At 43.0% G+C, this 144,179-nt stretch overlaps 1 protein-coding gene, 1 long non-coding RNA gene, 1 other non-coding gene and 1 pseudogene across 4 annotated transcripts; all 4 read left to right on the top strand.

Moving 5' to 3' along the window:
* Window positions 1-798: 798 nt before the first annotated feature.
* LOC112439471 (U6atac minor spliceosomal RNA) lies at window positions 799-924 on the top strand. The gene has a single exon (XR_003027748.1). It is a non-coding gene; the product is annotated as a U6atac minor spliceosomal RNA (small nuclear RNA).
* Window positions 925-23,502: 22,578 nt separating this feature from the next.
* TRANK1 (tetratricopeptide repeat and ankyrin repeat containing 1) lies at window positions 23,503-142,548 on the top strand. Of its 2 annotated transcripts, none has more exons than XM_034956101.3 (24): window positions 23,503-23,691; window positions 60,589-60,720; window positions 65,768-65,894; window positions 69,785-69,935; window positions 73,286-73,404; window positions 76,061-76,144; window positions 76,701-76,839; window positions 79,092-79,223; window positions 94,940-95,110; window positions 105,096-105,257; window positions 108,477-108,731; window positions 110,745-110,921; window positions 111,590-114,466; window positions 117,290-117,489; window positions 117,779-117,916; window positions 122,283-122,429; window positions 123,226-123,382; window positions 126,935-127,023; window positions 130,930-131,033; window positions 131,142-131,274; window positions 134,428-134,573; window positions 135,416-138,462; window positions 139,669-139,767; window positions 140,996-142,548. In XM_034956101.3, exons 1-24 carry the CDS (start codon window positions 23,597-23,599, stop codon window positions 141,094-141,096), a joined length of 8,982 nt encoding a protein of 2,993 aa, XP_034811992.2. In that variant the 5' UTR covers window positions 23,503-23,596; the 3' UTR covers window positions 141,097-142,548. The 2 variants fall into 2 exon arrangements, with proteins under 2 accessions (XP_034811992.2, XP_008949821.3); XM_008951573.4 differs by lacking the exon at window positions 23,503-23,691 and adding an exon at window positions 24,024-24,374.
* On the top strand, window positions 38,726-49,728 carry LOC134729887 (uncharacterized). Its single transcript, XR_010111414.1, has 2 exons — window positions 38,726-38,865; window positions 39,785-49,728. It is a non-coding gene; the product is annotated as an uncharacterized LOC134729887 (long non-coding RNA).
* Window positions 88,334-94,413, top strand: LOC106634553 (chromobox protein homolog 3-like; annotated as a pseudogene).
* Window positions 142,549-144,179: the final 1,631 nt, after the last annotated feature.

Here is a 144,179-nt window from a genome sequence, read left to right as displayed (position 1 = left end):
CCTTGCCTCCATCTCTTTTCCTACTTCTACCTTCTGGTTTCTGTGAGCTTCACTTTGATATTTACATTGTTGAGGTTGAAAATTTACATTCTGTTCAGAAATCATACCTGAACCCCCATCCTTTGTCTGTAGGTTGATGAGTTGATGACACAAATTTAAAATTACTAAAAATATTAAATTATTATGACATTATGTTTTCCTCTATAATTATGTCATCACCCTAGACCTCTCAAAGGACAATATTCCTAGAAAATTCTATGATGGGCCAGGTGCGGTGGCTCACGCCTATAATCCCAGCACTTTGGGAGGCTGAGGTTGGCAGATCACTTGAGTTGGGGAGTTCAAGACCAGCCTGACAAACAGGGTGAAACCCTGTCTCTACTAAAAAATACAAAAATTAGCCAGGTGTTGTGGCGGGCACCTGTAATCCCAGCTGCTTGGGACGCTGAGGCATGAGAATCACTTGACCCCGGGAGGCAGAGGTTGCAGTGAACTGAGATCACCACTGCACTCCAGCCTGGGCGACAGAGTGATACCCTGTCTCAAAAAAAAAAAAAAAAAAAAAAAAAAAAAGAAAATTGCATGATGGATTCTCTTTTCTTAAAGAACCACAGTTGCCCAAATTCATACCACATTTGTTTATTTCAAGTTTGGATCATAACTTTCCTGTCTTAGAATTTTTATAATTTTTCCCTCATCAGGAGAAGCAAAAGCCTCCTTCATGAAAGCACTGATATCTATTAGTTCCTTACTCTAAAATTGTTCAGGGTCTATTCTAGAAGTCTTAAGAATATCTTTGTGTTGTATGAAAGGGGAGAAGGTTAGTACTCCCCTTGACAAGGAAGGAAGAAGCCCTCAGGCCTGACAACACACATACGGTTAAGGCATTGCCACCTAGTTCGTGGCATCTAACCATCGTTTTTTCACACACCGGGGCCTGTTGTGGGGTAGGGGAGCGGGGAGGGATAGCATTAGGAGACATACCTAATGTAAATGAGGAGTTAATGGGTGCAGCACACCAACATGGCACATGTATGCATATGTAACAAACCTGCATGTTGTGTGCATGTACCCTAGAACTTAAAGTATAATAAAAAAAATATATATTTTTAAAAAAAGAATATCTTTTTGGAGCACATGGACCTCCTGTTTTAATTTGAATAGATTTCTTTCAAACCCCACTGCAAGCAGTCATCCTGGGGTTTCTTTTTATTAGATTAACAGGGTTAGTACTATCATCTTCTGTTTTCTACATACTCCTCACACTTGGTTTCCTGGCCAACATATTCAATTATCTCCTTCAGATAGCGTAAATAGTAGATAAACCCTGAATCCTTACAGGTGTAAGAATGGCTTTAGTTTGTCCTCAGTCTTGATAGCTAGCTTGTCTAAGTTTGGATTTCTAGGCAGAATTATTTTCCCACCCAACTCTGAAGGTGTGCTCCATTAATTAATTAAGGAACATTTAAGATTGTGAAATAGAACACATATATACAAAAAACACGAATGTGTATCTTAATGAATTGTTATACAGTAAATATTTATATAACCACCATCCAGGCCATAAAACAAAATTTTGTCAAAATCTTAGAAGTCTACATCAATATTTTCCACCTTTGGCCCACTGGTCTCTTTCCAATTCCAATGTTCCTCTTTCCTGTTAGAAATATCCACAATTACGAGACTCTGTCTCAAAAAAAAAGAGGCCAGGCACAGTGGCTCATGCCTGTAATCCCAGCACTTTGGGAGGCCGAGGTGGGCGGATCATGAGGTCAGGAGATCGAGACCATCCTGGCCAACATGGTGAAACCCTGTCTCTACTAAAATACAAAAAATTAGCTGGGCGTGGTGGTGCACACCTGTAATCCCAGCTACTAGGGAGGCTGAGGCAGGGTAATCACTCGAACCTGGAGGCGGAGATTGCAGTGAGCTGAGATCATGCCACTGCACTCCAGCCTGGCGACAGAATGAGACTCTGTCTCAAAAAAAAAAAAAAAAATCCACAATTCTGAATTTTATGGAAATAACTTTCTTGCTTTATAAAAATAATGTTATCAAATAAATATGCTTCTCTACACATATAATTTAGTTTGCTTATTTTTGAGCTTCACGTAAATGGAATAATACAGCATATATTATTTTGAGTCTGGCTTTATTTGCTTAGCATTATGTTTTGAAATTCATCCATGTTGTTGGATGTACCTACAGTTCATTCATTTCCATTGCTGTTCAGTATTACATTGGATTAGTCTAATACAATGTGTATATCTCTTCTACTAGTGATAGATATTTATTAATAGGTTGGTTCCAGTTTGAGGCTGTCATGAATAATGCTGCTAGGAAGATCTTTGTATGAGTTTTCTCATCCTGATGTGAAAGAAATTTTTTTTTTTTTTTGAGACAGAGTCTCGCACTGTCGCCCGGGCTGTAGCGTAATGGCGTGATCTAGGCTCCTTGCAATCTCTGCCTCCCGGGTTCAAGCAATTCTCTTGCCTCAGCCTCCCGAGTAGCTGGGATTACAGGTGCCCGCCACCATGACCAGCTAATTTTTTGTATTTTTTAGTAGAGACAGGGTTTCACTGTGTTGGCCAGGCTGGTCTCAAACTCCTGACTTCGTGATCTGCCCGCCTCGGCCTCCCAAAGTGCTGGGATTACAGGCGTGAGCCACCGCGCCCGGCCGAAAGAAAATTTTTGACTGCTTGTTCTGTCAGTTACTGAGATAATTTTGTTCAAATCTCTCGCAAGCATTGTGAGTTTCTCTTCATGATTCTGACAGCTTTTGCTTTATACATATCAAGGCAATAATATTTGGTACATACATATTTTGTGCCAATGTTAATTATTCCTGATGACTTGAAGCTTTTATCATAATTAAGTGGTCCTCTCTAATTTTTTTGTCCTAAATTGTTTTGTCTCATATTAATAAAGCTAGACCAGTTTTCTTTCATTTTTTTTTTATTGTGGTAAAATACACATAATATAAAAATTTCCATTTTAACCATTTTATTTACTTTTTTTAGAGGCAAGGTCTTGCTCTGTTGCCCAGGCTGGAGTGCAGTTGCATGATCATGAAACCGCCTTTGCAAAATTGTAACTGAGGAAATTATGACAATGAAAGAAATCAGACCTAAATAACTCCACCTTGCTTCTAACCTTATTTAAGCTGTCTTTGTTCATTCCTGCGAGTAGGCCAAACTAACCTTGGGAAGGAATTCAGTTCATGGTTTGACCCTGAAACAAAATTAATAACAGCCCTTTCCTGAAAAGACCCCCTTCTTGCCTGGGGACCAGTCTGCCTTTGCGAACTAACAGATTAGCTACAAGATTAGAAATTACAGTTTAGGGATCATGCCACCTCTGGCGCCTAGAGTCTGAACTTCCCCTAATTTCTTCTGGGGATAACATCACTATTGTAAAACCTAAGATCAGTGCTTGAGATATTTGCAGACCCTACACTCAATGGATCAGCTGACACCACTCAGACCAGGAATCTGGCTCAACCAGTTCTGCCATCACACCCAAGAACAGAAGACAGCAAGAAAAACTCACTTCAACCCCCTATGATTCCATCTCTAACCTGACCAATCAGCACTCCCCACTTCCCAAACTCCTACCTGCCAAATTATCTTTAAAAACCCTGATCCCTGAATGCTTGGGGAGACTGATTTGAGTAATAATAAAACTCCGGTTTCTCGCACAGCCAGCTCTGTGTGAATTACTCTTTCTCCATTGCAGTTATCCTGTCTTGATAAATCGGCTCTGTCTAGGCAGCGGGCAAGGTGAACCCATTGGGTGATTACAATCAGAGTTCACTGTAACTTCGAACTCCAAGGCTCATGCCATCCTCCCTTCTTGTCCTCCCAAAGTGCTAGGATTAGATTACAGGCATGAGCCACTGTTCCCAGCCCCATTTTAACAATTTTAAAGTGTACAATTCAGTGGTATTAAGTACATTCATGATTATCACTATCTAGTTCCATAACTTAATAATAAAAAAAAACCACTCTATGTCCATTAAATAATAACTGCCAATCTTCTCCTCTGTTCAGCCCCTGCTAACCACTATTCCATTTCCTGTCCTTATGAAAATGACTATTCTGTGTACCTCACATGCATAGAATTATACAATAGTTCCCTTTTTGTATCTGACTGTATTCACTTAGCATAAAGTTTCCAAGGTTCATCCATGTTGTATGTGTTTGTACTTCATTCGTTTTATGGCTGAATATATCCCATTATATACACATTTTGTTTATCTGTTCATGAGCTGGTGGACATTTCAGTTGTTTCTACTTTTTGGTCAAGAAAAAAACAGTGAATTGGACTTCATCAAAATGAAAAACTTTTGTGTATCAAAGGACACTATGAGGAGAATGAAAAGGCATCCCACAGAATGGGAGAAAATATTTGCAAATCATGTATCAGGTAAGTGATTAATATCCAGAATACATAATGAACTCCTACAACTCAACAACAAAACTGAACAACCCAGTTAAAAATGGACAAAGGGCTTTAATAGCCATTTCTCCAAAGATATCCAAATGACTAATAAACACATGAAAAGATGCTCAACATCACTACTCATTAGGGAAATGCAAATTAAAACCACAATGAATGTCACTTCCCATGTACTAGGATAGCTATTTTTTAAAAAGAAAAATAAGTATTGGCAAGGATATGGAGAAACTGGAACCCTCACATTTTGCTGGTGGAAATGCAAAATGGTGCAACCACTTTGGGTACAGCTTGATATTTTTCCAAAAAGTTAAATTACCACGTGATTCTACAATTCCACTCCTAGGTATATACTCCAAAGAACTGAAAACATATACTTAAACAGGCATGTGTACACATGTGTTTATAGTAGCACCATTCACAATAGCCAAAAGGTGGAAACAGCCTAAATGTCCCTCCACAGGTTAATGGATAAACAAATTTTGATATATAAATACCATGGAATATTATTCAGCTATAAAAAGAAATGAAGTACTGATGCATGCTGCAACATGGCTGAAACTCCAGAGCATTATGCTACATTGTGAAAGAATCCAGACAAAAAAGGTCACATATTATATGACTCTGTATACTTGAAATATCTAGAATAGATAAATTCATAGAGTCAGGGCCGGGCTTGGTGGCTCATGCCTGTAATCCCAGCACTTTGGGAGGCCACGGCGGGCTGATCGCCTGGGATCAGGAGTTCGAGACCAGCCTGGCCAAAATGGTGAAACCCCATGTCTACTAAAAATACAAAAATTAGCCAGGCATGATGGCGGGCACCTGTAGTCCCAGCTACTTGGGAGGCTGAGGCAGGAGAATTGGTTGAACCTGGGAGACAGGTTGCAGTGAGCCGAGATCGCGCCACTGCACTTCAGCCTGGGTGACAGAGTGAGATCCTGTCTCAAAAAAAAAAAAAAAAAAAAAAAAATCATAGAGACAGAATGCAGATTTATGGTTGTCAATGGCGGAGGGGAGAGGGAATGGAAGGAACAGCTTAAGGGGTTTATCGTAGAGTGATGGAAATGCTTTAGAGCTAGGTAGAGGTAGTGGTTGCCTAACACGGTGAATGTATTGAATACCACTGAATTGTTTATTTTAAAATGGTTAGGGCCGGGTGCGGTGGCTCATGCCTGTAATCCCAGCACTTTGGGAGGCCAAGGTGGGCAGATCACTTGAGGTCAGGAGTTCCAGACCAGCCTAGCCAATATGGCAAAACCCCATCTCTACTAAAAATACAAAAACTTAGCTGGGTGTGGTGGCGCATGACTATAATCCCAGCTACTTGGGAGGCTGAGGCAGGGGAATTGCTTGAACCCAAGAGGCAGAGGTTGCAGTGAGCTGACATCATGCCACTGCACTCCAGCCTGGGTAACAGAGCAAGACTTTGTCTCAAAAATAAATAAATAAATAAATAAATAAATAAAATAAAATGGTTCGGCTGGGCCACGTGTGGTGGCTCATGCCTATAATCCCAGCAATTTGGGAGGCCGAAGGGGTGGATCACCTGAGGTCAGGAGTTCAAGACCAGCCCCGCCAACACAGTGAAACCCTGTCTCTACTAAAAATACAAATATTGGACTCCCTGTAGTCTCAGTTACTTAGGAGGCTGAGGCAGGAGAATCGCTTGAACCCAGGAGGTGGAGGTTGCAGTGAGCTGACATCAAGCCAATGCACTCCAGCCTGGGCAACAGAGCAAGACTCCATCTTAAAAAATAATAAAAATAAAATAAAATAAAATGGTTAGGCCAGCACGGTGGCTCACACCTGTAATCCCAGCAATTTGGGAGGCTGAGGTGGGTGGATCACCTGAGGTCAGAAGTTCGAGACCAGCCCAGTCAACATGGTGAAACCCCATCTCTACTAAAATTACAAAAACCAGCCAGGCATGGTGATGTGCACCTGTGATCCCAGCTACTCCAGAGGCTGAGGCATGAGAATCACTTGAACCCAGGAGGCAGAGGCTACAGTGAACCAGGACTGTGCCACCGCACTCTAGCCTGGGCGACAGAGTAAGACCTCTGTCTCAAAACAATAAATAAATAAATAAAATGGTTAATTTTAAGTTATGTGAATTTCACCTTGGTAAATTATTTTATTTATTTATTTATTTATTTACTTACTTATTTATTTATTGAGATGGAGTCTTGCTCTGTCGCCAAGCTGGAGTGCTGTGGCGTGATCTCGGCTCACTGCAACCTCCAACTCCCTGATTCAAGCGATTCTCTTGCCTCAGCCTCCTGAGTAGCTGGGATTACAGGCACATACCACCACACCCAGCTAATTTTGTTTGAATTTTTAGTAGAGATGGGGTTTCACCATGTTGGCCAGGCTGGTCTCGATCTCCTGACCTCATGATCCGACCACCTCGGCCTCCTAAAGTGCTGGGATTACAGGCGTGAGCCACTGTGCCCAGCCAATAAATTATTTTAAAAAATATTATCTTAGGTCAGGAGGAGTGGCTCACACCTGTAATCCCAGCACTTTGGGAGGCCAAGGCAGGTGGATCACTTGAGGTCAGGAGTTCATGACCAGCCTGGACAACATGGCAAAATCCTGTCTGTACTAAAAATACAAAAATTAGGGCCAGGCACAGTGGCTCACGCCTGTAATCCCAGCATTTTGGGAGGCTGAGGCAGGCGGATCACCTGAGGTCGGGAGTTCAAGACCAGCCTGACCCACATGAAGAAACCCCATCTCTACTAAAAATACAAAATTAGCAGGGCGTGGTGGCACATGCCTGCAATTCCAGCTCCCTGGGAGGCTGAGGTAGGAGAATGGCTTGAACCCAGGAGGCAAAGGTTGCAGTGAGCCAAGATCACGCCATTGCACTCCAGCCTGGGCAACAAGAGTGAAACTCAGTCTAAAAAAAAAAAAAAAAATATATATATATATATATATATATATGTATAAAGATTAGCTGGGTGTGGTGGTGTATGCTTGTAGTCCCAGCTACCCAGGAGGATGAGGCATGAGAATCGCTTGAACCCGGGAGGCAGAGGTTGCAGCGAGCCGAGATCGTGCCACTGCACTTCAGCCTGGGGGATAGAACAAGACTCTGTCTCCAAAAAATAAAAATAAGAAATAAAATAAAATTTTATCTTGGTCTATTAAGGCTGCTGTAACAAAATACCGTAGACTGGGTAATTTGTAAATAATAGAAATTTAAGGCTGGGCACGGTGGCTCATGCCTGTAATCCCAACACTTTGGGAGGCTGAGGTGGGTGGATCACCTGAGGTCAGGAGTTTGAGACCAGCCTGGCCAACATGACAAAACCCTGTCCCTACTAAAAATACAAAATTAGCTGGGTATGGTGGTGCATGCCTGTAATTCCAGCTACTCGGGAGGCTGAGGCCGGAGAATCACCTAAGCCTGGGAGGCAGAGGTTGCTGTCAGCCGAGATTGTACCGCTGAACTCCAGCCTGGATGACAGAGCAAGACTACGTCTCAATACATACATACATACATACATACATACATACATACATACATACATACATAAAAATAAATAGAAATTGATTTCTCACAGTTCTGGAGGTTGGGAAGTCCAAGATCAAGGCACCAGCAGGTTTGGTGTCTGGTGATAGCTTGCTCTCTGCTTCATCAATGACACCTCTTTGCTACATCCTCACATGGTGGAAATGTAGAAGGGCAAAGAGGACAAACAGACTCCCTCAAACCCTTCTATAAGGCTAATCCCTCATGGATGGGATTAGTCATGACCCAATCACCTCTTAAAGGCCCTGCCTCTTACTACTATTGCATTGGAGATTTTCAATATGAATTTTGGAGGGACACAAACATTCAAACCATATCAAATGAATATCCAAGTACCTTATTTTCCTTGGAGTGGTTGTAAATGGTACTGCATTTTGTTGTTGTTGTTTTTGTTTGTTCGTTTTTGTTTTGAGACAGGGTCTTGCTCTGTTGCCCAGGCTGGAGTGCAGTGGCACAATCTTAGCCCACTGCAGCCTCGACTTCCTGGGCTCAAGCTCTCCTCTCACCTCAGGCTTCTGAGTAGCTGGAACTACAGACACACGCCACCATGCCCAGTGAATTTTTGTATTTTTTGTAGAGACAGGGTTTCGTCATGTTGCCCAGGCTAGTGTTGAACTCCTGACCTCAAGTGTTTCACCTGCTTAGGCCTCCCAAAGTGCTTGGATTATAGATGTAAGCCACCGTGACCAGTGGTTCTGTGGACCAGTGGTTCTGTGTTTGAAAGTATGGGTTTTTTTTTTCTTTTTCTTTTTTCTTTTTTTTGAGACAGAGTTTCACTCTTTCGCCCAGGCTGGAGTGCAGTGGCATGATCTCGACTAGTGCAACCTCCTCCTTCCGGTTTCAAGCGATTCTCCTGCCTCAGCCTCCAGAGTAGCTGGGATTGCAGGTGCCCGCCACCAAGCCTGGCTAATTTTTGTAATTTTTTTTCTGTTTCCAAGACCATCTCTATTACTTCTGGGGACATATTTTTTATGTTTATTTATCTTTATCTTTCATGAATAGTTTTTCCTCAAATGTGTGGAGTCCCTTGGTTGACTAATCATATCTAACAATGAAGAGACAGGGAGGCTGAATGAGCTGGCTCTGCACACATTAAGGTAGTTGAATGGGTTTAATTGGCAAGGAGATGGGGAGGGAGCCAAATGCCATAAAGAGAAGGGCTTTACTCGGCACATACCTCTTTTCTAGCTGGCATATTGCCACTATGAAGGCCGAATCTTCCTGAGTGAAGCTCTGGAAACACTGTGTCTGAATCCCACACTTTTCATTACATGAGCCAGTACATCTCCATTTAAGCTAATTTGAGTCAAGTTCTCCTTTACTTAAAACCAAAAGCATTTTAACCTGCTTTAAATTTCCTTCGCTTAACCTGAAATACATCTCTTTCCATATCAGATAGTGTCCAACAATTCCTTATGGCTAATGGTCCATGGAGAGTAAAAACAAAGCCAGATCTTTTGTTTTGTTTTTTCAAAAAAAAAAAAAAAACCAAAAAAACAGAGTCTCGCTCTGTCGCCCAGGCTGGAGTGCAGTAGTGCAATCTTGGCTCACTGCAACCTCCGCCGCCTGGGTTCAAGTGATTCTCCTGCCTTCTGAGTAGCTGGGATCACAGCCTTCTGAGTAGCTGGGATTATAGGCATGCACCACCACTCCTGGCTATTTTTATATTTTTAGTAGAGACGAGGTTTGGCCATGTTGGCCAGGCTGGTCTCGAACTCCTGAACTCAAGTGATCCGCCCGCCTTGGTCTCCCAAAGTGTTGGGATTACAGGCGTGAGCCATCGCACCTGGCCAGGATAGTTATTTTGAATTGTTTGCTAATCATTAATAGTCACTGTTTTAGGGCGGTGGAATTATGGGTGAAAATTTTCTACTCTCACTTTTCTGAAAAAGTGATAAAATGTTTTTGGAACTTTAAAAAAAAACGTGCTATATCATCTTTCTATAAGTCCACTAAGCAGATATTTTTTTTAAAGCACCTGCAGTATGTAAGGCCCTATGGAGGAAGCAAAGTTGAATAAACCTCTGTCCCTAAAGAGGAGGAAAACACAGAAGGAATACACATGAAGGAGGGAGGGCCTGGTTGATTGTGAACTGAGTTGCGTATGGTCTTCTTTGCTTGACCCCAGCTAATGTAAAGATAAATCTCTGTATGATATTTAGATGTCATTAAAGTTGGATCTGTAAACGTGCTGAGCTTGAGTACAATTTCCATCCACTTATGTTAAGGTAAAATGTGAGCCTGCCAGTAAGTCGTGTAGCTGCACACTCCCACCGCACGGTGGCGGCATACCTAAATGGAAGGAGCAGCTCCTAGTGTAAAGTCTCTGCAGGACTGAAGCTAGGGAAAAGAAGCAACAGTGATATCACCATAGGAAACAAACACCTTTACAAGTGTGGCAATGGTTCAAGATGGCTGTCAGCAGAGTCCTCGAAGCACTTTCTTATGCTTATCCCACCACCTCAGTTGTCCCTACACAACTGTCTCCTCACAGTTCCCCTTTAAGAATACTTTATTATAATTATTTTATTTCATTTGTTGTCTTACTTGCCACCCCTACCGTTCTCGCCGTCAGAGACCACCGCAGGCTTTCTGACCTTTGGGCCTTTAGTTTCATTTCCAGACTGTTCTTCCTTTTTCCTCCCCTTCCCTATGAGAATTAGTTTCCCAGTTCAAATGCAAATTCCTTAGCCATCCTGCTGAAAATTGTTTTCCTCCACTCCTAAGCTCTTATGATGACAAACTTATTGTCATGAATACTAATGTGTAATTATATCTAGTAGCTTCCTGACATTGGTTTAATTACTGATCTGTGCTGTTTATTCATTCATTCCACAAGCATTGTGTCAGCAAAGTGCCAGGGAGCTGGGAACACAGAATGAACAAGATAAAATCCTAGACTTTGAGGTGCTCACCCTCTAGTGACAGATGACAGACAGTTATAAAATGATGTGATAAGGGCTGTAATAGAGGCATGAATAAGGAGTATTGAGCAGGGAGTGGTGAAAATGGGGAGGCTGGGCTGTCTATCTGGGAAAGTCCAGGTTTACACATGGGAGGTGATGATAAAGATGAGTCATGAAGGACTCATCACAAGTTTTGGGGTTTGCCAGATAGAAGGAGGTGGGAATGTCATATCAGGCCACAAAAATAACAGTTCATGAAAATACCACTAGTTCTTCAAACTGGAGTTCAGTAAGTTCAGGGCAAACCAGGTGTAGGATAGCTTCAGGCTTCCTCATCTTGCCAACTAGATCTGATAGAGGTAGTTGGTTTTATTTGTGGTAATAAACTTGCCAAACTCTCTGGCTTGTCTGTGGCTGAGTTTTATTTGGTAGACACTGTGTCGAAATTTTGAATTAGTTGAACAGGAACTTTCACATAATTAAATCAAGTTTTCCAGTTTCTATCAGAAAATCAAAAGTTTTTTGACATCAAGCCCACCATCTCCATGGCAACAATTAGCTGGAGCCACTTTAGAAGGAGTCTGGCTGTCCCAGTTTGCTGTAGACCTTACCTCTCCTGGGCACTTACACCTACCTGGCCAGACACATTTAGTTGTGATATTTGCCTGACCTCTGTAGACAGCTGAATGTGACCTCTGTTTTGAGACATCTGGGGGCCCCAGTTACAGGAGTAAGCCAGGATTCTTTTTTTTTTCTTATTATACTTTAAGTTGTAGGGTGCATGTGCACAATGTGCAGGTTTGTTACATATGTATACAAGTGCCATGTTGGTGTGCTGCACCCATTAACTCGTCATTTACATTAAGTATATCTCCTAATGCTTTCCCTCCTCCCTCCCCCCATAAGTCAGGATTCTTAAGAAATCTGGTGCAGATCCCCTTTGTGGAGGTGATAATGAAGGGGAAGAAGGAAGGGGGAACAGGAGTTGACCCAGCTGCTGAGGTTGGTTGTGTAGAGCGCCACCCAGAGGGGGATGGGTCAGAGCACAAAAAGAGAAAGAGGCAGTAGTCCCTGTGGCTGGGGCCTACAGGAGGAACAGAGTGATGCATGAAGATGCCCAGGACCTATTCCTTGGACATTAATCCTGACCTGTGGGGGTAAGAGTGATAGGTCCACCCCTGACTGTCCTGGGAGCTGGGGCAAGAGTTCAAATGGAGATGCAGAGCCCATAGCCTGCTCCCTTTCTCTTCATATCCTTACCTCTGTCCCATAGAATAAGGTACACATGTGTGTGGACACCCGAGGCCATAAATCCAAGTTCTGTCCACAGCTTCCCTAGTTGCTGGCAAATAGCTGGCCCTTGGTCAACCGTTGAACCTGGGGGTATGTGCACTGCTACGTGGCCCACTCTCAGAAAGATAGACACAAGAACCAGCCTGACCAGACTCTTAAATAAGTCTCAGAGCTGTTTTGGCAGGAAATTTTGGGGTCTAGGTACCCCAAATGTGTTCTAGAAGCTAGGTGTGGACTCTAGATGGGCACATCCCCTTGGGCTGGTAGACTCCTCATCCCCTATGGAGGGGCATGGTCAGAAGAGAGCCAGAGTCCTAGAGCCTTATAAATTCGAGGGCAAGGGCTGAAATATTGTCAGGAACAGGGATGCACTTGGGTTACTATGGGTAATGGGGTCTGCGTTAGTGTGCTAGGCCTACTGTAACAGAGTACCACAAATGGGTGGCTTCAAACAACAGATACTTATTCTCTCACAGTTCTGGAGGCTAGACGTCCAAAATTAAGGTGTTGGCAGGATTCGTTCTTTCTGAGGGCTCTGAGGGAGAATCTATTCCACACCTCTCTCCTGGCTTCTGGCGACAGCTGGCAATGGTTGGCTTGCAGATACATCACTCTAATCTCTGCTTCCATCTTCATGTGGCATTCTCTGTTTCTCTGTGTCTGCACATGGCCATTTTCTTAAAAGGATACAAGTCATATTACATTAGGGGCTCCCCCTATTCCAGAATGACCTCATTTTAACTAATTATACCTGCAACAACCCTACTTGCAAATAAGGCCATATTCTGAAGTAGTGGGAGTGAAGACTTCAACATATCCTTATTGGGGGACACAGTTCAGCCCACAAGAGAGTCTATCATCAAGTCCCAGGCACCGACAAGGGAAGTAGGACTCACAAGTTTGCAGAAACCACCTTGCAGCCAGGCCTCCTACAGCTTGGGAACAAGGTGGATGATCCCCCAGGACAGCTTGGTTCTCCTTGACTCTTTCTTTCTTTTTTTTAAACGGGTTCTTACTCTGTCACCCAGGCTGGAGTGCCGTGGCATGATCTCAGTTCACTACAATCTCCACCTCAAGCGATCCTCCCCCCTCAGCCTCCTGAGTAGCTGGGAGCACAGGTGCATGCAACCACACCCGGCTAATTTTTTGTCTTTTTGTTAGAGACAGGATTTCACCATGTTGCCCAGGCTGGCTCATTGACTTGTACTAATAGATTTACTGATCATCTAATAGCACGGCGCCCCGTCCCTCCTCTTCAGCTTCAGTCACTCCTGCTGCTTTCCCAAGCAACTGCCTTCACTCTGTGTATCTCTTTCTCGACCTGATGGCTTCAGCTGAATCTGGCCCTGTGGCCCCTGTAGCTGCTCTTTCATTGTTTTTCATCTTTTGCTCCCACTATCAGTCGCCCCTAACTTCCAGTTCAAACTGCTGAGAGATGGTCTTGTCCAGAAAATTGCTGTGGTCCCTGTTGGCATAGCTTTCTCACCAGTTTTCCTCAGGGGAAAATGGATAATCTGCATATTGTCTGCCCTAGGGATAGGTGCCTGCCCACTCAGGTCCAAGTAGCTGTGTCCCTGGTATCCATGGCCAGTTATCTCAGAGGAAGCAGTCTAGGTGGTTTATTAGCTGGTGGCTAAGGGCAGGACAGTTGCCCATTGCTTCCCCTAAGACAAGGTTTCCCAACCTTGGCATTACTGACATTTTGGGCTGAATAACTCATTGTTGTGGGGTACAGACCTGTCCGTTCTAGACTGTTTAGCAGCATCCCTGGCCACCACCTAACAGATGCCAGAAAAACCCTTTACCCTTCCTGCAGAATTATGACAATCAAAAATGTTTATAGACTTTGCTAAATATTCCCTAGGGGAAAAATCACCCTTGGTTGAGAACCACTGTTCTAAGGGTATGGGAGATACCAGAATTAGCCCATCCATGTGGGTGTAGTAGGTAGTCAGGACTGTGAATGTGAAGGCTATTGATTATATATCTACCCTCTCAGGGCTGACTCAGAGACTGAGAGAAGTAGCTTCTGCTAAGGGCAAGGGTCAGATAGAGCATTGATGGGTTCATAGATGAATGGCTGTGCTCATTCAAAATGGGGAAATAAAGACAGAGTAGTGTGTGTGCGTGTGTGTGTGTGTGTGTGTTGCAGCTGCATGGACTTGAGTGAGCATATTTATTGGTTTACTCTTTGTGTATGTATACATTTTTGAGAATGTGCAATTCCCTGTGTGGGCAAAGGTATCTGTGTGAGGGCATATATATATGTGTGTATCTCAAGGTTGGACTGTAAATAGTCCATGCTGCCCCTCCTATGTTATCAGGATAGATTAGTGTCATATATGACACACCTCATTGGCATTCTCGGATTCTTACCCTTAGACAAGGTAAGAATCAGTTCCACTGAAGTTGAAATGGAAAACAACTTCTGCTGCAGTGTTTGTTGTTGTTGTTGTTGTTGTTGCTGTATAAACCTGTCTGCCTGTAAGCATATGTAATAGATAATGCTCCCAGTGGTCTCCAGTGACATTATCCTTGAGCATCAGAATCCAGGACTAAGCTCAGGGTCCAAGAGACACACAGCCAAGCCTATTCTGAACTTGTCTCTGTTTTCTAGTCTTAGCCTTTTGACCAAGTGGTTATATAGCAGATTGCTTAACTTTTAATTTCTTTAGTTTTCCTTTCTGTAAAATGCAGATATTAATACCCTTCTTAGAAGACTATTTTAAGAACAACTTACATTATCATAAGGAATTTAAAGAATAGTGTTACAGAAATGTTGAATGAAGATAAATCGTCCTTCCTCCTGTATTTGCATTATTTAAGTTTTTCTCTTTTAAAAAAATCAACTGATATTTATTTCTGTACTGCATGCTCCTGGTCATCTAAGTATTTGTCTTTTTTACTTGGTTAGCTATCTGGGTACACAGAGTTTGGTCTATGGTCTTCACTTGGTATAGTGGCTACCATGGCATAACTCAATAGTCATTTGTTTCTGTTGATTTTTTTTTTTTTTTTTTTGACAGAGTCGTGCTCTGTTACCCAGGCTGGCATGGCCTCGGCCCACTGCAACCTCCTCCTCCTGAGTTCAAGTGATTCTCCTGCCTCAGCCTCCCAAGTAGCTGGGATTACAGGCACCTGCCATCACACCCGGCTAATTTTTAAAAAATTTTTTAAATTTTTTATTTTTTGAGATGGAGTTTTGCTCTTGTTGCTCAGGCTGGAGTGCAATGGTGGGATCTTGGCTCACTGCAACCTCTGCCTCCTGGGTTCAAGTGATTCTCCTGCCTCAGCCTCCTGAGTAGCTGGGATTACAGGCATGTGCCACCACGCCTGGTTAATTTTGCATTTTTAGTACAGACGGGATTTCTCCATGTTGGTCAGGGTGGTCTTGAACTCCCGACCTCAGGTAATCTGCCCACCTCAGCCTCCCAAAGTGCTGGGATTACAGGTGTGAGCCACCATGCCCAGCCTGCTGATGTTTTTGACAGTGATGATTCTGGCCTGCCTACATCCCGAAGATTATCTGACAACTTTCAGTTATTCAGTGTTATTAAAATGGGTCCTTGGATACTTTCAAATGAGAAGAGCTTACCTTTCTTTCAACCAACCACCACATGTGAGAAGCAGAAAGATAGGTGGGGCAAGGCCATGCCCTCAAGATATTATAGTAAGGGATAAGCCACAGACTCAGAAGATAGAGACCTGTGGACACCCTAGTTGGGTGATTTTCTTATCCTTTGAAATTAATACTTTAAAATTTGTGTTCAGTCTGTCTACAGAGGAGAGACTGAGCAGTGTCTGGGCAAAGGCAGTGGACAAAAGACTTTACTGGAATATCAGCCTTTCCTCTGTGGTCCAGGAAATTTTATTTCGGACCTGACTCTTTACACTGCTTAGCACAAGCAGAACCCTGCATCTAATAGGACCTACTCCTGTTGGAAAGCAGTTGAGTCACCTGCTATTGTTAGTGAACTTGTCCTTTGGATTGGTTCTCCATCAGTCCTGCCTCCAGCCCCCAAACCAACTGGTATTTCCAAAAGCTCTTTCCAATCCCATATAAAACTCTCTCCAGAGTTTTGGTAGATAAAACTCTTCATCTTGTTAGCTTTCCAGGAATGTTTTGGGGCTTGTTGGAGGTGAGTAGCATAGGCAGTTGCCCAGACAAATCACGCCTTGATCTGTCTCTGCAATCTAAGGCCTTAAGGGAGTGATATCAGGTGCCACAGAGCAAAAGCCTAGGGAGGCATGGGAGTGGGGGTTGTGGAATGGGGAGAAGAAGCATTATCGAGCACATTCTCCAAAAGACAGGACTTTCAACCATTTAAAAAAATATAGTAGGACTATGGTGAATTGAAAACAAGTATTTGTTTTTTCTTCCTCCTGAAACCCCACTAAATTGTTAAAAGGCATACGGAGAGGAAGAACAGGAGAGAAGGCAACAGCAACAAAAGCCTGGAAGCTGGAAAGCTATTAGAAAAGTGGGAAATGGGCCGGGCACAATGGCTCATGACTGTAATTCCAGCATTTTGGGAGGCAGAGGCAGACAGATGACTTGAGGCCAGAAGTTCGAGATCAGCCTGGCCAACATGGTGAAACCCCATCTCTACTAAAAATACAAAAATTAGAACTGGTAGATCGAGAGTAGGGATTCTTAACCTTTCATTTGTTATGCACCTCTTAGCAATCTGATGACATCCATAGACCCCTGCTCAGGATAATATTTTTATTTTTATTATTTATTTATTTATTTATTTTTGAGATGGCGTTTCGCTCTTGTTGCCCAAGCTGGAGTGCAATGGCGCGATCTTGGCTGATTGCAACCTCCGCCTCCCAGGTTCAAGAGATTCTCCTGCCTCAGCCTCCCGTGTAGCTGGGATTACAGGCTCATGCCACCGTGCCTGACTTATTTTTTGTATTTTTAGTAGAAATGGGGTTTCACCATGTTGGCCAGGTTGGTCTCAAACTCCTGACCTCTGGTGATCCGCCCGCCTCGGCCTCCCAAAGTGCTGGGATTATGAGCATGAGCCACTGCGCCCGGCCAGGATAATATTTTTAAATGCATAAAATGAAATGTATAGGATTACAGAGAAAACTATTTATATTGAACTATAATTCTCAACATATTAAAAATAACTCATTTGTAATATAGTATATCTTCTTTATTAATACATTAAACAACAAGATCTAACAGTAGGTCTAATCATAATTATAAAGTTGATAAGCAAAAACAATATTCTGGGGTATCCACAACACTGTAATGGAATATGAAAGAATCCATGATTTCTATTGTTGACAAGGCTTTGGATACAGCTTTTACTGTAGTTTTAGTTTTTTCTTTGTTTTTGCCTACATACATAATCGAAGGCAATGCTAAATTTCAGTTAAAGAATAGTGCAGATAAAGATGATAATTATGTTCTTATTCAAATTCACAGACTTCCCAAATTCTCTGTATGGATTTCTGGTTAAGAACTTCTAGTTTAGAGGCTTGCTTAAATTCAGATTCAATATTTTTGGGTAAAAGTTCTTCACTCGTGTTGCTGTGTACTTCCTTTTGCATCACATCAGGAGGCACATAAAATCTGGCTGTCCCACTTTTAATGATGTTGGGATTGGTAAATGAGATTTAAAAAAACCTTGGCCAGATCTATCCTTTCTCCTAGTGTTTTTTTGCTCCATCGATAATCACTGACTACATGGGCTCCCACTTTTTGAATATGGGAAATCAGAGCATTCAGAAAAAAAATATTGTAATGATTAAAGTACACCGACTGTATTTTTTAAAATCCATGAGTCATTTAAAAAATTTGCTGAATCCCAGGGTACCAACTCATTCTGAAACTGGTAAATAAAGGGAGAAAAGCATTTATCCCACTTTTCCTATATGAACTATTTTTCAGGGCAACCAAATGATTGTAGATGGACAGTTCTTTATAAAAGAATTCCAGCTAATAAATGCAGAAAGAATGATATAATTAGAAAAATGATTTTTCTTTTTCATCTCTTTTTTGGAGACAGGGTCTCTTTCTGTTGCCCAGGCTGGAGTGCAATGGCGCCATTATGGCTTACTGTAGCCTTGAACTCCCAGGCTCAAGCTATCCTCCCACCTCAGCCTCCTGAGTGGCTGGGACTGCAGGCTCATGCCACTATGCCTGGCTAATTTTTGTATTTTTTGTAAAGACAGGGTTTCTCCATGTTTCCCAGGCTGGTCTCAAACTCTTGGGCTCAGGTGATCCCGCCCCACCTTGGCCTCCCAAAGTTCTGGCATTACAGGCATGGGATTAGTCAAACCACCATGCCAGGCCTGATTTTTCTTTTTAATGCTTAATTTCTCATGTTTGAGCAGTGGAAGCCCATTTAAGTTGCTTGCAGGATCCTTGGACACAACCCCATTACTCTTTGGTAGCTTCTTTGCTTTCTGAACAACAAAATGTCCCAAGCTCAACTTGTACATTTCTGCCCCAGACTTAGAATCTTTTTAATTTGCTTTAGAGTCTTGGTTTCTTGTAGAGAAGAATGTTGTTTAGAGATCACTTCCTGGGTGCCAGAGGTGCACATTGTTAATGATCCCAGTAATACCACATCATATCAAAGATGGACAGAATGAATAGAGATAGGAAATAAATCATGAGTCCATACTGGTGTTTCTAATTCAGTTTTCAGATTACAGATTTTTTCCATCAACTTCTTTTATTTTATGTTTGTATTTTTCTCTTATATTGAATATCTTGGTTTTGAATGACACGTTGTCATAATTAATTATTTGCTTATTCTAATTTATACTCATTAAGTAATAAAAATATTACTAAGCAATATTTTTAAACAAATGTTTTAAAAATAGAGTACCAGTATTACTTAGTAAAAATATGACTATTAAATTCAATATTTTTATTGTTTGTTATCTTTTTTCCTTGGTATACATCCCTGTAGTCAAAATATTATGTCTTAATGTCACTAGAAATAATTTTTGTGTAGTTATGCTATCTACTTGATATACAGTTTAGTTTGTCTCAGTTTGTTTTCAATTTTAGGAACTGCTTTTTAAAACTTAAATACAACTTCTCAATTATGTTAAATGCATATATGGTTATGAAGCTGAAACTATAAAACAAGGCATATTTAAAGAAGCCTAGCTTCCCTCCTGGTCTCCTCTACCCCTTTCCTTCTTACAACCACATATCTCAGTTTTTAGTTTTCTTTCCATTGTTTCTTTCAGAAATCATAAGCAAACACATAAAAATACCCACTTCTACTTACTTCAAAGGTAGCATACTATAAACACTGTTCTCGTCTAGATTTTTCTCACTTAGCAATATTTCCTGGCCTTCAGCCCACAGTCTTATATAGAAATACTTCTCATTTCTTAGTACAGCTCCATAGTTTCCCACAATGTGGATGTACTATAGTTTATTCAATCAGTTCTTTGTTGATGGATATCTTGTTCCCCACTGTTAGTAATGAGTAGCTAAGCATCTGAGGAAAATCCATAACAAGGGGAACAAAACATAACACAGAAACAGAAAAAGAATCATGGAGAATAGAGCCTATGCAAAAGGAAAAAAAAACCCGATTACCATCTGCAAAGAGATAATAAAAGATATGCAATCATGAAAAGACAATGGGGTACTCCAACAAACGAATGCTCATAGAATAAAAAAGACCTCTTGGAAAAGTTAAAGTATGATATCAGAAACAAAAAACTCATTAAGAAGTGGAAGATAAAGTTGAGAAACTCTCCCAGAAACTAGAGCAAAAAAGGCCAAAAAAGATGGAAAACAGGGCCGGGCGTGGTGGCTCACGCCTGTAATCCCAGCACTTTGGGAGGCCGAGGTGGGCGGATCACGAGGTCAGGAGATCGAGACCATCCTGGCTAACACAGTGAAACCCCATCTCTACTAAAAATACAAAAAAAATTAGCCGGGCATGGTAGCAGGCGCCTGTAGTCCCAGCTACTCGGGAGGCTGAGGCAGGAGAATGGCGTGAACCCGGGAGGCGGAGCTTGCAGTGAGCCAAGATAGTGCCACTGCAGTCCAGCCTGGGCGAAAGAGCGAGACTCCGCCTCAAAACAAAAACAAAAACAAAAACAAAAACAAAACAAAACAAAAAGATGGAAAACAGGAGAGAAGTGATTTGAAAATTAAGCAACTGTATCACAGAGATCAGTCCTGGAAGTTCAATATCCTGAATAATAGGATTAAAAAGAGAGAGGGAGAGAAAGAAAATGGAAAAAAAAATCAATAAAATAATGCAAGATATTTTCCCAGACTGAAGATCTTGAGTGTTGAGACTGAAATAACCCACGCAGTACCCAGTGGAATCAATGAATGGGCCCACATCAAAGCAGATCATTGTGTAATTTCAAAACACTGGGGAGGAAAAGAAGATTATTCATGCTTCCAGAGATTAGAAAAAGAAGAGGTCCTATAAAAAGATTGGTGACTGATGCTTGAACCCAGGAGGCAGAGGTGGTAGTGAACTGAGACTGCACCATTGCACTCCAGCCTGGGTGACAGAGCGAGACTCTGTCTCTAAATAAATAGATAAGATTGATGATTGAATGTTTTCAGAATTCCCAACAGCAGTACTGGAAGCTAGAAGTCACTGAAGTAATAGCTTCAGAATTCTGAAGGAAAATGATTTCTATTTTTTTTTTTGTTGAGACAAAGTCTCCCTCTGTCGCTGAGGCTGGAGTGCAGTGGCATGATCTTGGCTCACTGCAGCCTCCACCTCCTGGGTTCAAGTGATTCTCCTGCCTCAGCCTCCCGAGTAGCTGAGATTACAAGTGCCCACCACCACGACTGGCTAATTTTTGTATTTTTGGTAGAGACAGGGTTTCGCCATGTTGGCCAAGCTGGTCTTGAACTCCTGACCTCAGGTGATCTGCCTGTCTCAGCTTCCCAAAGTGCTGGGATTACAGGTGTGAGCCACCACGCCCGGTAGAAAATGATTTCTAGCTGATAATTTTATACCCAGCCAAACTATATTAAGGATAAAGGTTTTCAGACAAGCACAGTCTCAAAAATTTTACCTGATCATGCATAAAACTGAGGGGAAAAAAGCCCCAACAATAAGAAGTAGCATATTTAGAGACATGAGCATAGGCATCAAAATAATCAGCTGAAAGATGTAAAAGTGGTTGTTTCTAGGGAAGAAGTCAGGTGGAAGGGAAAAAGGGGCCTGCTCTTTTTATTTATTTATTTTTTATTTTATTTTTATGATTTTTTATTGAGATGGAGTCTCACTCTGTTACCCAGGCTGGAGTGCAGTGGCATGATCTTGGCTCACTGCAACCTCCACCTCCCGGGTTCAAGCGATTCTCCTGCCTCAGTCTCCAGAGTAGCTGGGATTACAGGCATGCACCACCATGCCCAGCTAATTTTTGTATTTTTAGTAGAAATGGGGTTTTACCATGGTGGTCAGGCTGGTCTTGAACTCCTGACTCAGGGGATCTGCTTACCTGGGACTCCCAAAATGCTGGGATTACAGGCATGAGCCACCACGCCTGGCTGAGGCCTGCTCTTTTAACTGTGAATGTATAACTGATAAAAATATAAAAATAGAAGACAGAGAAGAAACAGTTTTAAAAAGAAAGATAACATACTGACGTGACTTTTGAGGATTATGGTGAAGATATCAAAAGAAGATGTATGACAACAAGATTTTGAGATGCTTATGAAAACTAGTGAAAGAGTGGTCAAAGTGTAAAAGGACTTTTTGGTTTTTTTAAATCCTCCTCTCTTCACCAATCCCTTGGCTTGCTCTCTTTGATGTAAGAACCTGGCTAGGCTTTCTGGAAGTAGAATCCTTGAAGTTGGCAAAAATAACAACAACAACAACAACAACAAAACAAAATAACCCCCCAAAACAAAAAGAAAAACAAAAAACCCCAAAACCAAAAATATCTCCGAAACCAAAAAATACCCCCCAACCAAAAAACCCCAAACCAAAACCAAACCAAACCAAAACCCAAACTGAACAAACCCCAAAATCACAAACAGAAAGAGGTATGCTAGAAGAGGTGGCATGTGCTTTCCTAAATATAGAATTGGGGGATGTTGGGAAAAGTATTGGAGGAAGGATATGGAAAGTATCCTAAAAGTGAAAGGACCAATGATGTCTGGGAAATAGCAAGTAGTCCAACTATTTGGTGGCTAGCAGTGATTCTCAAACTTTGCAGCATGTTATAGTCTTTTAAAAATCCTGATGTGGCTGGGTGTGGTGGCTTGCACCTATAATTCCAGCACTTGGGGAGGCCTAGGTGGGTGGATCACTTGAGGTCAGGAGTTTGAGACCAGCCTGTCTAACATGGTGAAACCCCGCCTCTACTAAAAATCTAAAAAATTCAGCCGGGCAAGGCGGTGGGCACCTGTAATCCCAGCTACTCAGGAGGCTGAGGCAGGAGAATCACCTGAACAACAGAGCGAGACTGTCTCAAAACAAAAACAAAAACAAAAATTCCTGACGCCCATGTCAATTAGACAATTTGGGAGTAAAAGCCAAACATATGCATATTTTTGGTTTTTTTTTTTTTTTGTATTTTTAGTAGAGATGGGGTTTCTCCATGTTGGTCAGGCTGGTCTCAAACTCCCCACCTCAGGTGATCCGCCTGCCTCAGGCTTCCAAAGTGCTGGGATTACAGGTGTGAGCCACCCGACCGGCCTTGTTTTTGTTTTTAAGCTCCCCAGGTGATTCTATTGTGAAACTAAGGTTGGGAAGCACTGCAGTATAGAGTTTGCATGAGGAAGCTAAGATTGGAAATGTGGGGTAAGACTGTGAAGAAGAATCTCAAATGCCCGGCTACCTAACCTGATCTCTAGGAGACAATGGAGTGCCACTGATGGCTTTTGAACTGTACGTGATTCATCCTGATGTTTGGGGAAGATCAATGCACAGAAATCTCTGTGAGATTCTAGAAGCAAGGAGACCACTAGCTAGACTGAGACTAGTTCACAACTCAGAATGACCAGTGGAGAGAAGTACACTGTGTGCCTTAGGTGTGTCCACGTGTTACCAAAGCCTCTCTGTTTCGCTGAAATGTGTGGTCCCCCTCACTAAAGCTCTGGTGGTGTCCTCCCTGCCACCAGGCAGCCTGGTGTGGTGGTCCCCCAGAAGGATGGGCGAACCACCGGGATGCAGTGTAGGCCGAACCTTGCCCCAGGGGAGGGCGGCGGGCTTAGCTCTCTGATTGGGTGGATTCTCTGGTGTGTAGGAAAGTACTCCCAGGCCCAGAGAAGCTGTGAAGACCAAACCGGCTCCCTAGGCCGAGAACCGCTGGGGAGGTAGCAGCCAGAGGTGGTCCTCTCCAACCCACTACTCTGTGGATCATCACTGGGGAGGTGGAAGGAGAAGGCAAGATCCTCATTTGGTTGCCCGCTCAGGCCTGTGCGCACTTACTCTCCATGGACACGACGGTGAGCGTGGAGCAGCCCGCGGTCTCGCTGCCCTCTTCACTCCCGGACCCCCAGCCTCCCCAGAGTGGAGGGGCAAGCACACAGTAAGTACTTGATATTCGCCCGACTCCTGAGCTCCTCCTCTGTAGGAGCTAGGGGGCTTGTTTTCCGTACGTCCTTTGTTGGAGGGAGGAACGAGGGAAGGAGAAAACCCACGCTGAGGCCGTTGGCCGATCACTTTCTTTACCTCCCGGACAACATTGATGGGCCCCACTAAGGAAAGCCGAATTCTCGCATGCCCGAGGAGTGTCGGAGGTGGTTGTGCGCCTAGTCCCTCCTGGTAAAGGGTTCGAAGCACTCGTTTTTCAAAGGCGGCCGAGAGCCATACCATTGGAGCACTCGCTTGCATGATGGGAGACACCGAAACGCCCCTTTTGAACGCGATGACAAACATCTCCTCCCACTCAGCAGCGACGTGCACGTGACAGTTTTTGGGCTCTCGCAACTACGTGGAAACTTGGAATAGGTCTGCGGCTGCACACCGCCCGGACGCCGGGGTTCCTGCGCCCCCCGCCCCCTCTGATCGCGGCTGGGTAGCCGAGCCGCAGGCAGCTGGGGGCCCCCGAGCGCCGCCTCTGCATCGCGCCGCCCCTGCCCCGGGCTCCGGTAGCTTTCGGGCTTCCGCACTGCCCGCCGCGCCCTGCCCACAGGGAAGCGCTTCCCGAGGCGGCGGCGGTCCTGGTGCGGACCCTCCGGCCGCAGCCATGTGGGACCCGCGGGCAGCTAGGTGCGTAGCGGCGCGGGAAGCACGGGGGCATCTCTGGCCTTCCGGGCCCGCCACCCTTCCTGGCGGGAGGCGGCCGCGCGCGGGGACTGGCGACCCTGAGGTAGCGGCCGAACGGGCCCGCCGGGCCATCCCTGTGGGGCCCACAGCCATCTAGGTGCAGACCCGAGCCAGTTGCGCGGGGTCGGTCGCTGGGGACGGCTTCGGCCTTTTCGGTCCGGAGGGACCAGGGCACGCGCTGCGACAGGACTGCGGCGGCGCGCGGCCTGCCTAGCTCCCACCCCGGCATCGAAGCCGCAGCTCTCGGGCCCACCTCCGCATCCTCAGGGGTTCCCGGGGGCTGCCGACACGTTCCTGACCAGCGAACGCGCCCCCGGGGCAAGCATTCTTGGCGGGCAGGCGCCCGGGAGCGGAGCACAGCGGTGCAAGGGAACCGTGCCAGGCGGGAAGGGCGGAATTTGCGGGGAACTTGGAGCGCGCTGGCCTCTTCCCGGCAGTAGGAGGCCTTCTTCCCTGCCCGCCCGATTGAGGGCTGCTGGGCTGGCTCAAACTGGACTGCACGGTCCATCAGCCTGGGCTCACCGAGTCTAGGGGCAAGGTAGTAGTAGGGACCCAAGGCTGGGAAGCGGAGCCCTTAGAAGCCCTTGCTTCTGCCTTGGAGCGTTTCCGAACCGGAGCTCGGAGTGTGTTGCCTGGGAGGCGCGTTGCGTTTCCTCCCAAATCCCTGTCTCCGTCCCGCGGGGAGCCCTGTGCACTTGCAACCCGGCTGAGATAGAGCCCATCTTTGACGTGCAGCGCAAGCCACCTTTTCTCCCAGATCGGGGTGTTTCTGGGCAATTGAAAGCTTTGGTGCTTCCTAGGAAAATTTTTATGGAAGTGTGCAATTTAGAAAATAAAAGAAAAAAAAATTTAAGAAGCAGAAAGAGAATGGGGCTCTGAGGTCTCTAGTTCCCCGATCTGCTCCAGCCCAGTTGCTGCTGGCTCAATTAGTCCTTATGCGGGAAGGAATAGCTGGGATTAAAGCCTTGTGTTCCCAGCGTAGGTATGCTCTCCTGCTCCCTCGTGCTGAGCGTTTTGGGTTCCAGGATCCTTTTTGATATAAGGCTGTTATCCGGATGGCATCCTGTTTGGTCCTTTATAGAAAAAAAAAAAAAAAGTACTACCGTGTGTGTGTTGGAGGGCGGGGACGGTGGTCAGGAGTTTGTTTCAACTGTTTTCCAGGCAGGTCTGTTTTGTAGGATTGCAGGATAGGTGCTTGAGTTCATATGCTCTTTGTTGGCTTTTGCATCCTCTGCGGGGGGTGGGGGGGTGGGTAGAGGTGGGATAGGTGTGTGTGGCATTCACTCCCAGAGTCGCATCCCACTGCCACTGGCCTATGTATGGGTTTCTAGGTCTTTTTTCGATCAAGACCCACACCCACCCACCTATATGTATATAATGTATATACGCATAATATGTGTGTAATATTATATATACATATATACACACACACACATACACATGTAAAATTGCAGCAAGAGCTTCATGGTATAGTTATTCTTTCTACAGGGTGAGGCACAATGATATTTTCCATTCTATTCCCTCCCCCCACCCCCTACCAGAGGGATTCTCGCTCTGTCACCCAGGCTGGAGTGCAATGAGGCGATCTCGGCTTACTGCAGCCTCCGCCTCCTGGGTTCAAGCGATTCTCCTGCCGCAGCCTCCGAAATAGCTGGGATTACGGGGGGCCGGGGTGGGGCGCCACCAAGCCTGACTAATTTTTGTATTTTTAGTGGAGACGGTGTTTCGCCATGTTGGCCATGCTGGTCTCAAACTCCTGATCTCAAGTGATCCACCCGCTTCTGCCTGCCAGAGTGCTGGGATTACACGCCAGAGCCACCACGCCGGCCCATTCTATGTTTTTTTTTTTTTTTTTTAAAGCGGGTCATAAATTGTTAACCTCACTTTATGACCGACTGACCAGCTTTATGGGGCAACTGCAGGTTCTGTTTCCGCCACTCTCCCAGAGTATGAGGAGACCGTCAGCATTTCACAGGGGAGTTGACTTTGGAAGTGAGGACTTGGTGTAGGAGTGATGAAGTAGACTGAAATTCATCCTTGAGTGATTAGAATACTGTAGGACGTGGCTGTGTGGTTCAAGCCAGTACCATCTACAAAGACAGACCGCAGATGCTTCTGGTTACTTTGGTTCTGGCTATGTGTCCACAGAGAGCTGGCCTCCTGCATGGATCCCAGTGGGGCCTGGTGTAAATGCTAGGGAGGTAGGGGCATAATAGCTCCTGTTCTTTTTTTTTTTTTTTTTTTTTTTTGAGGAAGAAGAAAGGAAGATGCTGCAACCCTACTGCAGCCTTGGATTCATAGTTTTCTAAAAGGATTCTTTGGGTCTTGTCTCAGAATTTCACAGCTGCAATCAAGAGCTGGACCACGATCATTTTATAGATGAAGAAATTAAGGCCCAGAAAGGCCATCACTTGTTAGTCATTACCAACGAGTTAGTGTTAGATCTGGGATTAGACAACTTATCTCTTGACTTCCCAGTCCATGGCTCTCAGGAACCAAATAGAGACTGGCCTTGTGGAAATATTAAACTTCTATTTGCTGGTTGCTTCTGTTTTCCTGAAGTTACTACCAAAGACCCATTTCTATAGTATATGCCCTCATTATTTTATCTTTGCTTTTGGGGATGAAGATTATTTTGGCAGCCAAGTAGAGCCTGCAGTCCTCCTGTTTGGGGAAGGTAAAGTGATCTGAAGAGGAGGATTTTAAGAACTGAAGTGGAGGTTGAGGTGTGGGCCTCTCTGGCCATTATCAAGTATGTGGTGTTGGTTTTCTTGACCTTGAGGAATGAACCCTCCACTGCATTTCCAGATGGGGAGGTGGGGCTGACATGTCAGTGCTCTGCCCTCAGAGTGACTGCAGGCTCACTGCTTTTAAAACAAATTTCCTTGGAGTGCTGCCTGAGGTTCCCAAGGCCAAAAGCACCCTTGTAAGAAATCTTTACAGGAAAGAAAGACTTGGGGCAGCAAAGATGACACTGTAACAGTTACAGCAAAGACTGATAGTAGGGCTGGTTACAGCGATGGGGAGAATGGTTAAGTTTAACCTTTAAAAAAGAAAGTATTGAGCCAGATAAACAGGCATCTTTGGAACACAAAAATGTCACAGTGCCCAGCCAAGAGTGATTACTCCTTTGGTCACTCCTTAGGTTAGCAAGGTTCATTCTGCCAGAGCAGACATTTTTCTTGGTCTAAAATTGCATAAGTATTGCCTTGTTTGTTTTTGTTGAAAATCTGGAAATGTGAATGACCTTTGCCTAAGATACCCTGGACTCCGTTTACCTGAATCAATTCCATCTTTTGCTTAGATGCTGAGCCTCACAGTACCTACCCTGTGCTCACCATAGCATGCTTGTGTGAGCTCCTGTGAGCCTGGTGGGCTGGTGGGACTCCCTGTGTGTCTTTTGGAGCCAAGCCAACTCTGGGTTTAGCTATATCTGTCTTTGAAGTTCCAGCAACATTTTGATTGGGATTTTTTATTTTTTAAGCACTGGGTCCTCCTAGCACTTGGAAAGAGGGCAGTATTCCCGGTCCTAAAAATCAGTGATGGATTTTGGAGGAAACCAGGCCAGTAGTGCACAACACATAAAATATAGAGAATTATAGCACTATATTGGGTGATCTTCATTCACTGGGGCAAGAATGCTCAGACAGCAGCCTTGACATTGGATGGGCTCATCCTTCATGTTCAGCTGTGGCCACCAGGGCAATCATTTTTGCTCACCCTTAGACTAGCTCATCTTCTGCCCATGAAGGTTCACTCTACCTGGAGGCTCAATCATTGATGACTTCTAGGGACTCATTGGCCTGAACTCATTGGCCAGGTACTAAGGCCATCTATAATCTGGCCCCCAGACTGTTTCTCTAATATGGTCTTTCTTCTTGCCTTTTCTCACCCCTTCTTGCTTTTTGTTTTTCAAGTCAGTTCTGCTCCTCAGATATATCCAAGGGTCCATATTGGGTATGGAGGATGTAAATATATAAGACATAGGCTCTGCTAATTGTGATAGAACGGAGTTAATGTCATGTAGAGCTGTGGGAAAGGATTAGTGGAGGTGCAGACAAGCACTCAAAGAGACTTCCCAGCTCCTGAATCCTTCCCAGAAGAAGTATGGGAGGTCAGTTTTGAGCTGTACCTAAACAGGTGGAGAGCACTTCTAGCAGGCAGATTAGGATTGCCAGGTGGAAGAGAGGGACATTCCAGATTAAAGGAGCAGCTTCTTTTTTTTTTTTTGAAACAGATTCTCGCTCTGTCGCCCAGGCTGGAGTGCAGTGGCACGATCTCAGCTCACTGCCAGCTCTGCTTCCCAGGTTCACGCCATTCTCCTGCCTCAGCCTCCCAAGTAGCTAGGACTACAGGCGCCTGCCACCACGCCCGGCTAATTTTTTTGTACTTTTTTAGTAGAGACAGGGTTTCACCGTGTTAGCCAGTATGGTCTCGATCGCCTGACCTCGTGATCCACCCGCCTCGGCCTCCCAAAGTGCTGGGATTACAGGCTTGGGCCACTGCGCCCGGCCAAGGAGCAGCTTCTTACTAAGAATAATGGTGGGCCAGGCGCGGTGGGTCATGCCTGTAATCCCAGCAGTTTGGGAGGCTGAGGCGGGTAGATCACCTGAGGTCTGTGGTTCGAGACCAGCCTGGCCAACATGGTGAAACCCTGTCTCCATTAAAAAATAAAAAAATTAGCCAGGCATGGTGGTGCACACCTGTAGTCCTAGCTACTCGGGAGGCTGAGGCAGGAGAATCGCTTGAACCCGGGAGGTGGAGGTTGCAGTGAGCCGAGATTGCACCACTGCACTCAAGCCTGGGCTACAAAGCATGACGCCGTCTCAAAAGAAAAAAAAAAAGTGAACAAAAGGGCTTGGACCCTAAACATCAACATAATAATAATAGTTTACCCTGTGCCAGCCTCTGAGTTGTGTTTCATATATTATTATATTTAATTCCCACATAAATATTTTGAGCAAGTACCATTTTACAGATGTACCTGTACTGGAATGTGAGCTTCATGAAGGGGCAGCAGTGTTTTTTGTTATTGTTGCTGTTTCACATAGCTCAAGCATCTAGCAGACAGAGTACCTGGTACACAGTAGGCACCAATCAATATTTGTTGACTGTGTGAGGAAACAAGGAGTCCAGTCATGTATGTGATACTGTCCTTGTTTTCCAGTAAGGAAACTGAGGCCTAGAAATTAAGTGAATTTACCACCTGACACCAGGCCTGAAAGAGAGAACAGTGGGACTTGATCCCAGATTTCTGGATTTTCTCTTCTATGAGGAAAACACTCATATCCTTGTATCTTCCTTTTGGGACTAGTCCCAGCCCTGTTAACACTGCTGTGCAAAGTCAGGTGAATGGGAGGGAGCCACATGAATTTGTGGTCATGTGGCTAAAACATGGTGGGCACATAGTGTTAGAGAATACTAGAAAGGTAAGTAGAGGCGTGTGTGTGTGTGTGTGTGTGTATATATGTTAGAATGGGAATCTGAACTATTCGGGCTTTATTCTACATGAGGGTAGAGGCCATGGAAAATATGTTTGTGTGCCTGTGTATACACACAGCTCTGTGTTATTTATTTATTTATTTATTTATTTATTTATTTATTTATGAGATGGGGTTTCGCTCTGTTGCCCACGCTGGAGTACAGTGGTGCGATCTCAGCTCACTGCATCCTCCACCTCCTGGGTTCCAGCGATTCTCCTGCCTCAGACTCTCAAGAAGCTGCAATTACCAGCATGTGTCACAACACCCGACTAATTTTTGTATTTTTGTATTTTTTTTTTTTGAGACGGATTCTCGCTCTTTTGCCCAGGCTGGAGTATGGTGGCATGATCTAGGCTCACTGCAGCCTCTGCCTCCTGGGCTCAAGTGATTCTCCTGCCTCAGCCTCCTGAGTAGCTGAGACTATAGGCACGCGCCACCACCCTCCGCTAAATTTTTCGTATTTTGGTAGAAATCAGATTTCACCATGTTTTCCAGGCTGGTCTCGAACTGCTGAGCTCAGGCAATCCTCCCACCTCGGCCTCCCAGAGTGCTGGGATTACAGGTGTGAGCTATCACACCCAGCCAGCTCTGTGTTTTATTTAGAAGTTTTGACTCTGGAGGCTGGGAGTGTGGATAAATACATCTTTCAGCCTGGCCAAAGTCCACAGTTTTTTCAAGGTAAAGTTCAAGTCTCTATGTATATATCAGGAAACTATGAACTAGTGTTAGAACAGAGGCTAGAATGGCTGGGCCTGGTGGCTCACGCCTGTAATCCCAGCACTTTGGGAGGCTGAGGTGGGCGGATCATGAGATCAGGAGTTTGAGACCAGCCTGGCCAACATGGTGAAACCCTGTCTCTACTAAAAATACAAAAATTAGCTGGGCATGGTGGCGGGCGCCTGTAATCCCAGCTACTCAGGAGGCTGAGGCTGGAGAATCGCTTGAACCCAGGAGGCGGAGGTTGCAGTGAGCCGAGACCAGGCCACTGCACTCCAGCCTGGGTGACAGAGAGAGACTCCCTCTCAAAAAAACAAAACAAACAAACAAACAAACAAACAAACAAAAAAACCCAGAGGCTAGAACTCCGATTCTCCCAGTGCTGTTAAGGGGCCACCCTTCAGATGTCCTTGTCCATGGGAGATTGTTTTGTCTATGGGGAGCTCCTGGATACCTCCAGACCCTCCCCATGCAGCAGTGAACGGTGTTTTCACCTCTCTGCTGGGTTTGACTTGCCCCTCAGATTGAGGAGGAAGCAAATTGCTGTGGTCTTGGGGTTGGGAGGTGGAATGAAGGGCATTAGTTAGCATTTAAATGCTACATAGAGGCTTGGAGAAGGTTCTGGGTGGGGAGATGCCTGGGCTGCTATTATCAAAGCCCAAGTTCTCCTTTGATTAGAAAACATCTTTGTTTAATGGCTGTCACTGGAGTGCCTGGTGTACTCCCTTTTCGGGGCTGCTCCCAACTTCATAGTTCCTGGGACACTCTGCATAAACAATGGGGACCATGAAGGAAAAATGGCAGTTATTGGGCAGCCTAGGCCTAGCACAGATACCTAAGTCGATATTTATGAGTAATCTGTGGTTGGCTGATGCTTAACTAAATCATTTGTCTTGAGACATTGTGGAATGCTAATTTGTTGGTTATTCTTTGGGCTGGCTTTTGCAGGAATTTGATTTTAATTTTAAAGGCCCCTTTTCTGATTTTCCCAATAACCTTTACTCTTTGTACACCTCTTCTGTCCTATGGGTTGTTAACACAGATTTTTATATCAGACTTAAGTTTGTTCCTTGCTTGGAGAAGTCCCTTCATTTTGTGTAAATCTATTTCCTGATCTGTGAAATTGGGATATTTGTACCTCCTGGCATTCTTAAAGACATTCAGTGAGAAGATGCTTGAGATGGGTTTAGGACAGGGCTGGGCACATAGTAAGTGCTGAATACACTTTACTTGTTATCATGCAGCTGCCTTAAACTATTCATCCAAATAATGATCTGGAAAAACAATAGCCTGTGGCACACTGAGGAGAAATCATGTGTCTACCACTAGCTACACAAAGGGAGGGATGCCTTAGGGTCTCCTCTTTGGAGGTTGAATGACTGAGACTCCACTTCAGACCCAGAAGTTGAAATTGATCTGTCTTTGCCATTTATTTATTTATATATTTTTTGAGACGGAACCTAGCTCTGTCACCCAGGCTGGAGTGCAGTGGCATGATCTCGGCTCACGGCAACCTCCGCCTCCCGGGCTCAAGCAATTCTGCCTCAGCCTCCAGAGTAGCTGTGATTACAGACATGTGCCCATGCCTGGCTAATTTTTGTATTTTTAGTAGAGACAGGATTTCATCATGTTGGCCAGGCCAGTCTCGAACTTCTGACCTCAGGTGATCCACCCGCCTCAGTCTCCCAAAGTGCTGGGATTACAGGTGTGAGCCATCATGCCGGCCTGTCTGCCCTTTAGCAGTATTTCTTGAGCATTTTCCTGGCTTGGTTTTCGGAGTTGGAACCATCATCTGTCTTTCAAGGCCCATCTCATCTGCACGCTGTCCATGACTAAAATGTGAGGCGAGGCTCTCAGCTCATCCTTCCTCGAGAATGGCTGTTTTTAGCCTGAGTTTACACTCTTCATCCTTTTTTTTTGGAGTTAAAATGTTCCTCCTTTTGTGAAATTATTGGGGCGTAGTTGGTACTTTTTAAAAAAGTTCTTTTTTGGCAAAATTAAGTGTTGGCAACCCTATCTTAGATTCCCTTCAATTTCCTTTTTTTTTTTTTTTCTTTTTTTGAGACAGAGGATCTCACTCTGTCACCCAGGCTGGAGTGCAGTGGTGTGATCACAGCTCACTGCAGGCTTGACCTGTTCCGTCTCAAATGATCCTCTCACCTAAGTCTCTTGAGTAGCTGGGACTACAGGCATACACCACCATGCCTGGCTAACTTTTAATTTTTTTGTAGAGATGTGATCTCGCTATGTTGCCCAGGCTGGTATTGAATTCCTGGACTCAAGCCATCCTTCCACTTTGGCCTCCCGAAGTGCTGGGATTACAGGCGTGGCCCACCACACCTATCCCTTTTCTTTTTTGTGTGTGCAAATGCTACTGTTTTCCAGTTCCAAAAAGCTAGGAATTACTGATCCTCCAGGATTGTTCTTAGCTTTTAGCATTTTCGAATCTCCAGGACTAGAATTGCTCACGGGGATATGTTACCTTGTTTGCTGACCATTAGATTCTCAACAGGTGCTTATTAATTTGTATACACCTTTTCCCTTTGTTTTCCCCAAGTAACAAAACCACCTGGCTTTACAGGAAATGGCCAGAAATCCAATACCACCAGTGAAATAATCTAGTTTGAATTAAATCTCCCAAACTTTTATTCCTTTTCTAGTCCTCTAGCTTAATCATCTGCCTCTGATAAGTAAGAAGTGGCCAGAGAATCATTTATTCATGCAACAAATGCTGAGCCCTTGGGTTGCAGAAATAGTAAGACTTACTAAGACTTAGTTTTTGCCTTAAGAATTCAGGCTTTGGCCGTGTGCGGTGGCTCACGCCTGTAATCCCAGCCCTTTGGGAAGCCGAGATGGGCGGATCACCTCAGGTAAGGAGTTCAAGACCAGCCTGAACAATATGAAGCCACATCTCACTAAAAATACAAAAATAACTGAGTGTGGTGACATGTGCCTGTAATCCCAGCTACTCGGGAGGCTGAGACAGGAGAATCACTTGAACCCGGGAGACAGAGGTTGCAGTGAGTTGAGATTGCGCCATTGCATTCCAGCCTGGGCAACGAGAGCAAAACTCCATCTCAAAAAAAAAAAAAAAAAAAAAAAGAATTCAGGCTTCTTCTAGGGAAAGCAGTAAAACAAATTAGTGTCTGGCACAGAGCTGTCGAGACCAGCACAGTGCCCCAAACATAGAGGCACGGTGGGAAATATATGGCAAAAGAACGAGTAAATCATAATTCAGGGGATTAAGTGGTATAAAAGCTACACACAGGACCTTATAGAGGTGCGTTAAGAGCAGCAGCAGTGACTGTGGCCCCTCACCCTCCCGGGGTGGGCATGCAGGGAGACCATGAGGTTTGGAGGGGGTTAAAGTGGAGGGAGGGAGAAGGGCCCAGAGAATCTGCAAGTCCCTTGGGGAAGAGCTGATGTTCATAGAAATTGTGCTGGGAGGCAGATGGGGTTGGGGGCCTGGGTGATCTTGGGGTCTTTTTTAATCTGGACACATAGCGCATGATCTGATGGTCTTGGGGACTGTCTTACAGATTGTGGTGAAGAGGCCATGCTGGAGCTGGGTGAGGGTGGGCCAGGGAGAGCAATGAAAAGGCCAATTTTGCAGTAATCCAGCCTGGCAAGGAAGATACCTCTGGAGGGTGTGTGTGAACCCAACTCAGGGATAGCTATTCTGGGGCCTGCATGCCTCCTAAGGGAGGCAAGCTGGGAATGAGCTCGAGAACAGCTGACTGTGTGTCTTTGGCTTGTTGTTTTCTAGTTAGGACATTCTGGATGCTTGTGCTTAAATGCACAAGTTGATTTTTGGCTCAAGTCTTTGTTGTCATGTAAACTGGGAATGGCACATAGGATTCATCTGGGGCGTGAACTTGTGGCCACCTGGAATGAATGTTTCACAAAGGATTCTGAGGCCTTGTCAGGTACTACAGGAAGGAATACTGTGACCAGAGATACCCAGGGCGGGGTGAGGGTAGGACACCCCTGGTATTATAGACCCTTGTCTAATGTGCAGCTGTAGAGAAGGATGAAACAGGCAGGTCACTTTTCCTTGCTTCCCTTGTTTTTAATGAATGAGAGAAAAAACAACTCAAACGATTTAGACAGAAGGAGGAAAGTTCTTGAAGGGTGCTTAGTAACCAAGGAAGGGGTAGGCAGCAGCTGGGCCTCAGGGCAATGGGATGTGGAATTTGGGGGCTGTAGGAGCCCCGCTTTCTGCCTTTCTTTTCTCTGGGCACAGGCATTATATTCTTTTACCCCAGAAGTTGGCTTCTTCTCAGGGTAGGAAGTAAGGCTGCAACCCTCTGGAGCCTCCTATCTCAGTTTCCAACGCAAGGGGACTCTTCCCAAAGTTCTAGTTAAGAAACTCCCAGGAAAGGGCCTTGTCCTGGCAGGTCTGGCCCATGGAGCACACACAAGGCCCTGGCCTGCCTCTGTGTACCTTGGCTCTCCCCTGGAAGGCCTTTGCAGTGAGCTGAGCAGCCATCTAGAGCATGCCTACCATGGTGACATTGCCCTCCAGCTGAAAAGGGTTTCTTAGGGCCCCTGAGCAAGTGCCCTGTTTCCTAAAGGAACAATCACAGTGGAAAGAGTTGGGGCTATTTCCAGACATCACAGTGCTGACCTGTCCCATGCCTCATCCTCACAGCCTATCTTAGCTTGGGAAGTGGGGCAAGGTCTTGAGTCCCACAGACTTTCTCAGCTGTAGCTGCTTAATTGATTAGTAATTTCAGGGAACCCCTTTGAAAAACAGACAAATACTAGGGCTATGTTTTTACCAAATATTTTCTCCTCACTGGGTAAACAAAGCAAAGGTTCTGTAAATGTTGCAGGGATTACACTCAAATAACATGCAGGGATCACCATGGCCCATATCCCATTAACCTGAAACATCATGAACCAGAAGCAAGCCCTGGGATCTAGGCCTGTCTTTCCTGCCCACCCAGAAATGGCAGGTGACAGGTAGTGTGGACCAGGGTGCTGGGGTGGATGCTAGGAGATAAGCCTGGGTTTCACCTCTGGTGCTCATTGCTGTGTGGCCTGGCTCAAGGCCTCCTAATCTCTGAGCTTTGGGTTCCTTGCTCTAGAAATTGTAGTCCAATCATCTCACTTTTGTTGGGAATAACATTCAAAATCCTAAGGAGATTGAACACTCAAACAGAGGATTCTTAGCAAAGCAATTTTACTTTGCTCAGAGGGGTGCCTCCTTGTCCAGTCGCCATGACAGCACACCTGAACAAAGGGGCACGCGAGCCTTTATTCCTGACACAAGTGCGCCTGTACCCTTTCCCCATTGGCCGGGTTCAGGCCGTAAATTCTAAACTAATCCCGGTTGGCTAAACATTTGAACTTTTTAAAGATAAGGTGGGCACGTAAGGGAGAGAGGGGAAAGGGGAAGGGGTGTCTGCAATGAGCTAGAGAGCTAGTCTTCTTTCCAAATAAGGAAAGGAATGTGAGCTAGTACTGATAACGCCTGGTACTATGGCATGTCTGGACATGTAACAAAGACAGAAAGGAAGAAAAAAAGAGAAAAAGGGGTTTGGGGGTACTATGAATTAAAGAATAAAGGATTGATCAAGCTATTTGAAGAGAAACCTCATCATATCCCACACTTTATTGCATTTTTTCTATTTATATGATTCTGTGAATATATTCAGAGTGGTGGTGTATTAGTTTCTTAGTGCTGCAAAAACAAACTACCACAAATTAGCTGACCTAAAACAACAGAAAAATGTACTTTCTCATAGTTCAGTAGCAATCTTCCCATTCCCAGATCTGCTCTCCAAAGATCACTGCTCTTATTAGTTTGTTAAGTCAGAAATCTCTCTATGGATGAAATGTACGTACACACATACATCCTTAAGCTCTTCAACTCGTTCTCTAAGTTGCTCTCCAAATTGCTCTCCAGTTTGCTTTATTCACTTTAATTGCATATTTTGACACTCTGATAGCTCTAACTCATACTTTGTGTGTGTGTGTGTTTGTTTGTTTGTTTGAGTTGGAGTTTCGCTCTGTTGCCTAGGCTGGAGTGCAGTGGTGCGATCTCAGCTCACTGCGACCTCCACCTCCCAGGTTCAAGCGATTCTCCTGCCTTAGGCTCCCGAGTAGCTGGGATTACAGGCACCACACCTGGCTAGTTTTGCATTTTTAGTAGAGACGGGGTTTCACCACATTGGCCAGGCTGGTCTTGAACTCCTGATCTCAAGTGATCCACTCACCTCCACCTCCCAAAGTGCTGGGATTACAGGCGTGAGCCACTGCACTCAGCTGTGCTTTTAACATTTCTATAGACAGATGCTGTACTGCTTTATCCGCCATGGCAGTATGTCAGTGAATCTCTACGCATAACCATGTTGATTTAAAGTATTTTCAGTGCCTTTCGATATATAGGAGTTTGTAATTTTCATGGATTCATGTCTGTTACTTTCTTTATGATTTCTGCTTTTGGTATCATTAGAATGACCTCAAATGTGAAGATTACATAAAACTGCACTAAAGCTCTTTTGACTTTATGTAATTCAAGAATCTAACAATATATAAAAAGGTTATGAAGAAAAGTCTCTCTCCTGTGTTCTCTGCCCCACCCTCCCAATAAGGGTAAATAATTTTATTTCTAGGGGATCCTTCCAGACTTTTTTTTTAAGAGACAGATTTTCCTGCTCTGTCACCTAGGCTGCAGTGCAGCGGTGCAATCATAGCTCACTGTAACCTCAAACTCCTAAGCTTAAGTGATCCTCCCACCTTGGCCTCCCAGAGTGCTGGGATTACAAGTGTGAGCCACCACACCTGGCCCAGAATTTCTTTATGCATATATAAGCAAATGCAAATGTATATTCTTTCTTTCTTTCTTTTTGTGACAGGGTCTTGCTGTGTTGTCCAGCCTGTAGTGCAGTGGCATGATCATGGCTAACTGCAGCCTTGACCTGGGCTCAAGTGATCCTTCTGCCTCAGCCTGTTGAGTAGTTGGGACTATAGGTGCATGCCACCATGCCCAGCTAATTTTTGCATTTTTTGTAGAGATGAGGTCTCACTGTGTTGCCCAGGCTGGTCTGGAACTCCTGGGCTCAAGTGATCCACCTGCCTTGGTTCCCCAGAGTGCTGGGATTACAAGCATAAGCCACTGTACTTGGTTGCAAATATTAATAGATATTCTTATTCAGCCCCTCTCTTCCTTTCTGTACAAAAGGGAATGTAATATAAACACCGTTCTGCATTTGCTTTTTCAAATATATTTTGGAGGTTATCCTAGATCAATATACAGAACTGTCTTCATTCTTTTTTTTTTAACACTTGATTAATATTTTGTTTTTTGGGGGGGGTGCTGCACTTTAATTTATTGAATCAGTCCCCTGTTGATGGGTCTTAAGGTTGGTCCTAGTCTTTTATTATTACAGCAACATGATAGTGAATAATCTTACACATTTGCCATTTCCAATGTATGCAGTCAGTCTGTAAGATCCATTCCCAGAAGTAGAGTCAGTTGCTGCTTCAAAGGCCATATGTATGTGTCACTTTGTTAGGTATTGCCGAATGTCTTCCTAGAGTGGTTGAAGATTATCTAAAATCTGTACCTATATTTTCTGTTAGTGCTTTTCTTTTTCTCTGTGCTTTTTAAAAAATGAGATATTTGCATGTAATAAACGGCACAGATTTTAAGTTACTGTTCAATGAGTTTTAACAAACATATGCACCTGTGTGGCCACCACCACAATGTCAAAATACACATTTCCATTCTTCCAGAAAGTTCACTGATACCCCTTTCCAGTCAGTCCCCCTCTCTTTTTTTGGCAATCACTGTTCTGATTTCTTAAATTTGCCTGTTATAGAATGTCATGTAAATGGAATCACACAGTTTATGTTCTTTTGTCTGGCTTCTTTTGCTCAACATAAACTTTTTGAGATTCTTCATGTTGCTGTTTTTATCAGCAATTTGTTCCTTTTATTGCTGTGGTATCATTTTCACACTGACTTTTTTTATTCATTTGGAACTAATTTTGGTGTATGATGTGTATTAGTTTCCTATTGCTGCCATAATGAATGACCACAAACTTAGTGGCTTAAAACAACATTAATTTATTATCTCACAGTCCATAGGTTAGAAGTGTGGGCTAGCTTGGCTGGTTTCACATGGCGAAAACCAAGATGTTGGCTGGCTGAGTTCCTACCGGGAAAGTCTGCAAAGACCCCCTGCTTCCAGACTCACTCATGTTGTTGGCAGGATCCAGTTCCTGGTAGGTGTAAGACTCAGGTCCCCATTTTCTTACTGTCAGCTGGGAGCTTCTGTTCCTTAAGGTGACCCATGTTCCTCATCACTCCTCCCCGCTCCGCCTTCAAGGCCTGCAGTGATGGGCCCACTCCTTTTCATGCTTCAAATCTGCTGCATCTCAGCTGGGCAAAGTGGTTCATGCCTATAATCCCAGCACTTTGAGAGGCAGAGGCAGGTGGATCACCTGACATCAGGAGTTTGAGCCCAGCCTGACCATGGTGAAACCCCGTCTTTACTAAATACAAAAAAAAGCTAGCCGGGCGTGGTGGCACATGCCTGTAATCCCAGCTACTTGGGAGGCTGAGGTTGTAGTGAGCTGAGATTGTGCCATTGCACTCTAGCCTGGGCAACAAGAGTGAAACTCCATCTCAAAACAACAACAACAACAACAACAACAACAACGACAACAACAACAATCTGCTGCATCTCCCTTGCCCTCGTCTTTCCATGAGCCTGTCTGACTCTGGCCACAGGGCCACAGTCAAAGAGTTCTTGTCATTAGATTGCGCTCACCCTGATAATCCAGGGATAGTATCCCTAGCTTATGGTCTGTAATCATAATTACATCGGTAAAGTTCCTTTTACCATGTAATGTAATATATTCATAGTTTCTGGGGATAGGGATCTGGATGTCTTTGGAGGAATTCATTACTTGGCCTGCCACATGGGGTGAAGTAGGAATTTAACTTATTTTCCAGATGTTTAGTGAGTTGTACCAAATGATTCACTCTTTTTCAATTTGCTTAAAAAGCCACTTTTATTACATATGGCATGTGTTTCTGCTTTTTATACTATATATATTTATTGCTGGATATTCTACTTTGTTCCATTGATGTGCTTACTTTCATGTTAGTACCTGACTTTAACAATTTAATGTTTTATAGGCCCGGTGGCGGTCACTCACGCCTGTAATCTCAGCACTTTGGGAGGCCGAGGCAGGTGGATCGCTTGAGATCAGGAGTTTGAAACCAGCCTGGCCAACATGGTGAGACCAGCCAGGTGTGGCAGTGCGTGCCTGTAATCCCAGCTACTCAGGAGGCTGAGGCAGAATTGCTTGAGCCCAGGAGGCAGAGGTTGCTGTGAGCCAAGGTCTTGCCACTGCTCTCCAACCTGGGCAATGGAGTAAGACTCCATCTCAAAAAAAAAAAAAAAAAAAATTAATGTTTTATAAATACGTATTTTAAAATGTTAGAGAAGATTCCCTTTTCTACTCTTTTATTTATTTGTTTTATTTGATTTACTATTATCCTTTAAGCCTCACCTGGAAGAAGATTCCCTCTTGATACTTCTCTTTTTATTAAAAATATCTTTGCAATTCTGGCTTATGTATTCTTTTAGATAACCTTGATAGCCGCTTCATTAATTTCTTTAAACATTTTATTTTTTATAAATTGAAATTTTGCTGAAAATATACATTAATTCATTAACATGGGAGGACTTGACATTTTATAATAGTGAATTTGCCCAAACCAGAAACATGTTAGTATTTTAAAAATACTTTTTTTTTAAGTAAAGTTTTGTTTTTTCTCCATGTAAGTCTTGAAAATATAAGGACATTAGTTCATATTTTGTAAGGAGCTTTTAAAAAATGCTCCTATGAGAATTACATGTATACTTTTCAAAATTAACGTTCTTCTTATTACCTTGGTTTTTCTTTGAAAATCTGTGTCTATATCCTCAGGTCACAGAGATACAAGTTATTTTAGTCCTGTATTAATTTAAGCCTGTAAACATCAAGTCATAAAGCAGTATTAGTGTAATTAAACTTCCCAGGAGTCCTGCTTCTGCTTTTCTCCCATGGTGAAATGTTCCATGTGTAATGAAGAATTTAATGAAAAGCATCTTTTGAAGTACTGGTTGGTGAAGGGACAAGAGTGAGTCAGTGTGTGGTGAGTGAAGTCCTAATATGAATATCAAGGGAAACAGGACTTTAAAGTTGGCTGTACTGAAAATTCTCAAGAGCTAGTCAAATAGGGATCAGATCTGTAGAAAAAAAGACTTTTTCCCCATTCCCTTCACAAACAAAAAACCACGTTGCTTCATGAAATCATGTCAGAAATTTTTCTTCATTTTTGCTTTGCAAGGTCAACGGCAGTTTTATTGGGCGTACCTTGGTTTTGCAGGCCTTTGCTCTAGTTTTCAAGGGAACAAGTAGATAGAAACTTAAAATTAATGTATTTATGTGGGAGCTATGGGGCAAGAAACTAGTTTCCAGTTGTAATACTGTGAGCACTAATCAGGGAATGCTTGGAGAGATATGGGCTGGGTTTGCTCATCACAACCTGTGACCCCACATTCTATATCAAAATGTGCCACAGAAGTAATTCCACGAGAATTTAGTTCCTGACTGCAGATATTCATCTTATGTCTTAGATTTGTGCAGGCTAGAAAGACAGCATGATTCTCTGAGGTGGGAATAGGATGGAGCATGGACATACCCAACTCCTGGGGCACTCCAAAATTTGGGGAAACAGCCCTCATACTCTCACACACAAGAATTGAAGGCTAAATTTCCACTGAGTAGAAAAATAATATTTGAGATGTTGCATCTGGCTTATTATTCTATGTGGAACTGCACTCTCCAAAACTTTCTCTAGATCTGCACTGTCAAATATTGTTGGGGGTGAGCGACCACTGGGCCAGTGGCGTGCAGAGAAAAGAATTTCCCAAGACAGTTGTAGGTGAAGAAGGGCAGATTTATTAGAGCAAGTAGCTAAATGGGAGCTGACTGCCAGGAGACAAAGTCTTGCTGGGGATTTTATAGGATGGTTCTTAGGCTGCAGAATGCTACGTGCAGTTCCAATAAAACACCAAGGTTGCAGTGAGCTAACTTGCAGGTGTCTGGTGATAGTTGGGTGAAGGAAGATTGTAAGTTATTTGCGCAGGAGGGCTATGTGTCCTGGACCATGAAGAAAGGCAGACTTACAGCTTATCTGTTGTCTGTTTTTGCTTTCCCTTGGTCCCGCCAGCCTGACTTCTTTTCTGCAATTAGGACTCCACATTCCTCCCCTGACAGAGCAGCGATGACAAATCTTTGGCATGTGAGTGAAGGTTTCACCTTCACCTTCTTGCTGACCAGGGACGTAGAGTTGGCCCTACCTAGGATTGTTAGTCAGTCAGGAGGTTACATGGGCCTCAGTCCCTGGGTTGGGAGATAAATTAGGCAGAGTCGCTGTGGGACCTTAGGGGAACAGCATTTGCAGCCTAAAATTTTGTTCTGCTGGCTCCAAAGGGGATTCAGTAGTTCTTTTACTGGCTGATACCCTTGCTGCAGTAACATTTTGGTTTGAAGTTGTATTCTAGAAGACGCAAAACAAGATATTTCATGAACAATACAAAGTGCAAATAAACTAGTATAATCATTATTATAGGCAGGAGAAGTGGGGCCTGGCCTGACAAATAAAGTTTTTAAATATTAATGGGATAAGGGAAAATTGAGGAACAGACGTAGACATATTAGTGAGGTTAAGAAGTTGCCCAGTTTCGACCCTTGTTCCTCTGTATTCTGTTCCACTTGCTGAACTATTTACAGGCATAAAAGAATCACTCTAAATTTTGCTGGCATTAACTTTATTGTTTCCCAACCATAGAGAAAACCTGCAGAGGTACACAGTGAACTCGTTAGAGTCATTGTTTGGCTACCATTCCTGGTACATTTGATTATAGTTAATGATGTAACTATAATGGGCTTGTGTTAAAGCCCCTAGGAAAGGGCCAGACCCCTTGGAGTTTCTGATGCAGAGGTGAGCCTTACAGGCCATTTCTGGTGCCTTCCCTATTTGCTTTGTCACGGTGGATGATTGCCATGAGGGATCGATTGGCCCAGGTCTCTCTACTAGACCTGTGTTTTTGGTGTGCATGTAAACGGTATAGTCTAATCCAGAGTATTGGGCTTAACAATTTCTTCTGTAGATCATGGGACTGCTAAGAGTGTAATGTCATCCTCAAGTGCTTGTTTGCGAGGGCACATCCAGCAGTTAGTGCTGTGTGTTATGTTAGCAACCTGTGATGTTACTGAGTAGAGTGGATGCCTGCGTATAGCCATTGAGACAATAGTTAGCCATGATAGACGAATAAAAACAGAGCCATGTTTAGGGAAAATGACAATATACAGGAAACTCAGGAAGACAGGAAAGAAGAAGGGCTGTAAAGAGTATAAGAAAAACAGTTAAACACAAAGTACCTCAGCACATTGTTGTTGTGGTGTGGGGGTATATGTCATTACTGGGACAAATATAAAGAAATTTTGTCTGGGCAGTAATCTTGGAAGTTTCCTTGCAAATAGCAATTGTATACTACTTCCCTTATAAAAGCATCAATATTAAGAGGGTTGAAGCTGCTTAAGAGAGGTAGTTGGAGAATTACTGAGAGCCTGCAGTAGAACTGAATAAAAAGAGTTAGCTTTAAGAATAAGATTCAACGGCCGGGCACAGTGGCTCATGTCTGTAATCCCAACAGTTTGGGAGGCCGAGGTGGGTGGATCATGAGGTCAGGAGATCAAGACCATCCTGGCCAACATGGTGAAACCCCGTCTCAAAATACAAAAATTAGCTGGGTGTGGTGGTGCGTGCCTGTAGTCCCAGCTACTCGCGAGGCTGAGGCAGGAGAATTGCTTGAACCCGAGAGGCAGAGGCTGCAGTGAGCGGAGATTGCACCACTGCACTCCAGCCTGGGTGACAGAGCGAGACTCCGTCTCAAAAAAAAAAAAAAAAAAGAAAGATTCAAAAGAGGTATTGGACTTACTAACTTTTAAGGAAGGTTAAAAAAATTCTAGGTTGTTTGTTTAACAAAACTTCTTTTACCTTTTTTTCTTTAACTTTAAATGAGTTTCCAATGTTTACATTCTAGTTGGATCATAAATAATGAGTCTTATCTCAGCACCAGCAACTTGGTAACAGTACATTTAAAGCAGACAGAAAAAAAAGAGGAAGATAGAGAACTTTAGATGATTCTACTTAACCCTATGGTGCAGGTTAACCATTTGAGCTCTGACTTTTTCTTATTGTAGTTTGCCCATTAGTTTAAAATGTGCACAAAACAGGCCATAATATGTAACCAGCTGGAGTTTTAAAAAGAACAATAAAATCAGAGGTTAGGATGTTGGAAACCGTCTTTTCAATCTGGACCCCTAGATTGAACAGGAAAAGAAAAAAAGAAAGCAACAGAGAGGAAAAGGTTAAACTTTACAGGAGAGTTTGTGTGCCTCCTGTAAAGTTTGTGTGGGAGTGCCTGGGTTACCCCTTTTCAGCCACTGAATGGTGTGGGGCCAATACCCCTAACACCCTTGTTTCTCTCCCATCAGGGAGAGCCTTAGCATCCCAGACCTTTATGGTGTGAGATGAATTCTTCCTCACCTCTGCAAGTTACCAGTTAAGGTGAGCTGTTTTTAGCAGGAGCAGAGAGCCTCTTTAGCTTAAGGCCACTGGGGTTTGGGATTCTGTCCGGGGGGTCCTTTGGCTCTCAGGGCAGTCCTGTTTCCAGTGGCTGAGCTTGTGGCAGAGGGGGCAAGCATGTGGGGCTTTTTTTCATTTATTCAGTCGAGGTGCTTTGCCTTTTAGTGGCCTGGCCTTTCGCACCGCTGGCAGTTATCTGGAGGAGTGTCCTTAGGGCAACGAGGAGGGGGCTGGGGTCTTGTGAAGCAGCCAACAGTTGAGCCTGGTTTTTGTCTCTGTGTCTTTCTTTTTAGCCCTGTTCTCCTTATTCTGCTCTTGGTTATAAAAGACCGAGGAGGTTCATTTGATGATTTCTTTTGCATAAGGGTTATGCTGTGTTACACAAGAAAATTACACATTTCTCTTTTTTGAGAGTCTGAGAATTAAATTTGCTTTAATGCTTTAGAATGTAGCCCAGAGGTGAGTTTGAAGGATAGATGGGGTTTGTCCCATGGTGGGACTGGAAAACATGCTGCTTGGGGGCGGTGCCACTTCAGGGCACTAATTGCACTTTCTCTTGGGACATCCTGCCAAGATGAAAAGAGGGTTCCACTTGTGTCTGCTGAGGGACTTTGGGTGCACTTTCCAAAGGGGTGTTCCACCTATTAGAAAAGAGCACTTGGCTGCTAGGGGCCTTAACGCTGGACGGCCAGTCCAGGTACTCACTCTGGGTGATCAGCCCAGGTACGAGGAAAAAAGGGTAAAGGGTGATGTCACCTGGTGCCCGCCCAGGAAAGGGAGTGGGTAAGGGAACCCTCACCATTTTGAGGCTGTCCGAGGTCACCTGATTTAGCAATGTCCAAGACAGGATGGCTGGCTGACCCCACAGGAGAATGTAGAGTGAGAAAGAGAGCACCTGAGTTACCCCAAACGTGTGTGAATTCACTCTGGACGAGCTTCTGCTGCCAGATAGGAGAGAGAGTCTTCTTCCCTTCAGGTGAGGCAGCCAGCCCTGTTCACCCTTTGGCCTTCAGGCAGCACTGGAGAGCCCCAGGATGGTTAAGAAGCCAGCTGCTGAAAGACTGAAAAGAGTAAGTGAACCCAGGTCCCTCACCCAATCTGGGCAGTGGCCGTCAGATGCTTCCACACAGTCACCTTTCAGTCCCACCAGAGTGTAGCTCCTGCCGGAGACCGGCAGTTGCCTCCATGCTTAGAGGCTATTCTCGGAGGGTGCTGACTGGAGAAAGGGAAAGAGAGAGGGGAGAGAGTTTCCTGTGAGGAGAGAGAGTTCCCGTCCAGAGAGAGTTCCCCCTACAGGCCACCAAAATGTTGTGGGTGAGCAGTGACTATGCTGGTGGCATGGGGGTAAAAGAATTTACCAAGGCCAGGCGCGGTGGCTCACACCTGTAATCCTAGCACTTTGGGATGCCGAGGCAGGTGGATCACCTGAGGTCAGGAGATCGAGACCAGCCTGGGCAACATGGTGAAACCCCGTCTATACTAAAAATACAACAATTAGCCGGGCGTGGTGGCGCACGCCTGTAATCCCAGCCACTCGGGAGGCTGAGGCAGAAGAGTTGCATGAACCCGGGAGGTGGAGGTTGCAGTGAGCCGAGATTGTATCACTGCAATCCAGCCTGCACAACTGGAGCGGGACTCCACCTCAAAAAAAAAAAAAAAAAAATTTACCAAGACAGTTGTAGGTGAAGAAGGGTGGATTTATTAGAGAAAATAGGAAAATATGTTACAAGAGGGCAACGGTCAGAATCAGCAGAAGAGGAGCTGACTGCCAGGAAACAAAGTCTTGCTGGGGATTTTATAGGATGGTTCTTAGGCTGCAGAATGCTACGTGCAGTGCCGATAAAACACTAAGGTTGCAGTGAGCTAACTTGCAGGTGTCTGGTGATAGTTGGGCAATGGAAGATTGTAAGTTATTTGCACAGGAGCACTGTGTGTCCTGGACCATGAAGAAAGACAGACTTATAGTTTATCTGATGTCTGTTGTTGCTTTCCCTCAGCCCTGCCAGCGTGACTTCCTGTTCCTAATTAGGACTCCACAGATAAGATAGCTACTAGCCACGTATGACTATGGAGTACTTGAAATGTGGCTAGAGTGACTGAGGAATTGAGGAATTAAACCTTTAATTGTTTTTTTTTTTCTTATTTTTTGAGACAGAGTCTTGCTCTGTCGCCCAGGCTGGAGTGCAGTGGTGTGATCTCGGCTCACTGCAACCTCTGCCCCCTGGGTTTAAGCGATTCTCCTGCCTCAGCCTCCCGAGTAGCTGGGACTACAGGTGCGTGCCACCACACCCAGCTATGTTTTTTGTATTTTTGTTTTTTGAGATGGAGTTTCACTTTTTCACCCAGGCTACAGTGCAGTGGCATGATCTCGGCTCACTGCAACCTCCACCTTCTGGTTTCAAGTGATTCTCCTGCCTCAGCCTCCTGAGTAGCTGGGATTACAGACGCCCAATTTTTGTATTTTTTGGTACAGACAGGGTTCCACCACATTGGCCAGGCTGGTCTCCAACTCCTGACCTTGTGATCCACCCACCTCGGCCTCCCAAAGTGCTGGGATTACAGGCGTGAGCCACTGTGCCCGGCCCTGAACCTTTAATTGTATTTAATTTTAGTTAAATTAAAATGTAAATAGCCATGTGTGGTTACCACATTGGACAGAATCTTCCAGATAGAATAGTAATAGTAGCCAGATAGAATAGTAACTGTCACAGAGCTAATTGCCCTGCTTTCATTTTTTATTTATTATTATTATTATTTTTATTGAGATGGGGTTTCACTTTGTCACCCAGGCTGGAGTGCAGTGGCATAGTCATGGTTTACCACAGCCTTGACCTCCAGGGCTCAAGTGATCTTCAGCCTCAGTTTCCCAAATAGCTGGAACTATAGGTGCATGCCACCATGTTTGGCTAATTTTTTAATTTTTATTTTGTAGAGATGGGGGTCTCACTGTGTTGCCTAGGTTGGTATGGAATTCCTAAGCTCAAACAATCCTCCCAGCCCAGCCTTCTAAAGTCTTGGGATTAAAGGTGTGAGCCACCGTACCTGGCCTGCTGTGCTTTTAGTTACAAGTAACAGAAAGCCTAACTTAAACAATAAGGATATGTACTAGCTCACCCTGTTGTTTGGCAAACCCAGCAGCTCCTACCTACATTCTCTTCCCTGGCCACCTACCATTATAGAGCCACATACTTATGTTTTTCTAGATTCCTATTTCTGACTAGTGAAATGCAGAGAAGTCTACTTGGGGGCTTTGGGAAAGTTTTATGAAAGAGATACGTGGTACCAGGGAGCCAGTGGTTGCAGGGACCCCTTCTTCCTGTCTTTAATGTGATGCCTGGAGTTACAGCAGCCTTCAATCTTGAGGGGACAAGCATGAGGGCACAAAGCCAGTGTGCTTAGGATGGTGTTACAGAGAGATAAAGAGCTGTACTCTTACTCCCTTACTTCTGATTCTGTGAGAATGTTACAAATAAATTTTTGGTGCCGCAAGGAAATAGCACTGGAACATAAATTTAATTTTCTCAGCAAGGCAATTTTTACTTCTATAGGAGGATGCGACTCGTGAATGGAGTAATGGTGAGAGCACACCTGGACAGGGGAGGGGAAGGGATTCTTATTCCTGTCGCAGGTAGCCCCTACTGCTGTGTTGTTTCCCTATTGGCTAGGGTTGGACAGCACAGTCTAAGCTAATTCCAATTGGCTATTTTAAAGAGAGCAGGAGTATAAGCCAGAGTGGCGGGGTTAACAGTTTGGCAGGAAAGACAGTTATGGAACAAGTAACCGAAGGTGACTTAGGTCAGAACAGGTGACCGGGGGTGACTCAGGTCAAAGCAGGTAACCAGGATGAGTCAGGATGGAGCAGGTGACCAGGAGAACAGATGTGAACTACTGATTAAAACTAGTGGAAAAGGTTGTTTACTGAAACTACGAGGAAGTTAAACTTTAAAATGGAGGACAAAGAACTGAACTTGCTGACATACTGATTCTTTGAAGAGAAATTTAGAACTCATTGTATCCAATAAGAAAATTACACACCCCCCAACTCCTCGTTTGCTGCCAGTCATCCTAACTGATGCACTCATATAAGTAGAAGTCCAGAGATAGGGCAGGCCTCAGGATTCTCCCCAAATTGATGGCTCCCCACTATTTTCCTTTATTTTCTTGGGCCCTGTCCTTTTCTGTCACTGTTGGTTTCATCCTGTGAGTGTTGATTTCATCCTTACGCCGGAAGCAAAATGCAGCTGAAATGTAGGGCCACACATTTACACATCTCAGTGTCAGGATTCACAGCTTCACTTCCACACTGAACAGTGCCCTGTGTAATAGAGAGATTCTCTTCTAGAAGCTTATCCAGAATGATGATAAAACACTGTCTTGGAATCCTCCAATAAACATCTTTTTAAGTTTCAGGGGCCAGAATTATGCCCTACACTCAATACTGAACCAGTTTCTGTCAGGGAGATAAATTTGCTCATCAGACCCTTAGGAAGTAAGGGTGGAGTCAGCTTCCCTTAAGTCTAAGGAGCTTGGGGAAGAGAGGCACATAACAGAAACAAATCTGGGACTCAGTGAGGAAGGAGTGGCCACTTCAAAGGTCCCAAGAATGGTTCACTGTAGCCAAATGGGTAGAGTGTCAGAACTTCCTAAATTATAAATATCATTAACTGTTACTAAGGGTCAACTTTCAAGTATCTGACATAAAAGTTTAACCTGTTTTTAGTTTTTTAGAAGAATATTTCCTGGCACCATGCTGTCACTATAATCTAATGAAATATCCTTAGCCATTTATTGGTAAAGCATTTTAAGAGAATTTATTTCCTGAGCTTATTATAGTTTGTGTACCGCATAGGAGAATGATGGCTGTCCAGTGTGCAGGTCAGAGTCCATTCTTTCCTCTGCTATTAGCAATATTGCAAGAATGTGAGCTAAAATGGCCTGGCATATTGTCATCTAGTGGTTAATTATTAAAAACAAAACAAACAACTCTTCTAGGATTGGTTCTATTTGGAGCTTCACAAAAGAGGACACTCATATGGCCAATAAAAGGCACACAACATTATTAGTCATCAGGAAAATGCTAATTAAAACCACAATAAGATACCACAGTGGCTAAAATTAAAAAGACTGATAGTGCGCAGAATTGACAAATGTTGGCAGTTTATATACACAAAACACTGCTTTTGGGAGTATAAATTGGTTCAACCACTTGGAAAACTGGCAGTCTCTACTAAAAGTAAATAGCACATCTTCCCTGTCACTCAGCAGATCCACTCCTGGGAAGAAAGGCAGACAAATAACTCACTGAAAGACATATACAGGATCATTTATAACAGCTTTATTCACAGTTGTCTCAAACTGGAAACAATTCAAATGCCCATCAACAGAATGGATAAGTAAATTGTGGTATATTCATAAAATCAAACACTACACAGCAATAAGAGAAAGGAGTTACCGATATATACAACAATATAGTTGAGTCTCACATGGATAATCTTTAAGGAAAGAGGGAACCCACTATGTTATTATGGGGTTCAAGAACAGGTGAAACTCATTTATAGTTTACAGATCAGAATAGTGGTGAAGAAGGTGGGTTTAGACTAGGAATGGACAAGAGGGAACCTTCTGGAGACCTGGAAATGTTCTATATATTCACCCAGGTGGGAGTTAGATGGGTAGATGGGTATAAAAATCATAGCTGAACACCGAAGAGTAGTGCATGTTACACACATTATACTACGTTTTGCCTCAATAAAAATGTTAAAAAAAATTGGGCCCATCAAGATAATGGGATATGACAGACCTCTACTGTACGTCTTTGTTAATATTGCACAGTAATTGTTGCTGTATGTTGTTTGACCATTTGACTGTAACCCCACATATCCTTATTGCATAATATAGTTTTTTATGGGCACATAAATTATACTTTGAATACTGCAAACCCACCTGCCTGTGATGCCTGCTGGGGGATATTTTAACTGTCATCTTGTCAGCGGGGCCAGGGTCTTAGGATGGCTCTGTAAGTAATTAGTATCTTGGCTGCTTTTACTTTCCTGAATGTGCATGTAAATCAGTACTACTACAAAACCGAGGAAACTTTGATATCCTGCCATCTTTTGGGTATCATGATGTAACATAGTGTGCGTAAGGAAAATCAGTAATGTTTCTGTCAGACTTGGAGTAGAAATACAAGTCCAGAACATATTTTTTTACGTTGGCGTTTCTTTCTTTTTCTTTCTCTCTTTCTTTCTTTCTTTCCTTCCTTCTTTCTTTCTTTCTTTCTTTCTTCTTTTCTTTCTGGGTTTTTGCTTTATTTTCTCTTTACTTAAAACAAATTTTAACTGTGGTAAAAAACACAAAACATAGTTTGCCATCTTAACACTTTTTAAATGTACAGTTCAGTAGTGTTAAGCACATTCATATTGTACAAATGATTTCTGGAACTTTTTTATTTGCAAAACTGAAACTCCATATTCATTAGACAACAACTTCCCATTTCTCCTTCCTTATAGTACCTGGTAACCACAGTTCTACTTTCTGTTTCTATGAAATTGACTATTTTAAGTAGCTCATATAAGTAGAATTGTAAAATACTTGTTTTTTGGTGACTGGCTTATTTCACTTAGCATGATGCCCTGAAGGTTCATCCATGTTGTATCTTGTGTCAGGATTTCCTTCCTTTCTAAGGCTAAATAGTACTCCACTGTATGTATATGCCACATTTTGTTTATATATTCATCAGTAGATCTTTTGTTTACATTTAACACCCTTTCCTCCATCCCTCAATTTCCTCTAGGGTAGTGTTACTCAAGCATTTTTTCATTATAGCTCCTCCCAACCTTTTCAGACTTTTAACTAATCTAGCTTCCCACCCCCTATGAAATTTTAATACCACAGATAATACTGTATATCCTTTTTTTTGTATTGTATGTATATCTGTGCTTTGTGCATGAAAAGAGTAAACATTTTTACTCCCCAATATCCCATTTTCTTTCCTTTGGGGGCAATATTGCCCCATTGAGAATGCATGCTATAGGGAAAACCAACTCCAGATTAATACATACAGAGGTAGCCCCAAGTTTACTAAATACTTGGTAATGAAAGAAATGGTACTTGGAGAAAATCTTAAACTCGCCTCTCTCTTCTCTGCTCCCACCAAACTTCCAACATCTCCTGCCCTCCCTTAAACAAACAGATAAATACACAAAAAGAAAGAAAGAAGTTCACCTCTTGATCTTTCCTGGTCCTGGTATGGGGATGACCTCTCTTTTAGAGGGGTGAATGGTTCTCTGTGTCTCCTGCCTCCTCCTTCCCCTGCTGTTGTTGCTGAAACACTTTAATGGGTTGATGACACCATATTTAGCTCATAATGTATATTGTCCTATAGAATATATTTCTTTTTTCCCATTTCATGAAAAAAATATAGAATATATTTCTATTTGGTTCATCTTTGACAGTTTTAAGTTTATCTATTCGAGGCTTTTGTGTATTTCCCAAATTTATGTGCTTTACAGAGCATATACTTTGCCCCATTAGATGCAGTGGTATCGCAATAGTTATCCTCAGGGAGCTAGGCTGTGTGCGTGTGTGCGTGTGAGTGTATGTATTTGTATAAAAGAAAATCCAATATTACATGCATTTGGCTGGGCACGGTGGCTCACATTTGTAATCCCAGTGCTTTGGGAGGCTGAGGTGGACAGGTCATTTGAGGTCAGGAGTTCGAGACCAGCCTGGCCAACATGGTGAAACTCTGTCTCTACTAAAAATTAAAAAATTAGCCAGGCGTGGTGGCGTACATCTGTAATCCCAGCTACCTGGGAGGCTGAGGCAGGAGAATCTCTTGAAGCTGGGAGGTGGAAGCTGCAGTGAGCCAAGATTGCACCACTGCACTCCAGGCTGGGGGACAGAGCAAGACTCCGGTCTCTTCAAAAAAACAAAAAACAAAAAACAAAACAAAAAAACCCCATACATTTATATTTGAAACCAAAGCCCCTGTTTCTGTAATGCAAAGTAAAATTTGGCTAAAAGCCTTGGAGTTGATTTCTTTTGCCTTCCACTCTCAAGCCCATGAAATTCATCAGGAACTCTTATTGGCTGCTCTTCCTGCATCCATTTTACATTGGCTTATTTCTCTCCATCTTGCCTTCAGCCAGGATGATCTGGAAGTATCAATTGGATCTTGGTTTTTTTATTTTTTGAGACAGAGTCTTGCTCTGTCACCCAGGCTGGAGTGCAGTGGCACGATCTTGGCTCACTGCAACCTCTGCCTCCCAGGTTCAAGCAATTCTGCCTCAGCCTCCTGAGTAGCTGGGATTACAGGGATGTGCCACCATGCCCAGCTAATTTGTATTTTTTTAGGAGAGACGGAGTTTCACCATGTTGGCCAGGCTAGTCTTGAACTCCTGACCTCGTGATCTGCCCGCCTTGGCCTCCCAAAGTGCTGGGATTACAGATGTGAGCCACTGTGCCAGGCCGAATTGGATCTTGTTAATCCGCAACCTAAAACCCTCTAGTGTTTTACTGTTCAATACGGTAGCCACTAGCCACATGTGGCTATGTATTGCAAAGTTAATTAAAATTAAGTTAGATTTGAAATTCAGTTCTTCATTTGTACTAGTCATATTTCAAATGTACAGTAGCCAGTTGTGGCTAGTGCCTTCTGTATTGTATAGTATAAAATTGAACATTTGCATTATCACAGAAAGTTGTCATAGACAATGCTGCTTTCCCAGTTGCATTTAGATGAATTCCAAGACCCTCTGATGGCCTTCAAGATCCATCATCTACTTACTGCAGCAATTACCTACTCTTTCAGCTTCACTTTTGCATCCTACTCACCTGGCAGTTCTTGAACTGTGAAGCTCAGAGCTTTTGCATGTGCTGTTTCTGTGGCCTGGACACCTACTGTCCTCGTCACTGGGCTAACCGCTCACTATTTAGATCTTGTCTTAAACGTCAATTCCAACAGACTTGCCTTGATCCCTGCAATCTAAGCTGTGATCTCCTGTTACAGCCTTTCTTATACCCTCTACTTTTTCTTCATAAGAAGAAAAATATTTTAACTATAATATTTGTGTGATTATTGATGTACTTAATGTTCATCTCCCTAACAGACAGTAAACTTCTGGAAGGTGGGGATAGTGGCCATCCTTTCACCATCAGACTCCTGATCCCCAGCACAGTGCCCAGCATAGGGTAGATGCTATATGAATAATAGGACTAGGGTGTGCTGAAAGTTCAGATCCAGTGGGAAGGCACATGTGTGTTGGGTGTGTGAAAATTAAAAACAGTTCTTTATCACTGTAGGATGACTGTAGTTAACAATAACATATAGTTCAAATAGCTAGAAGGAGGTTATTGAACATTCCCAACACAAAGAAATAATAAATGTTTGAGATGATGGATATGCTACATACCTGATCTGATCACTTATACATTATATGCATCAAAACATCACTATGAATATGTACATTATCAATATGTCAATTTAAGAAATAAAATAGGTAGGCCTGGCGCGGTGGCTCACACCTGTAATCCCAGCACTTTGGGAGGCCAAGGCGGGTGGATCACGAGGTCAGGAGATTTAGACCATCCTGGCTAACACAGTGAAACCCCATCTCTACTAAAAATACAAAAAATTAGCCGGGCGTGGTGGCCGGCGCCTGTAGTCCCAGCTACTCAAGAGGCTGAGGCAGGAGAATGGCGTGAACCCGGGAGGCGGAGCTTGCAGTGAGTGGAGATCGGGCCACTGCACTCCAGCCTGGGTGACAGAGATGAGACTCTTTCTCAAAAAACAAAAAACAAAAAAGAAATAAAATAGGCCTGGTGTGGTGGCTCACGCCTGTAATCCCAGCATTTTGGGAGGCTGAGGCAGGTGGATCACCTGAAGTCAGGAGTTTGATACAAGCCTGGCCAACATGGTGAAACCCCGTCTCTACTAAAAATACAAAAATTAGCTGGGCGTGGTGGTGGGCACCTGTAATAGCAGCTACTAGGGAAGCTAAGGGAAGAGAATGGCTTGAACCCACGGGGCAGAGGTTGCAGTGAGCCGAGATCGCGCCATTGTACTCCAGCCTGGGTGACAAGAGTGAAAACTCCTTCTCGAAATAAATAAATAAATAAAAAATCTAGAAAAATGTTCCCAGGAGCTGGGGATGGGGGATTGGGGGTGTTCTGTATCATGACTGTGGTTGTGGTTGCATGATCATAAATTTTGTTAAATGAATCGAACACTTAAAATGGGTGAATTTTATCATATGTAAATTGTACCTCAATAAAATTTACTTAAAAAAAAAAAAAAAAGAAGACACCAGCTGGGTGCAGTGGCTCATGTCTGTAATCCCAGCACTTTGGAAGACCGAGGGATCACCTGAGCGCTCACTTGAGCTCAGGAGTTCAAGACCAGCCTGGCCAACATGGTGAAAACCCTGTCTCTACTAAAAATACAAAAATTAGCCTGGCATGGTGGCGTGCGCCTGTAATCCCAGCTACTTAGGAGGCTGAGGCAGGAGAATAGCTTGAACCCGGGAGATGGAGTTTGCAGTGAGCCAAAATTGCACCACCGCACTCCAGCCTGGGCGACAGAGTGAGACTCAGTCTCAAAAAAAAAACAAAAACAAAACAAACCCAAAAACAGTCAAGAGACCCCAGATATTGGGGAGGTAGATAATTATTTATGGTGTTTACTTTTTGCTGTGAGAATGACTTTTAGGTTATACATTTTACAAAAACAGTTCGGAGCTGGTCTCGTCAACTGGCTTTAGAAATGCCATCTTTGGTGTGCATGTAGTTGGGTGTAATTGAGGCTGTAAATAAATGAGGAATAACTTAAAGTTGATGGGCGAAGGGGATAAGTTGCACTGGTAATGCCTTAGGTTTAGTGCAGGCCACTTTACTGGGCTTTGGTCGGGGGCAGGATGGTGAGACAGCTGAGGGGGGTGGTGGCAAGGTGTTCCGGTCTTGTCCTATTTAAATGCCCTGGGTAGGGAAGACTTGGGTGCAGCACCTCATACTTTTCCAGGGGCCTTATGAAATATTTTGAGTGAGTTTCTTAAGAAAATTCCTGTTCTTCTTGTCCCACATTTGTACCCCTTTCCCCAAGAAAAAAAGAAAAAAACAAAACAAAACACATTGAAGTCCCCAGGATATATTCTGACTTTGGATTTTTATCCTTGACTGTCTGTGGCACCCTTCCTGTGGGGAAGAGGAGTCACTTTTAAGAGAGAGAGAAAGAAAGAGAGGAGAGGAGAGGAGAGAAAGAGAGGAGAGGAGAGGAGAGGAGAGAAACAAAGCAAGAAAAAGAAAGCAAGCAAGAAAGTAAGTGAGCAAGCAAGCAAGCAAGCAAGCAAACAGGCAAGAAAGAAAGATAGAAAGATAGAAGGAAAAGGACGGGCATGGTGGCTCAAGCCTGTAATCCCAGCACTTTGGGACACGAGGCGGCCGGATCACTTGAGGTCAGGAGTTCGAGACCAGTCTGGCCAACATGGGGAAACCCTATTTCTACTAAATATAGAAAGTTAGCTGGGCATGGTGGGATTACAGGGAGCACGCCTGTAATCCCAGCTACTCAGGAAGCTGAAGCAGGAGAATGGCTTGAACTCGAGAGATGGAGGTTGCAGTGAGCCAAGATTGTGCCACTGCACTCCAGCCTGGGTGACAGAGTGAGACTCCATCACACACACACACACACACACACACACACACACACACACACACAAAAGAGACATACTCTTTCTAGCTTCAACTTGGATCTACTGCTACTGCCAGCATTCCCGAGTTAATCTTGGATCATTGACTGCTTTTGGGCTCTTTTGGCAACCCTAAACAAAAAAAGCAAGCAAGCAAACAAAAAACCCCAAAAAATAAAATAAAAAAGTAAACAAATTTGTTGTCAAGAATTCAAGTAGTACCCAGATAATGTATGAAGGGAAAGCCATCCTCTCTGCCCATTTCAGTAATAACCCCTCCATAGGCCATCTGTGTTGCCAGTCTTTGCTGTAATCCTGTACGTCAGTTACAGAACTTCATGTGTATACGTATACACAATGAGTCATAAAACCCACAACCACCTGGATCTGCTCTGTTTTAGACTTGCTTGTTTCAAAATCTACTCAGTGCATTTGCATTTTTCTTGCATCTTCTTCCTCATATGTAGCTCAGCAGCCTGTGACAGCTTCCAACAACTAGAGTTTGAATTCTCATAGAGACATAGTGAAAATTTCTGAAAGCCAGCCAGGCAGGTGTGCAATTGTCCTTAAGTATTTTGTAGCTTTTACACCATTAACGAAACTGAAAATGCAGGGTAGAGTGCTCAGTGCCAGCCAAAATATAAGATACCCTAGTGATTTTACTGGGTGCTGATCTTTTAGCCTCTGTCTTGGCCCTTCAGAGTATAGTTTGGCTCTTAAAGTGAGGCCACCTAGGTTGGAATTCTCACATTACCAATTTCAGTGTGACTGTGGCAAGTGGTAAGTGGCTTAACCTGTCTTTGCTTCACTTTCCTTATGTGCAAAATAGAGATAGAGTCACGCTGACCTTATAGCACTTTTTTTTTTTTTTTTTTTTTTTGACAGAGTCTCACTCTGTTGCCCAGGCTGGAATGCAGTGGCTTGATCTCAGCTCACTACAACCTGCATCTCCTGGGCTTAAGTGATTCTCGTGCCTCAGCTTCCTGAGTAGCTGGGGCTATAGGCATGCACTACCATGCCTGGCTAATTTTTGTATATTTTTAGTAGAGATAGGGGTTTCACCATGTTGGCCAGGCTGGTCTCGAACTCCTGACCTCAGCTAATCTGCCTGCTTTGGCCTCCCAAAATGTTGGGATTACAGGCGTGAGCCACTGTGCCTGGCCGAGGCTTCTTATAAGAATGAAAAGACACAATGATGTAAAGCACATAGTAGGTACTTAGCAGATATTAGCTATGAAGAATATTGTCATTATGGTAAATTATTACCACTTTTATTTAATAATTTCATCTTATAAATAAATCATCAGTTGGTCAGTTTTTTCTTTTTTTTAAAGACCCAACAACGGAGCCATCTGTATTCTGCTGTAGAGATATAAAGCATTCTTCCATGTAATGAGAATGTAACTCTCAATGAATCCTATTAGGAAGAAAAAAGCCTTCTGTATGGTTGGCATTCCTTCTTTCACCTTTGATGTGATTGTATCAATAAAAAGCAGAAACATAGGTGGGTGAATACATTTGTTGTTGCTCACATAACATTAAGAGCTGACTTGGTTTCTAGAGAACTATGAAAAATAATCTTGAAATGAAGAGTTTTTTTTTGTATTTGTAAATACAATGGAAATGCCTTGTGTTTGAATTCTTCAGTTAAACCCTTAAAGAGTCTGTTTGATAACATTTATGGTCTGATTAGTAAGAGGGTACATCGTAGAGTGATTGGAAATTCAGAAAATCAAGGAAGAAAATTAAAATTCTGTCAAATCCCAAAGGCGTGGCTTTTAACATTTTGGCATATTTTCAATACATTTTATGTATTTAAAACAATTTGGGATTATATGCCTTTTCAACCTTATAGGCCTATATTTTTCATTTACTAACTTGCTCTGTCATTAAATGTTCTTTTACAATATGCCTTTTCAACCGTATAGGCCTGTATTTTTCATTTACTAACTTGCTCTGTCATTAAATGTTCTTTTACAACACAATTTTTTTTTTCCAGATGGAGTTAGCGCTTGTCACCCAGGCTGGAGTGCAGTGGCGTGATCTTGGCTCACTGCAACCTCTGCCTTCCGGGTTCAAGCAATTCTCCTGCCTCAGTCTCCCAAGAAGCTGCGATTACAGGTGCTCACCACTATGCCTGGCTAATTTCTGCAGTTTTAGTAAAGACGGGGTTTCACCATGTTGGCCAGGCTGGTCTCGAACTCCTGGCCTCAGGTGATCCGCCCGCCTCAGCTGATCAGCCTCCTAAAGTGCTGGGATTACAGGCATGAGCCAGCGCACTGGGTCTTTTGCAACATGATTTTATTTTATTTTATTTTATTTTTTGGAGATAGAGTCTCACTCTGTCACCCAGGCTGGAGTGTAGTGGTGTGATCTTGGCTCACTGCAACCTCTCCCTCCTGGGTTCAAGTGATTCTCCTGCCTCAGCCTCCCGAGTAGCTGGGATTACAGGTGCGTGCCACCACACCTGTCTGATTTTTGTATTTTTAGAAGACATGGGGTTTCATCATGTTGGCCAGGCTGGACTCGAACTCCTGACCTCAGGTGGTCTGCCCGCCTCAGCCTCCCAAAGTGCTGGGATTACAGGTGTGAGCCACTGTGCCCAGCCACAACATGATTTTAAAAATAGCTGTGTGTTGTTCTAACATACGGATCTTCTATAACTGATTTAAACCCATTATATATTATGGAACATTTAGAGGTATTTCCAAGTTTTCGAGGTGGTGAACATCCATGAGGCTAAACCTATTTATGATGTATTCTATTTCCTCTGTAAGCAGTGTCCCCAACATTTCGTGTCATTTTTAAAATTATTTTCCAATGATATTTTGTTGTTCAATTTTTGATTTACTTATGCACTAGTGAGGGTGATCCTATTTACCCACTTTTCATATATTTAGTAGCAATTACTTGGTGTTTCTTTGTGAATTGTTTCTTAGGATCCTTATACATTTTGGTGAGAATGTTGGTCTTTTCTTGCAGTGGAAAGCTATTTATAACGGAGGGATATGAACTCTTTGTCAGTTATTACAATAATTTTCTTGTTTCAGTTGTTTGACCATGGCCAGCTTAAAGAATATTTATTGGACAAATGGCCGACAATATTTGAAAGAAAAGCATACTTTATTCCCTAGTACATAGCTCTTTACATTTTTTCATGTTCTTCTTAGTCATCTCTGTGTAAATAGTAGTCATATAATTTAGAGATTACTACATGAAAAGCATAGGTAGAGTTCTGTATTCTGACTTAAGAGTCATGTGTCTCATTCTGTTAAAGCTCTGCCTAAGAAGTGGAGTACAGTTCAAAAACCCCATTCCCAAGAAGTCAAATTGTTTAAAATAAATCACCACTTATGTGTGCTTGGGTCTGTTTCCCCCTCTGACCCCTTACTTGGATTTAAAATGATAAAATTAATAATTACTGTCTATCCAAGAATTGTGTTGGTCATCAAGACACCTAAGAAATTTTATGACCCCATAGGTACATGTCATCTGTGAACACCTGAAACTGTCCACATATTTAAGACCTACCCTACCCTACCAATTTGCCTTTCCCTCTGCCATCTTGAGAGGAAGCAATACTAAAGGACCTCTTCTCTGACCCCCACCTTTTCCCTGTCTCCTTGGCAGCTGCTTCTTAAGATCTTCCTGGGTGCTCTCCTCTCCTACCTTTGTTCAGCACACTTACCAAGGCCCCCCATGTGGTCAGGGCTGCCAGGCAGTTCTCTCCAACCACCCAGGCCACACTGGAGAAAATCAGTAATGTGCGTCTTCTCTGGGTCTGGCATTCAATTGTTACACCACAGATATTTAAGAACCCCTTATGTTCAAGGCCATATGGCTACAAAAATTAGCAAAATAGGGGTTTGACCTGAAAGAGGCAAATACCCTTGGGGGACACAGACAAGTAGGCAGGCAATGGCTGTCTCAGGGACAAATATTTCAAGGCTTATTTTATAGTGTTTTAAGAAAGGAGGGGGACAGGAGAGACAGTGGTTGTGTCTCTGTGTCCTAGCCACTTGCATACTGAGGCCTTCACCTGCCCTCCCTGTTCCATCTGCTAAGAGAGTGGAAGTACTATCAGCTGAGTTTTTACCAATACGTGATGTGGTACAGTGGTCAAGAGCAGAAACTAGAAATTGGTCAGATCTGGGGTCAGAAATGGGAAATGCCATCAGCAGATTTTTAGGCAAGTGACTTGAACCTCTGAGCCTCAGTTTCCTCATCTGAACAGTGGGGACAATGCCTTCCTGTGGGCTGTGATGATGGGTAAATGAGATTAATAATAATGCCAGTTACAGGGATAGCACTCACTACCTACCAGGTTTATGTTGTCTCATGCATGGAAGCAGCCTCCTCCAGATCATTAATGCTGAATAAATGGAATTGGTCTGGCCACCCTTGAGAACAGAAAAGAACTGACAAAGAAATAGTCTTGTCAGACACTCTGCCTGGTTTCCTGGTGGTGAGAGGTGTTGCCAAGATGTGCCCTTTGAAGGTGGGTGGGGCCATAGTGAGCGAACTCCTTCTCCAGATTTCAGCAATGCAGACCGGAAGGTGAACATGCCCTGCACGGGTCTGGCAGCAAGCGTCTCCCCCGTCTCCTCACAGGATGGACCTGACAGCTTACGCTGAGCTGCTGAAAGAATCCGGCAACCAGGTTCTTAAGAATGGGAACTTCTCTTTGGCCATCAGAAAGTACGATGAAGCCATCCAGATTCTCCTGCAGTTATACCAGTGGGGGTAAGTGTTTGCATTTTCACCTCATCTTTTCTTTTTCAGTACATGGGACTCTGTTCCTTATGATTTCTTTTCATTTCTTATCGTTCCACCCTGTTTCTGTTTTCTTTATCGCTCACTTCCTATTTATCTTCTCTGCATTGTCAGCTTAGAAGTGAACAGGGATTGTGTAAGAAGGGAAATAGAAAGTGAAACATAGAGGACTGTTGATAAACATAACAAAACTTCCCGTTCTGGCTGGCTAGGGGTCAGATTTAATGGGATGGCTGAAGTCTTCGAACAAACCTCTTCGTTGTCATTCATTTCATCTTCTTTATTATCTATGCCATTTACTCCGTGGCCACAGCGCACACCCCGCCGGGCACTAAGGTTCACTTTCTCTTTCCTTGCCCCTTCAGCTTCTTACAGACCTGTTCTCAAACATTGTAGTATCACAACATGCTTAAACATTGCTGAGGACCCTAAAGAGCGTCTTCTGTTTATGTAGGCTGTAGCTGTCAATACAGTATGGTAGAACTTAAAACTGATAAAAAAATAAAATATGTATTTATTTAAAAATATTGGCCGGGTGCGGTGGCTCATGCCTGTAATCCCAGCACTTTGGGAGGCTGAGGTGGGCAGATCACGAGGTCAGGAGATCGAGACCATCCTGGCTAACAGGGTGAAACTCCATCTCTATTAAAAATACAACAAATTAGCCGGGTGTGGTAGTGGGCACCTGTAGTCCCAGCTACTCCGGAGGGTGAGGCAGGAGAATAGCGTGAACCCGGGAGGCGGAGCTTGCAGTGAGCCGAGATTACGCCACTGCACTCCATCCTGGGCGACAGAGCCAGACTCCGTCTCAAAAAAAAAAAAAAAAAAAAATCAATAAATTTGCTGGGTAGAGTGGCTCAAACCTGTAATCCCAGCACTTTGGGAGGCCGAGGCGGTCAGATCACCTGACTTCAGAAGTTCAAGACCAGCCTGGCCAACATGGTGAAACCCCATCTCTACTAAAAATACAAAATTAGCTGGGCGTAGTGGCGCACGCCTGTAATCCCAGCTACTTGGGAGGCTGAGGCAGGAGAATCGCTTGATCGTGGGAGGCAGATGTTACAGCGAGCCGAGATCGTGCCATTGAACTCTGGCCTCGGTGACAAGAGTGAAACTCTGTCTCAAAAATAAATAAATAAATATATCAGTAAATCTATTACATGTTGTATTTTTAAAGTATATTTTCCAAAACAAAAACTTGTACATTTTTGTAAATCTCCTTCTTAATGTCTTGTCTCCACAGAAGACAGCTGGCTTCTTACATCTGTATTCAGTCTGTTGCAATATCACATGTCATATGGCTTCTGGAAAACTCCCTGTGTGAGTGTGAGGGAATGAGTATGAACAAGGCACATTATGTCTTACTTATTGTATTAGTTTCCTGTTGCTGCTGTAACAAGTTACCACCAATTTAGGGCTTAAAGCAATACAAATTTTTTCTCTTGCAATTCTGAAGATCAGAAGTTCTAAATGAGTCTAATGGGGCTAAAATCAAGGTGTTAGCAGGGCTGGTTCTTTGTGGAGGCTCTGAGGGGGAGAAGGCACTTCCTTGCCTTTCTCAGCTTTGAGTGGCAGTGTGTATTCTTTGGCTTGTGGCTCCTTCCTTTATCTTCAAAGCTTATCATTCCAATCTCTGCTTCTGTCATCACCTTGCCTTCTCCTCAGCTGTGCTTCTGTCTCCCTCTGTCTCTCTCGATCATAGGGACCCTTGTGATTTTATCATAATTCAGGATAATCTCCTATTCCTAAAATGCTTAAATTGATCACATCTGCTACATCATTTGTTAATCACAAAAGTTTGTCTTTTTCCATAAAAAGAACAGTATTTGGGGGCCATTACTCAGCTTACCACAACTGTGAAAGTATTTTCACCTTGTGGATCACCTGCAGTGGCCTTGAGGGTCCCCAGAAGTTCCCAGATCATCCTTTTGGAACAGCTGCAGTAGAGCGAGCAGATGTTGGCATCTGTAGGGTGCACACAACCTAAACTTGTGCTAGGAAATGGCACCAAATTAAATTACTGAAACATGGCTCCACCTCCCCCTCCCATCTCCTTGATGTCTACACTCTAGTTGAGGTTGAGTTGAGTGTAATTAGCTTGTGTCTGTAGTTTCTGCAGTTCTGCCTTGTCCTGGTACATATCAGAATTGTGTCAGAGCTGGGTCTAGAGATCCTCGATCAAGGCAAACATTCAGCTTTCTTAGAAAGAGGTAGTATTGTGTAGTGTTTATGGTTGTAGACTGACCCCACACTATGTGTGTTCAAAGCTCAGCTCCACCACTTACTGTGTGACCCCTACTGGGACTTCTGCCTGGACCCTCATGTTGCCTTTTGTGGGACCTTCCTGACACTGTTCCCCTTGCCCATCACCTGCTGCTGGCCTTCCTGCCACAGCTAGCTAACACTGAGACTCAGGTGCATGTGATTTACAGCGTACTTGCAGGAGAAAGGGGACTGAGGGAGGCAGGATGGCACAAGGAAGGCTCTAAGCAGGGATGGTGTCTAAACCAAGCAAGATTTGCCTGATCCCATAGGCAGCTCTGGAGCATGAATCATACTGCAGAGCTGGTTCCATCTTGAGGCAAGGAGGTTAACCTTTTGATTCTCATATCAGTCAGTCACTGGTTTTAGGCTGTCTGGCTCCCGGCAGTCATCCTAGGGAGTGGGCTATATTAGTCTGCTTGCGCTACCATAACAAAATAGCACAGACTGGGTGGCTTAAACAACAGAAATTTATTTTTCAAAGTTCTACAGGCTGGGAAGTCCAAGATCAAGCTGCCCCCTGTGAGGGCTGTCTTCCTGGCTTGTAGATGGTTGCCTTCTCACTGTGTCACGTGCAAAGAGGAGAGAGCAAGCTCTCCAGTGTCTCTTCTTATTCCATTGTGAGGACTCCACCCTCATGACCTCAGCTAAACATAATTACCTCCCAATGGCTCCATGTTCAAATATTGTCACATTGAGGGTTAGGGCTTCAACCCAGGGATTTTTTTTTTTTTTTTTTGAGACAGAGTCTCGCTCTGTCTCCCAGGCTAGAGTGCAACGGCACGATCTCGGCTCACTGCAAGCTCCGCCGCCTCCCGGGTTCACGCCATTCTCCTGCCTCAGCCTCCCGAGTAGCTGGGACTACAGGCACCTGCTACCACGCCTGGCTAATTTTTTGTATTTTTAGTAGAGATGGGGTTTCACCGTGTTAGCGGGATGGTCTTGATCTCCTGACCTTGTGATCCGCCCGCTCGGCCTCCTAAAGTGCTGGGATTACAGGCATGAGCCACTGTGCCCGGCCTACCCAGGGATTTTTTTTTTTTTTTTTGGCAGTTGGGGTTGGGGGAAGTTCAGTCCCTAGTATGGGTCTAACTTCCTGGGGAGAGGGTAGCTCTCATTAGGCTGAGGATAAATCTCTGGAGAACAGGGTGCTGAGAACCTCTAGCTGCAGCCAACAGACATTGCAGCTGGGAATGGCTGCACTGGCCAGAGTGTCTGGGATGGACACCATGGCATCTCTTACACTTGCGGTCACTGCTCCCTTGCTGATCCCTCACTGCCTGACCCCACTGCCTCCTGTGTGCTTCTGGGGCCTCATCCCTTCACCTAGAGGGAATGTTGGGCCATGAAAGAAGCCAGACACAAAACATCGAGGGTGGGGACAGTAATGGAGGTGATTTTTCCTTTGTTTATTAATATTTTTGTGCTTGTCTGCATTATCTACAGTGATTTTTGTATTATTCTACAGTGATTTGTATTATTTTTACGATTAAGATTTTTTTTTCTTTTTTTGAGACGGAGTCTTGCTGTGTTGCCAGGCTGGAGTGCATTGGTGCGATCTTGGCTCACTGAAATCTCCTCCTCCTGGGTTCAAACGATTCTCCTGCCTCAGCCTGCCGTGTAGCTGGGACTACAGGTGCACCCCACCACACCCAGATCATTTTTTTGTATTTTAGTAGAGATGGGGTTTCACCATGTTGGCCAGGATGGTCTCGAGCTCCTCGCCTCGGCCTTGGCCTCCCGAAGTGCTGCGATTACAGGCATGAGCCACTGCGCCTGGCCTATTTAATATCTTAATTATGTAATCCCAGCACTTTGGGAAGCTGAGGCAGGCGGATCACGAGGTCAGGAATTCGAGACCATCCTGGCCAACATGGTGAAACCCCATCTCTACTAGAAATACAAAAATTAGCCGGGTGTGGTGGTGTGCGCCTGTAATCCCAGCTACTCGGGAGGCTGAGGCAGAAGTGCTTGAATCCAGGAGGTGGAGGTTGCAGTGAGCCGAGATTGCACCACTGCATTCCAGCTTGGGCGACAGAGTGAGACTCTGTCTCAAAGATATTAAATAAAAAAGAAGTCATAAGGCTTGCTTTTTTTATTTGTGTGTCTTATATTCCATTGGTAGCTGGGCTTCTCTTGACATATTGTGGTTTGCTTTGAATTTTCCTTTTTCTTCTGGCCTGGTTTCAGCATTAACTTGCAGCTATATTACCTCTAGACCAAGGCCAGAGCCATCCCTGCCCTGCTGCGCTTTAAAGGGCCCTCCTTTGGCCATCTTCCAGCTGTGCCCCTCCTCACAGGCAGGAGTCTGTGGGGCCAGGGCCATACTCACCCAGAGTTCTTGCATCCCCTTTGGTCTACACTGTGGGCACCAAGACTATGGAATTCCCTGCCTTATAGGCCCTGCTCCCAGGGCCTGCACAGGCCTCTTACCTGAAGCCGATTCTTCTGAGGGCTGGCAATGGAGATGAAATGATTATGCGTGGAGATCAGTGAGAGATGGAACCAACCTGTTGAGAACAATTGTCATTAAAAGACGGGAGCAGAGTATTTGGGAGTGAGGAAGGACAGATTTATATATTGTAAATGTTCCAGGCTCTTCTGGGGTCTGGGAGACTGATCTGATAAGCATGAATGAGTCATTTCCTGCTGAAACACCCTTCCTGATGGCAGCAGCCAGCACCGAATGGGGGGACTTCACAGACTGTTTTCTGTATTTGCAGAACCATGACAGACCACCGGTTTGTTCTTACAGGGTTCCCCCGAGGGACTTGGCTGTGCTGCTGTGCAACAAATCAAATGCATTTTTCAGCCTTGGGAAGTGGAATGAGGCATTTGTTGCTGCCAAGGAATGTCTCCAATGGGATCCAACCTACGTGAAGGTATGGGGTGGCAGGGTGAAGGTGTGGGGAGATGACTTGAGAGTATTGGGGTGGTGGATGAAGGTATGAAAGGATGAGAGAAAGTGTGGGGCAGTGGCACCTGGGGGTGGCAGCTGCTGCCTCCTTCCTTTTAGCCTGCCTCTTTCCATTCCTTTTAAAAGTGGAAATGCTAGGAGTTCTTCTAGATCTCTTTGCATCTTCAGACAGATGCCCATGGGGCATGTGATCGTTATCTGGAGAAGAGTAAAAACAAGGATCGCCTAGTGTTGAAATGCACTTTGTAGGAACAGCAGAGCTTGGCCTCCTAGTGGATGGAGCACAATGGAGATCACAGAGGAACTTGTTTTGTTCTGATATAGTTACACCCAAACTCATAATCTGTGCATGTTCTTTGCCGTTCGCAAGTTTCATCTGAGCAAAGCTTTACTTCAAATGCAAGCTGGGTGGGTGACACAAAACCAATTTTTCAGAAGGCATTTCTTATAGTAGAAACCAGCTCTTCAGAGAGATCATGGAGTTTGAGAGGCCACTAAGACCCTTTAAGATTGTTAACAAAGGTCAATAAACATCATTTGATTGTTTTTTTCATCAGAAATGCCCTGAGTGCCACTCTTCATGGCACCTTTACTGTTCTTGGTGCCTCAAGGCAGACAAAAGGAGCAGAAGACTCATCCCAGCTCTTGAGTAGTTTGCATTCAATCTGGGGAGAAAAAGAGCATTACATTCAGAGGCCTTAAATTCAATAGCCACTCTGGAGCATCTGAAGCAACACATAATGTGTGACTGCTAGAAACAAAATACAATGGAAAGGGAGTGGTGGAGGTTTGACCTATAGAGTACTTTAACTTTAAGAGAGGGATTTGGATATTTTACATAATAAGTAGACACTGACTCTTAAACTTCTTATTGGAAGATGAATATTTTAGAACAAGCTCGTCCAACCCCTGGCCCAGGACAGCTTTGAATGTGGCCCAACACAAATTCATAAACTTTCTTAAAACATTGAGATTTTTTTTTGCGGTTATTTTTTTAAAGCTTATCAGCTATTGTTAGTGTCAGTGGATCTTATAAGTAGCCCAAGACAATTCTTCTTCCAATATGGCCCAGGGAAGCCAAAAGATTGGATACCTCTGCTTTAGAATTTATTGACTAGTTTTGAAAATGGGAGTGCATTCCTGGGAAATTTCTTCCCAAAGGTATTTTAGGATATTCCCAATCCTCTCGCTGGGACAGTATTAATATTTGGGTTTTGCCCAAATCCCGGAAGTGGAGGCTGTGACTGTGGCCCAAGGGACTTGATGCTCTTACATCAAGGGGCTTCTTCCTTGATTGGCCAAACCTGCAGCAGCCCCTGACAGCACAGCAACCAGGGCCACTTCCTAGTTCTTACCCAGAACTCCTGGGAGTCTCTCTCCATCCTCTCTCCCCTTCCCCACCGCAATTGTCCTCTACAGGCAAGGCAAAAAATTTTCCCTCTACCTTCTTTTGGTTCAGTGGCTGAGGCCTTGCAAATCAGATTGACAAGAGACAGATTAACAGGAGAAAAGCACACAGATTTCATTTGATGTTCACTTTTATGTGTCAAAGGAATCTTTCTAGAAGAGAGGTAAAGCTCCAAAAAATGTGGACAGGCCTGAGATCTTCTATGATATTTTTAATAAAGAATAATAAATTGTGGGGATGCGACAAGATAAAGGAAAAGAGTTTTAGGTGTCTAGGGGCTGCAAACTGTGGGAAGGTGTATATATGTGGGAACGTAATGGAAGATAAGGGGCTATCTTAGCAAGGTTTGTTCAGGCCAGTCTTGGTGCTCAATTTCTCTCTTCTTCATGGCCATAAAACTTCCCTGGGAGAGAAGATTTATGGCAGTCCTCATTTCTTCAGAGTTTCTGCTTTTTAATCAGTTAAGTGAAGCTCAGGGGAGGCTTCTTTTTGCATCTGTTGAATCTCAGATACCTTCAGCTCGAAATAATCCTTATGCCAAAGTGGCATATTTTAGGGTGGCATATTCTGATCCCCTTCATCTTCCTCAAAAAAAAAAAAAAAAAAAAACAAAAAACCTTGAATCTGAGGAAGGCAAAGAAATGGGAGATTATCAGCTTGCCTAGTTAGAAAAAACGAAACACACTTTTTTTCCTCCTCTCTTTGATTGTTATCTGAGGTCTTTAGACTTTCAAAATGAAAGTTAAAACAAATCATTAAATAGCCAGAAATTTGGTGTTACGTGGAGTTTTAAAGTACTTCCTTTTTTATGAACCCAGTTGGTGAACACCTGTTATCTTTTTTTTTTTTTTTTTTTTTTGAGACAGGGTCTTGCTTTGTCACCCAGGCTGGAGCCTCACCTCGTGGGCTCATGTGATCCTCCTCCCTCCGCCTCTGGAATAGCTGGGACTACAGGCTTGCACCACCATGCCCAGCTAATGAAAACAAATTTTTTTTTTGTAGAGACAGGGTCTCACTATGTTGCCCAGGCTGGTCTTGAACTCCTGGGCTCAAGCAGTCCTCCTGCCTTGGCCTCCCAAAGTGCTGGAATTACAGGCTAGAGTCACTACACCCGGCTTTCTGTTATCTGAGACAGAAAATTGTTTTGGTAGATCCCTGATGCTGATTCAGGTGATCAACGTGGGGTAGGCAATATCATTTTATTCCCATTCAAGAGTCATATTATTTGTATATAGGCAAAACTAGACCATTTTCTTCTATTGATCATTGTAATTTTCTTCTTTCTATAGAAATCAAATATTTCTTTGGCCTCTCGTGAATATTGCTTATAATGTAGAACTCAGTAAATCTCAATGTTTGTCATTACAATTTGTTTTCTTACGTACCCAGTGGAAATTGTGTTTACTTTGAAAGGGGCAGGAAAAACACCTTTGTTTTCATGTCAGTCTCATTCTTTTCCTGAACACTAATCAAAGGATTATTTTCATTCTTTTGTTCTGGCCCAAGCTGTGACTTGAAGTATGAATTAATAAATAAGGCCAGGTGCAGTGGCTCACTTGCACTGCACCCCGGCTTCATAATCCCAGCAGTTTGGGAGGCCGAGGCAGGAAGATGCTTGAGGCCAGGAGTTCAAGACCAGTTTGGGCAATATAGCAAGACTTTGTCTCTACAAAAAATGGAAAAATTATCTGGGCATGGTGGTGCACACCTGTAGTCCCAGCTACTTGGGAGGCTATGATGAGAGGTTAGTTTGAGCCCAGGAGTTAGAGGGTAGCAGTGAGCCAGGATCATGCCACTACGCTCCAGCCTGGGTGATAGGGCAAGATCCTGTCTCAATCAATCAATCAGTCAATAACAAACCAACCAACCAGAGACATAATTGAAAGCAGACCTTCTTCTCTCTGTGTCATATGTTAGATGCTATGTCAGTCATGGATTTGAAAGTGATTCTTTTCTTGGCAGTTAAATGACAGGAGCAATGTGGCACAGAATATAATGTGGAAACCCTGTATCCAGTGTTGGTTAGAAATCCATGTTTACATAGAAGTAAGACAGGATATAAGTCTGTTGCCCAGGCTGGAGTGCAGTAGCATGACTGTAGCTCACTGTAGCCTCTATCTCCTGGGCTCAGGTAATCCTCTCACCTCAGCCTCCTGAGTAGCTGGGACTACAAGGTATGTGCCACTATACCCAGCTAATTTTTATTTTCTTTTTAGTAGAGACAAGGTCTCACTATGTTGCCTAGGCTGGCCTCCAACTCCTGAGCTCAAGCGATCCTCCTGCCTTGATCTCTCGGAATGTTAGGATTACAGGCATGAGCCACTGTGCCCAGCCAGAAGTCAGACTTTTAGAGTTGGATTTCCCATGTTGCCAGTTTTGCTTTTTCTTTCACCAGCAGGTTAAAGGAGATGTGGTACATAACAGTTTTGCTTTTTATCCTGTTCCAGGGATACTACCGAGCTGGTTATTCCTTGCTAAGGTTGCACCAGCCTTACGAAGCCGCTCGCATGTTTTTTGAGGGTCTGCGACTTGTGCAGAGAAGCCAAGACCAGGCACCGGTTGCTGATTTCCTTGTTGGAGTCTTCACCACTATGAGCAGTAAGTTGGAACTGGGGAGACTTTTTGTAAAGTCCTTGCTATTTTATTGAAATAGCTCCTGGGGACTCAGGCTCATGGGGAGATAATTTCTGGGTGTTTCTTTGTGGCTGATTTATGCAGTTTAATGAATCTAGTTCACACATTAGAAAGCATTTTGGATGCTTCGGTGGCTTCTGCCTTTGTGAAAACAATGAAGTCCTTTTCGCATAAATGACTAAAACTTTGAGAGTTTGGTTTCAGACTTTTTTTTTTTTTTTGAGACAGAGTCTTACTCTGTCACCAGGCCGGAGTGCAGTGATGTGATCTTGGCTCACTGCAAGCTCTGCCTCCCGGGTTCAAGTGATCCTCCTGCCTCAGCCTCCCGAGCGGCTGGGATTACAGGCACACGCCACCACACTGGGCTATTTTTTTGTATTTTTAGTAGAGATGAGGTTTCGCCATATTGGCCAGGATGGCCTTAATCTCTTGACCTCGTGATCCGCCCACCTTGGCCTCCCAAAGCGCTAGGATTACAGGTGTGAGCCACCCTGCCCGGCTGGTTTCAGACTTCTTAAGTGTTTTGTGTTGCTATTCATAGGGGTTTCCGTATTTATACTACTCGCCTGATGTGACTTTTGCTCTTTCCGGTAATTTTTCTTTTTCTTTCTTTTTTTTTTTTTGAGACGGATTTTCACTCTTGTTGCCCAGGCTGGAGTGCAATGGCACGATCTTTGCTCACTGCAACCTCTGTCTCCCAGGTTCAAAGGGTCTCCTGCCTCAGCCTCCTGAGTAGCTGGGATTACAGGCGCCTACCACCCCGCCCGGCTAACTTTTTGTATTTTTAGTAGAGATGGGGCTTCACCATGTTGGCCAGGCTGGTCTTAAACTCCTGACCTCAATCCACCTGCCTTGGCCTCCTAAAGTGCTGAGATTACAGGCGTAAGCCACCATGCCTGGACTTTCCTGTACTTTTTCACATGTATTTTTCCAGTCTATTGAGAAAATATTTGTTTGCTATGAAGATGACCTGGAAGGGCCGATGGCGGGTCCTGTGAAAGCTGATAATGGGTGCTCCATGTCAGGGTCGTGAAGCTCACTACCTGGCACTGCAGAATCAGCGGAGGACCCAAGTGTTCAGCCTAGCAGGGAGGGGAAGCTTTTGTGTCACTGCATTAAGTTACTACTCTAATGACCTGGCCTAAGACATAGCTTTGTCGGTGGCCCAGATCAGGCAAAACCAGAAACTGGTAAAGCACAGTGTAATAAACTTCACTCCTTGGCAGTGATGGTGCAGTCTAAAGTCCTGCCAATACCTAGGCTGTTGTTTTTAAATATGGTGTTTGATCAAATTTAAGTTGCACTAAGATGTGCTATTAATTTATGCTCTGCCAGTGAAAGACAACATTGATTGTAAGACATCCTGATTTCAGAGATATTAGAATATGAAAAATGGCACATGTTAGAATTTCTGAAAAATGGTCTTTGGTTTTTAAATATGGGGAAACCACAGCTGACAATGGATAGACTGTTATCAATCAAACTGTTCCCATTGCAGTTGTGGGAAAGCAACTTCTGTGGTCTGTAGGTGGAATCTCACAGATTTTGACAAGTTTGGTACAGAGAGGGGACTAGAGTAGTAGCAGGCAGTGGGAAGGAGTTAGAGGCAGGTGCAGCCATGTCCCCTAGACAGGGAAGTGGAAAGTCTCTAGATAGGTGCTGATGGGTCACAGCTCTTCAGTCAGTCTTTTGCCAACAGTAGCCAGGGCTGGCTTCATTTTCTTTCAAACCCAATGACTTGGCCTGCACTTCTCTGCATCTTTTTTTTGAGACGGTGTCTTGCTCTGTGGGCCAGGCTGGAGTGCAGTGGCGCAATCTAGGCTCACTGCAACCTCTGACTCCCAGGTTCAAGCGGTTCTCCTACCTCAGCCTCCTGAGTAGTTGGAACTACAGGTGTGCACCACCACCACGTTTGGCTAATTTTTGTATTTTTAGTAGAGATGGAGTTTCACTATGTTAGCCAGGCTGGTCTCGAACTCCTGACCTCAGGTGATCCACCTGCCTTGGCCTCCCAAAGTGCTGGGATTACAGCCTTGAGCCACTGCCCCCGGTTTCTCTGCATCTTTTATATTTTTTTTGAGATGGAGTTTCACTCTTTTCGCCCAGGCTGAAGTGCAATGGCGCGATCTCTGCTCACTGCAACCTCCGACTCCTGGGTTCAAGCGATTCTCCTGCCTCAGCCTCCCTAGTAGCTGGTATTACAGGCACTGCCACCACATCCAGCTGATTTTTGTTTTTTTAGTAGAGATGGGCTTTCACCCTGTTGGCCAGGCTTGTCTCAAATTCCTGACCTCAGGTGATCTGCCCACCTTGGCCTCCCAAAGTGCTCAGATTACAGGTGTGAGCCACTGCACCCGGCCCTCTGCATCTTTTAAATGTCACTATTCTGTCAGAAGCCAGGCTGGAGTTATGGGAATTCCAAACAACTGCTTCTTGATGACTGCCCCTTAAGATAACTTGGGTGGTTTTCATTCTGCCCCCAACCTGAAACGGGGCAGTTAACAGGACTTCTTAAGATGATGCAGCCAATACTTTACCAAAGTACTCCTTTTTGGAAGGTAAAGAAATTGTCGTCGCCCAGTTTCTAAATTTTGAAAAATATATTTATGGGAAACTTTGTATCATTTCATATAGTATGCATTTGTTTTGATATTTACTTATTTTTTGAAATTAATAACCTTGGAAGAGGTGCCAAGTTATTCTGAGTCTTGACCTGTCCCCTTGGACATTCTTATCCATGAATTTGAGAAATATGGTTGGAGGATCACCAGGTGCAATAGGTCGATGGGCCACCAGGTCAGAAGAATGTGTATTGATGACAAGAGTTGGTAGATCTGGGTTCCAGTCTTGTTTCTTGTCATGAACTAACTGCATGATATGCCATGAAACCTATCTTCATTTGTCATAGTTTCTAATGTTTTGGGTAACAATATTTGTCACATTTTTCTTAAAGGAAGTGAGTTTTGTAACTTAAGCTTCCATTTCCTCCTCTATAAGTGGAGATAATAGGCACTTCCTTAGTGGTTTATTTGAGGTATTGAATATAAGCACATATCACTGGGCTTGGCAACTAGAAAGGCAAAGCGAATGTTAATTATCCTGCCTAACTCTTAGGGGATTGATTTTATGATGAACTGAAAATAATTGCCACTTGTACCAATTATAAAGGACTTCATACTACTTTGAAAATGCCTTTCTTTAGGGTATCTTTAATTTACCATTTGTCTATGTGTGAACTTAATTGGAGGACCTTTTCCCAAATGCTGTAGACTTTCCCCACATTAAAATCCCTAAATTATGAAACTTTCTTTTAGGTGACTCCATTGTTTTGCAAAGTTTCTTGCCTTGCTTTGATCATATTTTCACAACTGGATTCCCAACAGAAGTGTGGCAATCTGTAATAGAAAAGTTGGCGAAGAAAGGATTATGGCATGTAAGTAAAAGGAGATGGCTCTCATGGGGAGAGTACATTCTTGATGAAATGATTCCTTTCCATTGGCATTGAGGGATTGTAATTTATTATTTGTTGATCTTGATGCCAGGGTAAATTTTTAACTAGGATATCATTAAAGATGAAAAGTCTTTGAGATAGATTAATTAGCCAGTTTCCATTTATTTTTAAAAATGGGAAAAACGCTTAGATCTGTGTCTCCACTGTCATCAAAGAAATGTAAAGTACAGATGCTAATGGTAATATGGAATGAGAAAAACAAAGCTGTGTGTTCATTTTCACAATCCTTTTAAATACTGCTTTAGCTAGTGTGTGCCCGGATGACCTATCTGGGCTGCTCACAAGGGTTCCCATGTGGTTTTGAGGGACTGCTAACATTTGGGTAGTGGCTAAGTGAGGTTGTAGGACCTGAACCCAGGGCCAGGAATCCATGGAATGGAGGAGTGGGTGGACTGTGGAGGTCTGGGCTTCAGTGTCACACAGATGTGTCCTTGAATCAGAATCCCCCACTTACTATTTTGGGCTAATTACTTCCCATTTGAGTCTTATTTCCTCATTTGTAAGTTGCATTATATAAACCTATTTCTTCAGAGTTTTGGTAAGAATCAGAAATAATGGACAAGAGCACCTATCAGGTAACGTTTGTGGAAGGTTTACAGTGCCAGGCATTGAGCTGAGGGGTTTTATAATACCTGGCATATTCTAAGTGCCCAGTGAATAGTAGTCGTCATTGGTGATAGGCTATAAGTGCTCATGAGAATGGGCTGGCCAAGCTACGAATTTGGTTAGAACAGCCCTGCTGGGCTTTCAAAAGTTGGGCAGTCCAGAAAAGTCACCAAAAACAAGGGCAACCTATTAAGGACTCCTGATCCTAGCAGGTTGGATGACTTTAGAATAGACAATTCTTAAATTTTGGGCAAGGTAATGGATTCTGTTGGAAATCTAATGAAATCTGTGGGGCTCTCTTGTCATGCACTGACAATTATGTGTATAGTTTCAGGGGGTTCATGGGAAACCTCCTGGAGTCCAGCCGTGGGCTCCCTGAAGCTTACCCCTGTATTAAAAAATCTTGGGAGGGCAGGCAGCAGGGTTGAGGAAGGCAGACTGAACTCTTGGGGAACCAGTAGTCAGAAATTCAGGGTCCCATTAAAAGACATTTGAGATATTTTCTCTTGGGATAAGGTAGCTGGCGTAAGAGATTTATAAGGATCCTTCCAGCTTTATTTTTTAAAAAGTTTTGAAATTCTGTGATTCCAAGTGCTAGGGTAGATCTGTGAGCAGGAGGCCTTAGGCCTCATTAGCAGGAAGATAGTTTAATTTACTGCACTCAGGGAAAGAACCTTTCCTCTCTTCCCAGTGTGGGGTGGACATGAATAGAGCTCCATGGCCTAGGCAGAGAATGAGAGAATGGGAGACAGGCAACTCCTAATAGATTATTATCCCAGCCAGTCAAGGGAGGGCCCAGGAATCCAGCCCAAGTGGCAGGTCCAACATCCTACCTGCAGTGAGGCTCTGGTAATTCCCAAATACTACAGACAGAAGCATCTTTTAAAAGGCCAGCAATCTGCCCACTAGAATGCTGAACTTATCATGTGGGGTTGAGTGTGGGCAGCGAGGCTTGTTTAGGGCAAAAAGTTAAGAATGGGCATCACAGAGGTTGCAGTGAGCTGAGATTGCACCACTGCACTCTAGCCAGGGCAACAAGAGTGAGACTCTGTCTCAAAAAAAAAAAAAGAATGGGTATCAATCTGAAAGAAACTAGAAGTGAGATGTGGCCATGGGCTCAGTTCCTGTGGTCCTAAGTCCACTGGCAAAAGCCATACATGAGAGAGGTTGGAGCTGAGACTGGGTCTCCAGTCATGGTCATAACAGAGCCGGGAATTCTTAGACCTGTTAGCATACCTGAATGATCTCAGTAGGGGCTTCTTAAGATGTGCTGTGAGACCTGTGAAAACTGGCTTAACTTCTCTGGGATTTAGTCTCTTCAGCAACTTTAGATAGGGTCAGTAGTTTAACAACTGGGTCTCTGAAAAGAAAAGGTCCCGATTTGTAGCATTTGCTAACTTTGGTAGTATAAATACTCTCACCATGGCCAATTTCCAGCTACTAATATGACATACAAGACTTGGAGTTAGGAGGAGATGTGCATCATCAACTCAGTAGCTGATAGGAGCCGGCTGCAGCACACCATTGACAGGGTCTAATGGGCTCCAAGTACTTGGGGCTTTTAAAACGCTGATGTGAGGAATAATTGATTGGGATGGGATATTTCTAAAGGATTTGAGTCTTCCACTTGCTAAGCCTTAAGAACTTGGCAGGGAATTACTCTTTTTTTTTTAAAATCTCATTGCAACTATGCTGTGAAATGCTGCATAACATCATCTGCTCCTGTCCTCAGCAGGCTTTGAGGAAGTGTGGAGGGGCCTTAGTCCTCAGCAGGAACAGGAAGTTGGCTAGACAGAGACTTTAATTGTCACAGCAATTAGCTGAAAAACTTGGCAAGCACTTCAAAAAAAGACAAGGCTAGAGAGTGTTTTTTTTTTTATTTGCTTGTTTTAAAGCTTAAAATAACTTTTTTGCTTTAATAACCTATGTGGAGAACATTATTATTCCAGCCTTTTCTGTCTTCTCCCACCAGTCATTTCTGCTTCTGTCAGCAAAAAAAGACCGATTACCAAGAAATATTCATGTCCCAGAGTTATCACTGAAAAGTCTCTTTGAGGTAAGGTGATATATCTATCTATCTATATCTATGTATATATATATGTTTTGTTTTGTTTTGTTTTGTTTTGAGACTGAGTCTCGCCCTTTCGCCCAGGCTGGAGTGCAGTGGCATGATAGCTCACTGTAACTTCCTCCTCCCGGGTTGAAGCAATTCTCCCTGCCTCAGCCTCCCGAATAGCTGGGATTACAGGCGCCTACCACAATGCCCGGCTAATTGTTGTATTTTTTGGTAAAGATGGGGTTTCGCCATGTTGGCCTGGCTGGTCTCGAACTCCTGACCTCAGGTGATCAGCCACCTTGGCCTCCCAAAGTGCTGGGATTATAGGCGTGAATCACTGTGCCTCGCAAGGCGATTTCTTGAAACATACACTTCCTTGTGTCTTGTACTTTCTCCTTCAGCTGCCTTACCACAAATTTGTTATTTATAATAACCCTAGGCTTGGACCACAGCTAATCCAAGTTTTACTGATTCCATACTTTATGGGTAAAGGAGTTTGAAGCTTCATATTGATTAGTGACTTCCATAATTTGTCCTGTGTGTTTTTTTTCCCCAGAAATACGTTTTCATTGGACTTTATGAGAAGATGGAACAAGTGCCCAAGTTAGTCCAGTGGCTCATCTCCATTGGTGCAAGTGTTGAGACTATAGGACCGTATCCCCTTCATGCCCTCATGCGACTCTGTATCCAAGCCAGTGAGTCTTCTCCCAGTTTTCCACCCTCCAAGCTGCCCTTCTAGCCTAGTTCTGGAACTCTGTTGAGCTCAAGTGAAACGAGAATTAAGTCACTTGAATGCAGACCATTTGAATATTCAAATGATCTGATTATTCAAATGAATGAAGCAGCAGGAAAATAGTATCATTTTTATCTTTCCTGGCACCTAGTAGCTGCAGGAGGTCCAAACGGAAAGGATTCTGTGATTCTAGACAGATCCTGGCAGGAGGATGGAGCCCTGGGACCCATGGAAGAGACTTAGGACAGACAGCTGTTGCTGGGCAACACTCCCAGGAGACCTGCAGAATTTCCTCCTTCCGGCATAGGCAGCTTTGGTCTATTTCTCTCGGTTCATTTTCACTCTAGGGTTGATGGCTGTGTTGTGGGACACACAACATAGTCCCTTGGCTGGGGGTATCCCAAGGGAGACATGAGCTGTTGCTGATACAGTTTGGCTGTGCTTCTTTTAAAGGACTGCTATTTTCATGAAATTCTTTTTTAAGCTTCGCCATCTGGTTATAGGCTTTAACTTTAAAAATATTTTTATTTTATCATTAACACACACATATGCACACACTCACACTTTAGATAGAAGTTTGTTTTTCTTTCCAAGCACACGTAGCAGCACTGTGGGACATTCACCCATAGCACTTTAGTGCCAGAAAGGGCCAAGAGAACTTGTCTAGTCTACCTCTTGTAGGCTGTATCATCTCCCCAGGAATGGGGGTGTGGGAGGTGGCCATGGGCTTGAGGCCTGGGACCCCTGTCTTTGCTTTAGCCAGATTTGTCCTGGTGTTATTCATTTCATGTAGTGGGGAATTTATAAGATTTTTTTTTTTTGAGACTGAGTCTCACTCCATTGCCCAGGCTGGGGGAGTGCAGTGACGTGATATTGGCTCACTGCAGCCTTTGCTTCCTGGGTTCAGGCGATTCCCCTGCGTCAGCCCCCCGAGTATCTGGGATTACAGGCGCCCGCCACCACGCCTGGCTAATTTTTGTGTTTTTAGTAGACATGGGGTTTCACCATGTTGGCCAGGCTGGTCTCAAACTCCTGATCTCAAGTGATCCACCCGCCTTAGCCTCCCAAAGTGCTGGGATTACAGGCGTGAGCCCCACCATGCCTGGCCAAGAGATTTTATTCTTACACAGAGATTGGTAGATAAAACATTTAAAAGTAAAGCCTGATTGAAAGCTACGTAATCTAATCCTCCCAGTTTCAAGTGAGGAAACTGGAATGCAGAGAAGCGTGGCTCTGGTTATGAATGTCATGATTCCCCATTGTGTCTACTTTTAAGTTAGTTCCTGTGATTATAGGTGGTATCAGTAAGATTGAGCCTTCAAGGTGGTACGTTTTAATCATTGATTTGTTTCTCAGAGAACTCTGACATGGTGACAAATTGGCATCCAAAGAGTTGGCAGAGGTGCGTGGCTTTCCTAGATCTCAGGAACTCCAAGGAAGGAGTCTGGGAAAAGAATTCAATATATATGTCTTATTGATAGTAATGTAGTAGGGTAATCTTATCAGAGATACTGGCTTGATTATTAAAGTGGAGGCTGTTGCGCCTCACCCAGATCCTCTTTGCCACCAACCCCCCTCACCCCCACCTGTTGTCAATGTTAGCTGCTAACAACCCACAGCTGGCCCCTTGGGCAGAGAGTTGCACTTTGTCAACAGAAACCACTTCCCAGAGAGGTTCTCTCTGGACCTTGCCTCTCCCTGAGTGCATTCTGTAGCTCTTGATTGACTGACATGGGGATTCAAAAGGCCAGCCCCAGTGCCTCAAGGTGGCTCCAGGCTGTGGTGCATTCCTGCTGCAGGGCTGCTCATGAGGTCAGGCTGGAGTGACCCTACTAGGATCACTACCTTGCTTACCTGCTTCCCCTACCTGTCCTGCCTCCCTTGCTCTCTCTCATGCTATCTCTCGCGCTATCTCTCGCTCAGTCACATGTATAAGAATCCCTGTCTCAGGCTTCTAGGGAACCTGACCTACGATGATTATGGGTAGCTTTCTGTAACTCATCCTCACTTGACAAACGCCTGCGTCTCCCCACACCTGTTTGTGGTGAGTGGAAACGTATGTTGGATTCCTCATTTGGTTACCTTAGCGTGGTCCACACTGACTTGCTTTGCTGATTTTCTTTCTTTCTTTTTAATCTATTGCTGCTGCACAAATTAACTTTGCTGACTTTCTGTATGTGGAAAACATTAGTAAGTCATTTTAATTCCCTTCAGGAGAAAACCATCTTTTCCGGTGGTTAATGGATCACAAGCCCGAGTGGAAAGGCCGCATTAACCAGAAGGATGGGGATGGCTGCACTGTCCTGCACGTCGTCGCTGCCCACTCCCCAGGATACCTCGTTAAGCGTGAGTAGTGGCATTACCCAGAGGGTGCGCTGTGGCTGGCTGGTGTCAGGCTTTGAGGACCCACACCACCGACTGCCTTGTTTTACCCATTCTATCCCTAGCTGGCTCAGAGGGCTAAACTTCCTCTTGAACTAAACTTGATTTTGGTGGGTGGGTGGGTAAGCTGTAATGCAGAAAGAAGGTGAGGTGAGAGAAGGAAGAATTGCTGGGCTTCAGGAGCTCTTTCACCTTGAAATGGCTTCTGTGGGGTTGAATCATTCAAGAACATGGGCTCCTGGCTGCCTTTGTTCCCTCCTTCATCACATGGTTACTCATTTTATTTTATGCCAAATCTGTGTTAGCTGGTAGAGAGGAATCGTGAACTGAACTGCACATGGTTCTGCCTTCATGGCACTTAGAATCTAACACAGGGATTGCATCTTCCCATACCTGCTGGGGCCAGACTGGGCACATGAGCGAGTGAGGCTGGCACATGAAAGGAAAAGCTGGTTCTTCTGACACCGGTGCACCATGTTAGCCTGGGAAGCAGGAAGGCTGTGTTCACTCTCTCAGAGCTCTCTGATGTCACTCATTTTTCTTGAAACTCTCAGACCCCTCAGTTTTTGCTTTCTGTTTGGGTAGAGAAGAACATACAGTGGACTCTCAGCCTCTGTGGAAGGGAGGTGACAGGGAGTGGTGAGGAGCTTGTGCCTTGTGCTGCTGCAGCCTGGAGCTGATCATAGGAACCAGGCTGGGCTGTCATCTTCTCATGGCAAGAGATGTTGGACATCTGGATTTTTTCTGAGATGGAGTCTCACTCTGTCGCCCAGGCTGGAGTGCAGTGGCACAATCTTTCTCACTGCAACCTCCGCTTTCCAGGTTCAAGGGATTCTCCTGCCTCAGCCTCTCCCGAGTAGTTGGGACTACAGGCAAACACCGCCATGCCCAGCTAATTTTTGTAACTTTAGTAGCTCTGTTGGCCAGGCTGTTCTTGAACTCCTGACCTCAAGTGATCCACCTGCCTCAGCCTCCCAAAGTACTGGGATACAGGCATGAGCTACCATGCCCGGCCAGAAATCTGGATTTTTTAAAACTGTGAAATCTTGTGATTTTTCAGCTGTCTGCTCAGATTTAAACATGCCTGTGAACTAGAACCAGCCTGAAGGCCTCCTTTTGGGGACCTCTGGTCTGGTGGGTTACTCGTAGGAAGCTGCAGTTTCCTCTCTTCAGCATCTCTCAGGAGGAGCCCAGCGAGGCTTGTTTCTCTAATGTCATTCCCACTGAACTGGGACCTAGGAACCTATATCTAGGGAAACAAAGGAGAAGGGGTCTATGGATTTTTGAGCTTTATTGAAATATTATTCATATACTATATAATTTACCTGTTTAAAGTGTACAGTTAAATGCTTTTTGATCTATTCAGAGTTGAGCAAGTAACATCACAATACATTTTAGAACATTTTTATCCTAAAAAGAAACCCCACATCCATTAGCAGTCATTCCGTTTCTCCCGTCTCCAAGCCCTAAGCAATCACCACCTTTTGTCTCTATGGATTTGCCTATTCTGGATATTTCATGTAACTGGAATCATAGAATATAAGGCCTTTTGTGACTGGCTTCTTTCACCAGCATATTTTCAAGGTTTATCTGTGTTGTAGAATGAATCAATACTTAATTCCTTTTTATTGCCAAATAATAGTCTATTGTATAAATATACCACATTTTGTTTATTCATTCTTCAGTTGATGGGCGTTTGGGTTGTTTCCACTTTCTGGCTATTATGAATAATGCTGCTGTAAATATTTGTGTACAGGGCATTTGTTTTCATTTTTCCCAGCTAGATACCCAGGAGTAGAATTGCCGGATCATATGGTAACACTATGTTTAACCTTTTGAGGAACTGCCAGATTGTTTCCCAAAGTGGCTGTACCATTTTACAGTGCCACCAGCAGTGTATGACGATTCCAGCTTCTTCACATCCTAACCCTTGTTATTTATTATCTGTTCTTTTGATTTTTCTGTGTTTTAGTCCCTTCTCAAAGACAGTGATATTCTGGCAAACAACTAGCTCTTCAAGACAGAAGCTCAGAATTGTAGCATTTCTTGAGTTCCATGGTATAATCAGGGGTGTCTGATCTTTTGGCTTCCCTGGGCCACATTGGAATAAGAATTGTCTTGGGCCACACATAAAATACAGTAATGCTAACGATGGCTGATGAGCTTAAAAATAAAAGAAGGTCCGTGCACAAATCTCACAATGTTTTAAGAAAATTTACGAATTTGTGTGGGCCATGGGTTGGACCAGCTTGGAAATACTCCCATGGTGGCATAATTCATGGTACCAATGTGATGTCATGCAACACAGAGTTGGGAAGAGATGTGTGGTGGGACGTTATTATATTTTATTTTTAGTATACAGATACATTTTAAGATAGATGTAAAGAAACCTCATCATAGATAATAACAAAATGTAGTAAAATTATTAGGAAGTGATGGGTTTTGTTTGTCATATAATTTTTTATTTTAATTTTTATCAACCAGCTTGCAACATTTCTGGACATTAAACAATTGGCTCTTGTGAACTGATATGAACTGGATCTTAGCATACCACTGTGCTAAAGCTAACATTAGCCTAGTAATTTATGGTTAAAGAATGTGCCACACCAATCATTGTGCCCTCTTTACGTATCTCTACCTTGCAAATCTTCAATAAAAAAATAGTTCCTGTCTGACTCTTTGATTTACAAAAAACACATCTCCAGGTATCCTGACATCCATGTGGCATAGTGGCATGTGCCTGTAGTCCCAGCTACTCGGGAGGCTGAGGTAGGAGAATGGCTTGAACCCAGGAAGTGGAGCTTCCAGTGAGCTGAGATTGCGCCACTGCACAACAGCCTGGGCAACAGAGCGAGACTCCGTCTCAAAAAAAAAAAAAAAAATCCAACAAAAAATGTAGGTGGAAGGAAGAAAAATTTTAAATCAACATTAATTAAAGACCATAGTAATACCTGTAGCTGTCAAGATCTACCTCAGCCTCCCAAGTAGCTGGGAGTACAGATGCGTGCTACTATGCCCGGCTAATTTATTGTATTTTTAGTAGAGATGGGGTTTCACCACGTTAGCCAGGATGGTCTCGATCTTCTGACCTTGTGATCCGCCAGCCTCAGCCTCCCAAAGTGCTGGGATTACAGGCATGAGCCACCGTGCCAGGCCATTTTTCTCTTTATTTTTTGTTTTGTACTGTCTTTGAAATCCAGCATGTTTCACTCTTTTCACCACACCTCATCATGCATTTCAAGTGCTCTATAGCCATATGTGGCTTACACTCTAACCTGTATGTGGCTTAGAATAACAATTTTATACTATTTCTTATAAACACAGAAACCCTTTCAACTTTCTGAAAGTTGGGAGGATAAAACGTAAAGTAAAGAGAGGGCTGGCTGGGTGTGGTGGCTCATGCCTGTAATCCTAGCACTTTGGGGGAGGCTAAGGTGGGTGGATCACTTGAGACCAGAAATTTGAGACCAGCCTGGGCCACATGGCAAAATTAACTGGGAGTGGTGGTGGGCACCTGTAGTCCCAGTTACTTGGGAGGCTGAGGCAGGAGAATCGCTTGAACTTGGGAGGCGGAGGTTGAAGTGAGCTAAGATTGTGCCACTGCATTCCAGCCTGGGCAACAGAGCAAGTATTTGTCTCAAAAAAAAAAAAAAAAAAACCCCAAAAAAAAACCAAAAAAAAAAGGAGGGCCTTTTCTTCCTTCAATTAGAGATGTCAACATAGGCTGCCACTATGACCTCCAACGAATGAGGCTTCTCAACTCTCACAGGCTCCTTCTTCTTCTGCTTTCTCCCATACCCTCTTCATCTTCTTTTTCATCAGGGAATATTTTAAAAAATGTTTTATTTTGAACTAATTTTAGACTTATAGAAAAGTTACAAAAATGGTTCAGAGATTTTCTGTACTCCCCTCACCCAGCCTCCTCATAAGGTTAGCATGCTGTATAATCAAAGTTTAGGCCAGCACAGTGCCTCCTGCCTGTAATCCCAGCACTATGGGAGGCCAAGATAGGAGGATCACTTGAACCCAGGAGTTCGAGACCAGCCTGGGCAACATAGTGAGAGCCTGTCTCTATAAAAATAAACATAAAAAAATTAGCTGGGTGTGGTGGCACAGGCCTGTAGTCCTAGCTACTCAGGAGGCTGAGATGGGAGGATGGCTTGAGCCCAGGAGTTCGAGCCTGCAGTGAACTACGATCGTGCTACTGCATTCAGCCCAGTCAGTTGACTGAGACCCTGTCTCTAAAAAATAATATACAGACCTCATATGAGTTTCACTAGCTTTTTCACTAACGTACCTTTTCTGTTCCAGGATCCCACATTGCATTTAGTTTTCATGTCTCCTTAGTGTTCTGTAGTCTGTGACCATTCCTCAGTCTTTCCTTGCCTTTTGTTACCTTGACCCTTTCAGAGAGTAGTAGTCAGTTATTTGGTAGACTATCTATCAATTTTGGTTTGTTTGATATTTTGTTATGACTGGAATGAAGTTATGTGTTTTTGGTGAGAATATTACAGAAATGATTTTGTATCCTCAGTGAATCGTACCAAGGGGTTCATGATGTCAATACTTCTTATCATGTTAACCTTGATTATTTGATTATTTGTTAACCTTGATTATTTGTGATGTGTGGGGCTTCTCCACTGTAAAATTACTATCTTTTCTTTTGTAGTTAATGAGTATCTTGGAGGGGATACTTTGAAACTGCATATACCCTGTTTCTTCTCAAACTTCTGCCCACCAATTTTGGTATCTATTGGTAGATCTTGACAGCTACAGGTATTACTATGGTCTTTGATTAACATTAATTTAAAAGTTTTCTTCCTTCTGTCTACATTTATTGTTTAATTTTTTTTTTTTTCTGAGACAGAGTCTTGCTCTGTCTCCAGGCTGGAGTGCAGTGGCGCGATCTCGGCTCACTGCAGCCTCCTCCTCCCGGGTTCAAGCGATTCTCCTGCCTCAGCCTCATGAGTAGCTGGGATTACAGGTGTGTGCCACCATGCTCAGCTAATTTTTGTGTTTTTAGTAGAGACAGGGTTTCACCATGTTGGCCAGGGTGGTCTCAATCTCTTGGCCTCACGTGATTCACCTGCCTGGGCCTCCCAAAGTGCTGTGATCACAGGCGTGAGCCACTACGCCTGGCCTATTGCTTGGAATTCTTATGTAATGAAGAGCTGTTCCTTCTCCCTGTATATTCAATTATTTAATGATTTCAGTATGGACTTGGATGTTTATTTTATTCTATGGGATAAAATCCAATGCTATGATTATTTATTTTGTTGCTAACGTTGCTCCAGCTTTAGCCATAAGGCACTCCTTCAGACTGGCTCCTGTGTTCCTTCAAAAAGTCCCCTTGAGCACTTCCTTACTTTCAGACACCACAAGGTGTTCCAGGTTCATATTGCGTGGTCCCTGTCCCAGCCCTGGAATCAACCACTTCTCTAAGGATCCCTGGTTCCTATTGGAGAATGTTAGAGGAAACAAGATCTGGTACTAGGTATGCCATTGCGAAGCGGAGTGTCATTGTTTCTAGGACTTTTTGGCAGATAAGAGCTAGGACATACATGTATGTGCACTAACCGATGATACTACATCTGTATTATTGTATCTCTCTGCATATGTCTATGTTAAAAACCATGAGTTTATACTGATATCTCTGATTCCAGTCCAAACACCATGATCATTCAGCCCTTTTTATTTGTAATATTGTTCATCTACAATATATTTACTTATTCAGTCTATGAATTTCAGACTAGGTAACCCATAATACCTCTGTGAGAAACACATTTACTGACTAGATTTATATTCACTTTATGTTCATTTATATTCAGTGTTTTTTGTCTTTAGCCTTAGAGCATCCTGTTAAGATACTGGTAGTTCTTTTCTTTCCCACTCCCTTTACCATGGTTTTGTTAGTAATTTGTAGGACACTCAAACTCAATTTTTTTAGTGTTTGTATTCCATTTTAGGATTTGCCCCACATCCTGTTTGATTTTGTTTATATTTTGGGTATATGAAGGGCATGTGAAATATTACCATGGTTCTAGGAGTCAGAACTTTACAAAAGATAGGCTTAGAGAAATGTCACTTCCTTCTCATCCTTGCACCCTGGCCATTTCCATTTCCTCCTTTCTGCCGCCTGCCCATCCAGCCTTATAGATAATCAGTTTCTTTAATTTCAGGCCTATTCTTTCTGGATTTCTTTTGCAGCAGTGAACACACACATGCTATTTTCTTATAGCTCCCCCCTTTTTTTTTTTTTTGCATGAAGAGTTACATTATATAGATACTCTTTGGCACTTTTTCTTTTTTCTTTCTTCTCTTTTCTTTTCTCTGTGGTTTTTTTTTTTTTTTTTTGAGACAGGGTCTTACTCTATCACCCAGTCTGGAATGCAGTGGTGCAGTCTTGGCTCACTGCAGCCTCACCCACCCGGGCTCAAGCGATCCTACCACCTCAGCCTCCTGAGTAGCTAAGACTAGACATGTGCTACCATGCCCCACTATTTTTGTTGTTGTTGTTGTTGGTAGAGACAGAGTTTTGCCATGTTTTCCAGGTTGGTCTCAAACTCCTGGGATCAAGTGATCTGCCTGCCTTGGTCTCACAAAATGCTGAGATTACAGGCATGAGCCATTGCACCTTGCCTGATTTTTTTCACTGAGAGTGTGTCCTGGAAATCACTCCATATTAATTCATATGTATAAATGCTTGTGTAGTTTTGTTAGATATTATCAACTTTTCATCCAGGAGAGGGTTGTACCAATTTGCGTCACCACCGACAATGTATGAGGGTGCTTCTCTCACAACAGTCTCACCAGTAGAACTCGTTGTCTTATTTTAAAAGGTTTTCTGGTCCAATAGGTGAGAATTGTTTTTCCAGTATCGTTTTAATTTGCATTTCTCTAATTATGTGTGAGGTTGAACTTTTAAGAATGTGTTTAAGAATCATTTTAATATCTTTTACTATGAATTATATGTTCATGTCTCTTTCCCATTTTTCTTTATGGTTTTTGGTCCTTTGTCCTCAATTTTTAAGAATTCTTTGCTCATTAGCTCTTGTCTGTGGTATATATTGCAATTATTTTCTCCCGGTTTGTCAGTTGTCTTCTGACTTTGTTGTTTTTTGTCATGCAATTTAGTTCTCTTTTTATGTAGTCAGATTTATCAATCTATTGTTTATTGCCCCCAGATTTGGAGTTACAAAGTCTTTCCTTACACCAAAGTTAAAGAAGAATTCACCTGTATTTTCTTCAGTTGCTTGTAGTGTTTCATTTTTTTACATTTAGATTCTTGGTCCATTGTAGTTTATTATAAGAATCTAGCTTTACTTTTTTTTCCAAATAATTACCTATTTGTCTCTGCACTATTTATTTAAAAGTCTGTCTTAACCTCAGTAATTGGAGATGTCACTAATGCTGAACTTTCTGTTCTATTCTGTTTATCTCTTTGCCTATTCATGTGTTGTAGGCGTCTTTGAATCACCTTTCTAAAAACCAGTTAAAAAATTTTAGATACACTTTATACCCACCAGGATGACTAAAATAAAAAAAGATAACAACAAATGTTGAAAAGGAAGTGGAAAACTTGGATCCTTCATACATTGCTGGTGGGTAAGAAAAATGGTGCATCTGCTTTGGAAAACAGTTTGACAGTTGCTCAGAAAGTTAAACAGTTACCATAAGACCAAATCTGTCACTCATAGATATATACCAGGAGAAGGTAAACATGCCCAAATAAGAACTTGTACATGATTATTCATACCAGCATTATTCATAATAGCCAGAAAAGTGGAAACAACCAAAATCTCTATCAACTGAGGAATGGATAAACAAAATATGCCATATCCATACAAGGGAATGTTATTCAACCATAAAAAGGAAGTACTGATACATGCTACAACACGGACGAAGATTGTGTTATGCTAGGTGAAAGAAGCAGACAAAAAAGACCACGTGTTGTGTGATTCCGTTGATATGAAATGTCCAGAATAAGGAAATCCCTAGAGACAGAAAGTAGATTACTGGTTACCAGGGGTTTGGGAAGGGGAGTAGAGAATGACTTAATGTGTATGAGATTTATTTTAGGGGTGATGAAAATGTTCTGGAATTGGACAGTGGTGATGGTTGTACAACTTCATAAATATACTAAAACTAATTAAATTATATAGTTTATATTTATTTATTTATTTTTGAGAGAGATTCTCCTTGTGTTGCCCAGGCTGGAGTGCAGTGATGTGATCTCGGCTTACTCTAGCCTCTGCCTCCTGGGTTCAAGCGATTCTCCTGCCTCAGCCTCCCAAGTAGCTGAGACTACAGACATGTGCCACCATGTTTGGCTAATTTTGTTTTTTTTTTGAGACGGAGTCTCGCTTTTTCACCCAGGCTGGAGTGCAGCGGTGCGATCTCTGCTCACTGCAAGCTCTGCCTCCTGGGTTCATGCCATTCTCCTGCCTCAGCCTCCCAAGTATCTGGGACTACAGGCGCATGCCACCACGCCTGGCTAATTTTTGTATTTTTAGTAGAGATGGGGTTTTACCATGTTGGCCAGTTTGTTCTTGAACTCCTGAGCTCAGGTGATCTGCCCTCCTCGGCCTCCCAAAGTCCTGGGATTACAGGCGTGAGCTACCACACCCGGGCAAATAATACACTTCAAAAGAATGAATTTTATGTTATATGAGCTGTATCTCAATGGAAAAAATATTTTAAAGGGGAAAAATATTGAAAGTTCATGTTTTTGATAAAAAAAAGTTCATTGGATGTGGCTTGAATTTAAGGTGCACAGGGTTGTAGATGCCACAGACCCATGACCCAGAACAGCTGAGAGGCAGTGAATAGTGGCTCTTCAAGTCTGCAATAAGAAAATGGCCTCCAATTAGGGGAACATCACACACCGGGGACTGTTGTGGGGTGGGGGGAGGGGGGAGGGATAGCATTAGGTGATATACCTAATGCTAAATGACGAGTTAATGGGTGCAGCACACCAACATGGCACATGTATACATATGTAACAAACCTGCATGTTGTGCACATGTACCCTAAAACTTAAAGTATAATAATAATAATAATAATAATAAAAGAAAATGGCCTCCAATTAAACTACATTGCAAACAAGGGGAAAGAAACAGAATGGAAAGAGTAAAAAAGTTGGAGAATTTGTGGCGGAAAAAGTAGTAGATTGATGTGTAGTGAAAGGGAAAGTGGACTATTTCCTCAAGTGGAAGGGATTTACAGATGCTACAGACCTACAGATGGAAGAACGTCATGATACAATGCTTGGTTACCTGAAGAAAATTTAAATTCTCCAGAGTTAATAGAAGCATTTCTTAATTCCCAAATTTAGTAAAGAAAAGGAATTACAAAATACTTTATCTCACAGTAAATCTGATGAGACCAAATCAAAGAAGGAAAGAGATGGCTGCTGAGAAACCAAGAGGGCTTGCTAGAGGTCTTAATCCTGAAAGAATAATTGGTGCCACAGACAGCAGTGGAGAATCGATGTTTCTCATGAGATGGAAAGACTCAAATGAGGCCAACTTGATGCTGGCAAAAGAGACAAGTGTGAAGTGTCCTTAAATTGTAATTGCTTTTTATGAAGAAAGACTAACTTGGCATTCTCATCCAGAAGATGATGTTAGTAATTGTTCACATTGTTTTTTATATATATATACATATATATATTTATGTTTATATATATTTATATATATATATTTATATGTTTATATATATTTATATTTATATATATTTATATATTTATATATTTATATATCTATATATTTTTATATATTTATATATATTTATATATTTATATATATTTACATATTTATATATATTTGTGTATTTATATATTTATATATATTTGTATATTTATATATTTATATATATTTATTTATATATTTATATTTATATATTTATATATTTATTTATATATATTTATATTTATATATATTTATATATAAATATATATATATTTATATATTTATATATTTGTATAGATTTATATAGATGTATATATACTTATATATTTATATAGATTTATATATACTTATATATTTATATATATTTATATATTTATATATTTATATATGTATATATGTTTATATATATTTATATATTTATATATGTATATATGTTTATATATATGTATATATGTATATATGTATATATGTATATGTGTATATATATTTATATATTTATATATGTATATATGTGTATATGTATTTATATATGTATATATGTATATATGTATATATGTATATATATTTATATGTTTATATATATTTTTATATATTTATATATTTATATATATTTACATATATATTTATATATTTATATATATTTACATATATATGTAGATTTACATATATATTTATATATATTTATATAGATATATTTATACAAAATCTGGGTATTGGTTTTTTATTTACTAGTGTGAAGAAATAACTACATTCTAATGAAAATCAAGTTTGATATGTTCATTTTGAAATGGTATTGGGAGAATTGTTGGGTTTGTTGTTTTTTTTCATCAATAGCACTGGTTACTTTGAACAAAGAAACGAAAGCTCTCTGTAGTTGCTTCCTTTATCAGTAAAGAACATTCAATACCATGGTATATTATTTCCTCTGCAGTAAGGAACAGATTTTCTAAATGTTGGGGAAAATTCTCATAGTCATTAATCATAACTTGGCTTCTCATAAGCCTAAGGATCATTCTGGTTGTTTTGTTTTTGTGTACGTATATATAAAATGCACATGTAAATAGTTGTCTTTCTTTTTTTTTTTAAACAATTGCCAAAACAAAAGTCACAAGTAAGCCCATGTTTATAATATGCCATCATTCTGAGCAATGTAAGAGAAAAATCACTTCCAGGTAAATTGAAAATTTTCCTGAAGCCATGTGTATCAAGTGAAATAAATGATTCTAATTAATCAGACAATTTAAATTGATAATTTAAAAGCATTTATGTCTAAAAATGCAATGGTTTGTTAGCAAAATTCCTTAAAGAAAAATTTTATTGTTGCCAACAACCCAGCAGCCTCCCTATCCAGGTGAGGAAACTAGGAAAATCCTGGTACGTTTTAATTAAACAAGACAGTTAAATGGGCATTTAAAAAGATTCTTTTAGTGAGCCATTTCTTTTCTTTCTTTTTTTTTTTTTTTGAACTTTCATTTTAGGTTCGGGGGGGTACTTTTGCAGGTTTATTATATAGGTAAACTGCATGTCACAGGGGTTTTGTGTGAAGATCATTTCATCACCTGGGTAATACGTATAGTACCTGATAAGTGTTTTTTCTGATCCTCTCCCTCCTTACATCCTCCACCCTCAAGTAGGCCCTAGTGTCTGTTGTTTCCCTCCTTGTATCCAAGTATTCTAGTTGTGTAGCCCTCACTTACAGGTAAGAACATGTAAGTTGAAATCCCTGTTGCTACATTGACCAAAAGGTCATGATTCATGGACTATCTAAGACGTTGCTCACGGAAACTAATCAGATGGTTAGAGATGTTGGTAGTTTAGGACCTGCAGCTGTAAATGAGTGAACAAAGTCTTGTAATCTAAAGCAGCAGTCCCCAGCCTTTTTGGCACCAGGGACTGGTTTTGTGCAAGATGATTTTTCCACAGATGGTGGGGTATAGTTGGGGGTGGGAGAAGAGGATGGTTTTGGGCTGAAACTGTTCCACCTGAGATTGCCAGGCATTAGTTGGATTCTCAAGAGTGGCAACATAGATCCTAGATCCCTCACATGCGTAGTTCACAACAGGGTTGCACTCCTATAAGAATCTAATGCTGCTGCTTATCTGACAGGAGGCGGAGCTCAGGCAGTGATGCTCGCTGTCCTCTGCACACCTCCTACTGTGAGGCCTGCTTCCTAACAGGCCACAGACCAGCACCTGTCCACAGCTGGGGGGTTGGGGACCCCTGATCTAAACTATTGACTCGCATGTTTTTTCTTTACCTCAACTTATTCCTTACATGTAGGCTCAGTCTTTTCAGTATTTGTTTTACTGGTTCAGCAGAAGCCAGGAAAAACAACTTTGTATTAATCAGAATGTTATCCAACTGTATATTGTTCATTATTTAAAATACTGGTGAACGATGGTCAATAAATAGTTTTATATTCCTTTAAAAAATTCAGACACTTTCAAAGAATGTGATAAAAAGTAAATCTCTTTCTACAAAATCAACTACTAAAACACTTTTTTTGTGAGTCTTGCTAGTAATGTATATGTATAATGCCAGTTTTTTCCCTTTTAAATATAAATGTAGGTACACTGTACATTCTGTTCAGCAACTTGCTTTCTTCACCGAACAATGTATCTTAGTCATCTTTCCCTAATACTATCTGCGTGGCAGTTTCATTTTTTTAACAACTCATACTAATAGATGGTTAAATGTATTTTAGTTCATTCTGCAATTGAAAACAAGGCTTGGAGACCATTCTTTTACATACATGTTTGTGAATCAGTGGGGTTGTATCTATAGGATGATTTCCTTGTTAAGAAATTTCTTGTTTGAAGGAACTGTACATGTTATTTATTTGGATATATTTTAATTTTATTTAAATTTTAAATATATTAAAAAATCAAAAGGTACAAAATGTATACATCAAGAGTCTATTATTCTACTCTGTCGATTAGGCACCAAGGAATGAATGTTACTAATATCTTACTTTTTTTCTGCAAATATTTTATGATGTAGAAGTAAAAGCGTATATGTTTAAGATGTGCTAGCTTATTGGTATGCATTTGGATTTTGAAAGCTATTGCTAACTTAAACCCCAGAAATGTTGCCTGAACACTGGGTTTATTATCTCCTTCTTAAGTATTTTTTGGTACATAGAGAATCAAGAACTTTCCAGATTATTTAAGTTGGCCTAAATTTTAAACCCATTTGAAAAAATTGCAGTGTCAGTTGGGCCTTAGAAATCTTCAGCTTTGTTTGTAATTTGGTGGGTGCTTGTTGTTACAATGGTCTCATTGGCTCTGGTGCATAGAGATTTCAGAGGCTCAGGAACTCACCAGAGCTGGGCAGCAGCAGAACCCAAGTCTAGATATGGTTAGCTCCTGAAATTGAAGGAGTGAGGTTGGATCATTGCATCTGTCTCGGTTAGAAGCTACACTCAAACTGGTTTAGGCAGGAAAGAGAATTTATTGTCTCATGTGACTGAAGACTCCAGAGTTTGGTTCAGGTGCTTGCTTCAAAGCTGTCTTCATGAGTCTCTCTTGCCTTTTACTCCGTTGTGTGAAGAAATAACTATGTTCTAATGAAAATCAAGTTTGATATGTTCATTTTGAAAGTGGTGTTGGGAGAGTTGTTGGGTTTGTTTGTTTTCATCAGTAGCGGTTTGTGGTTATTTCTTCTTTCTGTTAGTTTCGTTTTTAGACAGGCTGTCTTTCAGTTAAGGCCACCAGAACCTTCAGGCTTACTTTCTGCCAATTTGTCAGTCTCAGTCAAAGAGGATACCTCCTCCCAATAGTTCAGTACAAGTCCTCCTAGTGTGTCTTAGTGACCTGACTTTGGTCACATGTCCTCCCTATGAACCAATCAGTCACTAGAGCCAGAAGAATGGAATGATCTGATTGGCAAGGCCCTGGCCAGCATTTAGCCTCTGGAAGAGGGTATGGGACAGAGCTAGAAGAACAGAATGATCTGAATGGGCAGATCCTGGTTAAGTGTTAGCCCCTGGACCTGGGCGTTGGTGAAATGGTAGAGAATGTGGTTGTCACAGGGGTGTGTGTCAGTCCGTCTGGTGTTCACACCATCAAATCTGGTAAGGCTGAGAGAGAGGAGGTGCTGTCTCAAAGGAAAACTGGGTGGTTCTTAGAAAAAGGGAGAATGGATACTGACCAGACAAAAACATAAGTCTTATTTGTTGGTGGTTTTCAAATTTTGCTTCCTTATCCCCCCTTAAAGAGTTTTGAAAACCTGTGTACCTCTCTGCATGTATTTAAGTTGACATCTGGAATTTTGTATAATTTTGTACACATGGATATTTAAAAATAAAACTGTTATTTCACTTCTTTACTTGTATTTAATAGAATGGAAATGATGTCCTCCCAACATTTCTGTGATTGTAAGGCTCTAAGCGTTACTTTTTTTCTGGATTGAATTATTCCTAATTATCAATATGGAGCTTATCAAAACAACATAAATATAGTGAAATTTCTATAATTGTTAAACATAAAAATAAAATTCTGGGGGGAAGTAGGTAGGGGATGGATTATGTAGTGCCTTTTAAAAGACGTTTTGCAGGTATCAGTTAGTTTTAATTGTCCTTTGGGTTGATACCCTGGAGGTTAGGAGTTTTTACCCCCTTTGGGGCAGTATACTATAGTTATGCTGTGTCACCATACACTTAGTGGCTTGAAACAACACCCATTTATTATACGTCAGTAGAGTGACATGATGTGACTGAGTTTTCTGCTCAGTGTCTTGCAAGGCTGAAGGTGTTGGCTTTGGCTATGTTCTCATCTGGAGTTCTGGGCCTGCTTTTAAGCTCACATGGTTGTGGAAGAATCCAGTTCTTTGCCATTGTTGGATTGAGATCCCAGCTTCTCTGCCAGTTATTAGCTAGAGGCTGCTCTGGTTATTAGCCAGAGGCTGCTCTTGACTTCTGCAGGCCACACACATTCCTTGTCCTGCCTCTTGTATCTTCAAAACCAGCAGAGGAGAATTTCTTGTGCATCAAATCCCTCTCATACTCTGAATCTCTGACCTCTAGAACTTTGACTGTTAGGACTCATGTGATTAGGTCAGGCCTCTCTGGATAATCTCCCTATATTAAGATAAACTGATTTGGGACTTTTGCTTCATTTGCAAAGTTTCATCACAGCAGCACCTAGGCTAGTATTTGATTGAATAACTGGGAAAAAGTGTGGATGCACAGCAGGTCAGAAATCTTGGGGGCTTAGAATTCTGCCTACCACAGTGAGATTCTCGATGGGTGGGAAATATGACTTAATTCTTTTTTTTTTTTTGGTAAAGTGGGAGAAGTGCAGTTGCCTTCTCAGGAGGTGAATTTTAGGAAAGCTTACATGTGGAAGTTGGAGATTAGGCATTGAGTCATTTAACTCTCTGTGCCCATTTAAGTCTTTGTGTACCCCCAGGGATATACCTGTTTCATTCCGCAAACAGTTGCATCTGTGACCACAGACATACGTTGATGCTTGGCAAATGGATACATCAGAGCAGCAAATGGAGTTGGCGTCCAGGGAGTTGGGGCTAGGAGGGTGGTAACAGTGACAACAAAACAGCCCCTGATGCCAAAGCAATCACCGCTTTCATGTCCTGTCTCCAGGCAGACTTTTCTCCTGGAAGAATATTTTGTTTCCTCTCTAGGGAATAAAGAAATCTGAAGTCACAGCTTGATGTTATCCTTACAGCTGTAACTGTTGCTTAGTAACCAGATTCCCCCTCTCCTTGCTTGTTACCAAGGAGAGGGGAGAAAGGTAGAGAGGAGCGCACTTCTGAACCTCTTGAAAGCTATTGTCCTTCCCACTCTACAAAGAACTCCTTGCTTCAGGGAGTTGGGTGGACTACCTGAGGCTAGCAGTGCAGGCTCCACAAACAGAAGACCCTAGTCCTCTTGCCCTGGGCTGCTTGGGAGGAGACTGAGAAGAAGAGCACTCATGGGGACATCTTATGGAAGGAACCATGACAAACCCCCCTTCTCATTTTGGCCTGCCCTAGGACAAACAGAGGATGTGCAGATGCTCCTGCGCTTTGGGGCAGATCCCACTTTGCTGGATCGACAGTCTCGGTCTGTTGTGGATGTCCTGAAGAGGAATAAGAACTTCAAAGCCATCGAGAAAATCAACAGTCACTTGGAAAAGCTAGCTACGTGTTCTAAGGACCTATCAGGTACAGCTTCCAGTGTATTAACTTTTGGGGGGGATAAAACTGGTTCTGTGACATTAGATACAAATCAGTTTATCTCTTTTTGGTATATATATATACAGACACACACATATATATGGAAGTGAGACCTACCAATCTTTGGAAAACTTGTTTGCTTTTTTTTTTTTTTTAAAGGTAGAATGAGATAGCTCTTATTTAGAGAGATGCTATGACATTCTGGGAACTTTTTCAAGTCCACCTTTGGACAGTGTGGGTGATTTTTTTTTTCCCATGCATGCACACAGCAAAAAAAGGAAAAAAATTAGACAGAATATGAGATAACAAAATCAAGTCTATTCCTTAGAAACAATTATGGCCAACAATTTAAAATACACATACATCTCTATTTCTTGGTTTATCAATTTTGGACAGCATCTGCTGACAAGACTGCGTAAAAGATGAAGTGCTTGGCTGTGTCAGTCCTATTTGTTGGGTTTTGTTTAGTAATGCTATGTGTATCATTTATATTCTATTTCTTAACTCTAAGTTTTTCATGCTGCATCTACAGATTGATTCTAAAAATTGCAAATTAGTGAATGACATTTGCATGGTAGTATAATTATGTAAATGTTACTCTTTCTACAACTAGTAACATGGGCAGACCTATAGAAAGGATTCGCCAAATGTCCTGAAAACTTTGCTTTTTAAATGTGATACTCTTTAAGCATCTCAGTTTAATGAAACATGTATATATTTTTATACTTCTTGTAGTTCTTGCACTCATACATGACTCCTATGGCTACTGTTATCCACACAGATTTCCTCCTTGATATGTTGGAGTACTTGGTCAAGTAAGTTTTTCATGGAGGAGGCATAGATAGTAGACTTACAGAATTTTTGAAAATGTCTTTCTTTTACCCTCATATTGATGGATAATTTGTCTGAATATAGGCATTGTATTTCATCAATAGTAAGTTACACTCCCCCCTGCCTCCCAGCAATTTTAACATCTTTGAAATGAGAATGTGTTTTATAATCAGTGACATGTCATAGTTTAATGGCAGTCTTTTCTGGTATGTTCATCGATATCTATGGTATCTTAGTTTTATGAAATATACTGTAAAATCTTGTTCCTCACAATGTATAAATTATTTCATTATCTTCTAGCTCCCATTGCTACTGACAGAAGTCTGATGTCAGTCTCATTTTTTCCCCCTCTAGAATTTTCTCTGTGCTCGGAGTCCTGAAATTTCCCTATTATGTATCTAGATATGGGTCCTTCCTCATTCTTCTGGCTTGGCACCTGTTGGCCCCTTGCATTCTGTTTTCTTAGCTCAGGGGAATTATCTTCTATTATTTTGTTCCCATCCAAGTCTCTTTTCTCTTTGCCACTGCTATTAAATGGATGAGCTTCTTGAATTTATAATATATGTCTCTGTACCTTTCCCTACTAGTCTCTATCTCCTTTTCTCTTCCCAGATCTTTAAATTCATCTAAAGCTTCTCCTTTTATAATTTATCTTGTTCATTGCTGCATTTTTTAACTTGGAAAATTATAGTTTTAATTTCTAGAACTCTTTTGATTGTTTCTTATCTATAGCAGCTTATTCATGTTTTATATTTGCCACATCTTCTTGAATTGCATTTAAAAAAGCAAATAATTTTTTTAAAAAAATTTCTCCTTTCTTCTCTGAATTATTAATGTTACTTTTGGGGTTAGTTGACTCATTTTCTTTTTTTTTGAGATGAAGTCTCGCTCTGTTGCCCAGGCTGGGGTGCAGTGATGCGATCTCAGCTCATTGCAACCTCCCATCTCCCAGGTTCAAGTGATTCTCCTGCCTCAGCCTCCCAAGTCATTGGGATTACAGGCATGTACCACCACACCTGGCTACTTTTTGTATTTTTAGTAGAGACTGGATTTCATCATGTTGGCCAGGCTGATCTCGAACTCCTGACTTCAAGTGATCTACCTGCCTTGGCCTCCCAAAGTGCTGGGATTATAGGCATGAGCCACCATGCCCAGCCTGACTCATTTCTTGCTTCTCTTTTGTGCTATTCCTTTTCCCTAATTATCTTCTGATCTTTGGATGGTTTGTATGTATGACTGAAGGACTAGATTGATGAATACTTTATAGTTGGTAAGCATTTATTTCCTGCAGTTATTTAAATGTGCTTCCCTAGAAACACTTCCTCTCTTGAATGTGCAAGTGGGCAGCAAATTGCAGGCAACCTGTAGAGGGCATGTGTTGGGGTGGGAGATAGTTTGTCAGGCTGCAGATTATTGCAATTGCCAGAGTGAGAAAAGTTTTATGTGAGGGAGATTGAAGCTGCTTTTTAAACACTTCTCCCTTGACTCCATTTCCCCATTTATGTTTTAATTTTTATTTATTTATTTTAAAGATGTCATTTCTATGAGACTGTGAGAACAAGGAGAGAGGGGTAGAGCCCTCTTTTTATTTTTTTCCTTTTCATGGGTGTTCTTTTAAAGCTTTGACATATCATGTTTAGTTTTTAAATGACCTCATGTTTTTAGGAATACTAATTTCTTCTGTGAGGTTGTATAATGAGTAGGTCATTGTGGAATGCTTTTTGAGAGCTTGTGCATATCATCTCAGTTTCAGAATGGTTTCCATGATTTGAGAAACTCCAAGTAGCCAAACAGCTCAGTGAATTTTCAGGCTTTAAAATAATGGCAAATGATGAGTTCATGTCCTTTGTAGGGACATGGATGAAACTGGAAACCATCATTCTCAGTAAACTATCGCAAGAACAAAAAACCAAACACCGCATATTCTCACTCATAGGTGGGAATTGAACAATGAGATCACATGGACACAGGAAGGGGAACATCACACTCTGGGGACTGTGGTGGGGAGGGGGGAGGGGGGAGGGATACCATTGGGAGATATACCTAATGCTAGATGACGAGTTAGTGGGTGCAGCGCACCAGCATGGCACATGTATACATATGTAACTAACCTGCACAATGTGCACATGTACCCTAAAACTTAAAGTATAATAAAAAAAAAAAGAAAAAGAAAAAAAAATAATGGCAAAAGAAGAACCACTGGTTAGGCTGACTTGTTTGCTATATATATATATATATATATATATATATATATTTTTTTTTTTTTTTTTTTTTTTTTTAAGAGACGGGGTTTCACTCTTGTCACCCAGGCTGGAGTGCAGTGGCACGATCTTGGCTCACTGCAACCTCCGCCTCCCGGGTTCAAGCGTTTCTCCTGCCTCAGCCTCCTGAGTAGCTGGGATTACAGGTGTGCACCACCACACCCAGCTAATTTTTGTATTATTAGTAGGGACGGGGTTTCAGCGTGTTGGCCAGGCTGGTCTTGATCTGCTGACCTCAGGTGATCGCCCACCTTCGCCTCCCAAAGTGCTGGGATTACAGATGTGAGCCACTGCACTCAGCCTGCAAATTTTATATTTTATTAATTTTAATCTCAGTTCTTAGAATACTGTGTATGTTCTATTTAGTGTTAAAGTCTTTGGCCTAAGTCATTCATGTTGGTTTAGTTTTTAAGGTTTTAGGTTTTTTTTTTTTTTTAGTTTCCTTGTATAATACAATCCTTGAATATCTGTTAATCCTAAAAGTGCCTTGTCTTCTGAGGCAAGGTTCTTGCTCTCGCTTCTCTTCTCTTCCTTCACCAGTTAAATGTGACCTGGGTTTGGAACCAAGAGAAGAGACTCAGTAGAATCTCAGTGTGTCCCCTTTTCACTCATTAGAATTCACCTGTACTTGCTTGGCAGAAAAGCATGCATGAGAGGACTGTGCATCATTCCAAGCTTGCCATTTGGCTTACCAGGTAGCCTGTGATGGTAGTGGATGCAGTCAAGCCTAAAGCCTTCCATACTCAATGGTAAACTTGTTGGATGTTTGATTTCTGTAAAGTTTTCCAGACCATTGGTCACAAAGATTTTCTTGCCATGCTAGAGGAATATTGAAAGACTATAGAGAAACATGAGTGAAAGGAACTAGTAAAAAAAAAATCTGTAAAGAGGAGAAGTTAATCAGGAAGGGCTGGCAAGGTGGAGTTGTATATTTCCCAAAGTATTCTAGGCAGTGGAACTCTCTCTCTCTCTCTCTTTTTTTTTTTTTGAAACAGAGTTTTGCCCTTGTTGCCCAGGCTGGAGTGCAATGGCAGAATCTCTGCTCACTGCAACCTCCGTCTCCCGGGTCCAAGTGATTCTCCTGCCTCAGCCTCCCACGTAGCTGGGATTACAGGCATGCATCACCATGCCCGGCTAATTTTGTATTTTTTGTAGAGATGGGGTTTCACTGTGTTGGTCAGACTGGTCTCCAAATCCTGACCTCAGGTGATCCACTCCCTTCAGCCTCCTAAAGTGCTGTGATTATAGGCGTGAGCCACCACTCCTGGCGCAGCAGTAGAACTTGTGGAGAAGCCTAAATAAAGCCTATGGGAACTCTATAGGTGATGATCTTTGCATGAAATGATATATTGAATATCACTCTTCCTTTATACATCCAAAGAGTTGTATAGAGTTACATGCATACATTTTGTTTCTAAGATTTTACTGATGGCACAAAGTTTAAAACCTAAGGTGGGGCTGGGGGATCTTTCTAGACTAGGTCCGTGAAGTATAATTTTCCTAGATGATGGAAATGTTCTACACCTATTCTGTCTGATACGATAGCCACTCGTCACATGTGACTGTTGAGCAGTTGAAATGTGTGTGGCTCATGCATCTGAAGAACCAGAAATTTCATTTTATTTAATTAACTGTAATTTTATGTAAGTTAGTGGCCATGTATGGGATAATGTAGGTTTAGACTTTAGCTCCCAGAAGGTGTTTCTATCCAGAAAGTAGTTGAAGAGACTGGGAGAATCAAAGGAGGAGGCCCAGGGCCATGGGAATGAAGGAGGATGTACTTTGCTTTTATGGACCTTAATCCTTCCCCATGCTAATCCATTAAAGGGACAGATGGAAGCATTGTCTTTAGGAAGAGCTGCTGCTAGGGAGCTGTATCTGTGCCTAACATTTGTTTTTTGCATCTATGGTCCTGACCACAATATTAGGATATGAGTTGTTTTACATCCAGATGAATGAACATTCCAATTTACAGACCACGATGAAAGATACTTTCTCCCTTGACTCTTCCTCAAGTTTGCTGTACCCCATTTTGCTGATAACAGTGGTCCTTATCTCTTAGGATGGGGCTGCTTTTGGCATCTAGGTGAGAAATAAAGGGTCTTGCTAAAGATTTCTGCTGTTCTCTAAACCAGTGTTTCTCCATCTTAACATGTACATGAATCATTTGGGAGCCTGCTAAAATGCACATTTTGATTCAGCAAGTTCAGGGCAGGATCTGAGATTCTGTATTTCTCACTAGCTGCCAGGGCAAGCCAGGGACCACTTTGAGGAGCAAGGCTTTAGTCCTAAATAGTCAAGATTACAGAATGGTCTTTATCCAGTTTTCATAGCCACCACCAGATGGCAGCATGTCCACTTTCTCTACCTGCTGTTGCTGCTCAGCTCTTTCCTTGGGACCAAGAAGCGCAAGATTGGAGCCTTTGTTTTTCTCACAGTTGTTTGTGATCTTCTCTCTGATTTAGTAGTTCTTGGCCTTTTCGAGTCAGCTTACATCAGGACTCTGAATCCTTATCTTTCTGGTCCTCCAGTGGGGAGCCAGCTGCTTTCTGCTCTGCTCAGCACCAGGACAGTGCCTGTTTTCAGTAAATGCAGGCGTAGGGTATTGACTTAAAGGATGTCTGTCATACTTCTTCCTTTTTATAAAACCAATCTTTTTATATACTTAGAAAATTTATGAAATGTAGAAAAGAAACTATTAATTATCTGTAATCGTACCTGCCAGAAAAAAATTAATGTGTTTGTGATTTGGTCACTTAGTCTTATTCCATGCATTTTTAGTTATATATTTATATTTTCTTTTATAAAATGCGATGAGAATGTAAATTTAAATTGATAAAAATGTATGTAATAAAACCTAACACTTTTGCTTTTTAAACCTTATAAAAAGATTTTGGACAAAAATGAAATCTCCTTTTGAAATAATTTATTTCTATTTTCTATTACTTCTGACTATGGTTGCAACTTCAGAAGAGCTTTTTAATTTTTAATTTCAAATCTGTGTATATACACAGTAAGTCATCACTTAACATTATTAACAGGTTCTTGGAAACTGACTTTAAGCAAAATGATGTATAACAAAACCAGTTTTACCATAGGTTAATTGATAACAAACAAGAGTTAAGTTCCTAAGGCATAGTTTTGGTCACAGAAACATCACCAGACTTCTAAATAAAGATCTAATATTAAACATGGAAATAAATGTGAGCTATATATACATTTAAGAAAGGTTAATACAAACAAGTAAGATAATTATTTACCGAGTTATTCCAGTTAAGTGTTGAAGGTGGCCAGTTTATTCTGGCAGCTTAGTGAGCCAAGTGGGAGCCAGCCCTCCACAGGATTCCATTCAATTGCAGGGCTCACTCACACACACCCACACTCACTCAGACTGCGACAACTGAGACATGTCAGTTCACCTATCGTACACATCTTTGGGGTGTGGGAGGAAACCTGAGTACTTAGAGAAAATCCATGCAAAGATGGGAAGAACATGCAAACTCCACACAGTGTCCCCGGTGGGGACCAAATTTGTTTTCTCATCGATGTTATAATGAAACTCTGTTGAAAGGCATGTTATTTGAGGACCTGCTGTATTTGCTAAATGTGATCATTGTTGAAAATTTGTAAAAGTATAGTTTTATATAAAAGCAAATTTATTGTAATTGCATGTTAGCACATTTTTATTCAGTCTTTTGTTGTTCAGTACTTACGTAGTCATCTTTTAAAAAACTCTTGATTATAATGCATAAGCAACTTTGTTTCCTGATGTTTCTTTTGACTCTTTAAGCTTATAGGAAATTTAGAAACAAAATCAGAAAAGATCAGTGAAGTAAACAAGTCACCCACAGCCCTCCTGCCAAGGGATACCATTTGTCAGTATTTAGCAACTTTCCATCTGTATCATTCTCTGATTTCTTTCCTGATGTTTGAATCTTTCGCTCATCTATAACTGCCTTCTTAACAAGTCTGAACCATGTAATCATGTATTTATTATGCAGCTGCATCTAATTGTGTCTTTTGTTGAGCTTAGTATGTTTCTGTTCATTTTCATGTGAGTTTTTTACTAAACTTACTTTCCTGGGGGAAGAATGATGTTTTTGCAAAGATTCTATCAGGCAGACAAGCAGCAAGTTTCCATCAGCTTGATAGTGAAGGAAGTTTCTCTTTTACCAAAGGTCCTATTTTTTTTTTTTTGTACTGTGAGTTTTCATCCTTTTTTGTGTGTCTTCATAGGTATTTTAGGATGAAGATGGGAGGGGAAAGTCCAGGGATGCTAGCCAGATATTGCTTTACTACACACAATTTCAGTCTCAGTGAGCTTCCAGCCAGGGTGATGTGGGTCTTTCTTTGCCAAATGATTATCATTTTCTGTTCTCTGGAGGATGATGCTATAGTGGATCTTCCTTCTGCCTGGCACCTGAACATCTCTTGATTAGAGTGGGCAATGAGTGTTTGCCCCGGAAGTGGATGTGTGTATGTTTCTGGTGTTCTGGCTTGATTTATTGAAGTGTGATTTAGATGTGTGTCAGAAGGTGTGGCAGATGTTGGAGAGCTCTATCTGGATTCCCCTGGATCCCTTTCACCATTTCTGAGTACCCCCTGACATTGGTGTGTGTGCAGTTTGAAAAGTCAGCACCCAAGGCCTGTTTTCAAGGGAGTGTCTTTGGACTTATAGCGGCTGTTTTGCTCGTGCTTCTTTTTAAACCAGAAATGTCTGGGAATTTATATTGTCCAAAGGCAGCCTGCAGCTAGTGACTGATAGATGCGAGAATATGAAAGCTCATTTCCTTTGCCTTGCACAGGGACCACTCTGAAGTGTGACTCACACTCCAGAGCCTTCCTGTGGGATCAGGCTGAGACCACCCTCTGTGGGACTTTGCCTGAGTGCATACCTGGGTTTGGCTTCCCCTCTCACCCTTACTCTGCTTCCCCCACTCCCCTACTGGTCTTCCTCCTTAATAAACTACTTGTGCACAAATCTGGTGTCTGCTGCCAGGGAACCTGACTGAAGCATGCTTTTAATTTTTTTCCTGTTTTCAAATAGGCTGTCTCTTTTAAAGTATTCCCACTCTGGTAGAACATAACATTGAACATTCATTCATTTCTTCACAACCATGATAGTGCTACTCTGGGCCAGGCTCTTTTCACTTGGTGTGAAAATAAATGTCCAGTTCTGCTCTCTTATCTGTTCAGTAAGATTCCATTTTAATTAACAATACTTTTTGATACCTAATAAAAAAATTTGTCATTTTTTCCAACACTTCATCAGTGACTCTTTCTTTCTCTCTTTCTTTCTTTCTTTCTTTTTTTCTTTCTGTCTCTCTCTCTCTTTCTCTTTCTTTCTTTCTTTCTTTCTTTCTTTCTTTCTTTCTTTCTCTCTCTCTCTCTCTGTCTCTCTCTGTCTCTCTCTGTCTCTCTCTGTCTCTTTTTTTTCTTTTGAGACAGGGTCTTGCTCTGTTGCCCAGGCTGGAGTGCAGTGGTGTAATCATTACTCATTGCCGCCTCAACCTCCTGGGCTCAAGCAATCCTCCTGCCTCAGCCTCCTGAGTAGCTGGGACCACAGGCATGTGCCATTACACCTGGCTAATTTTTGTATTTTATTTGTATATATGAATATGTCTATATATATGTATGTGTGTGTGTACATATGTATGTTTTGTAGAGACTGGGTTTTGCCATGTTGCTCAGGCTGGTCTTGAACTCCTGAGCTCAAGCAATCCACCCGTTTCAGCCTCCCAAACTGCTGGGATTACAGGAGTGAGCCACCGCACCCAGCCAGTGGGTGTTTTCTCATCATGACTACTTCATCAAATAAGTTGAATGAAAAAGATATTGCCTTCCCTTCCTTGGCCAGAGAGGTGGCTCATTACTTGGCCTTTTCCACTTGCAAATAAGACATAAAAGTTTGGGTGGCTGACATGTAGTTGGATGTTGCCATCGTGCTAAGCCATCTTTCTGCTGTCACTCCCTAAATTGTTATATCAGTTATTTATTACTGCATAACAAAATATTCTAATTTTCGTGGCTTAAAACAACAAGCATGCTGGGTGTGATGGCTCACGCCTGTAATCCCAGCACTTTGGGAGGCCGAGGCGAGTGGATTATGAGGTCAGGAGTTCAAGACCAGCCTGGCCAATATAGTGAAACCCCGTCTCTACTAAAATTACAAAAATTAGCCAGGCGCGGTGGCAGGTGCCTGTAATCCCAGCTACTCGGGAGGCAGAGGCAGGAGAATTGCTTGAACCTTGGCGGCAGAGGTTGCAGTAAGTGGAGATCATGCCACTGCACTCCAGCCTGGGCGATAGAGTAAGACTCCGTCTCAAAAAAAAAAAAACCAAAAAAACAAAAAAACCCCAAAAACCAACAAGCGTTTATTTGGCTCCTGATCCTACAGGTCAGCAATTTAGTCTGGGCTGTTCTTATGGCCTTAATTGAACTTACTCAAGTGTCTGCAGTCTTTGCTGATGTTGGCTGGTTTCTTTCACATCTATATGGTCTCAGTTTGGACAGCTAGGCCGATTCCTTCCTGTTCTATGTTGTCTCTTATCTCTCAGTAGGCTTGCCTGACTTGTTTACATGATGAAGGCCACAGCCTCAAGAAAGTCAGCAGAAGTATACAAGGCTTCTTGAGGCCCAGGCTTAGAAAGGGCACAAAAATCACATCTACTGCATTCTATTTGTCATAGCAAGTCATGAAGCTAGTCCAGAATCAGGGGAGGGTGGAGGGGAAAGAGGCTCCACTTCTTGATGAGAGGAGCAGCAAAGTCACACTGCACAGCATGTGAGTATGTGGAGGGTTGGAGAATTGTGGTTATTTTTGCAATCTGTAACAGCTGCAATTTCTGTATTCAGAAGCATTACCTGGTGCTGTTTTGTAGGATTCAGCAATGGTGATGGACCCACTAGTGAAAATGACATTTTCAGGAAGGTCTTGGAGCAGCTGGTGAAGTATATGAACTCAGGAAACCGGTTATTGCATAAAAACTTTCTGAAGCAGGAAGTAGTTCAGAGGTTCTTGCGTCTCCTTTCTACTCTGCAAGGTAATTTTTTTTTTCCACAATGTTCAATTATGTTAAAAATGATTTATGTTCATTAAAATTCTTTTCTAATATCTGTTCAGAAATTAATTTTAAAAAATAAAAATAATGTATCTACATGTAAAACATTCAGACAGCACAGAGCATTCTTTGGTGTAAAATCCATTACATACCCCTGAACTTCAACCCCTAAATCCCATCCCCAGAAACAACCTGTTACTAGCTTGTTATGTGTCCTTCTAGAATTACTCTTTGCATATACAGTCATTTAAAAAATACTATAGATATTTCTCTCTTCTGTAGATACTGGCTAATGTGGAGTATAAAGTTATTGTAGAATTGAATGTTCTTCCTTTTCATTATGGGGAAATCAGGAAACTTCCTGAAAAGAACTTTAGATGACAAAAATTTAAATAATTTGGGAAGATTCTAGAAATTCTAAGTAGGTAAAATATAATATTTTTAAAATGGACACTTCATAAGGCTGGGATGTCTCCATTTTACAAAGAGTGCAAGAAGGCATGGCCAGAGAAACCTAAAATACTCAGGGTGTGCAGCAGATGATAGTATTTAAGGCTTGGAGTTTAGCATTCAAGTCTTGTTTCCAACATACCAGATCTGTGACCTTAGGCCAATTAATTAACCTCTTTAAGCTTCAGTTTCTTCATCCCCTTGCCTTGGGTAGGGAACTAACCTTGTGAGATAATGAATATAGAACAATTAGTCTAATGTCCTGCACATAAAATGCTAGTACTCGTTAGCTGTTAGGATGGGTTGAGATGAGGCTAGGTTGTCAGCCTTTCTTTCTTAGGTATCAGTGAGTCAAAGATAACCAGCATACCTGTTACACACACTCTAGGATGGGGCCATTTTGTATGGGATCTATTAGATGTAGATATTCTGTACAACCACATCTAGGGAGCCTTTGGTTTTTGGACTTAATGTCATTTGATCTGTGGCCCATGAAGACTGTCCTCATTTTTACTTAGGGTTGTGAAAATAAAACCTTATTTAATGGTATTTGGTAAAAATCTCATAAAAGCCCATTCGATGGGAATGCTGCTTTTCCAATGTCCTTTGTGTCTTATGGCCTGTGTTCCTGTGCCTCCTTTTTTTCTCTGTAGGGTATTGTGAGTGTTGGTGTGGGTTCTTCTTTCTCTCACTTTGGCTTGGTTACTTTCCTCTTTCCTCTTATTCCTTACTCTTTGTACCTTTCTTGAAGGTCTCTCCCTCAACTGTCTTCCAGAGCTGAGTGGGTCTCTAAACCACCCAACCTTTTTAACTTTTTTCTGTCTTCACTTTTCCTTTTTTTTTCCTCTTTGTATCCTTAACTGCCCGTAGGGTAGGCTATTTATAGCTCTTCCTATTGAAAATGACAGACCCGAATGGGCTAAAAATTGGCAAAAAAGTGACTTTTTTTGACTCTCCTAATAAAAGTGCCAGGCTGGCTTCAAGTACAGCTGGCTTCAGGGAGCTCACCAATGTCACTATGACCCATTGTCTCCCATCTTTCAACTGAGCTCTCTGCTAGTTGGCTTCCATCTCAGACTCTCTGTGGAGATGACATTGAAGTCTCTAATCTCTGACTTGTCCCACATTTCTGGACTTGTGGACCCGTCTGTCTCTCTCTTTTCAGTGGTTCGAACAAATGTCCTAGGCTTCACTTTGGATCATGATGTATACCTCTGTAGCTGAATGTGATCAGAAGGATGGAGATTCTTGATTGGCTTAGGTCCAAATCACATGCTACCCTATCTCATCCATACGTCAACAGAGAGTGCCAGAAGGTGGGAGAGGGCTGATACCAGATGATGAGTGAATAGATTCCGGGGACAAAAATTGCAAATGCCTATTTAAATAGTTTGCCTTTTACACTTTTATTCTGATTCCTGTTAAAATAAGATGATAGACTAGCCTATATTTAATTTCTTCTTATTTTAAAATGAACATTTTAAATTTTAAAATGAACATTTTAAATTTTCAAATGAACATTTTAAATTTTAAAATGAACATTTTAAATTTTCAAATGAATATTCATTTTAAGAAAACTTGGAAAAAGATGGGAAGCAGAAACTAGCAAATGCAAATCAAGTTGCTCTTATTTAGGTAATCCTTGATTTTTCTCCCCTTCTGCTCTTCCTCCCTGCTTTCTTAGTGGTAGGGTTGCCAGACAAAATACAGAATTCCCTGTTGAATTTAAATTTCAGATAAGCAATGAATAATTTTTTAGTATAAATATGTCCCTAAATATTGCATATATATACTTATACAAAAATTTATTTGTTGTTCATCTAAAATTCAAATTTAATTGGCATCCTATGTTTTTATTTGCTAAATCTGACCATCTACTTGCTGAAGATCTGTTAAAATGTTTTCTACTCTTGGCCGGGTGCAGTGGCTCACGCCTGTAATCTCAGCACTTTGGGAGGCTGAGGTGGGCAGATCACGAGGTCAGGAGATCGAGACCATCCTGGCTAACATAGTGAAACCCTGTATCTACTAAAAATACAAAAAAGTAGCCGGATGTTGTGGCGGGCGCCTGTAGTCCCAGCTACTCGGGAGGCTGAGGCAGGAGAATGGCGTGAATCCAGGAGGTGGAGCTTGCAGTGAGCCGAGGTCGCGCCACTGTATTCCAGCCTGGGCGACAGAGTGAGACTCCATCTCAAAAAAAAAAAAAAGTTTTCTACTCTTAAGATTCACCAACAGTATGAAGTGGGATAATTTTTATCCTGTCTTTAGACATCAAAGATCAGATGGAAACATTTATTTATCATGATAAAAAATCAAGAATTAAGGGATAAGCCATCCTCTCATGGTTACCTTACGGCTCTTGACGTTTTAATTGTTCTGTAGTATCTCTCTGTGTTTCAGTATTTATTAGGAAAGGACACTCTTAATATCATGCAAAATTTAAGTCAGGCTTTTGCCCTTCTGATCTCAGCAGAATACTCTGAATTCAAGTATTCTGCGTTAAGACACAGTCATCATTCTTCTGTCTCCTGGGCCAGGGTCTGTACTCTTCATAGGGTATTTCTGATCTTCCCATGAAGTCTCAAGGTCATTACACTGATGTTCATGAGTGGTTAAGCAACATGCCCCAAATAATCAACTACTTGTTTATATAATCCGTGTTAATTATATATGGATGTTGGGTTGTGATTGGGGAAAGAAGAGAAATCATATGAACGTTTTTGGAATGTGTCTTACTCTTATTTTTGAAAGAAATTCCTCCTGACCTGGTCTGTGATATTAATCAAGACTGTGCCACCACCGTCTTCAAATTCTTATTGGAAAAACAGAGATGGCCTGAGGTGCTTCTGCTGCTGACCCGCAAAGTAAGTGGAGAACCACCGCTTGGGGATTGCCTCATCAAAGACTGCAATTTCTCAGACCTCGACATCTGTACCATCATCCCCCATCTCAGCACCTGGGACCAGCGGAAGAAACAGCTTCTGGGCTGCCTGATAGACAGTGGAGGTGAGAGTGACTGGATGCTAAGCGTTGGAGACTTGTCCACATTCTCCACGTGATGGAGTCCAGGCCACTGCCTGCCTTTCCCTTGCTTTTGGAGGTACCATGAAGTTCACCCTCATTGCCTACCCTGTATATTCTTGTTTTGAAACAGTGATGGAGGTTACTGCCCTGTAAGTGAGTTGCCCTTGAGGATCTCTGCATTTTTGTGAATTCCAGTTACTACCTTTCTCTTTTGTATGGGAAACATCAGGTGTTCTCTTTTGTATGGGAAACATCAGGTGTGTGAAGGGTCCTTGGCTCTGGTTTAGCCTACAGCAGTCATTTCCTCCCGACCTCTGGCTAGACTTCGACTTGCAGTGGATATACTGTGTGGATCCTTATCTACTCCTGTGACATTCTTTTCTGATCAACAGATTGGGATTCAAGATGCTTGTTTTTAAAGAAACGGTCAAGTAATTGGTGGGTGGAAGCATCTGCTGCTTTAATGAGAACTATCATGCATGGCTGGGTGTGTGTCTGGAGTGTGCAGACATCTTGCTGAATTGGCTTTTATTTCCAAGCTGATTTAGAAACACCAACCTCCTCCTACCTCTGTCCCTCACACCTCCACTAATGCCAGTACTAACTGTGTGGCATTGGACATGCCATTTATGACTTCATTTCCTCATTGGTAAAATGGGAATAAATAGGCCCCCTTTTATAGGGTTGTTTTGGATATTAAATAAGTTAATGTGTGCAGGCTTTTAGAAGAGTACCTTGGCTATGTAGTTCTCTGCTTGCTTTGTGCTGTGTGAGGAATTGTCTTTCACGAGAAAAAACATTATGTGTTATCAATAACACATAATATGTAAGATATAACAGTGACACACAAGACATTGTGTGTTATCAATAACACATAATATGTAAGATATAACAGTAACACACAAGACATTGTGTGTTATCAATAGCACATTGATCCTTAGCCCTCAAAATTCCACACACCTTGCAGAGCCTTTAGGTGTTGGCTCCATCCACAGCTTTCAGGAGGTAGGTGGGGTGGCTTCTATAATTTATTTTTTTAAACTCCTTCCTTAAGTGGAGTGTTACTTTCTTTGCCTGAAAACCACAGCTGTCATGGAATTCCTGTTTTATTTCTTGATTCGGCAAGCACTTATAGAGCACATCTCAGGATCAGGTGCTAGGAACCAAGCCCACAGAGGTGAGTGCGCAGCTGCTGGAAGTGTGTGGAGGAGACTGCAGATCTATAATGGGTGGGTCTGCCTTCTGGTGGAGGTTGGGGAACTTTGATGCAGAGGAGCTGTGTGGACTGAACTAAAAAGAAGGTGATTTCGGGTGGAGAGATGTCAGGGAAGATGGCAGTTGAGAATAGGAGCTCAGTAGAAGCAAGGGATGTGGCATGTTCTCACTCATAAGTGGCTGTTGAACAATGAAAACACATGGACAGAGGGAGGGCACATCACACACCAGGGCCTGTCAGGAGGTGGGGGGTTAGCAGAGGGATAGCATTAGGAGAAATACCTAATGTAGGTGACAGGTTGATGGGTGCAGCAAACCACCATGACACGTGTATACCTATGTAACAAACCTGCACGTTCTGCACATGTATCCCAGAACTTAAAGTATTAAAAAAAAAAAAAAAAGAAGCAAGGGATGTAGAAAGTGTCCTCACACTGACTGTGTCAGGTATGATGTTAGGTGGGTGTTAGGGTTTCAGTTCTCATGCCCTGTCCTCATGCCAGGACAGTGGGAATGGTGGGAACTATGCTCCTGTGGTGGGGAGCTGGAGAGGAGGCGGGGGCGAGGCCCCCAGACAGGGTGCTTGAAGGAGCTGGGCTTTCACTTTGTGGCTACTGGCAGAAGCCTTTGCCTCCCAGAATGGGTGCTGGTAGGAGGATCTTGGAAGTTAGGTAAACATTAGCTCTTCCCTTGCAACTGAATAACTGAAGCATTCCTTCTCTTGTCAGGCGAGCCAGGCTGTGCCTACTCACATTGCGCTTCCCTTCTCTCCTCTCCCAGCCTTGCCTGATGGTCTTCAGGAGAGCCAGGAGAGGCCAGTTGTCACGTGCCTGAAACATGAGGACTTCGAGTTGGCTTTCCTTCTCTTGACCAAGGGCGCAGACCCCCGTGCTATTTCTCTCACGGAAGGTGATACTCCTTTGCATGCAGCACTCCACATCTTTCTAGAGATTAAAGGTAAGCCCTTGTTTTTTAAGCAGCCGTTTCCTTGAGGAGGAAGCTGGATATTAGAACTGATGCTATGTTTTCTGGACTTTCCTTTTGTGTAAACCAGTGATCTGAAAAAGGCCCATTTCTTGGCCAGGCCTGCCCATGTCACCTGGCCCCTCACTTGTAGCATAATGGGAAGAAGTGACCACCATGGTGAATGGTCAGGGTGGGTTGATGGAGGATTCTTAAGTTCCAGAGTTGGCTGTTGGTAGCTGAAAAATACTTTCCATTTATTTATATCATTTTCAAGGGTCTGCATATGAAGGATCTTGCTAGAATCTTATATGGTCATTTCAGGAACTACCATGACATTTGGGCTGGATAATTCTTTGTTGTAAGGCACTGTTCTGTGCATTGTAGGATATTTAGCAGCATCCCTGGCTTCCACCTACTAGCTGCCAGTGACACTCCCCTAGCTGTGACAATAAAAAATGTCTCTATACATTGCCAAATGTCCCTTGGGGAGTAAGTCACCATTGGTTGAGAACCACTGAGCTCTTTAATGGATTTCAGATTTTTTGGGGGAGTTCAGCATGCTGAGATGCCCCTGGCTGGCATCACTCTCAAACCCCAGGGTCTGCTGTCCCCTAAGAAGAGTGGCTCAGTGCTCACAGGGTTTTGTTTGTGTCTTTCAGCTGACATTGGTTTTAGCTTCCTCAACCATCTGTTGGATCTGTTTTGGTCCAACCCCACCGAATTCGACTACCTCAACCCCAATGTCCAGGACAGCAATGGGAACACGCTGATGCACATCCTCTTCCAGAAGGGCATGCTAAAGCGCATGAAGAAGCTGTTAGACCTGCTGGTGAAGTTTGACATCAACTTCAATCTGAAGAACAAAGAGGGCAAAGATGCACGGCACCGGATTAAGAAGAACGACTCTCTGCTCTTGGCCTGGAACAAAGCTCTGATGGAGAACAGGAGGAGGAGCCGGCAGGACTCTGCTGCCCACCTGGGGAAGCTCTCAAAGTCCACTGCCCCTGGTCACACATCTCAGCTCAAGTCCCAGGGTTCATTCAAGTCAGTGCCATGTGGTGCCACTGCCAGAATACTGCCTGAAGGAAATGCAGTCCCTGACAGCTGGGAGACTCTCCCAGGTACCCAGGTGACCAGGAAGGAGCCTGGAGCTCTCAGGCCCTGCTCGCTGAGAGACTGCCTTATGCAGGACATCACAGTTTTGATTCAGCAGGTTGAAGTGGATCCGTCTTTCCCAGAGGACTGTCTTCAGAGCTCTGAGCCTCTGGAGGCAGGAGCTGGCAAAGAAGGAAAGAAAGATGACAAGCCGACTCTGGGTGCAGGGGCCCCTGACTGTAGTGAGGTGGGGGAAGGACATGCTCAGGTGGGCCTTGGGGCCTTGCAGCTTGTGCCTGATGATAACAGAGGGAAGGAGGGCAATGATGATCAGGATGACTGGAACACGCAGGAAATTGAGGCCTGCCTCCAGGACTTCGATAACATGACCTGGGAGATCGAGTGCACTTCAGAAATGCTGAAGAAGCTGTCTAGTAAGGTAATGACCAAGGTCATCAAGAAGAAAATCATCCTTGCCATTCAGCAGCTGGGAAATGGCGAGTGGACCCAGGGCCTGCAGAAGCGACTGAAGCACCTGAAAGGAAGCATCCAGCTCTTCGAAGCTAAGCTGGACAAAGGAGCCCGGATGCTCTGGGAGCTCGCCATCGACTTCTCCCCTCGATGCAGTGAGAACCCTGAGAAGATCATTGCCACGGAGCAGAACACGTGTGCAATGGAGAAATCAGGGCGGATCTACACGGAAATCATCCGGATTTGGGACATCGTCTTAGATCACTGCAAACTGGCTGATTCCATCAAGGCCATCTGCAATGCCTACAACCGGGGCTTGTCCTGTGTCCTGCGGAAGAAGCTGAAAGGTATCAATAAAGGCCAAGTGTCAGCTAACATGAAAATTCAAAAGCGTATACCTCGCTGCTATGTGGAGGACACAGAGGCGGAGAAGGGCAGGGAGCATGTCAATCCTGAGTACTTTCCCCCAGCCAGTGCAGTGGAGACAGAATATAACATCATGAAGTTCCACAGCTTCAGCACCAACATGGCCTTTAACATCCTCAATGACACGACAGCCACAGTGGAGTACCCCTTCCGGGTGGGTGAGCTTGAGTACGCGGTGATCGACCTCAATCCCAGGCCACTGGAGCCCATCATCCTTATTGGGCGAAGTGGCACTGGGAAGACAACCTGCTGCTTGTACAGATTGTGGAAGAAATTCCACGTTTACTGGGAAAAAGCTGAGCAGGCAGGAAGCCCATTGCTGGCCAAACAGGTCTGGCTGAAGAGAAGGTTGGAAGTGGAACCCGGAAAAGAGAGTCCAGGTGGGGAGGAAGAGGAGGAGGAAGAGGACGAGGAAGAGGAAGATTCTATTGAAGTGGAAACAGTAGAAAGCATAGATGAGCAGGAGTATGAAGCCTGCGCAGGAGGAGCCGGTGTGGAGCCAGCAGGGGACGGCCAAGCTGCAGAAGTATGTGCACCAGAACATCCCCACCAGCTGGAGCATTTACATCAGATCTTTGTGACCAAGAACCATGTGCTGTGCCAGGAGGTACAAAGGAATTTCATTGAGCTTTCCAAGTCCACCAAGGCCACTAGTCATTACAAACCACTGGACCCCAACATTCACAAACTCCAGGACCTGAGGGACGAGAACTTTCCTCTGTTTGTCACTTCCAAGCAGCTGCTTCTTCTGCTTGATGCTTCTCTGCCCAAACCATTTTTTCTGAGAAACGAAGATGGAAGCTTGAAAAGAACCATCATAGGATGGTCTGCACAGGAAGAGTCAACCATTCCTAGTTGGCAAGAGGATGAAGAGGAGGCTGAGGTGGATGGGGACTACAGTGAGGAGGATAAAGCTGTAGAAATGCGTACGGGTGACAGTGACCCCCGGGTGTACGTGACGTTTGAGGTGTTCAAAAATGAAATATGGCCCAAAATGACCAAAGGGAGGACCGCCTACAACCCTGCACTGATTTGGAAAGAAATAAAATCTTTTCTAAAGGGTTCTTTTGAGGCCCTCAGCTGTCCCCATGGGAGACTCACTGAAGAAGTATATAAGAAATTAGGGAGGAAACGGTGCCCCAATTTCAAGGAAGACCGGAGTGAGATCTACAGCCTCTTCAGTCTGTATCAGCAAATCAGGTCCCAGAAAGGTTATTTTGATGAAGAGGATGTTCTGTACAACATATCCCGGAGGCTGTCGAAGCTCAGGGTGCTCCCATGGTCCATCCACGAGCTCTATGGTGATGAGATTCAAGACTTTACCCAGGCCGAGCTGGCGCTGCTGATGAAATGCATCAATGACCCCAACTCTATGTTCCTCACGGGGGACACGGCCCAGAGCATCATGAAGGGCGTGGCCTTCCGCTTCAGCGATCTGCGCTCTCTGTTCCATTATGCCAGCAGAAACACCATAGACAAGCAGTGTGCTGTCCGGAAGCCCAAGAAGATCCACCAGCTGTACCAGAATTACAGGTCCCACTCAGGTAAGTCCAGGTCTTGGGTTTGCCTACTGGGGGTGCTTAGGCATAGACTTTGGGCTGCCTTTGAAGCTGCAGACTAGCTCTTGTTAGGTTTTTACAGCTGAAGTAAGGGTAGTATTTTGGAATTTGTTAGTAAATACGCTCATGGACAAGAGATAGTATGATTTTGGCCACTGCTCCTTAAGTTGATAATTTAAGCTGTGGTTGGGTGGCAACTGACCTTTAAGTAATTATATCTCAAGGAGTTTGCCATAACATGAATACATTTCAGGGGAACATTTAAACTGTTTGAGAACTTTCATTAAAGTACTTGGGAAGTACCTGCTCATTCTATATAAAGTAATATACCAGTTACAAGTCATTAATCCTTGAAGCAGGTTTTCTCCCAAAGAGAAGAAAAAAAAAAAAAAGGGAGGGTGGTAGGCAGTGGGAGTTAACACACACTTGGGTGCTTTTAATTTGTTTCTTAGTTTTTCCCTCTTTCTGTGCCAGGCACAATGCTAAACAGTTTACGTATAGTGCTTAATCTTCATAACACCACTGCGAGGTAAGCATCAGACCCATTTTACAAAGGAGAAACTAAGGTACACAAGTTTAAATAACAGGGTACCAATGCTGGAATATTTCCTTTATGGTTTATAGATACTAACAAATTTATCTCCTTTGGCCGACAAATATCTGTGAACAATATGGAGTATTGCTTTACATGTTTAAAAACTGTAATGGGATCATGCTGGACATATCTTTCTGTAACTGGGTATTTTTGCCTAATGTTATGTTGTTGAGATTTCTTTCTTTCTTTTTTTTTGTTTTTTTCTGATAGAGTCTTGCTCTGTTGCTCAGGCCGGAGTGCAGTGGCGTGACCTCGGCTCACTGCAACCTCCACCTCCTGGGTTCAAGCAATTCTCCTGCCTCAGCCTCCCAAGTAGCTGGGACTACAGGCGCCTGCCACCATGTCCAGCTAATTTTGTATTTTTAGTAGAGATGGGGTTTCACTATGTTCGTCAGGCTGGTCTTGAACTCCTGACCTGAGGTGATCCACCTACTTCAGGCTCCCAAAGTGCTGGGATTACAGGCGTGAGCCCTCGTGCCCAGCCTGTTGTTGAGAATTTTGCATGTTGATAATGTGGAGTTCTAGTGCATTCATTGAGGTTCACATAGCATAAAAGGCACCCATTTGAAATGTTCAGTTTAGTGTTTTTTAGTGTATTCACAAGATTGTGTAACTATCACCATCATCTAATTCTAGAACATTTTCAGAAATTAAAAACCCCTCAAAACCCATAATCACAGCAGTTACTACTCATTGTGTCCTTCTTCCCACTCCACGGTAACAACTCATCTTTCTGTTTCTACGAATCTGCCTATTGTGGACATTTCATATGAGTGTAATCATATAATACATGGCCTTTTGTGTCTGGTTTCTTTCACTCAGTTTAATGTCTTTAAGGTTTATCCATGTATAGTATGTATCAGCACTTTATTCCTTTCTATGGTTGAACCATCTTTTGTTTTTTGAGTATGGTTACATCAAAAATTACTTGTCTAGTTCCCTAGAAGGCCATTTAAGTGGATTCCACTGCAACTTTTGTGCCCTTTTCTGATTCTCCTGTTAATGTAGATATATATTTGGCCCCTGCTAACTCCTAATGGGAAGGGAACCACAGTAGAAGCTTATTTGCTTAGATTCAGCAGTTTCCACTTAGGCTTATTGCTTTATATTATATACTTTTAATAACAACAGTATTGGATAGTCACATTTTCCCTTCACTATTTGGTAATAGCAATGGGGATACATATGCCCGTTTCATGACGTTCTACCTAGACCATTGTATTCTATCTGGTGTTTGAAAAGGGCACCTGGCTTCTAAGAGTAGTGGAGACACCCAGGAAGGTCTATGTTCAAATCCTATCACTGGGAGATATTTATTAGCTTCTCAGACCTCAGAGTTCCTGTTTGTAAAAGTGCAATTGTCTCATCTGTCTCACTGCATTGTTGTGAGGATTTGTTGTTGTGAGGATTAAATGGGATGACTTTTTTGAAGGTGCCTGCTGTATGATAGGCATTAAGTCAATGTCACTATTAACGTCACTTCAGATATTAGAGAAGAAATGGGACCCAGGAATAAAACTCTTTGGAAAATCCTCTCTCCTGCTCTGACATTTTTTCTTAGTGTAATCCTCTCTCAACTGGGTATAAACCTGGGGGAAAAGGATGATGGAGGCCTTGGTTGCTGTCCTTAGCTCACATGCAGCACTGTTTTTACCATGGTAATGTTGGTTCTGTAAGCACCAATGGGAGAGGACAAGGCAATTCTGGTTTTCTTACCAAAGTCAATACCAGCCCCTTATGAGAGCATTCTAACAGCTCTCATTGTTTTTTTTTTTTTTTTTTTAATTGAGGCGGAGTCTCGCTCTGTCACCCATGCTGGAGTGTGCTGAGGTGTGATCTTGGCTTACTGCAACCTCCGCTTCCTGGGTTCAAGCGATTCTCCTGCCTCAGCCTCCTGAGGTCTCATTGTTTATATTACATTTTTGCCTTGACTCTTCTTTGTGAGGTAATTTTCTCTAATATGAATATAGGTTGGGAATGAGATCCCACAAAACTCTCTCAGCACAGCAACATATCTCTGCCTTCTCATCCCCTGCACCCAGAGAGCTCAGGGCTGCAGTGGTAATCAAATGGGAACTGAAAACAGGCTTGCAATTATACATACTGTAGGGGCCAAACCTGCTTCTCAGGAAAAACATGTCCCCCACCCCAAATAACCAAAAAACTCAGCCATGTTGTTAATTATCCAACTTGGGTTTTCTGTTTCATTCCAGGAATCCTCAATCTGGCATCTGGAGTGGTGGATTTACTTCAGTTCTATTTCCCAGAATCTTTTGATCGCCTTCCAAGGGATTCTGGCCTCTTTGATGGTCCCAAGCCAACTGTTCTGGAGTCTTGTAGTGTAAGCGACTTGGCAATTTTGCTACGAGGGAATAAAAGGAAAACTCAGCCCATCGAATTTGGAGCCCACCAGGTGAGCTGCTTGGGATTTTATGTTTTGAAATAAAAGACAGTTTGCAAATGAAAAAAGTTTGAGAAGCTAAATTATACCATAAAGTAGCATTAAAAATAGTCCCTGTCCCACAGTGGGTGAGTTCCAAAGATGGCTGAGTGACCAAGTGTTTCAATCTTTCCCCTGGCCTGCCTGACCATGTTTATGCTGGCCATTTCTCTTTAAAAACATTACCTATCTCCCATAGAAATAGACTGAGGCTTACTGGGGTTTTCTCTGTAGAATTTGATGTTCTTTTGTTTTTCTTCAGGTAATCCTTGTGGCCAATGAAACGGCAAAGGAGAAAATTCCAGAAGAGCTGGGGTTAGCACTTGTGCTAACAATTTATGAAGCAAAAGGCTTAGAATTTGATGATGTCCTCCTTTACAACTTTTTTACTGATTCTGAGGTATGTCACACCTAATTCTTTTCACACAATGAATATTTATGTATGAGCTGAACTTCCCTCTGGGGAAGAGAATTTGGAGTTGAGGGTAAGAGAGTTTATCACAGGCTCCTGTTTGTGTTTTAGAGCATCATTCATTCAGTATGAGGTTTTGTGTGTTTAGATGTGGGTTTTGACATTAGCTGTGGGTTGTTTCACAGTGTGTCATGGGCTAGTTCCCCCTGTGCCCTGCCCTTCTTTGGCTCTCTAGTACCCAAGTGCCAGTGTCCAGTTCTCATTAGCCACTGTTATCCTTGGCTCCCAGGGATGCCCAAGTTGGAGCAAGCTCTAAGGAGAGCCTTACAGATGAAGCCAATGTTAGCAATGTCCACCCTGTGATGACAGAACTGGGTAAGGTCAGTTCATAGATAGAGACAATTCCAGGAAGACAAATGAGGCTTGGTTCCTGCCCTCTGGATCAGGTAATGTGGGGGACAAGAACAGCTTCCTTGCATGGGAGACCCCTCTAGCATGGCTTCACTACCACTGCTTGCAGCCCATGCAGATGATGGCAGCCAAAGAGTCCCCACATTGACCCCCAGTGACCTCTGTATTGGTCCACTGCTTTCACTTGGCTCCTGAGTCCTTGTGGGTTTTTCTCCCCAAGCTTAGTTCATTATGGGTAGAGCCACCAACTCACGGCCGTTGTCCTGGGTTTTCTAGCCACTGTTTTCTCTTTCCCACTATCTTTTGGTGGAGACTCAGGCTGGCTGCTGACTGTACTGTGGGGTCTTCTCTGGGGACTTAGCTGGCTGTGTCCCAGTCTTTGTTGCAGACTTCCTTTGCACATGATGCATGCTTGAAGGGGCTATGTTATACCCAAGTCAAGAGCACTGTTGGCTTTAACACTTTAAAAATCTGCCCCAGAACTGACCCTTTAGATAGAGTCCTTCCTTTTTTTCTTATCATTTTTTAAATGTTATTTTGCCTTAATAGCACAACTATTACAATATTGATATAGGTGCTTTGCAGTTTACAGAGTACTTTTTGAAGTCATTGTCTCACTCCACCAACCCTCTGAGGTTATATGTATTTTTATTACTCTCATTCTATTTTTTAAAATTTATTTTTATAGAGATATGGTCTTGCTGTGTTGCCCAGGCTGGTCTCAAACTCCTGGCCTTAAGTGATCTTCCTGCCTTGGCCTCCCGAAGTACTGAGATTATAAGCATGAGCCACCTTTATCTGTAGATAAAGCAGAAGGTCACTGAGATTAGTACATTTCTCATAGTCGTAATGTAGATGGCAGAGCCTGGAGATGAACTCAGGTGCTTTGAGTTCTAAATCTCTTTCCATTTTCCTTCCTTTTAAAGCCTCGCATGCGAATTGAATTCCAGAACCTTCCACAATTAGTGTATCATTGCTGTTCCTTATGTACATTCCTTTCCTGTTAAATTTTGCTAATAAAATCAGATGCACACTCATTAACCCTGGAACCATTTTTACCTCTGAGGACTAACTTTTTTTTCTAATGATACATCCATCGGTCATGGTTGGACTGAGGCTCTCCTAAAAGAGGAAGGGTAAGACTTTGTTGTTTCTGTTCTTTATTAAGTACCAGTTGTATGCTTGTGCGAGTAAGAAGCTCAAGGAGCTCTGGACTTAAGGATCTGTAAATTGTGGTTGGCTCTATTTGTGAAAGAAAAATCCAGTTATGTGTCTTACCTTGATCCTGGAAGTGGCCAAGGCTCAGGTATCTTGACCCGGTGCTCCCACCAATGGCTCAGGGAGTTGCCTGAAACTAAAACAATCCCAAACAGAATCTTTTGTAAACATCCACTTCATCCTGTGTACACAGTAAGACTTTGGAAAATACTTTGGTTGGGGTTCTTCCCAGTGTTAATGTGACCATGCATTCCCTGGCCCAAAGCACACTCTCAGTTTATCATTTACAACCTCCAGGCCAAAGGGAGTCAGTCAGCAGATGAGAGGAAATGCTTTCATAAAAGGAGAGGAAAGACAGGTCCCATATATCCCCAGCCTCCTGTGGTCTGGCTGCTTACATGGGGTTTCTTTCAAGGTAACTGAAGGCTGCTGAACAGTGATTGCTATTTGAACTTGGGGAACTGTGGAGAGCTCCTCTCTCTCCTTGACCTCTTCTTCCATCTCATTTATATTTCAGGCAAGCTCTGTCTTTGAAGCAGCTGTTATCTGGGCTTATATGTGGGTGGGTTGAGGGGTATGGGGCTTGTTGGCCTGGTTTGTGATCCTTCTCTCTGGAGGGTTTATTGTTACCTGTTGAACCACATGGTCACCAGAGCCATCTCTTGAGATGTGAAAGGGACCACAGAATGGCTACCCCAAAGCTTTTGGTAGGATGTTGCCTTCTTTTTGGGGGAGAGGAAGTCATTCTTCCAGTCACCCTCAAGCTATCCTTCTGTGGGGACTTAGAAGGGTAACTGCCATTTATACCTTGCCCCAGTGGGACCTCCTTTCTTTCATACTCACGGCGGTGGGACAGAAGGGACTGTGAAAACTACAACCTTTATGGGTTGTCTAATTGACCTAGAGAATAGACCCCTTAAAGGTAGGATTGCTAGTAAAATCTAAGCCTTTTCCTTCACAATTGATGGTACCAAGAAAAGAAACTGGAAGACTTTAAATTTTCCTGCTTTTATTCCCCCAAATGCTGTAGGCCTGTATCCTTGCTACAAGTACATAAGCGCACTCCTAAAAGGCCCCACCTTGGAAATAAAATATGTTTGATTCATGAAACAGGCCATTCATGTGCCATCTGAGCAGCTTTTGCTTCTCTTACAGCTGTTTTAAAATATACTGTTCTTCCTTAGCCCTTTCAATATTAGCCAGTCCGTATCTCATGCTACCTGCCAGCTGGATCCTCTCAAATGTCAAACACTTGTGTCTTCTGCCTACTTTCCTTGGTAAACAATTTTGTTGTCTGCATAGCTTCACAAAAAGGACAGTCACAAATATGTCCTGAAGATTGTTTTAAACCTTCCAACTACCTAAGTGATTTCATGATTTCAAAACATGGTGATTAGTACTATAATTGATTAGTAGCATAACCATTCCTATTTAATAGACAGTGTTTAAGGCATTTAACCTTGTTTACATAGTTCAAGTGATGGAGTAACTTAAGGCAGGTAGTAAACTCTATCCACTTCACCTTTTCAGCATGCTTTAAAAGTTACATAGATGGCAAGTAGCACCATTTTATAAAAAGAAAAGTAAAGTCTAGGAGAGCTACTCTCACAAGACACAGGAAAGTATGAAATATGAAGTTTCTTAAGAATTTTGAATTCTAAATTCTGCATGTAATCTGGGCACTTCAGTTTTACTGGGGTCTGTAAACTACAGCCTGTTGGCCAAATCCAGACTACCGGAGGTTTTTTATGGCATGTGGGCCAAGAAGGATTTTCACATTTTTAAATGGCCAGAAAAAAAACCCAAAGGAGAATAATATTTTATGGCATATAAAAATTATATTAAATTTGATTCAGTGTTCCCAAATAAAGTTTTGTTGGAACATGACACACTCATTCATTTACTTGTTGATTGTGGCTGGTTTAGCACCAAAATGACAGAGTTGAGTAGTTGCAAAGAGAGATCATGTGACCCGCAATGATAACAATATTTATTATTTGACATTTTAAAGAAAAAATTTAGCAACCCCTGGTGTTTGTAGTCACTTTGGTTTTGGCTTTTGGGTAAAGGAAAAAAATGGGTAAAATGTCAACTATTAAACATTGTACTAGACATTTGACACTGATTATCTGTTTTTATTTTCCCAACAAAGTTGAGTATTATTATTCTCATTTTATAGAGCAGGAGAATAAACAATGTGTTCGAGGTTGCATAATTAATAAATGGAAGAACTGAGATACAAATTTGTTCTGTCTGACCTCAGAGTCTACCTTGCACACCATAGCACTGGATTTTCTTCATCCTCGGTTAAATAATTTAGTTAGAAAATTCTGCCACATGTATCTTAACGGCTGACCCTATGTGCATCTCTTAACCATGTTTTGAGAAGGGGTGGGGATTCCCCTGTCCATACTGATTGTAGAAATTCTTTCAATGAGAATAACTCCCTGAGCCCTTAGCATTCTTCCCTGGAAGTGGTCATGTGTGCCTGGCTTCTTAGCTTCTTGGTCTAGTGTGTGGGGAATTTTCACAACTTCCCTGATCTCTGCTTGTGCAAGTTAATCTCCCTCCTATCCATTCTAAGATCACAGGATGGATCTTTCTCAAAGTTGGGGTTGAAGGCCTCGTCCCCCGATGAGGCTTAATTTTCCATGAAGCTCAGGGAGGCTGTATGCGTAGTTCAAAAGCATATTCTGTTGGTCTTCACTTTTTTGTTGTTGTTCAGGCTTATAAGGAATGGAAGATCATTTCCTCATTCACACCTACATCAACTGACTCCAGAGAGGAAAACCGGCCATTGGTTGAAGTACCCCTGGACAAACCAGGCTCTTCTCAGGGTCGATCTCTCATGGTGAATCCAGAAATGTACAAGGTGAATTTCTGCCATTTGTCAACACATGTACTTGACATGGAAGTAGTGAAAAAGGCTTGGAAGAGAAGATGAGAGGAAAAATGGAGCTTGCACTTGGCTGGTTTTCCTCAGCAATGGGGAATTGAGGATAAGAAAGGAAGGGGCAGGGATCTCAGTTTTGGTAAATTCCATTTTTTTTTAGTAGAGAACTGGGCTTGATGGGTGGATACTGTCTGAAAACGGAAGGAGAAGGGTTGTCCTTTCTAGTTCACCTCTGGAACTCAGCTTTGTTCAGAAATTTTGATGCAATCATAAGGTAGGTTTGGAGTAATTCAGTACTAGTGATAGTTATAGTAAAAGTGTATGACTGGTTTAATTTTTAAAAATAAATCACAGCAATTGTGTAAGATGTAATCTTTGGGATAAACTGAGTACACGGGGTCTGTCTGTACTCTTCCAGTGAATCTTCCACTGTAACTTTCAGTGAGTCTATAATTACTTCAGAATTAACTCTTAAAATAATTATAGCAAAAACATGAAAAAAAATTATGGCTGATTCAAAGGTCATCCTATACAGATGGCATGCTCACTTCCTGCTTAGGTGGGAAAGAGGTGGAGTTTCTCATAGCCTCACTGGAGCCTCACTTACCTGTGCTGTGGCCACAGTGAGCTCCTGGTATCCTGTTCTCAGCTGTGCTATGCTTCTCTAAAATTTAGTTTTTGTGTTTTTCCAAAATTAGAGTAAGCCCATTGAAGTGTGTCACTTTGTAGCTATAGACAAATGGCTCATCATCTTTGTCCTCAATGTTATCTTTAGCTCCTCAACGGAGAGCTGAAGCAGCTGTACACCGCCATCACACGGGCTCGGGTCAACCTCTGGATCTTTGATGAAAACCGAGAGAAACGGGCTCCCGCATTCAAATATTTCATTAGAAGAGATTTTGTCCAAGTTGTAAAGACAGATGAAAATAAAGGTAAGATCCTGTTAAAATACTCTTAACTGATGGAGGAATCATGTTTCTCTCAACTGTTCTTATGGTCAGGAATAAAAGGTGTAGTATTTTGAAAGTGCTTTCTTTCTTTTCCACAATCTTCTGAGAAATGGAAGTTGTTACACATTTGCCAAGGTGCATGGGAAAGTGTAGCTGTAGTGGGATTGGGAAGGTTAACTCCTTCAGGGAAGATCTTTTATTTGTCCTTTAAAAGTGGGGATTATGGACAGGGCTAGAGGAAATAGGCCCTTTTGGGAGAATACAAAGTGCTATGAGTGTTTGTACAGCTGATTAACAGTATCTATCAAAATAAAGATGGTACATACTTTGACCCAACAGTTCCACTTGTAGGGATATATCTGAGATATTTGTGTTCAAAATCTCAAAGATACCTGCATAAGTATGCTCATCACAACCCTGTTTGTAGTTACAAGAAACTAAAAACAATCTAAGTGTCCACCAGTGAGGGAAAGGCTAAATTCATTTCTTTCAGGGGATTACTATGCAACCATTAAAGAGAAAAAGGATGTGGATTGTCATTTACTGCTAAGGAAAGATGTTCAAGATGTATGGGGTGAAAGATAAATTTAAAACAGTATGGGTAGAATGATATAATTTATAAGTAACTTTATATTATGCAAATATAAAAACCATTTATGCATATCAGTATATATCAGAATAGAATGTTTATGCATGTGTATGTATGTATGTGTATATATACAAATACCTATTGAAGTGTCTTTAACCATCAAACCCAATTCATTTCCTGAGTTTGTTTAACAAGAACTGGGTTTGTGAGGGTTCAGCTACTGAGTTAACAGGTTGTCTGAATCTGTTTGGTTTCCGAGTTTCACAAAACAAGGAAACTAAGAGTTCAGACAGTAAGAACTCTTAGTTCAGATAGTAAGAACCGATAGTTCAGATAGTAAGGAATTAATCAGAAAACTTATCTGTATTCAGTTCCTGATTATGGGTAACAAGGGTTTAAATAGCAAGAGTTTGGAGAGATAGCATGCATATAAATTCATGTATACACCTATTATTTCTGTTGCAAAACTGTTTATAGTGATTACCTCTCGTGCTAGGATTGGTGGGTATGGGGTTGTCGAGTAGATATGGACACTTTTTACTTTTCACCTTCTTACCTCTGTGCTATTTGCAGGGTTTTTTTTTAATTGTGTATTTTTTTTTCATAATTTGCAAAGGCTACCTAACGAAGTGAAGTTCTCCTGATACGATAACTGAGAAGAGAAATAATCAGCCCTTCATGAAGGAGAAAATTGTTGTCTTTCTTGAGGGTTAGTTGTCAAGTCGTCTCCTCAAGGCTATTGTTCATTTCTATAAGGGTAGAGCAAGGAGCAGAGTTTGGCTGCTGGAGAGAGGTTTGTCCTGAGCATTCCTCAGCCAGTTTGGAGGCTATTTCTGGTTATTACTGATGGCTCGGTTGGCGACTAGGATTAGATTTCTTATCCTAAGACTTGACTATTGTGATGGGAAAAGTCAAAGGCTAGGAGTTAAAAAACAAAACATAGCTTCTCATAAAAACTTTCTACCTGTGTAATGACATGACCTTGTTCAGGTCCCACCTTCTCTCCCAAAGGAAAATGAGTGGATTGGCCTAGCATGGGCATTCTCAATCTTTCCTTCAGCTCATCCCCCTTTATTCCCCGAGTATGTTCTGGCATCCACTATAAGAGATCATATGGCTGGGCGCGGTGGCTCATGCCTGTAATCCCAGCACTTTGAGGGGCCAAGGTGGGCGGATCACCTGACGTCAGGAGTTCAAGACCAGCCTGACCAACATGGTGAAACCCCATCTCTACTAAAAATACAAAAATTAGCCCGGTGTGGTGGTGCATGCCTGTAGTCCCAGCTACTCAGGAGACTGAGGCAGGAGAATTGCTTGAACCTGGGAGGTGGAGGTTGCAGTAACCCAAGATTGTGCCACTGCACTCCAGCCTGGGTGATAGAGCAAGACTCCATCTTAAAACAAAAAACAAAAAACAAAAAACAAAAAAAAAAACTAAAAAACCAAAGATCATAGAAGCTAAGTGACTTTTTTAAATTTAAAAATTCAAAATGAAAACAGATCACAATTTATTTTATGTTTTGGCAGCATTAAGAATGCAAGAAAAAGTGCAGTCTTAATTACAAATTTTAAGTTGTACATAGTAAAGTCTTCTAAAGCATCTGTTCCCATTGTGTTTGGATTCAGTACGGTGATTATGTAATTTGTGTTTGTTTTACATGGCATCTGCAGAGTTCACTGGCCCTATTTTGAGATAATATGGATGGGGTTTTGCCGTGGGAATTAAATGTCACAGGGGCACTCATAGCAGCACATACGGAGTCAGAACAAGATGCTAAGTCATCACTGTACTGCTACACAGCACCAGCAGAGGGCGAGCAGGGAGGGATCAGGTTGTGATGCTTAACGTGTTTTTGTACCTTCTAAACAAATCTGACCTGTCTGCCTCACTCCCCTGTTGATATCCATTGGCCTAGGTGTCTCTGATTCCTTCAGCTCTGATTTGTCTGCCAGTATTACCCTGGTATTCACTGTATTTTGTGTGTTTCATGAATCTGTGGCTCAGAACTTGCAGGGATTGTCACCCATTGTCTAGTGATACTCTGGGGGATGCAGGTGGCAGGGTGGGGGTGGGGGTGGGGTGCAGTGCTGAAATAGTCACCAGCAGGCTAGTGAGGATAACAGAAGGGATGGACAGCAGGTGGTGACAATGGTCTCTGTCCACCAATAGGAATGTGTCAGATTACTTATTGTGATGAGGGCAAAGTTTGCACATTTGGAAATAGTGTAAAATTTGTCACCTTTTTTTTCTTGCTGAAGCCCTGGCCTGGGAGCTTGCTAAGAGCCACTTGACTTTGGGTTTTCAAGGAGGAATTTTTAATTTCTGTCTTCTGATTTGTAGCCATAGAATAGGAAAGTAGACCAAAACTTAAAAACCAAACCACATCCTTTCTCCCCTCTACCTCCTCCTTTCAATAACCTCACAAATGTGGTTTGGTAAGTTAAAATATATCTTACATGAATACTAGAAAGACAACACAGGTCAGTCTGCTCTGACTGCCATAACAGAATACTACAGACTAGATGGCCTAAACAACAGAGATGTATTTTCTCACAGTTCTGAAGGCTAGAAGTCCAAGATCAAGGTGTTGGCAGGGTTGGTTTCTTCTGAGGCCTCTCTCCTTGGTTTGCAGCCAGACACTCTGTGTCCTCATGTGGTCTTTCCTCTGTGCTCTCTTGCCCCTGGGGTCGCCCCGTGTTCTAATTTCTTCTAAGGACACCAGTGAGATTGGATGAGGGGCCATCCTAATGGCCTCATTTTAACCTAGTCACCTCTTTAAAGGCCCTGTCTCTCTCCAAATGCAGCCACATTCTGAGGTACCGGGAGTTAGGACCTTAACAAGTGAATTTGATGGCTGGCGGAGGAGACGCAACTCAGCCCATAACAACAGTTTTAAGTGAAAGAAAGCCCAGAGAAGCAAACACACTTTTCTTTCTCATTTTAGACTTTGATGATAGCATGTTCGTTAAGACCTCAACTCCTGCGGAGTGGATTGCACAGGGAGATTACTACGCCAAGCACCAGTGCTGGAAGGTAAGGGGTTGGACTAGGAGGGGTCCTTGTCACTGGTGCCCTCGTCAGACCTCACAGGCAGGTTTCACATCATGGTGTTTGTCACCAGGAAAGGATGAGGGTAATGGTGCTTGTGCCACGTGTTCTGAAACATCAGGTCACCTCAAGATGAGGAGAGCTTCCTGTCCTGCTCCTTTTCTGGTCAGTGCAGGCATGACAACTCTTCATTTTGGCCAAGTGCCAGCATGTGCTGATAGATCATGAAGGGCTATGGCCTTTGCCCCACCAAGGAATCCTTGTATATATTTTCTTTCCCTCCTGTACTCTATGCCTAAAAGCTTTGCTATCATCATACTGCATTTTAAAGCAGTAAAAGATTGATCTTTCATTTGATTTTTTTCAAATTGATCAAACAGATTTCATTGCCAATCTGAGTCTGGTGAAGATAGGTTAAGCCTTTTTATTACACCGCACTGACCAATTTCCAGTTACAAGCCGTGTTAGTGGTCCTGAGCAGTTTTCTTCCAGGAAGTGTTATCTCTGTAGCAGACCTCTTTACATTTTGAAACCAGGTTAAAGAGCCACGTGGCTTTTCCCAAAGTCAGCATTCCTGCACATCATAGGGTTTTGGGTGGGGCACCATGGCTGGGATGTGTGTCTCCCTTGAAATAGTGGTGATGACTTCACCTGCAAGTTTTAAACACCCTACTAAAAGAGTGCTTTTTTTTTTTTTTGCTTTAATCTAATAACAACAAGTCAGGTCTTAGGGTTGGTTCTGCAGTTCAACAAAGTCAACATGGGCCCAGTCTCATTCCATCTCTTCCCTGTGTCATCTGCAGCTTGTCTGAGATGTTCCCTTTCATTGGTTGCCTAATGGCTGCTGTGGCAGTTCCAAGTGCTCCGTTCCCTCAGCAGAATTCCAAGCAGGAATGAAGTGCAGGCACTTTCTTCTCATTGATCTCTCTATTTTTTTTATCATGAAGTCCTCAGTGGTCTTCCTTCTATATCTCATTGGTCAGTACTAGGTCACATACACCTTCCTAGCTGCAAGAGAGTCTGGGAGAGCAATCTCATCTGGCAGTTTTAACCTTTTGTGGGCGGTAAGTTCTGCCAAAAGGCAAGAAAGAGAGGAGGAACTGCTGTGGGTAACTAACAGCAGTGTCTGACACCACAGGCATGACCATACCAAATGCTCATTTCCCTAAGATTTCTCTACCCCAGGCACCTGGAGTTCCCCATGCATGCAGCTGCAGATGATGTTTTCTGAAACAACAACTGGATCTGGGTTTTGGAAAGATCACCATCTTTCTTTCTACACCTCAGTGTTCATGTTAGGAGGCTCCAGCTCCTCAAATGTTACAGGAAAAGTATCTGCACTTTCTCTTGCCGCTTTGGAACAAATGTTTTGCAACAGTGTTTTCTATGGAGGGCTTGTCCTGCTTCTCTAATGATCCTTCTTCTCATTGGAATTTCATGGAGTTGGGCCTGAGTAAAGGTTCTGGGAAGTGATGAGGACAATGAAATCACAAGTTCAGGACTTAACGGAAGCCACAATGTGAGGTATCTGTGATCTGACATGCCTGGAGAAGGAATTTCCAATGTTTTCTCAGCTCCAGTTCTTCGAAGAGTTTTGTCTATTGTTTCAGGGAAATTGCTTTAAGTCTGTAGCATATAACTTACATCTGGGATTTATCAGTTACTTCTTGCTGCATAACAATCCTGAAACATAGTGGCTTAACACAAGTCATTTATGTGGCTCACAGTTCTATGGATTGGCAGTGCTGAGTTCATCTGAGTGGTTCTGTGCTCAGCTGAGCACCTCATGTGTCTGCAGTCAGCTGGGCATGTCTGCTTCTGGGGGTTGGCTGGCTCTTGGCTCAGGGGACAGCGGGGACAGGGGTGACTGGGGTTCCTGGATCACATTTCTTTCCTCCTCCAGCAGGCTAGTCTGGGTTTGTTCACGTGATGCCTGAGCAGGGTTCAAAGAACGTGAACAGAAGCACACAAGGCCCCTTGAGGCCTGGCCTTGGAACTGGCCCAGTGCCGCTTCTGCTGAATTCTGTTGCCAAAGCAAGTCTCAGCCTAGATCGGACGGGAGGGTAAATAGGCAGCACTCTTGATGGGAGAAGCTGGAAAGTTACACTGTAAGGGGGTGTGGACAGATACAGGGAGGAGTTAAGAACTGTGGCCACCCTGGCAATGTATTATATGGGGTGAAAAGTACAATTTATGCTATTGTAGGTTTGGGTAGGTCTGGAAAGTATTTTCCTAAGTATGTAGTATTTAGCTGCAGAAGTTGACCAAGCCTCACAATTTTCTTCACTGCCCATCCTTGTTAGAATTGGAAAGAAATACTGAATGTTTGGCCGTTGTTATGAAACCAAGAATTTTTTTTTTTTTTTTGGTGGGGCAGGGGTTGGGTGTTAGGGAGGGAAGGGAGGGATAATATGGGCAGCAGGTATGGGTCTGAAATTGGAAAACTATATAAAATCTTACCCTTTATTCCCTTCAGAACACTGTTGCTGTTGCCCATATGTGTTGCCCGTGGATATCCAATTATTTATCGCTTTAAAAATACCTTTTGAATATTTGAATCTAAAATCTTTTTAGGGGAACCGGCACAGATGAGAATGTTATAAAAAGCCTTCTCTTCACCTGACTTTATTTTGACCCTGCTAAAGGACTTCAGGACTCAGGTGGTTTATTGAGTTTTTGGCTGCATGTCAATAAATGTTTCAGAACCACCACAGAAGATTCATTCATTCAACAAAAAGGGTTTTTAGAATGCCCCTTTTCTTTCTCTATGTTCCTAGTCTTCAGCAGCTATGGGCCAAGCATTATATTTAGATCCCAGGAATCTGATGGTAAGCAAAACAGGCGCATAGACCAATGCACAGCTGCAGCTGTTGCAGGTGTCACAGATGAGAGACCAGCTGCTCCCAGAACCAACTGTCCTGGAAATAGAGGCGTGGGAACCCTTCTTTGAGGAACATAGCCTTGAACTGAAACCTGTAGAATGAATGAAGTTAACAAGACAGGGAAAGGACCGAAGAGCATTTCAGTTAGAAGGAACAGTGTGTGCAAAGGCCCTGCAATGAGAAGGAAATGGCACAGGTCACGGGAATGAAAGGAGACCCACACAGATAGCATGAAGGGGGAGAGTGATCATCCTGTACACCTTATCAGCATGTGCCACTTAGTCCCCCCCTTGCCCACACTGAGACCTAATGTGTACATGCTGGGAAGAATGTGAACTTCCTGCCCATGTATTGTGTGCTTTGAGACATAGCATCAGCACCCCTGTTTTAGAAAAGCAGCTCCTCTGCTTTCACAGAGGAGATCAGAGTGAAGCCTGACTCCTCTGTGACATTTGTTTGCCTACCTTATAGTCAGAGGATTTGGTAACAGATCTGCATGCCCCAGGGATCTGGATGTGTTGTGATACCATCTCTATCCCCATTTCTACCTCCAGTACGTGTACTCCAGCTGTTCTGCCAACACTGCAAAGTAGCTGTTGTACTCACCAAGTGGGTCAAAGCCCAGAAGAGCCACTGGGTAACTTTGGGCCAGTTGCTCCATGGCTCTGACCTGAAGTAGCAACTATATACAATGAGAAGGATGATACTTATTGCTGTGGCTGTTGGAAGATTAAATAAGGGTGTTACTATGGTAGCTTGAAAAAATACGTATTCTGTACCTTTTCGATGGGTGCTTCCAAAAGATACCACTGAATGTGAATACTGTTGGGTTTTATCCTCCAAGACTACTTTCTTTAGAATATCTGCACCTTCCTGCTCCTCCTTCTCAGATTGGGCTGGAGCAAGACTTCATGTTTTGTCAGTACAAACTTATAATGCATGCTTTAACCGTTGTTCTGTCTGTGACCTCCATTACCTTGCTGGGAATAAAACTTTTTGCCTATTCCAGGTTGCAGCCAAGTGTTACCAGAAAGGAGGTGCATTTGAGAAGGAGAAGTTGGCCCTGGCCCATGACACTGCCCTGAGCATGAAATCCAAGAAAGTCAGCCCCAAGTAAGAGTCTTGGGATCACTTCTGGTTTGCTCCGATGGGAGTAGCAGGTTAAATATTGGTGTAGGGTCAATGTTCCATGGAAATATTATTTTGTTTTCCTTCCCCTAGGGAAAAGCAGTTGGAATATTTGGAATTGGCTAAGACCTATTTGGAGTGCAAAGAGCCAACACTGTCCCTTAAGTGTCTGAGCTATGCCAAGGAGTTCCAGCTCTCTGCCCAGCTGTGCGAGAGGCTGGGAAAGGTATGGCTCCTAGTCCGCTGCTGCTCCAGGGAAAACTGGGCTTCACTTGAGCAGATTGAGGGGTAGGCTCGACCTCTACTCATAGCAGGAAGAGGCTGCAGTCTTCCAAGGAGGGAGACACTGGCCCTGCGACTCTAAGGGAAGCCTACTTTCACTACTTGGGCAAACTTTGAGGAGGCTCTGAAGACAGTATGCATGTGTGTGTGTGTGTGTGTGTTTGTGTGTTAATGTCTGTGTTAATATTCAGGGCCTAATATTAACCACAGGGAAGCCAAATGCTCAAGCCAAAGGGCAGAAGGGTTTTAGAATACCCCTTTTCTTTCTCTGTGTTCCTAGTCTTCAGTCACCTTGGCTGAGTGGCCTGGCATTTAGATGGAGGTTCCTTGGCTGTGTTCCTAGTAATCACTCTAGATCTGCACTATCCAATTCAGCAGTCACATGTAGCTATTTAATTTACAATTTAAATTAATTAAAATATAATAATATTAAAAATTCACATCCTCAATCTTACTAGCCACAATGGCAAGTGCTCATTGTTAACAGAACATTTCCATCATTGCAGAAAGCTCTGTTGGACAGAGCTGCTAGTCTGGAACACAGCTACTCACAGTGTGGTCAGCAGGCTACAAACTATTATTTGTCTGCAGCAAGATTAACACAGAAGATAAAAGTAAGCAGAATTTTTTTATTGCCATTTGGCATTGCTTTGACATCCAAGTGGTGATAATCTTCCCATCAATTCATTTTTTAACATATCAACTGTGATGGATCGGAAATTTAAAATGATTTGGTCCCTTACCACAGGTAGTTGGAGAAACTGTGCTTAAGGAGCTGTGGGCCATTGCATTTTCCCCTATCAGGTGTCAATATCCTTCAGTAGGAAAGGGGGTTTCCTTGTCTGTATGTGAAATATGGTGACTCATGGGATCCTCAGAGCACCCTGGGCATCGAGAGGGGTAGGAGTGGGACCTACTGGGAAGTTTGAAGTGTGGCCCCAAGTCAATGCGAAGAAGAGGATAAGGCCCTCCAGATGCTGCCTACCCTGTTCCATGTTTATTATGGGATGTGACTTCTTAAGATGTGGGAGATGGGAATGGAACAGGGATACAACGCTGCTCTCTAGAGGCAAGAGGCAGGCAAGGCACAGGAATCCCTGAAAGGAAAGCTTTCACTCTTGTGGCACCTGCATAAACATTTCTTCCCATGGATAGAAAGCATTTGGGAACTGGGAAAAGGCAGGTGATGGATCCTGAGGATCCAGAAGAAGGCTGCTGCCAAGTTGGTTGATTTGAACCTTGCCAGTCAGTTTGGGTGAGATGACCACAAGAAATGGTAAATGAGTAAGAGAAAGTGGCAGGGCCAGATCAGTAGGACCTTGGTGACTGTGGCAAGGACTGGGCTTTGTTCAAGCATGATGGGAAGCCAGTGGAAGGCTTTGATGGGAAGACTGACATGAAGCTAATTATCTGGATGCTCTGTGAAGGGGTCTATAGGGCAGCAAGAGCTGAAGCAGAAAGGCCAGTTAGAGTCTAGCATCAGCTTAGGCTGAAATGATAGGGCCTGGACTACCATGGTGGTGGTGGAAGTGGTGGGATGGTGGCATATCTGGGAAATGTTAGGGAAACCGAGCAGGCAGGATTAGCTGGTGAACTGGATGGGAGCTGTGATAGGAAGAAGAGTCTAGTAGACTCTTCTGTTCATGGCAAGCCCACCATTGGTGGGTATGGGGCCCAATCATTGCATGTTATTTTGTTCATCCTCTTCTTCACAACCAGTCTCCATTCTCATTCTTTTCTCATTGGTAGTCATTCTAATAAATTTTTATATGTGCTCAAATGCATGCATTATTGAAAAATGAATAGTGGTGTCTTCTATACATATATATATATACTTTAGGCTTATCTAGAAGACATCTTTCTCTGTGTTTTACCTTTTCCATCCCTTGCTATATAGTGTTAGGTCTGGCCATGCTTCTGACAGCCATGTATTCCTGAGTGGGCATTGACTGCATTGATGAATTCATTTCCCTGTGAGGCACTTCCAGGTTGCCACTGGCTCCTGGCTCCCACACATAGCACCTTGGCACAGTATGTCTTTTTAGGGTTCTGTGAGATACTTCTTCAAGATGTATTGCCAGGAGCAGGCTTGCTGGCCTAGGGTATGCACATGCTTCACTTCACTAAGTACAGTCCCTTCGCTTTCTGGGATAGCCATTCCACTTTGTGCATGAGGGTTCTGCATTCCCCACATTCTTGACCACAGTCAGCAGATTGTGATTTTCTAATTTTTCAAACCTGGTGGATGTATTTCACTGTGGCTTTAATTTGTATTCTTCTGATTGTCAGTAAAGTGGAGCATTTTTATTTATTTGTTAGTCATTCAAGTTTACCCCACTGTAAACTGCCAGTTTATATCCTTTGCCTAGCTTTCTGTTGTGTCTCAAGGAAAGTCTTTTTCTTGTGGTTGCAAGAGTTCTTTTTGTCTAGACAGGCCCAGTCTAGTACAGTAGCCATTAGCCATGTGTGACTCTTTAACTTTAAAATAATTAAAATTAAATTAATTTAAAAGTTCAGTTCCTTGGTTGCATTACCCACATTTTAAAGGCCCAACATTCAGATGTGACTAGTGGTGAGATTGGATAGCAAAGAAACAATACATTTTCATCTTCACAGAAACTTCTACTGGACAGTACTGATCTAGGTGTTATTTTTTTAAAATTTAGCTTATTTCATGTGTCTTTTGTTGAGCAGTTTTGATGTATCAGTTTGATCCATCAGTTTTTCTCCTGAAATTTGTGTTTTGGGTTTTGTTGATTATGTTATTTTTGGAAGTCACGTGAAGACTCCTTCCACTTGAGTGTGACCTCAAGATCACAAAGATATTCTCACATATTTTCCCACAGTAGTTTCCACATTTAGATCTTTAATCTACCTGGGGCTTACCTCTGTGTGTGCTGTGAGGTTGGGATTTAACTTTATTTTTCTCCCCTTAAGTAATTGGTTTTCCTAATATTATCTATGTTACAGGGTTTTAAACTGGATTCTAACAGAAAGCAGACATATGACTATCCTCTTTATTACTTGTGGTATTGGTTTAAGATTAGAAAGTTAATCATGAGTACTCTAAATAAAAGTAAAATTTACTCCATCCTAGATAAGAGATGCTGCCTATTTCTATAAGCGAAGCCAGTGCTACAAAGACGCTTTCAGATGCTTTGAGCAGATTCAGGAATTTGATCTAGCACTCAAAATGTACTGCCAAGAGGAGCTTTTTGAAGAAGCTGCTATTGCAGTGGAAAAGTAGGTGGTTTTATTCTCTCCCTTTCTCCCTCTCTTCCTCCCACTTCTCTCTGGGGGCAGCCTGCTCTGGGTGGTGCTATCCTGCTGCTTCTGACATGGTTTGACCACATTGCTTCCTTTCCACTTAAGCGATGGCCTCAGTGCTGGGTCAGCAGCTCTTTGAGAGCAGGACTCTATTTTCCAGTCTCTTTATAAGCTTTGATGCAGTGTCACAAAGAGAGGGGGCTGAGGGGGATGGGAGTATGTTATGAGTGTGTATATAATGACATATTCTGACTTCCATCAGCAGAATAAAGGGGAGTCCTTCAGAGCCTCATTAATCTCACAGGAACCCAACTAATGCACACCTGCTAAAAGAGAAGAATCACAAGTTGGGTAATAAGGGGAAGACTGGTGTAATTGCTGATGCATGTGCAGCCCCCATTTCATCCTTTCTCATTTTATCAAACTGAACAGAGTTGTAGACCCAGATGATTATGATGCCTTTATGAGAACCAAAGAGATGTTTTTCAAGGATAATTTAGACTATGCATAACATTTGCCATATAGATTGACTTTTGGATTTCACTCCCACTTGTTTGAGTTACACCTCCACTATATTTCATTAATTAAGCACACCAATTCCTGATTGAAGCATAAGGAATTTATTCATTATTATTATACTGGTAACAGTGTAAAATAAGGCCTTTGTAAAAATACTTGAATGCTTGACAAGTTTAGGTTTTATTTTGTAATATCTACATGTGGGAGTTTTATTTAAGTTGCTCTGCACTGTATTTTGGAGGAAATTTTCTGTTGATTGGGTGATGGCAAGTTGACATTTGTGTCCTTTGTCTTTGCAGGTATGAAGAAATGCTAAAGACTAAGACCCTTCCCATTTCCAAGCTCTCCTATTCTGCCAGTCAGTTTTACTTGGAAGCTGCAGCAAAGTATCTGAGTGCAAATAAGATGAAGGAAATGATGGCTGTCCTCTCAAAGTTAGACATAGAAGACCAGCTGGTGTTCTTGAAGTCTCGGAAACGCTTAGCAGAAGCTGCAGACCTGCTGAACAGGGAAGGTAGGAGAGAAGAGGCTGCCCTGCTGATGAAGCAACATGGCTGCCTCCTGGAGGCTGCCAGGCTCACTGCCGACAAGGACTTCCAGGCCTCATGTCTGCTGGGGGCCGCCCGCCTCAATGTGGCCAGGGATTCCGACATAGAACACACCAAGGACATTCTGAGAGAAGCACTTGATATCTGCTATCAAACTGGCCAGTTGTCTGGCATTGCCGAGGCCCACTTCCTGCAAGGGGTAATCCTGAGAGACTTTCAGAAGCTCAGGGATGCCTTCTTCAAGTTTGACACGCTCAACCACTCAGCTGGAGTGGTAGAAGCACTCTACGAAGCAGCCAGCCAGTGTGAGGCCGAGCCTGAGAAGATTCTGGGCCTGGCTCCAGGGGGCTTGGAAATCCTCCTCAGTCTGGTCAGGGCTCTCAAAAGAGTGACCAACAATGCTGAGAAGGAAATGGTCAAATCTTGCTTTGAGTTTTTTGGGATTTCCCAGGTGGATGCCAAGTATTGCCAGATAGCTCAGAATGACCCTGGGCCCATATTAAGAATAATTTTTGACCTGGATTTGAACTTGAGAGAGAAAAAAACAAAAGATCATTTTTTGATAATGACTGACCAAGTGAAATTAGCCCTAAACAAACACCTTTTGGGCAGGCTGTGTCAGATCACACGGAGCCTGCTTGGGAAGACCTACCGAGGAGTCTGCATGAGGTTTATTGTAGGCTTAAAATGTGAGGATGAAAACTGTGAACATTTTCACAGGCCTCTGCGGCGTTGTGAAGCCAAGTGTTTAGTTCAGTCGAAAATGAACTTGGTGGCAATCAACGGGTTGCTTTTGGAAGCCAAAAAAGTATTCCCTAAAATCTTAGCAGAAGAACTTAAAGAAATTGATTATATTTTGTCTACAGATATGTATGGCCTTTGCAAGTCCATTCTGGATGTCCTTTTCCCTAAGCATTTCCATCAGAGAGTGTTGTCAGAAAACCCCATGGCATGCAAAGAAATCCTCAAACCAAATTACAAATCCTTCCGGTTCTACAGATTTGCTTTGAAGGAGTACATCCACTTTCTGTTTGAAAATGAAAGCGCACGCAACCGCCGGGAATCCACAGACCTGTGGCTGAGTGCCATGCAAGCTTTCCTTCTCTCTTCCAACTACCCGGAGGAGTTTGAAAAGCTGCTCCATCAGGAAGAGGACAACTACAACAGGGAACTCAAAGCTCTAGAGTCTGAAAAGGATGAAAGGGGCAGGGGGAGAGGCAGCAGGATAAAAGGAATAGAAGGGAAATTTGGCATGCTGGCACCCAACAGGGATGATGAAAATATGGACAAGACCCACCTGTGCTTCATCCGGCTTCTGGAGAATTGCATTGATCAATTCTACGTGTACAGGAACCCAGAAGACTACAAGAGGCTCTTTTTCCGTTTCATGAATGTCCTCATCAAGAGGTGCAAAGAACCACTCATCCCCAGCATTGGAAACACAGTAGCCCTCCTGGAGTTCCAGTTCATCCACTGTGGGGTGGTGCTGGCCCGCCTCTGGAAGAATGTCATTCTATGCCTCCCCAAGAGCTACATTGCACTCTTGCACTACTGGGAGTTCCTGTTTAGCAAGAAGGACAAGGAGCTTGGGGATGTGTTCTCCATCATTCAGGAATACAAACCCAAGGACGTGACAAGAGCCATTCAGGATTTCCGGTTCCATCTCTCCTACCTCGCCAAGGTGCTATGTGGCTATGAGAATGTGAACTTCAACGTCCTGCTTGATGCCTTCAGTGAAATAGACTATGTGGTCTCGGGTGAGGCTGAGCGGACACTGGTGCTGTGCTTGGTGATGCTAGTGAATGCTGAGGAGATCCTGCAGCCATACTGCAAGCCTCTCCTGTATCGCCACTTCCGGGAGATTGAGTCAAGGCTGCAGCTCATGAGCATGGACTGCCCTGGCCAGGTTCCCGAGAGGCTCCTGAAGGTGGTGAAGCGGGTCTTGGTGGCAGTCAATGTGAAGTCTGTGGCTGAGGCACTGCAGGACCTGCTCTTTGAGCGGGATGAAGAGTACCTAATGGACTGTGACTGGCGGTGGGACCCTGTGCACACCAAAGGGTCCATAGTCCGTGGCCTCTATTATGAGGAGGTCAGACTAAACCGCCTGCTCTGTTTGGACCCCGTGGACTACTTTGCTGAACCTGAGTGTGAGTTTGGCCAGGATGAGATGGATGAACTGGCATTAGAAGACCGAGACCACGTCCTGGCCACCATTCTTTCCCAAAAGCAACGGAAGGCCTCCATACAGCGGAAGTTGAGGAGGGCATGCCTGGTGGTGTCTCTGTGCATCAGTTGGAGGAGAAGAGTGGGCACCCAGATGGAGCGTGTCAGGGAGGAGGCCAGGGAGCCCAGGGCTGGGAACTTCAAAAAGGCAGACGTGGACAGGACCCAGTGTGACCTATGTGGAGTGAAGTTTACCCGTGGCCCAGAGAACTATTTCAGCCCCAGCAAAGCGTTTGAGGGGGCAGCTTCCGAGGTGGCAGTCCTTTCCAGGGCTGAGCTGGAAAGGGAGGAGTGTCAGGAGAGGAACAGCGAGTCTTACGAGCAGCATATCCATCTAGAACACCACCAGAGGCAGCAAGTGGCCTACCAGAGATACTCAGAATTTTTCCACGAGAAGGTGGACCCGGCCATTGATGAAGGCAAGCTGGTGGTGCAGGACATCGAGCAAAGTGTATGGATCCACAGTCACGTGGGCTCCAAGGAGCACAGCCACATGCTGCAGAAGGTCCAGGAGCACATCAAGAGGGTTTCGGATATGGTGGAGGACCTCTACAGGCGGAAGGCCTGGGCTGGCGGTAAGGGTCTGCAGAGATGGGGGCCCAGGCAGAGTGAGACCTGGGCTCTGAGGACATTTCTCAGGGTTAAGTTCCTTGTAGTGGCTTCTGACTTGGGGATGGTGGAATCTTGGCCTTAGAAGAAATACAAATGAGGAATGTATATTCTCAAGTTATAGCGAACCTCATTGTTTGGATTACCCCTCCCCCAGTTAAAAGTTTATCATTATCCTTGGCTTGGGATGGTTTCCCCAGGTACTCCAGAAACTTGCATGCCTCTTCCTACAGAGGGTTAAAAGCTTGTGTAGAATGAATCGCTTTCTCTCCTGGCAGTCAGAATGATTCTTGCCAGAATAATCTTCTGTGGAGAAGATACAGGGAAAATGTTTAAAGTGTTAAGAAAACTCTTTAAGTTTCTCTTGACCCATTCATCCCCTGACTAAGATCTGGAAGTGTGTAGCTGGTCTAGCTGGTCTCTTCCTTTTAGGAGGGTCTTTAAGTCATACCCAGTGTGAGCCTATAATAGATTTCTTATGTTATTTTAGAATCAGATTTCCCGTTTTTTTTTTTAAATAGAGATGGAGTCTCACTGTGTCGCCCAGGCTGGAGTGCAGTGGCGTGATCTTGGCTCACTGCAACCTCCGCTTCCTGGGTTCAAATGATTCACCTGCCTCAGCCTCCCAAGTAGCTGGGATTACAGGTGCCTATCACCATGCACAGCTAATTTTTGTATTTTTAGTAAAGATGTGGTTTCACCATGTTGGCCAGGCTGGTCTCAAACTCCTGATCCCAGGTAATCTGCCTGCCTTGGCGTCCCAAGGTGCTGGGATTATAGTTCCTTGGCTTTTTTACTAGCTACTTCTTATCAACACTGTGTAGAAGTTATGTATAAACTTAGTGAAATTGCATATTTTAAAATGTTCCATAATTCAGATACTCTTTCCAGTTTAAGGTTTAATGACATTTTGGACACAAGTGTCTTAGAAAGGTTTGCAGTTGTGGCAGTCTCTATAGACAGACAGTAATGGTGTCAGGCTAGCCTTTAGTTGTAGTTTATGCTTGTAGCAGCAGAAGGCAGCTTTGGGTCCCTTACCCCATAAGGAGGGCTCTTTTCAGGGAAAACACAGAGACCAGCTCTTGGGACGTGGGGACTCTGGGTCTAGTAATTGGTGTTCTAGTTCCTGCAATGGCATCTTTACTCAGAGCCATGTTCTTTGGTTTCTGAAGCGGAGGAGGCGATGACTCGGCTGGTCAACATTCTGATCCTGTCAGTCAGGGATGCACGAGACTGGTTGATGAAAACAGAGACCCGCTTAAAGAAGGAAGGTAAGGAGTCTTGATTCTGGGGACAGGTAACACTTTGGGTCCTGTGGTTCTTATTACTGCTGGCTCCCGGGGGGAATCTGAAGTGGGGCAGCCCAGTGATGTCAATAGTGGACTCTCACTGTCTAGGAGCATCACCTCCAGTGACTCAAATTACTAGCAACATAATATCTGAGTTTTCTTATCTGATTATGAGGGCCATTATTCTGGGCACATGTTAGTTGCCATAAACCTCTTGCTGCTCATGAGCTGTTACTGATAATGCTCAGTCACTGCACATACTCAATGCAGTGACTCCCAAGGATGGACAAAGCATTGCGAAGCTATCCCTTGAGAAATGTTTTCCTGTGTCAATCAGTCATTTAAGTCAGTGGATAGTTATTGAGGTTCTAGTACATATTAGTGTTGTTCTGGGCCTGGGGATATACTTCTGAATAAAACCAACAAAATCACTGGGGAAACTTAAATGCTTCTTCCTACAGAGGGTTAAAAGTTTGTGTAGAATGAAGCACTTTCTCTCCTGGCAGTCAGAATGATCTTGCCAAGTTATATGTGATCCAGAATGTTTTTTCTTTTGCCCATTCCAGCCACAGGACCACATTCCTTCTTGCTGTGAGTATTTCATCAACCCCAGATGCCCCTGGAAAATCCAGACCCCAGAGGTGGGGAAAACTTGAAGGGACTTGGCACAAATGTCTGTGCCAATAAAAAATCTTTAGCATTTAGTCCCTTCTGGGGTCTTGGATTTTGTGATGTGTATTTCAAAGGGAAGAGAATTGGTATACCAATTCAAGTGTATGGCTGAGTTTATTTTTTGCTTGATTTCTTTATTATTTAAAAGGCCTCTAAAATAGGGTGAGAGGAACCAGCCTATAAAGGAACTTAATTCTGGAGAAGGGTGTTTACTCTGACTCTTTTTGGGAGTCATCAGTACTCAAAGGAAATCTCTCTTTCTCTGGAACCCTGGCAGAAAGTTTTATTTCATTAATTTAAACCAATGATTACGGAGACACTAGGTTTTACTAGGATGCTATATTTTACAGTGGATTGGGAAAAAAAATCACCATTCTGCCCTTCCTTCCTTTCTTCCTTCCTCCCTTCCTTCTTTCCTTCCTTCCTTCCTTCCTTCTTTCCTTCCCTCCCTCCCTCCCTTCTTTCCTTCCTTCCTTCCTTCCTTCCTTCCTTCCTTCCTTCCTTCCTTCCTTCCTTCCTTCCTTCTTTCTTTCTTCAGGTATTGTTCAGGAAGATGATTATGAAAATGAAGTTGAAGACTTTGGTGAGCTTCGGCCTAGAAGGCGTTCTCGGAAATGTGGAAAGCAGAGAAAATACTAATGTCCACACAGCTGCAGCCTCCTCATCCTTCGGAACATTCCATTCTGACTTAGAATTCTGAGCGCTGGGGCAGAAGACGAAAAGAATGTGAATTAGCATTTTAAAAATAGGGGAGTCTAACAACACCATTGCTTTTTGTTCTCATTACTTCTCTTTCAGTGGCTTAGGATCTGATTGCTCCCTCACCTCTAAAGTGTTTCCAAGTAGAGTCTAGCAGTATTAGTTTCCCCCACAAACAAGTTCAGGTAGAGAAGTTGTAGTAGAAGGGAATGTTGGGACTCCTCACTGCATGGTCCCTGGGGTGTCTGGCTCATCCCCATCATGACATGAGTTGGTAGCAGAGGACTAGGTGTTAAGACAGACTCTCCTCACCTCAGTTGCTGCTGCTCTGGGCCAGGAAATCTCTCTATGGATTCCCTCATCTCCTGCCACACTGCTGCAGCATCAAGTGTGCTATGAGAGCTGTATGTGCCCAGGGGTGGGCCCTGCCACTGGCCACCCCGAGCCCAGGACGCATTCTGGTCATCTCTGAGCCCACTTGTAGTGTAGCTTCTTCTGTTAGAGATGTTAGCCTTTTCTCTCTGTGGCGACTTTTCTGCCTTCCCTTCTGTTTTTTGTGATCATTCTTAGCTACCTGTGCCAAGTCACAGTTAGACTACCTCAGAATGTAGTCAAGAATTCACCCAGTGTTCTTTGGATGTCCCTTCCCTAGAGGGAAAGGCTGGGGAATGTTGCTGGGAGCATTCCCAGCTGCCTCTCCAAAGTGGTCCTAACTCTGCCTTGGCTATGGTGCAGACATTCCAAAAAGTGTTTTGTACACAGCCCTGTACATCTAGTTTTCTTGGTTCTCCCTGGCAAGTTCGCTACCCTAGCTTAGGCTGACGTTCTGATGAGTCTCTGCTTGCTGAGCTCATCACTGTGGATGGTGACCTGCAGAGCTGCAGGTTGGAGCAAGTGGACAGAGGAGGGAGCCAGCTAAGCCAAATCCGTCACTGCCACTTGGCTGGCAGGCCGTATAAGAGGGCGGATCTGGGCCCGTTTGCAGGAGGCCATTGCCTACCCTCTCCCCACAGTGAGCCAGCAGCCATCAGCTGATCCCACTTGGGAAACCTTCATGCCTCTCTGATGGTTACTGCCCACCCTTACCCCACCCCTCAGCTCAGCCTGGTATGGAAGGCAAGGTGCACGTTGGTCTTTGATTGTTCTGTCCTCACAGCAGAGTCAGCTTTCCCCCCATGTTGATGCTGCTTTTGCTGCTCATGCTGCTCGTTGTTTTCTCTTCCTTATCTTTCCAAATTGTTTCCTTGAAATGCTTGTTTCCAATTTTTCTTAGATTATGTTTCTAATTTTTATTCCAGGTGTTTTTTTTTCTTACTTGACAGAAAAAAAGAAAACCCCAACAATATCTTGCTGTATTATCACATTTTTTATAAAGTTAAAGCATTTCTCTTACATGCTGCCGTTTTATTTCCAGTCTCTACTCAGAGTAAGGGGGTAAATCTTGGAGCTGGTTCCCCCTGGTCAGCTGATTGATGCTGGCCAGGACAGAAGCTTTCTGTGCCTTCAGAGATTCAGAAATCAAGGGATAGAGAAAAAGCCCAGCCCAGGACTCCCAGCTGGTTGGTGTTCTCGAGGGCCCACCTCGTGCACATTCTTTCCAATCTGGATGCTCCCAAGCATGCACGGTTTGGACAGTAAGGAGTTTTGTCTGTACCATGTACTGGGGCTTTCCCAACAAGGAACATTGCCCTGGAAGGCAGGAGACCTGGAATCAAATTCCTCTCCTGTTCCTAACGAGCTGTGTAATGCCGGGTGAGTCAGGTCTATTCAACCCTGAGCACCTTCATGCCGCACTACGTAGGAGCCTCATGATCTGGTGTAGGAGAGAGATGGAAATGTGAGAAAAGAGTGGTGACAGACATGTGTATTGCATGGGTGGTAAATGCATTTACATAACCCAGCTGGGCCTCAGTTTCCCCTTTTGGGAAAGTGGTGTAAGGTCCCTTCCTGCCTGCTGCAGAATGGTTCTGTAAGCTGTTGCCATGGTTTTACGTACCCTCCAGTCTTGGTGCTGGGATGCCTGTGTTTGCTTGCATCAGGTGAGCTGGACAGCTCTGAGTCTTAGCAAGCAAAGCATTTGATCTTACCCTTTAAAATTAAAGAGGTTAGAAATGGGACAGGTGATCCTGCTGTCGTATCTTTATTAGCACTGTCCGGTAGAACTACCTGAGAGATCCACCCCCAAAAATCTGACTCCTCAACTCATAAAGCTCCTTAGAGTAGGGGCGTGGAGGTTGGGAGAGAAGAATGGAATTCAGCAGAAGAGTCAGTAACTTCCCTTAATGACCAGAATCCTGGGCCCAGTTCAGTAGCAGTGGCTTTGGTGTCTTGGACTTGCCTGGAAGTCCAGGATGGGGGATGTGTATCTGGGATCCCCCAAGACCACCACTCTCAGGCTTGGTAATTCATTAAGAGGGCTCACAGGACTCAGCATGTAGTTGGAGTCATGGCTCTGATTGATTATAGCAAAGTCATACCAAGCACAACTGGCAAAGGGAAAGGCCCATGGGGTCAAGTGTAGGGGATACCAGGTGTAAGCTTCCAGAGCTCCTTTCCAGAGTCACACACAATAGGCTTCATTTCCCAGCAACGAGTTGTGACAGTTTGCTGGGTGAAATATGCCAATCTGGGGAGCTCATCAGAGACTCAGAGCTCAGGGTTTCTACTAGCGGCTGGTCATATGAGTATTTTCTGCCTAGCATATACCAAAGTTCCAGAGTCTCAGAAGGAAAGTAGTGTTCAGCATAAACCACATTGTTTATACAAACCGCTTAGGCACTGTGAGCCACGTTGATCAGTTCTGAGGGTGTAGGGAGCCATCTTGAAATCCAAGTTCCAAGACTCAGTAAGCAGACCTTTCAAAGGGCAGCAGTCAGGCCTGCTGGGCCATTTTCTGCACAAGGGGTCCCCCCAAGTTGGGGCTTTGTCATGATCATCCCACTAGCTTGCCTCACAGGCACCCCTATGTATCCAGCCACTGGATGAGCACCTATGTACCTCCTGTCTATCTCCCCAGTCAAGGG

This window comes from Pan paniscus, chromosome 2 (genome assembly GCF_029289425.2).
Source record: "Pan paniscus chromosome 2, NHGRI_mPanPan1-v2.0_pri, whole genome shotgun sequence".
NCBI lineage: Eukaryota > Metazoa > Chordata > Mammalia > Primates > Hominidae > Pan > Pan paniscus.
Note: the sequence above shows the minus strand (reverse complement) of the source record. Positions and strands in the feature narration are given on the sequence as shown.

Coding starts and splice junctions, on each gene's coding strand:
- TRANK1 (XM_034956101.3), top strand. CDS start 23,597: ATGGACACGACGGTGAGCGTGGAGCAGCCCGCGGTCTCGCTGCCCTCT. Junction 23,692..60,588: donor AGTGGAGGGGCAAGCACACA/GTAAGTACTTGA, acceptor GTCTCCTCACAG/GATGGACCTGACAGCTTACG. Junction 76,145..76,700: donor CACTGAAAAGTCTCTTTGAG/GTAAGGTGATAT, acceptor TTTTTTCCCCAG/AAATACGTTTTCATTGGACT.